General features: G+C 42.6%; 3 protein-coding genes across 4 annotated transcripts; 2 read left to right on the top strand and 1 right to left on the bottom strand.

Moving 5' to 3' along the window:
* The first annotated feature begins 22257 nt into the window (after positions 1 to 22257).
* On the top strand, positions 22258 to 32565 carry FGF19 (fibroblast growth factor 19). Its single transcript, XM_035117097.3, has 3 exons — positions 22258 to 22928; positions 23434 to 23537; positions 29759 to 32565. Exons 1-3 carry the CDS (start codon positions 22694 to 22696, stop codon positions 30086 to 30088), a joined length of 669 nt encoding a protein of 222 aa, XP_034972988.1. The 5' UTR covers positions 22258 to 22693; the 3' UTR covers positions 30089 to 32565.
* A 4388-nt stretch (positions 32566 to 36953) lies between these two features.
* On the top strand, positions 36954 to 45596 carry LTO1 (LTO1 maturation factor of ABCE1). 2 transcript variants are annotated; one of them, XM_088668432.1, is made up of 5 exons: positions 36954 to 37069; positions 39333 to 39418; positions 39747 to 39817; positions 42197 to 42314; positions 43357 to 45596. In XM_088668432.1, the coding sequence occupies exons 2-5, from the start codon at positions 39338 to 39340 to the stop codon at positions 43423 to 43425; spliced, it is 339 nt and encodes a 112-aa protein (XP_088524558.1). In that variant the 5' UTR covers positions 36954 to 37069; positions 39333 to 39337; the 3' UTR covers positions 43426 to 45596. The 2 variants fall into 2 exon arrangements, with proteins under 2 accessions (XP_088524558.1, XP_034973002.3); XM_035117111.3 differs by having other exon boundaries at positions 39333 to 39438.
* A 15892-nt stretch (positions 45597 to 61488) lies between these two features.
* CCND1 (cyclin D1) lies at positions 61489 to 83996 on the bottom strand. Its single transcript, XM_035117125.3, has 5 exons — positions 83573 to 83996; positions 81757 to 81972; positions 80638 to 80797; positions 74450 to 74598; positions 61489 to 64959 (listed from the first exon to the last, which is right to left on the bottom strand). The coding sequence occupies exons 1-5, from the start codon at positions 83768 to 83770 to the stop codon at positions 64804 to 64806; spliced, it is 879 nt and encodes a 292-aa protein (XP_034973016.1). The 5' UTR covers positions 83771 to 83996; the 3' UTR covers positions 61489 to 64803.
* Between the last annotated feature and the right edge of the window lie 54816 nt (positions 83997 to 138812).

The raw sequence follows: 138812 nt of genomic DNA, 5'->3' as shown, positions 1-138812 counted from the left end.
TGTCTCTGCTTCAGAAGAATTACTTCTTTCCCCCTGTCAAACTAGTTCTGGCCAGTAGGTGGCGTTCGTCTGTGTAACTCTGATTGTGTATTACCTGGATTGGCCACACGCATCGCTGTTTTACTCTACTGTCTCCTCTGCTCCTCTGCTCCCGTCTTTGTTTGCCACCGGCAAAGTCTCTGCTTTTAAAGTAGTTTAAAAAGCTTCCGACGCCTCTCCCCCACCCTCCGCTTTCGCTGTGCGGAGTCTGTAGATAATATCAGCTTTAGGTTTTAAACCTGTGGAGAGGGCGCCTTGTTAACAGTCTTTCTTTCTGTGGAGAGTTCGGCGCTTCCTTGCCAGGGTTTCGGGCGTTAGACGCCGGGGGGTTGAATTGCCCTGAGCGCTGGGGTCTTCCTTCGCCCTTGCTCTTGCCTTTCGGTTCGAGCGTGGTTTGGAGAAGACCCTTGCACGCTGCCTTAGGCATGAGCCCTCAGAATTCCCCCCTGAGGTTGGGGTAACTTACGCCAAGTCCCCCGCTTTCTCCCTCTCCCAGACGTCGGGTCTGCCTCAAGATAGCAGGAGCGCAGATCCTCGCCCGGCTTCAGCGCGCCATTCCGGAAGTTATCCGGGTTGTTGTTTTTATTTTGATTATATATTTTGATTTTGTTCTGCAAACCTCCCTGAGACCTCCAGGTATAGGGTGGTATATAAATTCAGTAAATAATAATAATAACAATAATAATAATAATAATAATAAGGCCAAAATGCCCAAAACCAGTAGCAGGCATAGACAGCATTAAAACCTTGACTTACCCATATATTTTTCTATCAAATGTTGCAGGGGGCATACAATATGTGTTTGCACATTTGCCCAATACCTATGGACATTTCCTCTTTAAAAACAAAAAACAAAACTGGTAGCATGATAGCATACTGTACATGAATTGTTCATGCATCTAGATGTATGCATGTCACTTTCATATCACAGCACTGTTGACATGCAAAGAAGAACCCTGTGCCCCACCACATGTATGAGCTGCATGAGCTGGCCCTTGATTTGGAAGTGTCAGAAAGGCAAGCATCATGTTGAGCAAGAGGCCCATTCAAGGTTACAGGGTTTGAGTTGGAGGGGGGCATTAAAACACACACACATACACCAAGGAGCATGCTTTCAGAATTTATAAAACCTGTGCCTTGTAAATTAACCAGAAAAGAAAACCTTGACATGGGTGCTCTAACCCTGTAGTAGTAGTAGTAGTAGTAGTAGTAGTAGTAGTAGTAGTAGTAATTTATTATTTATACCCCACCCATCTGGCTGGGTTTCCCCAGCCACTCTGGGCGGCTTCCAACAAAATATTAAAATACAATGGTCTGTCAAACATTAAAAACTTCCCTAAACAGGGCTGCTTTCAGATGTCTTCTAAAAGTCTGGTAGATGTTTTTCTCTTTGAGATTGTGAGCATTTTCACCCCTCCCATTCTGAAAATCTGGTGATATCTGCTGTTGGGAGGGAACAGTTAGGAATTGTTACTTTGTTGTTTTTCATTCCTGACTCTGCTCTCTGCTGTGTGCTGTGTGCAGTTTAATATCTTCTGTAGACAAGATGGCTAAGTGAGAGGCTGTAACACTCACAAAGCCAGATCTGTAAATATGCAGTAGTTAATAGAAATAAATGAGGAATGTTTTGAAACCTCTACAAATGCTTCTGCTGTTCACTGCTGATTTGGTGCTCATAAAGCCCAGTTATGAGTCCATGATTCCCGGGTGTATGCTGAAGGTGTTCCAGACGTCCTGCCCAGGCATAGGGGCCTAAGAAGACCTGGACAGATCCTGGCATTTACCCACATATGGTAGCAGGCGGATGGTTGCTGGTAGCAGACTGGTGGTTGCAGATGGCTATTGATGGTTGGATAATTGGATGTTTCTGATCCATTTCCATCTGATGCTGCACATCGGAGTTGAGCTGTGAGCTGAAGCTGTTTTTCAAGCTGCTGTTTGATTTACAGAAAGGTATGTTGCTGGCTGCCAAGAAGACAGCAGAGACGCTTTTCCAGTTTGCCTGTTAATTGTGCTGAGTGGGGAGAGAAGTTGCTGAAAGAGTCAAGAGTATTTGGGGTGCATGAAGGGAAGTGTCTTGCTGTTAACTAAACACAGGCATGGCTTCTGCACATTCTGGCCAGATGTCTCTATCTTTTCCTCTCCTTACACCAGAGACCTATCCTACGTGGCAGGTCAAAATGAAAGCACTTTTACAAAGGGAAAAGCTTTACCATACTATAGAAGATGACCCCCCCAATGAGGATGATGATGGATGGCCAGCGTGGCATGAGGCAGACATGAGAGCCAGGGGGACAATTATTCTGAGTGTCCAGGACCAGTTGTTGGTCAACTTGGAGAACCAGCAGACTGCACGGGCTGTTTGGAATAAACTTCGAGATATGCATCTAAGACAAAATGCAGGATCCAGTGTGCTTTTCTTTAAAAAGCTGTGTAGGCTGGAATTGCAGAAAGATGGTGATTTGCCCAGCCATCTAGCCCAATTAAAACGTCTCAGACAGGATCTTGTCCAGCGAGACTTAAATATTTCAGAAGCTGTTTTTGCAATGCTTATCATAAACAGTTTGGATGAATCTTATGATGCTGTAGCTGCTCAATTGTCGTCTTTGCCCAATGACCGTCTAACAGAAGATTATGTGTCTAGCGTGCTCTTGAATGAGTGGGATCGCAGACAGACTGCTAGAGAAAGCAGGGACAAGGCTGTTGGAAATGCCTACAAGCCTTCAACAGGGGAAAGTGAAAGTGTTGCAAAAGCTCTTAAAATGCGCCGCTGTTTTTCTTGCGGAGAGGTCGGCCATTTTAAAAATCAGTGTAAAAACTCTTCAAAGAAGAAGGGCAACTTCAAAGGCAAAGGGGGAGGAGGCCGAAAACCCCAAGGGCCAGCTGCATCAAAGGCTTTGATTTTACGCAGTTCTAATCAACTCACACGTTCTGTTTTTGTTGTCGACTCAGGAGCCACAAGGCACGTGGCCAATGATAAAAATCTCTTTCTTCATCTTGAGAAACAGGGAGGAGCAATTCATCAAGCGGATGGAACGACTATTAAAAGTTTGGCTCAGGGAACGGTTTCTTTGCAGAGCCTTAATGCAACAGTTAAAAATGTTATGTATGCTCCTCATTTGCAGGATAATCTCTTGAGTGTTTCTCAGCTAGACGCTCAAGGATTTAAAGTGGTGTTTGCAAACTCTCGGTGTGAAATTCTTCGAGACAACAAACTCATTCTTTATGCTAAGTGTGTTGATGGTTTATATGTATTGCCTTTTGTTACAGGTACAGCTGCTGGAGCAACTAAAGAAACTGAAAAGGCATGCTGTAATATATCAGTAGATAAGAATGAGAAATTGCATAACCATTGTATTCATGATTATCATCGTTTGTTTGGTCATTTGCATTTCCAGGCAGTAGGTAAAATGCAAAATATGGTTGAGGGCATGAAAGTTCAAAAGTGTCCTTATCATATGAAATGTGTCTCATGTGCAGAGAACAAAATTAAGCAAGCTCCCAAAGGTACAAAATCTGGGAGGGAGGTTAAGAAACCTTATGAGATTGTGCATGCAGACTTGGTTGGACCTCTAGCGCTCTCTAGAGGAAACTCATGTTATTTTTTGGTTCTGATAGATGCCTATTCTAGATATGTTTGGGTCTATATGTTACAAAAGAAGTCTGAAGCCTTCTCTAAGTTTCAAAAATTTTGTGCATGGCTCAGGAATGTTCACGATGAGCATGTACGTTGTCTTTTCACTGACAGGGGTGGAGAATTTTGTTCAGAACAGTTTGAAAACTTTACTGCAGAACAGGGCATAGAGCACATGACTGCCACGCCCAGATCTCCATGGCAGAATGGTTTATGTGAAAGAGTAAACCAGACCTTGCAACAAGGAATTAAAACTCTGTTGCATGATTCAGGCCTACCCAACCCCTTTTGGGCTGAAGCTCTATCGTGTTTCACCTATATTTACAACCGCAGATATCAATCAGCCATTGATTGCACCCCATACGAAATGCTGTTCAAAAGGAAACCGTTTGTAAAACATTTAAAAATTTTCGGTTCTGAAGTTTGGGTGCACACTCTGCAAGGTGACAAACTGAGCAAATCTGGTCAACATGGCATTTTTCTAGGTTATGAAAAAGGTTCTTATCGTGTGCTGATGACAGACACAAACACAATTAGGCTGACCAGAAGCATGGATTGTAATCCAAAATGGGACAAAGTTGGCATTTTTCAATGTCATCCCATTTCAGATGATGAGGTGGTGAAACCAATTAACAAAGAGGCAAAACCTGTAATTGATGCTGATGGTAGCACAGATTCTGACACTGATACAGATGATCAGAATGAAAAGACCTCTTTTAAGAAATCAGATGGGTCTGACACTGATCTAGAGGTAGAATCTTTGCCAGATACAGGTCACCATTCTCCCAAGGAGGAGGAACCAGACCCAGAGGATCCCAGAGTATTGCGTAGATCTGAGAGAACTACCAAGGGACAAGCACCTAAACGATTTTCTAAAGAATTTGCTAAAGCTGCTATTTCAGATATGGCTGCCACTAGCAATCCAAACTCAGTTTTTGAACCAACTAACTACAAAGAGGTTCAAAATTTACCTGAAAAAGATGCCGAACCTTGGCTTAATGCCATGAAAGCTGAATTGAATTCCCTAAAGCAAAATGACACGTGGGAATTGGTTCCAGTAGAACCAGGCATGAAACTTGTAGACAGCAGGTGGATTTACAAAACCAAGACTGATCAGACTGGTAAAGTGGTCAGATATAAAGCCAGATTAGTTGCACGTGGTTTTTCTCAAGTTCCTGATCAGGACTATCATGAGACATATTCACCGACAGTCAAATTTGAGACAGTTAGGCTGTTGATGAAAATTGCTGCAGAAGAGGGCATGACCATATCTCATCACGACGTAAATACTGCGTTTTTGTACGGAATTCTCAATGAGAGTATTTACATGTCACCGCCAGACGGAGTGCAGATAAAAAAGGGAATGGTGTGTAAATTAAAAAAATCCCTGTATGGTCTAAAACAAAGTGCTCGATGCTGGCACACTAAGCTGACAGAAGTGCTGTTTTCCTTAGGTTTCCAGCAAGGAAAGGCTGATTCTTGTGTTTTTGTTAAAGAATCTAACCAGCACAAATTGTACTGCATTTGTTTTGTGGATGATATTTTGTTTTTCTGGAAGGATGCAAATATTTACAAAACCACTCTTGCAAAACTGCAAAAGCATTTTGATATGAAAGACCTAGGGGAAGTCAGCAATTATCTCTCACTGGAAGTAGAGAGAAATAAGCAAGGTGATGTTTTGCTGCATCAATCACGTAAGATCAATGATGTGATTGAAAAATTAAATCTGACAGATGCCAATTCTGTAGACACCCCCATGGTCACAGGGTACCAACATGATACTAATGCTAATGTTTTTCCTGACACTACATTGTTCAGAAGTGTGTTGGGTAAACTTAGTTTTATAGCAAGGTGCACAAGACCAGACATTGCTGTTAGCGTAAATTTGCTCAGCAGATATGTAAATCAACCTACAGTGCAAGACTGGAAGGCACTGAAACGCATAGTTAGGTATTTAAAAGGCACTATGCATTACAGGTTGAAGCTTACTAGCCAAAAATCTGGAGGTCTTGAGATCTATGCCGATGCCAGTTTTGGTAGTGATACAACTGATGGCAAGAGCACCTCAGGTGTGTGTTATTTGTACAATCAGTGCCTATTTGATTGGTCTTGTAAGAAACAGGCAACAATAAGCATGAGTTCATGTGAAGCAGAACTCAACGCTTTAAATTTTTCCCTCATGAATGTAGAGTGGTTATTGCAACTATGTGAGGATATGAGAGTTAAAATTTGTTGTCCAATTCAAGTTTATCAGGACAACAAAGCCTGCATAGAACTAATCCATTCAGAAGGGTGCAAGCAAAGAACAAAACATTTGCTAATCAAATTGCACCGTGCCAGAGAATGCATTCAGAAAGGAGTTGTAAAAGTCTCATATATGCCAGGGAAAGAAATACCTGCTGATGCTTTGACTAAAGCTGTTAATAAGGAACAACTTGGTATATATGTAAAGAAATTGCTTTTGTGCTAGATTTTCATAATGGTCAGAATGAAAAGGGGGAGGTTGTGAGCATTTTCACCCCTCCCATTCTGAAAATCTGGTGATATCTGCTGTTGGGAGGGAACAGTTAGGAATTGTTACTTTGTTGTTTTTCATTCCTGACTCTGCTCTCTGCTGTGTGCTGTGTGCAGTTTAATATCTTCTGTAGACAAGATGGCTAAGTGAGAGGCTGTAACACTCACAAAGCCAGATCTGTAAATATGCAGTAGTTAATAGAAATAAATGAGGAATGTTTTGAAACCTCTACAAATGCTTCTGCTGTTCACTGCTGATTTGGTGCTCATAAAGCCCAGTTATGAGTCCATGATTCCCGGGTGTATGCTGAAGGTGTTCCAGACGTCCTGCCCAGGCATAGGGGCCTAAGAAGACCTGGACAGATCCTGGCATTTACCCACAGAGATCTGGTGGGAGGGTGTTCAAAGGATTGGCGCCACTACTGAGAAGGCCCTCTGCCTGGTTCCCTGTCACCTCACTTCTCGCAATGAGGGAACCACCAGAAGGCCCTTGGCGCTGGACCTCAGCGTCCGGGCAGAACGATTGGGGTGGAGACGCTACTTCAGGTATACTGGACCAAGGCCGTTTAGGGCTTTAAAGCAGGGGTCAGCAACCTTTTTCAGCTGTGGGCCGGTCCACCGTCCCTCAGACCATGTGGTGAGCCAAACTATATTTTGGGGGAAAACCTGAACGAATTCCTTTGCCCCACAAATTACCTAGAGATGCATTTTAAATAAAAAGCACACATTCTACTCATGTAAAAACATGCTGATTCCCGTACCGTCCATGGGCCAGATTGTGAAGGCAATTGGTCTGCACCCGGCCCATGGGCCTTAGGTTGCCTACCGCTGCTTTAAAGGTCAGCACCAACACTTTGAATTGTGCTTGGAAACATACTGTGACTTGTCTTAATAGCATCCATGATGCCCATGGGTCTAAGAACCTCTGAAACTGGCTGTGCAATAGAGCATTAACTACATTGCTACTTAGCATAAACAGCTGCCTTACACTAAGTCAGACTACTGGTTCATCTAGCCTAGTATTATCTGCTTTGACTAGCAGTGGATCTCCAGGGTTTCAGGCAAGAATCTTGCCCAGTCCGATCAGGAGATGCCAGGGATCGGACCTCGGACCTTCTGCATGCAAAGCAGATGTTCTACCACTGAGCTGTGGCCCTTCTTCAGGAATGTCAATGAATACCCCTTGGCCGTGCTCTTTTTCTTGAAAAGAGGTGCTGGAACTCACCACGAACACCTTCCTCTCTTAGAATGGCAGTGGCGCCCACCCGAGAGGTGCTGGAACTGCGTTCCAGTGAGTTCCAGTTTTTAAAAAGCCCTGCCCCTTCGCCACACAAGTGTTTGCGTTCCAAATTTGTCCTGTTATGCTCGTGTCAACACACATTTCCACATGACATGCAACCAGTCAGACCCCACAGTTTGCTTTGTCATTCCTACGAGTTCCCCTCCTCAAGACAGAAAAGGAGGAGCTTAGTCCCATCAGGGTCATATGTGTTTGACCCTAAAATGCTCGGCGAACATCAGAACATTTATTATCTCCTAACAGGAATAAGAAGGGTATTCCATAATGGGCTCCCTTCTTTGGGCAGTGCATGCCTGTCTTTGAAGAAGGCCTCTATGGTAATTGATGTTAATGAGCAACAAGGCGCAGAGAAGCTCTGGGTCACCAGGTACGAAGCCACCAAAGAGATAATCTAATTACTCTCCAAAAACAAATTACTTTCAACCAAAACAAATTACTTTCAATCACTCGGCAGCAGATAAGATCAGCCAAGAGAGCTGAAAACTGATGACAGCTGGAGACTGGGGAAGGCTTGAAGAGTTGATGTGCTGATCGCTTTCCCCTTTGGTCCCATTTGCTGAATGACAATGGAGTGACAGAAGAGGGGAGCCATGAAGTGTGCTTCCCTTTCATATCCTTTGGAGAAATGCAAAAGATCTCACCAGCCCAGGACTGTTGGCAGTGACATACTATGATTGATGAGAGGCCTTGCCGATACTGAAGCCAAAAGATGTGCTACCTTGACACAAGTGACACATTAGAAAAAGAGAAGGGGGACTCTAGGTCCATGGCAGAGAGCTGAATGGGAGGCAAGGGGAGATCTGGGGGTGATTTGCAGGATATCGGTAAGGGATCCTCTAACTCCAAAATGTTAATCTAAAGCACGTAAAAAATGGGGGGGGGTTACACCATACCCTTAAAGATCAGTCAGTGTGTATTTAAAGCACACAACTTCCTCCAAGAATTCTGGAAAGTGTTGTTTGTTAAGAGTACTGGGAATTGTAGCTCAACTACAGTTCCCTGGGTTCTTTGGGGCAAATTGGGCACTTTAAATATGTGTTGGGTGTGCTTTAAATATATTGTGTGGATCTATCCTAAGAGATTTTCAAAACATTAAGCAGTATATACATGCTTTGAAATCAAATCCAATAATAAAAAACTGTAAATAAAAAAAAAGTCCTGGCAAGGCTGGCCTTCTGTTACGTTATCAATTGTTTTCCAGTCTCGTTAGAGCAGTTGCCTCTGACTGAATTTTTGAGATGTGTTAAGCACCTGATTTATTGTAAATCAGTCTTGTCCTTACCTGTTTATTTTAAATCAGATGTAGACTGATGTATGCAGGGCACCCCAGTCTTTTTTGGGGGGCAGGGAAAAAATTTTCCTGGTTGCGGCTTCCGGTTGACCACGCCATCTTGCTCAGACGGGGGTCCGCACAGCGGAGCGGACCTCGGCGCTTCAGAGGTGGAGGGAATCGTTCCAGCGAAGCGAAACCTCCTTAAAAGCCCCAAATCGAGCTTTTTGGGGACAGATTTTGCCTGGCGGCGCCAAAAGCGGGCTCTCTCCTCCCCGGATCGGCTTTGTTTAAGCCCCCGAGAGCGAGGAGGTGAACCGCGGCGGACAGGCTGACATTGCTGCTCTGAGAGTGCGAAGCTGCGAGTCTGGGAAGTGGAGGTGGCCAATTCTTCAAAGAACATTCAGCAAATGAATAGACTGTGAGTAATTTGGATTCTTTGGAATGTAAATTAAGGCAACAATTTGGACCTGGGAGAGAGGGGAAAAGAGGAAGCCACCCCCCCCCTACGGTAACATAAGAGACAGTAAACAGAAACCCGAAGCCGTAAACAGAAGATTTCAACTTAAAAGGATTCCTCAAAGGCATCAAAGAGAATCTCCCCTAAATGCAGGGTAAAAGGGGAGAGAGACTGTGGTTGTGATTGCCCTGCAGAAAGAAGTTAAGACTAAGAAAGACCTTTCTGTTCCTCGGGAGCTGGCAGCCCAGACAATCCAGTGAGTTGATCAGGATTTATAGTTAAATTCTATTTCTATCTTTATCTCTGGACTTTTTGGAAATTCTTTTTTGGTTTATATACTTTTGAAATGTGAGTTCGAACTTTATTTTTAAGAATGCAGCCAGCTTGTTAAAATGGAGTCGAGAAAATAGACTGCGATTATATTCCACCCCATGTGACAAGTTTTGACCTTGACAGGACTGAACTATGTCAACAAAAAGGTACCCGCCTGAGTTTCAGCGGACTGTTTTGACCTTAATGTGGGAAGCAAGAATAGAACTATGTCAAGAGGAGACACAACGGCAAGTGTTACAGAAACAATTCCAGATGATGATGGCAGAATATGATTTCTTAGAACATGAAGCTTTTGAAACTGAAGAAGACGAATGTGAGAATGACAATGATGAGGACTGTGATGACTTAACACAAAATGAAGCCCATCACGAAAAAAATGATGATTTTACTCTACAAAAAGTTGGATGGAGTGCCTCCCCTTCGAGGGGGGCACGATTGGACTTACTGGAACTCCAGAATGACCACAGGGAAGAAGGAAAAATTAAGCAGAGAAGAGAAGAAGCTCAGGGGTCTGATATGGAGGCCTGGATGGCAAAAGACTGTAAACAGGGGGTGGGGTGAAGGGAAAGTGAAGTTGTGATTATAAGGATGGGTTAATAGGACTATAACTGGACTGCTGACTATGGAACTTGCTGGATTGGTGGGGGGAGCCAGTACTCGGGGGGGTGTAAGGTTAGTTTGGGAATAATTATAGGTTTAAAAAGTGAATTGATTCTGGAAAAAGGTGAAAATATGGAGGCCTATAGAGGGGTAAAAATTAGGCACGGGAAGAAAAAATGGGAGTTTGATTTCTCAGTGAGTGGACAATAGGCGAAAATGATAATAGTTAGTTTAAAAGTGGTATAAGATATAAAGGTGTATGTTATAAAATATGAACTATGAAACTGTTGAAGATGATAAATAAGGGAGGAAAACCGGGGAAGGGGGGAGGGTGGGGAAGCCCACAAAATATGGTTTAACAATTATGAATTTAACAATTATGATGAATTTTTTTTTTGTCTTTTTTCCTTTTCCTCTTTTTTTTTTCTTCTCTTTTTTCTCTTTTTCTCTTTTTGTATTTTCTTTTTTTTTGGTATGACAATAGATGGTTGGATGGATGAACTCCTGCGTACTGCCCTGGTTCACTGGAGCTCCCTGGTGGCAGGGGGGGGCTTCGGGGGCAGGGGAGGGGGAGGAGGACAGAAACCCAATCATAAAATGGACCACTTCTGACTGTTCACCTGCGTGGGATACTTCTGTGGCAGGGGAGGACCCATGGAGGGGGGTGGGAAGAAGGTGGAAAAGGTGTATATGTATGTACCATCTTTTGTAATTTGTAAAATCAATAAAAATTATGTTTTTAAAAAAAAAAAAGAAAAAAAATTTTCCTGGTTGCATAAGCTCCGCCCCATAGCTGCCTCAAGTAAAAATAGTGTGTTTGTGTCACACCAAAGTCAGAAAGGAAGATTACGGTACCACTTGCTTTTCAGAACAGTAGTAATATTGAACTACTACTTCTGATGAGACCTTCAGAGGATTGGGAATTGTAATTGAATGTAGTCATGGTGAAAATTGAAGCCCAATTAGTTAATCCAGAAAACTTCTTGTCTCTGACTCCCTCCATCATTGACTTTGGTTCTGCCCACTGCCAGCATGTGGCCCCTGATAAATTATCCCTGGATGAATGTGGCCCTCAACTGAAGAACAAGGTGACCCCCCCCTTGCAGGAGATAATTGACTTCATTCCCAGAGCAGCATTTTGTACCTTCTCCCTCTGGCCAGCTACTACCTTGAATTAGGCTCTAATTGGTGCATCTTAATATTCCAGGGACAAGGGGGGAGACCTCCCAAGCTTGAAGTCTGGCCACTTCTGATCTAGATTATTGAATGGCTTTAAAAAGTTGGTCCTGTTAGAAAAGCCACTTACCGTAAATAAATGCACTTTATTATGCATTTTGTGTGTTTTTATCGTGATTTTATGTTGTGAGATCTACAGGTATGGGTGGTATACAAAATTAATAAATAATGTTAAAATGCAGTATTGCAAAATAATGCAAACAGTCTTGATAGCACTTTGCTGAGGAAACTGAACAAAATTAGTGTATAATATGTGGGGGAATAAGCAAACAGAGGTTTTGTTTTTCTTAGTATAGGGCTTGTACATAGCAGGGACCATGCAGATGGGAAACTCCCTTAGAACTACACAACAATCAGGACATATGCTACTTTACTAAGGATCATGCTATTCTGCCTGGTTGCTAAGCAACACCTCCTCCTCCACCACTGCTCTGATTAGTTGGCTTACTGGTAACAGAATTAACCCTTAAGTTACACATGAAATGATCCTTGCTGTTGCACTTCTAGCAGGTCCAATATAAACCCTATAAAGCCTTGCCTCAGGGACCACCTTATCCCATCATCCACCTTCCTGGATCCTGAGGTCCGACATCAGAGGCCCTTCGCTTCTAAGGAAGGCGTGGAGCATGGCAACGTGAGAATGGTCTTTTTCAGTGGCGTCTCCCTGTTTGTGGAATGCTCTCCCCAGGAAAGCACACCTTATGCAATCATTATAGGCTTTAAGGCATCTGCTAAGACATTTTTGCCAAGGCTTTGGGCTCTTACTTTTGGATGATGCCTTCCTATTGTTCTGCCCTCTGCTGAGGTTCTCATCTTTTAGTGGGGTGGGGGTCAAATTTGCCCTTTTTAAATAGTATTATTAGATCTGCACTTTAAGAATCTTATTTGTTGTATGTGGCTTTTCCTCACTGATTTCAGCTGCTTTGTATTTTATGCTGCTGTTGTAAGTCACTTGGATACTTTTCTTGTACAAAGTAAGAAACAAACAAAATAAACAATTGTTATAATTATATATCCTTTTCAAGAGGTGTGCTATTTTCTGCAGCCGTTCTGTTCCTTATTCTGCAGCAGATCCTTACACATTGCCAGAGTGTGTAACCCTGAAGAGGTTAAGAGAAACTGAGCTCCCTCAAGCACTTCAGGAATATTTATTTACCACCTCCTTTGAACTGAACAGAGTTTGTTTTCTGAGGAGTGATATGGACTTCTAATTTGGTAGATGCTGTTCGGAGAAATGCTCTATATTTTTATCAACTACTTTAAACAAAATGAATCAAAGTGTCTGGATTCATTCCTATGATATCATTGGTAAAGCAACACAAGCAGTAAGAGCCTAAGAAGTTTCAATGCACATACACATTTTCATGCTATTTATAGCCCATGTCTTAGTCAATGGCACCATGCAGTAGACAGCTTATAATGTCATAAAAGATATACTGTAAATAATCATCTAAAAATGGGTCAAATAAAGCACATGGAATAAATGGGAAGAGCCATGAAACTTACCCACACCATACAATGTGAAGACATATTAATTCACCAGAGTGTCCAAAATTGTCTCCAGCATATCTTTGTCTATTTAACCCGGACCTTTCCTCTCCATGAATTATTTTATTACAACTTAAAGCAAAACTATTGAACAAAACACTGACCAGGCATATCTACCACTGGTCCGCTTTCGTACAAGTGTGCAACCTCAGCAGACTCAAATTAAGATGTGAAGCATTTTATTAGTTAAGTTTCTCTGTCTTTTCGTTATCCGTTCTGCTCATCTTACTTTCAAATCGCCTTTTAATTGACCATTTAAGCCTGATTACAATCAATCCAAATGCAATGTTCAGATGCAATGTTCAGATGGCCATTTAACTACCATTCTTTCAGATCCCAGGTTACTTCTGTTTTGTCAAATAAAGGTCAATTATAGCTGCCATGGGCAGGATGCTTCCAGTAACCTTTGGCCTTCAATTCTTGACCTCCACTGTGCCTGAGCCATGACTCATGGCGACAAAAAAACCCCAACATGATTAGTTAAGAAACTGTCATGAGGGCAGGGGGCGGTGCACATCACAACAAATTATTCATAAAAACATACTCTGAAAATGTTAAATGATTCACCAGTGGATGTATGGCTCTCCTTTTCAAATTAAAATTATTTCAAAAGCTTCTGGAGTCAACCCAATTTAAATAACCTTCAGCGAATGTCATTTAGCCCAAAATATAAAGACTATCTATAAATGATTGCATACAGGGCCTGATGATGGTGATGGTGATGTGGAAAAGGATAATATTCCAAAAATGCTTTTCTCTAATTACCTTCAAAAGAAAGCATATGCAACAAAATGACTATTTCTATTAGTATACTAATGTATACTGATACTATTTTGAGTCTCTCCGTGCTCATGCTTATGTGGCAAAAAGTGTGCCCTTCACCACAAAAGAGGCAAAAGTGGGTCTTTTGCTGTGCATTACAGGGGAATGAAAACTCTGCTAAGTTTGGAGCTTGTTAACACAAGCTGGGATAGGATATATTAAACAATATCTCCTCATCCACATTCCTGAACATTCCCACAACCCCGCCATGCAGATTCGAACCACCAACCTTCCGATCAGCAAGCCCAAGAGGCTCAGTGGTTTAGAGCACAGCACCACCCATGTTCCTACCCAGAAAGAAGGACTACCAGGCTTGGGGTACTTCAGAGATAACCCACAAGTATGAAAAGCCTGAAGGAACAAATCCTAAGGTAGCACATAGTGGGAATGCCAAAGCATTAGAGAGCTGGTGGTTTGCATGCATGATGCAGCCCAGCTGAGAACATCTCTCATCCATACTGGCTACACCAGCCTAATGGAATGGTTGCTGCCAGGGAGGTCAACCATGTGGATCTTCTCAACATTATTAGCTACTTGTGCGAAACAGCACCCATGTTTCTCAGGCAAGTCCCACCCAAATGAGAGGGTTTTTCAATAAGCCTGAACTAAATAGGGTTCATTTCCGCATGCAGTTAACGTCTGAAATAACCAATTGAGTGGAAAGGCTATAGCTCGGTGGGAAACCATTCACCTTGCATGCAGAAGGTCCCAGGTTCAGAAGGCCCACACCTCTAGCTTTGGAGTGTCCTCTGCTTAAAACCCTGAAGACCTGCCCCCCCATTCCACCCCATCAGAACAGACAATACTGAGCTAGGTGGATCAATAGTCAGATCCAGTATAAGACAGCTTTCTCTATTTCTACCGTATATTCCTGAGTTAACCTTAGAACCAGGTTACACATGTATAAATCAGCCCAATGGTGTCTGTTTAGAGCAGGGGTGGGACACCTGCAGCCCCCCCCCAATTGCTGGGGGACTACAACTCCCATCATTTCTCAGCATTGGCAGTGCTGGCTGGGGCTATTGGGAGTTGGTGGGCCAACATCTGGAGGGTCACAGGTTCCACCCCCTGCTCTAGGGCAATATGAAATCTTAAGAGATACCAAACATCTGGCCAGCTCAACTAAGAATTCTATTGAAAACAAGCAAGATTCATCTTACCACAGGAGTGGAAAAACAAAACAAGACAAAACATTGTTTTGGTCTACGAGCATTCCCAGCATGCCAAACCCAGGATGCCTGGAATGTAATGTGTGAAGAAAGCCCTAGCAAACAACGTCAACAACCCTGATTTACCCTTCTCAGGAGAGCTAGAAAATGTCTCTCTCTTCCCCCCCCCTTTATTTCTTTTTCCAGAAAAGAGTTAGGTAAACTCTACCTGGGGTCATTAATCCATAGTTCAACTGAAAAGAACACATGTAAGCCAAAGGGTTTGGCAAGTAAATTTACAAACAGAAATCAGTTTTCGAACACTGAGAGCAAATAATCTGAAAATGAATGGAACAGAAGTGAAAGGCTATTTCCTTCTAAACCAGAGGTCAAGTTACATACGGCCAAAAGCACTGGGATAGTAGCTTTGCCCGCAATCACACATAGGTCATTCACATTGTGACTAATGGGACCCAAATGTGGGCAGGTTTGCAGCAATAGATTCTATCTATTTTAATTATGCAGAATTTCCTCTAAGGAATTATATTCCAGAGAAGAACTTGAACTGCATGCTTAGATTTAAAACATGATAGAAGTTTGTAGTGGGATTCAGTGCCACAAATACACAAGGAAACTTTGCTGGGCAGGGAGCCTGGCTGTCATTTACATTTCCCACAGTGTCCCAGAGCAACATCAGAGGCATTCTGGGAAATTTAAATGGTGACTCCAAGTCATCTTGGACCATAGCTGCCAAGTTTTCCCTTTTCTCACGAGGAAGCCTATTCAGCATAAGGGAATTTCCCTTTTAAAAAGGGATAACTTGGCAGCTATGTCTTGGACTCCAGCATCACCAAGGAAACCCACCGACAGGAGGACACTTTGCTGACAGCGCCTTAAACCTGGAGCCAGCCATAGTGCTGGGCAAGGAACATATGTTGCACATAAAATATTTAGTATACAAAAAAGGAATCCATCTATCTCATGCCCAGTACCAGGAGGAACTGGGATTCTAAGAGCTGCCTAGATTCATAAAGGGGATTACACCAGCCTTATTCAACCATGAGTTCCCACATGTTGTTGAACTACAACTCCCCTCACCCCTTACAATTGGCTAAACTAAGTGAGGATGATGGGAGTTGTAATTTAACATCATCTGGTGACCTAAGATTGAGAAGAAGTAGGCTGAGGGACTTTGAACAGCTAGTCCTCATATCCTATCACACTATCATCTATCTATCTAATCTATCTATCTAATCTATCTATCTAATTAATCTATCTATCTAATCTATCTATCTAATCTATCTATCTAATCTATCAGCTCTAATCCCTTCATTTTCAAGAGCAGCTTGCCATGGGGTATAGCAGAGGTATATGGGGGGGTGTTGTTTGAGGAAATCAGTCTATACACCAGTAGACTTATGGAACTGGTTTCATGAAACTTGGAATCTTGTCCAGCGTATTTATAATATTGGAAAGTAATTTTGTCAAATGATTCCAGTGACTTTTTTCAAAAATAAAGTGACACAACAGTACAGCTGATTTTCCTTTGTGTTTCTTTCTCTGTAGCAAGAGAGATCCCAACCAAGGAATGTTTTTTACAGAAAGTTTTCACATGGTTTTTTCTTGGACAACCTACAATTAAAATATGATGAAACAAGCAGCAGCAGCAACAAAACAACAACAACAACAACAACAACAGCCGGTTTTTTAAAGCTGTTTTTTTTATTTAAAAAAGTATTTCAAAGTTGTCCACGATGTGTGTGTGTAGGGAGGGGGTAAAAGATCTCAAAAATAAATTTGCATCACTTATGTATGCGTTCCTCAAGATTGCATCATCTTAAAGGTATCTACAGTAGAAATGGTCAGTAGGCAAGCAAACAGCAACATGGGAAACGGTCTTATACTGAGTCATACCATTAATCCATCCATCTGCTCTGCAATGGCTGACAGCATCTCTCCAGGGATTTCCAGCCCTACCTGGATGTCCTCACAAGAAGCCTGTGTGTTAGGTCAGGCTAAAAGACACACACTCAGCTACTGAGCTATGGTCCTCTCCCAAATCATGTTGGACCTTGTGAAATTTGTATCAATTAAGCCTTACTTTCAGAACACCCGAAAGAAAATGAAAAGAGTCCCAATGACTTCTGAAACTGATTGCTTGGCGAAAGCTGCTCCTTTTCTTGTTAATTAGAGGAGTTTCTGATAAGTCTGAAGAATTGTGCGTTTCTTAGGGATATATTCACTACCAGCAGTGATTAAGAATCCATTACGTAAAATATCTGTCAGGGCCTTTTCATCAGCTGTGTTTAAAATTAGCTTTCTAATTGTATTGATTTTTGAAAGACATCTGTAACTAGAGATTGAAATGCCATCCCGGTCTGTGTTCAGAGCAGAATATTACCGTACTTTTCACATTGTTAGAACATAGAATGGAATCCTTTATTTATATCCTTGCAGGGTTTATTTTAAAGTGTGGCATCCAAAACGGGACACAGTATTCCAGGTGAGGTCTAACCAAGGTAGACTAGAGTGGTATTATTACTTCCCTTGATCAGGACACTATACTTCTGTTAATGCAGCCTAGAATAGCATCTGCTCTTTTTGCGGCTGCATCACACTGTAGACACGTTAAGCTTGTTGTCAACTAAGATCTTTAGATCCTTTTCACATGTACTGTTGGCAATCCAGGTCCCCCATCTTATATTTGTGCAGCTGGTTCTTCCTGCCCAAGTCTCTTTCTGCCTAAATTCATTGTTTCACCTTTAATAAACTCCCATTATCTGGGACTCCCAAGTTGCACTGGTCAGCTTTTTCTGGACGGGGTGGTGGGACTGGTAGTCCACTGAGGGGGTTTTTTAATGCTCAAAGCTGTATATGTTTTAATTAATAAATAGTCCATCAACATCTAGGGGACTGCAGATTCCCCACCCCTGACTTCAATTAATGGAAACTTTTGTGAATGAAATTGATGCCCTGAGAACCAGACCCTTTGTGAATGAACCAGCTCTAACATAAGCTGTCTTAATGGACTTTGTCTTGCCTAAAGCAGAGGCAATGATAGTGTCCACAGCTTCTGCTACACAAAACATAAAGCCAAGTATTTGAGAAGGCAGCTGCAAGAAGCTTACAGGGCACTTTCAAAACTGTCACTGCTTTCTGTAGAATCAGAGAGAGGGAGAGGAGTCTTATGGTTTAAAGCGCCATCTAGTGGCCAAACAAAGAATTAAGGTTAGCTGCAGAATTTGAGCATGGCTCTGCCAGACGGGTCCCTAAATATCAAACATATATTGAGTCAAAATAAATCCATTCCCAAAATAAATCCATTCATCATGGATGAATCTAATTTCAGAGCCTTCCTATAAAGCCAAAGAACCTCTGTATTGCCATTCTCTAAGCACTTGATTCTCCCTTCGGAACACTTGATCTGCAGTTTCCCCCAAATGCAGATTCATTAATTCTCATGGGGAAATTAACGGGCTCAATCCCCAATGCAGCAAAGCATTCTATCTTGCTACAAGTATTCTAATGTATCCACCTGGTATTAGTAATGAAACCAAGGCTTGCACAACACTCTGTATGTGACAGTGCCAGGTGCTTATACCGTATGTACAGTTTCCTATGCAAGCAGGCCAGACAGGTAATAGGCAATGTAACTCAGAAGCAGCCCTTGTACAATTAACAAACTGGATCTCTAAAGGGTAAGAGGTACAGAACACTTCCCAGTGTTTACTCAGAAATAAGCCCCATTGAATTCAGCAGGATATGGTCTCAAACAAGTGCATTATTTCATTTTATATATTAAATTTGTATACCACCCTTTCACCAAAGATCTCAGGGCAGTTCACAGCAGCAGCATCAACAACAACAACAACAACAACAATTTTATTATTTATTCCCCACCTATCTGGCTGGGTTTTCCCAGCCACTCTGGGCAGCTTACAACCTAAAAACATAATAAAAATACCAAACACTAAAAACCTCCTGATCCAGGGCTGCATTCAGATGTCTTCTAAAAGTCAGTTGTTTATTTCCTTGACATCTGAAGGGTGTTCCACAGGGAGGGAGTCGCTACCAAGAAGGCCCTCTGCCTGGTTCCCTGTAACTTCGCTTCTCACCTCAGTGAGACACTCCTTCAGGTACACTGGGCCAAGGTCGTTTAGGGCTTTAAAGACCAGCACCAAAATACATAATCAAAACAGAAACAAAACAGTAAGGGTGTTTCAGGTTGTCTTCAAACATTTATTGATGGCTTCCAATCATAGCAAAAAAGCAAAACAATTTGCTCAAAAAATTGCCACGAACTCATGTATTTTGTACTCTTTTTTTTATGAGACTGATGTTGATATTATGCTGTTCTTAATGTCGGAGATATAGACATTTTTGCATATAAATATGTAGAAGTCAAGTACTGAAATGTTTCAAGCATAGTTTTATTTAGGAAAACTGTAAGACCAGGACAGTCATTGCAGCATATTTGTCGGGAAGGAAGTCCCACTGAAACCAACAGAACTCATTAGTGAACAGAGAGCTGTATCCAATTCCTCCTCAGAGCAGGCCGACTGAAATCCATGGACTTCCTCTTGGGGTTTACTCCCAGGTTTAGCGGGGACGTGGGTGGTGCTGTGGTCTAAACCACAGAGCCTAGGGCTTGCTGATCAGAAGGTCAGCAGTTTGAATCCCCGCGACGGTGTGAGCTTCCGTTGTTCAGTCCCAGCTCCTGCCCACCTAGCAGTTCAAAAGCACGTGAAAGTTCAAGTAGATAAATAGGTACCGCTCCGGCGGGAAGGTAAACAGCGTTTCTGTGCACTGCTCTGGTTTGCCAGGAGCGGCTTAGTCATGCTGGCCACATGACTCGGAAGCTGTCTGCGGACAAATGCCGGCTCCCTCTGCCTATAGAGCGAGACCCCAGAGTCGTCTGTGACTGGACCTAACGGTCTGGGTACCTTTACCTTTTAAAGAGCTTTAGCACTGAGCGAAAGGTGACATTAGAGGCTTTGAAGAAAGTCTCTTGAATGTACATCATTTGGCAATGGCCTGCACTATCCTTTGAAAGGACAAGAGAGTTGGGCACATGATACCAGGAAGCCCAACAACTGTGTGGCTCTATGAGCAGGAAATCTAACTAGGAAAAAGCCAAAGCTAATCAGCTCTTCCACCTCTGTTTTGACAGTCCAGCCTAGGAACTTTGGGAATGGGTGAAATGCTAAGTTAACCAAAGATGGTCTGAGAAGTCCTTGCCTCTTGGCCTTGGAGTGCCACCCAGAGGTTTACGATGTAACTTTTAGCTAACAGTTTTACACACACATCATCACTGTGTATGCTCGCACCATATGCATATGCTTTTATGTAGGCACACATAGAAGCACACATTCTATATACATCCAGAGAATGCTAGCCAATGGCAAATAATAATAATCAGAGACTCTTGTGGTACCTTCAAGACTAACAAATTTATAATGGCATATGCTTTCCACATACTCAACCCTGCTTTGTCAGTTCATTATCACACTGATTGCAAAATTGCATCTCATTACTCTCCAGCTCCCACCTTCCCATTTTCTCCTTTATTAATTTACCTGCCAGCTACGATATCACTTCACCCATATCCCATGAAGCGGGCTTGAGCCCATGAAAACAATGTGTTCATCTTTTAAGGTGCTGTGACTCTCTGATTGCTTTAGTTTACACTACTAACTTGTTAACTGTTTTATTACTGAATTCCCAGTTTTATGTGTTTAGAATACTGTTTTGCTGGTTTTTATGTTGCATCTCTGTTTTTATGAAACTTTAAAAAAAATGTCTTTAATGCTGGGGTTTTTTTTGTATACAGCTTAGAGATTTTTAAATATTAAGCGGTTTAGAAATGCTTTAAGATAAATACGTAAAAAATAACATTACAGTGGTACCTCGGTTTATGAACACAATTGGTTCCGGAAGTCTGTTCATAAACTGAAGCGTTCATAAACTGAAGCGACCTTTCCCATTGAAAGTAATGAAAAGTGGATTAATCTGTTCCAGACGGTCCGCGGAGTACTTAAACTGAAGTGTTCATAAACTGAAGTGAACTTTCCCATTGATGGAAAGTGGAAAGTGGATTAATCTGTTCCAGACGGGTCCGCGGAGTACTCAACCTGAAGCGTACTTAACCCGAAGCATAGGTGCAATTGGTTCCGGAAGTCTGTTCATAAACTGAAGCGTTCATAAACTGAAGCGAACTTTCCCATTGAAAGTAATGGAAAGTGAATTAATCCGTTCCAGATGGGTCCACGGCGTTCGTAAACCGAAAATTCGTAAACCGAGGTGTTCATAAACCGAGGTTCCACTGTAATAACAATATAAACTAGATAGATAGATATGTGATGTTATGCTATAATTTACAGTATATTAATTAAAAGCATATTAACGAAAAGATTTCTTTAAAGCAGGGTAGTGTTGGACCTGGAGGGCCACAGTTCAAGTCTCTCCTCAGCCACGATGCTCACCGAGAGTGACTTTGGGCCAGTCACTAGTTGGGCCTAGCCTACCACATAGGGTTGTTGTAAATTGGGAGAAGGAGAGGGGTCCTTTGAGGAAAGGTGGGATATGAACGCAATAAAGAAAGGAAGTAAAGAAAGTTAGACCTCTATACAAATAAGTACTGCTTGCTCTTTCCTCCACCCCTGATGAGAGGCATGGAGATGAGGAGGGGGCCAGGCTGCATGTAGGGATTCCGTCGCTTTGCAATCTTGGGAGGCGTTGCATCAGCCAATGCGCTTCTGGCCACCTTGTGGAACAAAAGCGAGGCAACCTTCCCGCCCCCTAAGTGGGCGATTTTCCGGGTCATTAGTAAATTCCATTGAGATTTAGACTTTCTCCAGCCAGCCTTTTTTGCAAGCTCTGTGGTCTCTGGCGGGATACAATGAGCGACCGGGCCAGCCTCGCTCACGCCACTTCCAGAGATGCCAATGGGGAAAGGGTGGTCTGCTGTTGCCTTAGCAGCACGGGGAAGAGGTATTAAAAAAAAAAAAGGAGCTGGGGCTCTCGTCAATAAAAGGGGCGAAATTCAAAGCAACACTTTTCTCAACACATATGAAATGGCTTGCATTTTTGCAAGGAGTGGGTCGTGGGAATGAGTTTTGGGGAAAGCCAACAGACTGAGGGGGAGGGAGGGTCAACACCCCCCCCCCAACCCTCCTCCCGGAAAGAATTTGCAACGTCTCGGGTGAATTCTGCTGCCTTTGATCTCTCCTCTCACTTCCATTTCTCCATTGATTTCCTCGCTCTTCCTATTCTTCGCGCCTCCTAGTGCACTCGGCTTTTCAAGGTTTTCTTTCTCGCTTCCCGCGCACCACGCACACATTTCTCCTCCCTCTGATCCTAGCTTTGGAAGCACGCTTGCTAGTCTTCCGAAAACTTTGCTCGCCGTGCGCGTTTTTTAAGCCACGCTGGAAGAGCGATCGGCGAATTGCTTTGGGAATAAAATAAAGCGAGCGTGAGAAATGCAACCCGGAGGGGGTGTCCCGGGGCTTGTGATGTAATCCTTATCGATCCAGCGGGGCGGGCATTGGCCCTAGTCCTGCGATGGAGCAGTGTCTATATTGGAATTAGCCTTATCGATTGGACTGATAAGGAGGCCTATAAAAGGCCGCGGATTGGCTTTGACTCTCTTGCAGTCGCTCCCAAAGCCCCGAGCTTCTCCACCACCCCGCCCTGTCTTTTTTTGGCCACCTCGGTCTTCTTCTTCTCCGCGGGAACTTTTGCGCCTTTGCCTGCGTTTGCGCTGCGGTGGAACTCCTCTCCTTGGCGAAAGATGTGGCCGACGCTGGGCAAAACTGGCGCGCCCCTGGCTCTGGTGGGTCTTTGCTTGGTCACGCTCGCCCGGTCCCTGCCCCTCACCGATGCTGGACCACATGTCAACTATGGCTGGGGAGAGGCCATAAGATTGAGGCACCTCTACACCGCCGGCAGACACAGCACGTTCAGCTATTTCTTGAGGATCAACAGCGACGGCCGAGTGGACGGCGCCAGCGCCCAGAATCTGCATAGTAAGTAACCGGGCTCGCCAAAGCGCCGCACAGTCCTGCAGGGCCACTTCTCTTCTTTTGGGGGGGGGGGCAGCTGACCCCGCTAAATCAAGTAAGTAAGTAAATACTTAACTAAATATTAAAAAAATTCTAGAAAGATTTTTGACACATTTTTCTGAGCACTTGGGGACAAAAGAAAAGAATTTAAAACAATTGTCGTTGAGATATTTCATTACGAATCTGCAGCTAGACAGAGCCGGACAGCGGATGGTGACAGGTGGGCGTGGGTGTCCTGCCCCCCCCCCAAATAAATCCTTCCTATGCCAATGTGCGGGTCCTTGACGTGTGTGGGGGGGGGATAAGTGAGTGCAGGTTGGGACAGGGATCTAAAACACCGACGGTCTTGGAAACCTGCGCGCACTAGAGTGGGAGAGGTAGCGGTTGTTTCCTGCGGAGCCAACTTTCCCGTCTCCACCTCCTCGTCCGCGGACCGTGTACTAACGCTGCGTTTTGTTTCGCTGCGCAGGTTTGCTGGAGATCCGAGCCGTGTCCGTTCGTACGGTGGCGATCAAGGGCGTGGAAAGCTCTCGCTACCTCTGCATGGAAGCAGAGGGGAGGCTGCGCGGGCTTGTAAGTTGCGGCGGGGGCTCCCTCGACCTAGGCACGCCGAGAGAGCCCCGGGGGGAAAGGGGTTTTGCATGCGTGCGCCCCCCACAAAGGCTCCTGGCGATTTGTATCCAGTGCTCCCGGGCCAGACAAAACAATAGCAGCCTGGCCAATTTTATTTTACTCTCACACAACAAAGCAGTCTAAACACGTCGCGCCACGATCTTAAACGGGTTTAAAATGAAGCCTATTATTATTATTATTATTATTATTATTATTTATTAAAGCTCTGGGCTCTGTGATTAGGCAACATAATTTTTTTAAAAAATCCAATCACGAGGTAATTTGGGAACTCCATTCTCGCTGGTGGTAAGGTTCAGCGCAAAGAGAAGAGTCCACGCTGGATAGGATTAAGGTAGCATGGTAATAAAATAACCATTAATGTAATAACAAATAACTTTGAATAATAATAATAATAATAAATTTTTATTTATACACCGCCCTCCCCAGTCAAAAACCGGGCTCAGGGCGGCTGACACCAACAGAACCACAATAAAACATAAAAACAATTAATTAAAATACAGATTAAAATACAGTATTAAAATTTAAAGTGCAGCCTCATTTCAAGTAGGCCATAAGTGGCTGACACCAACAGAACCACAATAAAACATAAAAACATAAATAAAACATAAAACATAAAAACTGAACAAAAGAGGAAATACACTTATTCTGTGTATTTCCCCCCTCTATGAATAGTGGCAGAACCAGCAGCATTCCAGAATTTTGACTACTAAGATTTACGATTTGTTTAGATTTCTTTTCTGAACTATTTAAAGGGGCTCCAGGCTGGATGGTTGATCTTTATCTCCTTCTGTCCTCACAGCAACCCTTAAGGTAGGTGAGGCTGAGAGATAACGATGTACCCAAGGCCACCCAAGTAAGCCTGCCTACTAAACAAGGATTTGAGTAGGGCTTCCCATGTCAAAATACAACCAGAACATCACACCCATAACATTACGGAAGGTGTTTGTACCCTGAGGTCTTTATTACATAACATTTGTTCCAGCCGCAATTTCTTACTCTTCTTATCGTGTTTTTAATTAGGATCGTGCATGTGAAGGTGCAACTTTTTGCACCAACACATGATTCCCCGATGTTCAAAGCTAGGAAAGGCATTATTGAATCTTGGTGTGAAATAACTTGGCGTGATTTGGTCAAAGTTAAGGACTTATAAATTCCAGTGATTTTGATGGGACAGTTAATCATGGGCTTAAATTTCTCCAGCTGCACAGGGATATATGCCAAATATTTATTGCATGGAATTACTAAATTAGCACAAAATCTTCTTGCTCTTCAGGTCATTCTGCAGATAATCTGCCAAAGATTGCTCCTTTTAAGAGCAAATGCATTCCTCTCTTCCCCCCACCCCCACCCCCGAAATCTAGGTATGGTTTTGTAGAAATCTAGCTATTGGTGAAGGAAATCAGTGCCTTTTGTTGCTTTCCTAACTGAAGTTGAGGGAACCTGTGATGGACTCAAAAGTTTGTGTCTGCAGCTGTCTTCCCCAGCCTGGTGACTTCCAGACACTTTGGACTACTGGTACATCTTCCACCTGCCCCAGCCAGCACAGCTATTCCAAAACATCTGGAGGAGCATCAAGTTGGGGGAAAGCTGGTCTACACAGTGGTGGCTGATGCAATGCCCACAGAGACTTGTTGGGCGGAAGGCAGGGTGACTGATGGCAGGCAGATGCAGAGCTAATGCCAAGTAGAACTAATTCTAGGTTTGTCCTCATCCTCTCCCCTGCCAAGTCCTAAAAGTGCAACAGAGAGACTGAGGAGGAGAAGCCGAAAGCCAGGGTCACCCTCTGGACCAGTTCAAAGTACAAAGGCAGGCAAAGGGGGGGGTGGCTGAGATGGGTGGGGTGCTGCCCGATTTGCCCTAACAGACCAGCCTCCACCGGATTTACAGGCTCTCTGCTACAGTTGTAATAGGGCCTTCTTAAGCTCTTCTATGCAACCCATTTTCATTCAGTTGATGCACAGCATTTCCTTGTTTAGAGCAGGGCATGAGCTAAGGACAGAAGGTGCAGTCTTGCCATTGCCTTCAGTGGAGCATGGACTGCACCCCAAAAGCTATGCACGTCTAGCCCAAAGTAAATGGGCTAGACGCCATTGAACTCCTGTTCAATGAGACGTACAGGGAAATGGGTGCAAGATTGCAGCCTGGATTTCCAAAAATCAATTACAGTACCTTTAGTTTTAATGTCTCTAACAGTGCAATCCTGGGCATGTTTTCTCAGAAGAAATGGGGCTTACTCTGAGGTGTGTAGGTGCCCAGAATAACAGATTACCAGAGCAATCCAACCCCCTCTTGCGCTGGGTGGCAGCAGCAGAAATGTTCCTGAGCGAGTCTCACATGATGGCATTGGGCCACATTGCTGCATGAGCAACTCCAAGCTGGCACAGTGATCTTCCTGTCCCCGAGCTTCTGCCTCCGCTACTGTGTGCAGCAGGGCTGCGGATAGGGTGACTGCTCAGTGCTGCCATCAGGAGGGGACAGGCTTGAATTGCAGCCTATATCACTAAGATCCACAGAGCTCTAATGCCCATTCGGTTTGAAAAGCCTACATAACCTACTTGGAGGATAATGTATTCTTTCCTCCCCTTGTATATCTGAGAACTGAGATGCTGCTGAAAAATTGCCCTCGATATCCAGCATCAGGTCTCAAAGTCTGATATGTGTCATTCTTATTTAGTTAACTTCATAAGGAGACTAATTTAAGACTATATGGCACTCTGTAGGAAACCAGGTTTGTTGTGAGGTGGATTGCTGCGGTTTTATTGATGTTGAGTCAGTTTTAAGTAGGTCAATCAGACTAATCCAAGCAGGATAGTGAGGGGTCTGGACATCAAGTCCCATGAGTAAGGCATGAAAGTGCCGAGTGTGTATATCCTGGATACCTCCCCTATTGAGGGGAGATATGAGAGCTCTCTTCAAATATCTGAAGTGGTGTCAGACAGACAATGGAGCAGACTTGTTTTCTGTTGCTCAAGAGGGGAGGATTAAAAATAATGGGTGGAAATTGCAAGGAAGCAGATTTCTGCTACATGTTAGGAGAGATCTTCCTAATGGCATGAGACGTTAAGACAGTAAAACAGGCTGCCTCAGGGAGTGGTGGTCTCTCCTTCACTGGAGGATATTAAACAGAGACAAAAGAGTCATCTGCCATGGGTGTTGCCACTGCATCCTGCATCCAACCCAATAATCATATAACTGCTTACCAGCACCACAGCTGAGATCAGGCTTATAGATAGTTGTGCCCTACTGAAATCAGTGCATTAACATGTGGATGCATATTGAGCAGTGCAGCTATTTTCACCTGAATGTGGACCTCTGAGCTTAGCTGATCAATGAATTGTAGAGTTGGAAGGGACTGCAAGGGTCATCTAGTCTAATCAGGTTAACATTTTTTCAAAGTGCTGTTTTTGTGGTCTTCCAGCAGATGATTATATAGAAATTTAACAGGGACCTTTGGATGCAATAGTATATCCATCCCCATTCATAACTCTCTAACGTGCATTTCTTACCTGCCCCAAGATTATTTTTCAACAGTAAACACAGATATAAACAATGGGTTTTAAGTTTGGTCTCATTCAAGCTGCTGTCCGTAAATGGTGACAGAACCTGTTGTAAACCGCCTCTTGGTTAAGAACTTGCATTATTTTTTGAACTATAGTTAATCTATATCATTTGGGTTACAAAAAGTAAGGCTACACTTGAAAATAAGCCCCGCTGAACACATTAGAATTCATTTCTGTGTAAACATGCCTGAGGACTGCCTTGCAAGTCAAACTGTTATTGCCATACTGAATTTTGTTCTGCATTGTGACTGTGTAAAAATTAATGAATTAACTAAACAGTTAAAGGCAGTTAAGTGACTTGCATGGCAGCAGTCTCACATCTCAAGAAGTTTCGCTAATCTAGACAAAAACCAAAAACATGTTTTTCCACATGCCTGACAGCCCAATCCACATCTGAAGTGCTCCACTTTAAGCCTATTTAGTCATTAAGAGAATTCTGCTCTAGCCTCTTCTACTTCTTAATGATGATTGTCAGCCTAATATGTTACACGTGTAGGGGGGAAGTATGACATAGGGACTTGGCAGGTAAAGAGTTCATGCACGAACACCATTTCTCTTATCATTGAAGTCCCAGACGCAATCAGCGATACTTCTAAGTTGACCGAGAGTTCAGTCACCTCTAATGACCGAACCAGAATAGCACCAGAGTTTAAAGAAAAACAGCAGTGACACAGAGGACCTGGAACAGACTAAAATCACCATCCTGTTTTGTTTTTTATTTTATTATGTGCTAGTCTTTCTGTGTTAGCTAGCACATATTTGGTTTCAATACTCAGAATATATGTTAATACTATACAACACTACATGACCAATTCTTACTCTGTGACATTATAAAATACAATAATCCTTGTTTTGTCAAAGTCAAAGGGATTTTTTCAATTAAGTTAGCTTACTAAACATGGTTCATGTCTAATTTTTTTAATGCTGGCCACATTGCAGGGAGAGTGTGCGCACTGTTTAAAAATGTTTATCATTTAAATTTTATATTTTAAAATATCAATGGTTCTCTCACATTCTGTAATCCTGGAAGATATAGAGCCAGTGTGGTGTAGTGGTTAAGAGTGGTGGACTCATAATCTGGTGAGCCGGGTTCGCTTCCCCGCTCCTCCACATGCAGCTGCTGGGTGACCTTGGGCTAGTCACACTTCTCTGAAGTCTCTCAGCCTCACCCACCTCACAGAGTGTTTGTTGTGGGGGAGGAGGGGAAAGGAGAATGTTAGCCACTTTGAGACTCCTTAAATGGTAAATTTACCCGACCGTTAGGTCCAGTCACGGACGACTCTGGGGTTGCGGTGCTCATCTTGCTCTATAGGCCGAGGAAGCTGGCGTTTGTCCGCAGACAGCTTCTGGGTCATGTGGCCAGCATGACTAAGCCACTTCTGGTGAACCACTTCTGGTACCGCTGTAGCACTTCTGGTACCTATTTATCTACTTGCACTTTGACGTGCTTTTGAACTGCTGGGTGGGCAGGAACTGGGACCGAACGGGAGCTCGCTCGGTCGTGGGGATTCGAACTGCCGACCTTCTGATCGGCAAGCCCTAGGCTCAGTGGTTTAGACCACAGCGCCACCTGTGTCCCTTTGAGAATCCTTAGGGTAGTGATAAAGCGAGATATCAAATCCAAACTCCTCCTCCTCCTCCTCCTCCTCCTCCTTCTGGAAGGGGCACCCTGAAAAATGTTGTCTGGATAGCGCTGTGCTGATGCAATGGTGATGGAGATGAAAGTGCTCTGCTGTCACCAGCATCATGGAGTTGGTCTCCAAATAGTGTTTAGCCTGTGTTCAGCGAACTCATGTTAGATCTTTCACCATTTGTGTTCTAGTTGTCAGCTCTATTGCTTCATTGCCCCTAGTATACAAGGAGGCAAATCAGGTTTTGGTAAATGGGAAAGGACACCTAGGACTCCAATAAAACACAGAAATCCCCCTGGAGTCTAACACCATGAACGTGAGAGGGCATAGTTGGGATAGGTTGACACAACTTACGTTGTTGAGTCAGGGCTTGGCAATGGCAGCCTGTTCAGCAACCTCATCAGAATCGAGACATGTATGGCAGTTGCTTTAACTATGCAGCAATCTGTTTTACCGTGAACTTTCCCCCTGTTATTTGCCTTTAGCTTCTGGTAGCCTGAGGCTTCTCATGAACTCCAGTAAGCTTTGGTTCAAGTGCACATTAAGCTGCAATGCTTTTGCTATATTTACATAGTGAAAACAAGCCTTCTCAGCTAGGAACTGTGGGTTGCTGTGATGGGCCATTGTGGCTTCAAAACAGTTCTTGCTTTTCAAGCAATGAGCAGAATAAGAGAAAATCAAATTGAATCTTACTGCATAAATCTATAAAAGCAGAAGCACACCTATTCATAACTCCACTGAGCACTTCCATTCTCCATGTTTGGGTTATAAATGACTCCTTGTATCTTCCTGCACTAGTCTGTATCAAATGTAGCTCTATGGAAGAATGGTTCCCAATTTATCTCGCCACTGAATAGATTATTCCATAAGGCGGGTGATTTGTCTAAACACTGTTGCATCATATGCCATTTAAGAGTGCAAAAAAAATGTACAAAGCCTATATGTGTAATATTTTTTCACTTCCTCTCAGCTCAGTTATTCTACAGAAGATTGTTCCTTTGAAGAGGAGATGCGCCCAGATGGCTACAACATCTACAAGTCCAAGAAATATGGAGTCTTGGTGTCCTTAAGTACTGCCAGGCAAAGGCAACAAAATAAAGGGAAAGACTTTCCATTGTCTCATTTCTTGCCAATGATCAACACTGTGCCGGTGGAGTCAACCGATTTTGGAGATTACGGCGACACCGGGCAGCAGCATTTGCAATCCGGGGTTTTCAGTCCCCCTCTTGAAACTGACAGCATGGATCCCTTCGGCATCACCTCAGAAGTATCCGTGAAAAGCCTTAGTTTTGGGAAATGAGAACAAGTGCTCCTTGCATGAGTTGTGCTCCATAAAGAAAGCATTACCAGCAGGATATTATTTCTAGCCGTGATATTTCACACATGGCTACATTCAGATGTGGCACTACCCTTTCTCGTCAAACGGCAATACGAATACTGTACCGTGAAGACTACAGACACACAGGCACAGTATTTGGAAAGCCTTCACCGAAAAAATGCATAGCGTGCAGGTATTTCTTCTGCCTTGGAGGATGCTTGGAGGGATAAGATCGTGAATATTTTACTTTACTGCTTCCTTCCTTCCTTCTTTCACCTCTGAGGCCTGATGACAGATGTAACAAATGCAATTCATTCAAAGAGGGATAAGTCCTTCTCTTCAAGACCCTTAAACACATCAGGTGTCAGAAATTAAAGAGGAGCAGCCAGCTAAACGAAGCTAAGCAAGTAACCACTGACAACACTTAACACACAATCTTTTCACAAACCTCTGCTACTGGTTTTCAGAAGATTAGCTATTGAAATGCAATTTCTGTCCTTGGAAGTTTGATCCCTACAGGAGGTAGCATGAACCACAGGGAATGGGACGAATGAAACTGACAAGCAGTTGTGTTCTAGCAAGCCTCTTCAGGTTTTCTTCTATGGAGTTGACTAAACATACGGGAACACTATGCATGCTGGCTCTGCCCCCTGATACCATTCCAGTTACCATCCATGAATCTGAAGTGGGGAGTCTGCTGTGCTCATGGAGGCTCCCCCCACATTTAAGAACCATGGTTTTCCAGGGTTCTCAAGCACATAGCAAGTGTTCTCCATCAGTAATTGAGGCTCCCCACTTTGGACATCTGCCCTCTAACCTGTGGAGAGAGTGACCAGAATGGTAATGGGGTGAAACCAGCATCCTCTTCGCTGTGCTGCACCACTGAGTGTTTAGTGAACTGAAGTTCAGAGTGCCTGAATAATGGCTGCCAAAAGAGTATGCCAACCTTCAGGTTACACAGGGTTCTTCATCAGGCAGAACACGTGCACAATTCCAAAACACTATTTGTTGAAAGAGCAAAAGTATGATAAGGCTGCGATCTCCCTGGAGTGAGTAAAAACAATTGAACAGGTAACCAATTCTATAAGCAGAGGCTGATTTTGCCTGACCCAGAATTTTATGTAACTAAAATATTTTCATGCTACTTCAGCAAAAAACAATAACCCTCATAGGTTACTTTTTGTATCATCTATCTGCTGGCTGGCTGAATTTGATTAGAAGGTTAGTACTAAGGATTTGTGGTGATCAGGCAGGCAGATATCATCATAGCTCACATTCCATCTAGACAAAAACTCTCAGTGGGTGAAGCAAGTTCTATGAGAGATGTGCCCTAGGGAGAGAAGGCGTGGCCTAATGAGAGTGGCAAGGGCCAGACTGAGGGGCATGGAGGGCCAAATCCAAATCCTGAGCCTGAGGTTCCACAACTTGGCCTAATGGATAAATCCTACCTATGATCTGTAAGAGATAATTCAGTTATTTTAAATCTCTATAGACTAACATGATGGAATTTTTAAAAATATAATTGTGAGTATTATTTCATGGATTTTTTTTATTTTTTATTTTGTAAATAACAGTTTTTACTACTGTTAGATTTTCCTCTAGTGAATAATTAGCTTACTATGGGATAACATTCTTTCCCAAAGGGTCTTGTATGTATATAGTAGCATGGCTCTGTAAATAATTATTTTCCTCATGTAGCACTTCCTTGTCAACACCATATTTATGATTAATTTATTAAACACGCACATCCATTTATTTTGTTACCATATTTATACTTAAATTTCTATTTATGTACTCCAACAGTTTCTTTTTAAAAAAAACAAAAACAAAAAACAGTCTGGGCCAAAGGTAGCAAAGCTTTGTAATTTTTATAAGGGTGAGCAGAAATGAAATGTAAAAATGTTTGTGAGTGTAAAATCTGTAGCTTCAGCATGTAACATTTTTTAATAAAAACCAATTAGAATGAGAAGTTCAGTTGTCTCTTGGCTGTACTGGTGTCACACAGGTTGTTTATATGTGGCACCAAGGGAAAGAAACTCGGAGTTTGTGTCCTGGGTGCATTAATCGAAAGGGTGCATATTGTCTGCTCCTGGCAGTGCTCAGGAGAGGCTAAAGAACTATGCAGCACTCTGAAAACATACCCCTTCATTACTGGAATTCTGCAGTATCTCTCCCCTATTCAGTTTCTCAGATTTTTCTGTATTGTTTCAGTTTCTCAGATTTTTCTGTATTTTTCTGCTATTGTTTCAAGGCTATTGTTGCAGCCTTTGAGTTAGAAGCCTGGTTGTTTGCCAATGAAAACGGAGATTCTTACAATGTTCTGTACATTATAATTGGAGGGGTTAAAAAAACCTATATGTTCCTGTGGTAACGTATCAGGGAAAGCTTAATAATAGATTCTATTGACTTCATAGACTCAGCTGCCAAGCAGGTGTGCAGTGTGTGTGTGTGTGTGTGTGTGTGTGTGTGTGTGTGTGTGTGTAGGTGTAGGAATGCAGCTACAGATTATTAACATCATACTACAGTAGATCAGTCTAAGTCAGTTTAACTCACTGTCACCTGATTGCATTTCAAAGGTAGCCAGGAGCATCCACAATGGATTAATCACTTGTGCAATACAACACAGAGAAAATTTCTCCTTACCAGTAAGGAATTCTGTAGCAGAAGAGAAGTTTCTTTCTGTCCTTGGGCAACACTCATCACTTACCATAACTTCCTTTGATGTACTAGAAAAATGCACTAGCTATGTCTTCCTGTGACCCTAGATATAATATATAGGGAGTATACATTTTCTTAATCCAGGCATAGGCAAACTCGGCCCTCCAGATGTTTTGGGACTACAACTCCCATCATCCCTAGCTAACAGGACCAGTGGTCAGGGATGATGGGAACTGTAGTCTCAAAACATCTGGAGGGCCGAGTTTGCCTATGCCTGCCTTAATCAAATAATTGATTCCTTTAAACAGACAGTCTGACTCTTTTTAACTGCCCCCATTCTCAGGAAAATAGCTGTCCTTTTTATTCTACCAAAAGTTAATATTAGCCTATTTCTTTACATTTCCATCCCACACTTCTTCCATCATAGAAACCAAGGTGGTATCATTACCAGAAGGTCACCCATCCACATCCATTGAACACTAGGAGGCTTACCTCTGAGTAGGCATGCATAGGATTATGATTTTTGATACTGTTTTGCCCATTTGCACTGCAGCAGCTAAAGCAAGGGCAGGAATGGGCTACATAGCTGCCAACACAACAGCTGCTTTTACAGACGCCTAAGCTCTGTGGAAATGAACAAGCCTTTCTTATTGATGCATGTTCTTCATAGTGGGTTCAGCAACAACATGTTGCAGTAGTTCCTTACCTCCTAACGGGAATCCTCCACCATTGAGTGTTCCAAGCAGCCAGGCCCTTCTTAAGCAGGGAATTCCATCACCCATATCCCTTATATTCTATTCTTCCCCCACACTCCATTCCTCAGTAGTCACAGAACATTTACAGTAGTAGCAATCTCAGTCCTCAGAGGACTTTTTTCAGGATTATTACTTTTTAAATAATTGTATTTCTGCAAACCTCAAGCTGGGACCCAGGTGGCGCTGTGGTTAAACCACTGAGCCTAGGGCTTGCTGATCAGAAGGTCGGCGGTTCGAATCCCTGTGACGGGGTGAGCTCCCGTTGCTTGGTCCCAGCTCCTGCCAACCTAGCAGTTCGAAAGCACGTCAAAATGCAAGTAGATAAATAGGAACCGCTACAGCAGGAAGGTAAACGGCGTTTCCATGTGCTGCTCTGGTTTGCCAGAAGCAGCTTTGTCATGCTGGCCACATGACCTGGAAGCTATACGCCGGCTCCCTCGGCCAATAATGCGAGATGAGCGCGCAACCCCAGAGTCGGTCACGACTGGACCTAATGGTCAGGGGTCCCTTTACCTTTACCTTTAAACCTCAAGCATGTTATCATATTGTTATCATTTATTAAATCTGTATATTGCGCTTCATCTGTAGCTCTCAGAGCGCTTCAAAACATAAAAGTACAAGATGAAAAAAACACAACATGAAAAACAAGAACAAGCCAATAACCCTCTCCGCATCTCTCACCTTCCTCTTGTCTCCAATCCAGTTGGCACTCGATTTAGAGGGAGTGACTGCAAGTATTCAAAGATACAAACGACAAACTGCAATAATGATTGTAAACAGAAATAAAGGTAAAGGTAAAGGGGCCCCTGACCGTCAGGTCCAGTCGTGTCCGACTCTGGGATTGCGGCACTCATCTCGCTCTATAGGCCGAGGGAGCCGGCGTTTGTCCGCAGACAGCTTCCGGGTCATGTGGCCAGCATGACAAAGCTGCTTCTGGAGAACCAGAGCAGCGCACGGAAACACCGTTTACCTTCCCGCCGGAGCGGTCCCTATTTATCTACTTGCACTTTGATGTGCTTTCGAACTGCTAGGTGGGCAGGAGCTGGGACCGAGCAACGGGAGCTCACCCCATTGCAGGGATTCGAACCGCCGACCTTCTGATCAGCAAGCCCTAGACTCTGTGGTTAAACCCACAGCGCCACCTATAATAGATGATAAATTGGAAATCACCGTAAATCACAACAGATTGAATGTATGTGCCACATCAGCTGATGAGCATGGTTTCCTTGGGGGAACATAGGAAATGGCTGTATACAGAGTTAGGTCCATCTTGCTGTCTACACTGACTGGCAATGGCTTTCTGGAATTTCAGACAGGGAACATTCCCAACTCTACCTGGAAATGTTGGGAATTGAACCTGTGGCATTTTGCGTGCAAGACAAATGCTGTAGTACTGACCTATGACCCTTTCCCAATACTCAATGAATATACCAACCATTTCAAACAAGCCTTTTATATTTTGATTGTTTTTTCTTATGCAAATATAGTTTGTAAGTTTTTTTAAAAAAACTGTTAATTAACACTTTCCCATTCAGGCATCAAAGCCAGTATCTTGTACTTCTTGGTATGTGTTGCTTGCATCTAGGTAGGAGGCTGCAAGAGAATCAACTAAATTGGACCTTGCTCTTTGCTCAGCGTCACCCTGTGAAAGTTACTAGTTCTCCCAGTTTCCCTATAAACAATGTGTTTTAGTAGCTGAAATGACTGTTTACAGAAGGAAATTTTGACTGATAACTTTGGATGGAATTGCTCTGTTGTTTTAGCAGGGAAGATTAGCTGGATGTCTCAGCGCTGCACTTGAATGACCACGTCAGGGTCACTCAGTACTTGAAAAACTGCTCAAAAATTGTCCAAAATCTTTGTAAATTTTTAACCAGCCAGGAAAAGAAAAAGAACTCATACATTTCACTACAGAATATTTCTAATCCATCACATATACTTCCAAACTATTATACCCTAACCACAGCAACCCTGCCAGGGTAGTAAGGTAAAGGTAAAGGGTCCATTAGGTCCATTCGTGACCAACTCTGGGGTTGCGGTGCTCATCTCACATTATTGGCCGAGGGAGCCGGAGTACAGCTTCCAGGTCATGTGGCCAGCATGACAAAGCCGCTTCTGGTGAACCGGAGCAGCACACGGAAACGCCGTTTACTTTCCCGCTGTAGCGGTACCTATTTATCTACAGCACTTGTATGGTGCTGGAGGAGACTCTTGAGAGTCCCATGGACTGCTAGAAGATCAAACCTATCAATTCTGAAGGAAATCAGCCCTGAGTGCTCACTGGAAGGACAGATCGTGAAGCTGAGGCTCCAATACTTTGGCCACCTCATGAGAAGAGAAGAATCCTTGGAAAAGACCCTGATGTTGGGAAAGATTGAGGGCACTAGGAGAAGGGGACGGCAGAGGACAAGATGGTTGGACAGTGTTCTCGAAGCTACGAACATGAGTTTGACCAAACTACGGGAGGCAGTGGAAGACAGGAGTGCCTGGCGTGCTATGGTCCATGGGGTCACGAAGAGTCGGACACGACTAAACGACTAAACAACAACAACAACTTGTACTTTGACGTGCTTTTGAACTGCTAGGTTGGCAGGAGCAGGGACCGAGCAAAAGGAGCTCACTCCGTCGCGGGGATTCGAACCACCAACCTTCTGATCGGCAAGCCCCTAGGCTCTGTGGTTTAACCCACAGCGCCACCCGCATCCCTTTCCAGGGTAGTAGAACACAGCAATAGACAACAAAGCAGTTCAAAAATGCCGCAATTGTTTTCGCATTTCGTGCCATTTTTGAAAGTGCAAGTAAATGCATGAATATTGGTGGCGCAGGTTTTTAACCAACCACAGATGAGAAGAGATGGGGGGGGGGGGCTAGCGGTTGATGTTTTTCGTTTAGAAAGGGGAAATTGTGCAAAACGCAATTAAACCAAATGCAACATACAGTATGCAGTTTCTAAAAGCAAAAAATGTGTCGGATAGTTCTCAGTAAACTCAAGCAGTACGAGAATTAAATTGCAGTGTCTCATATTATATATCAGAGAAAAAGAACTCCGGAAAGCAGAAAGTTTGCCTCCTTCCTTGCGCGTCACGTGTGAAAACGCCCGACACTTCACAGCGAAAGGGGAAGGGAACAGCAGTCAAAGGCGATCCCACCGGAGCGCTCAGATTCAGCTTCTCCAAAGAGACAAGGCGTTTTCGCAAAGAATACCGGCGCCCTCTAGCGGCTGACCTGGGAAGGAGCAAAGAAACGCAGCGCTTGAGGAAAACGACCCAAAACTAAACAAGTGAGAGGGGCGTTCCATCCAGTCGCTTTGTGACGTCACGAGGGAAAGCCCGAGTCTCCCCCGCCCCTCCACCTCCACCTCCGGAGCATGCGCGACGAGGGCGGTAGCATTTGGCCCCGCCGGCTTGCCGTCCGTTGTCCTCTTACGTTGCCGCTCGGTGAGGGAACCAGTCGATGGTCGGGAGCCGGTGAGGCAGGAGCCGTCGTAGGCCATGGAGGCTGACGCGGGCGGGTCGGACGCCTTCGATACCATTGTCATGGCGGAGACGAGGTAGGGCCGGATTGTGTTCCCGGGTCTGCCTCGGGCCCTTGGGCGTCTTTCGGGGGGAACTTGCCCGCCTCCGCAGCGGGCAGAGAGCCCGTTTCCTGGGCCCTATTTGATTTGTGGATGAGGATTGTGGCTCTGAGCCTGGCTTAGAGCATCGGCCCCTCGGCGAGCGGGAGGAACCTGGTACTGAGGCTGCTGCTTCTCTCGGGGAAATTGCTTTCGCTTTGGGAGATCGGAGTTCAAACTCGGCCCCATAAGAAGCGCCCTTCTGGATGAGGCCATTGGTCCATCTCGCCCAGCATCCTGTTCTCACAGCAGCCAAGCAGACGCCCGTGGGAAACGAGCAAGCAGCATTCAAGCTCCCCTGCAGTGGTTTCCAGCAACTAGTATTCGGAAGCATTGCTGCCTCGCAACTGCCTCCATCGATAGCCCTCTCTCCTTCCATCCATTTGGCTAGTCCTCTCTTAAAGCCATCCAGGTTGCGGGGCATCGCTGCCTCCTGGGAGCGAGTTCTGTGGTTTGAAGAGAGGTGCTTTCTTTTGCCCATCCTGAAACTTCCAACATTCAGCTTCGTTGGGCGCCCACAAGGTCCAGTGTTACATGAGTTTGTCATAAACTTATATTATGCCCCTCCCCCATGGCTGCTGTCATTTTAACACCTGTGTGTCAGAAATGCAGTTTCTCATCCTTCCAGAGATGCAATACGAGAGGAAAGGTTAACCTGCTGGATTTCTGTCTGTTCTCTCTCTCTCTCTCTCTCTCTCTCTCTCTCTCACACACACACACACACAGAGAGAGAGAGAGAGAGAGAGAGAGAGAGAGAGTTCCAAGCTTATGGGTAGCCTGGTCAGTTTTTACTTTTCCTCCATTCCCTAATCTGTACAATAGGAGTAAATGTGACCTGCCTTAGAAGGGCAGTGCTGTGTGATTGTTGAACTATTGTTTCTATTCACTTTAATGTTGCATTTGCTTCTTCCAGAACCCTTAATAAGAATAGTAGTTTTTACAAAGTATGTTCATATTCACTAGCGTTAAGAGCCCTATGCTAGTCAGTCAAGTTTCACTGTATGACCATATATCAAGAAAATTGTAATGCATATATTCTAGCTCATCATCATTTTATTTGTATGCTGCTTTTCCATAGTTAAAACCATGCTCAAGGCAGCTTACAGCGTGAAACCATTTATGTGAATGCAAACATAGCAAAAGTAAGTAAATGATACATATAAAACACATTAAAAAGTACACAACCAAATTGAAACAATTTCCACATAAATCATAAGATCTAAAAGTAGAGATACTTCCCAAACAAATAACAGCAGCAACAACAAAGACCCCGCCCCTAAATAATACTCCAGTTCGAAAGTGTGTTCCGCAGCCTCAGCTTTTGCAGCTTTTTGCAGTCAGGGCCCTGCTCTGTCAGGCCAGATGGGAAAATACCTGGAAGGCTAGTCTTCCAGTACTGACTCACAGGCTCATATCTGCCATACCAGTCCATCTGCCTTACAACTTAGAAAATTTAAATCTATAAAACCGTTTATAACCTTGGTAGCTTGAACACTTTGTGTGACCTAAATCAGTTTGGGCTAAAAGTACAACCCTGTTGCATAAAGAGCATCTAACAGCTTCCACCTATGTTTAGAACATAGCATGGTATAACTTCAACCACCTCTCTGCCCATGGACAAGTACTTTCAAAGTGTGGGAAATTAGTAAAGTTCCTCGGCATTACAATTAGACTCAACACTGCCTAAAATAAATACTTAACTTAAACTAAGGGAATTCAGTTGCAATATAATTTGCTTACTGGGGGAACTGCTTCAAAGAAACTTAAGATGACTTTCTAAAAGTATGGCTTGCTGCTGGATCCCCTTGAAGCTCTTTTTCCAGAAGTTTTTTCCTGTCCTTAGGTTTTATGAATCCAACAAAATATGAGTTCTTACTGGGTGGAAAACCGTTATTGCTAGATGGCTTTACTTAACTATATGACTGTTTGTATAACTGTTTTGTTATTTACCTTATTTGTATGCCACTGAATAACAAGTATGTTGCACAAAGATGATGTGAAATGAAAGATGATGTAGTGAAGTTTGGTCATACTTGAAGAAATCAACTGCACATAGTTAATCCCATTGAAGCTGGTTGACACTCAGTGGGACTCCTTTTGAAGTTAACATGCATAGGATTGGACTGTTAGCCTCCAAGGTGCAAGCGCTCTTTTGCTGCTTCAGCCTAACAGCGCTTTCAAAATCTTTCTCTCATTTCAGATTTCATGGTGAAGGCTATCAAGAAGGATATGCTGAAGGAACACGTGCTGGACTCCTTGAAGGAAGGCAATATGGCATACAACAAGGTGCAAAGATTGGCTTAGAAGTATGTGTTAAAAAATAAAATGAGCATTTTGATCAAAAGAAGCAACATGACAATCTATGTTTCTTGGGGCCTGAATGTAAAGTGAGCATCACTGTTTCTGATGTTCTGTTACTGGACATATCCAAGTTCCATGCAAAATAAATATTGTAGTAACAATCCTAGATTCAAACAGGTTCTTTTAGGCTTCATTCTTAAGCATGTTTACATGGAAGTAAGTCCCGTTAAATACATATCTGAAATTTTCTTAAATGAAATAAGCATAATTGGCATAACAAGGAAAATTAAATGATCTCTTTCAAAATTTGTAGATTGGATCTTACCTTGGTTTTGCAATGACATGGCAGAAATTGCTTCATAAAGGCTCTGATGAGAAAAACAGGTAGGTTTTTAAAAATAAAACCAGCATATCATGCATTGGTTCTGTTTGTTTCCTTCAGATAAAAAAAAGAGAGAGAGAGCAGATTATATCACAATTGAAGGAGGAGGGAGAAAATAGCACCATAAGACAATAACGCCAACAATAAAATAACTGGGGAGGTAGCAGCACTGTCACCAAGAGTGACCAGGATTTAAGCCCCAAATATCTATTAATTTTATTTCATGAAATTTATACACTGCTTGGTTGTGTAAAAAAACACACTCTTAAAACATTTAGCAAAAAGATAGAACCATAAAGAGAGGAAAAAATTACAATACATTAAAACATGCAAGAAGTTAAAATACTAAAACGGTTTAAAATTCACATCAGCTTTTCTAAGCATCTGGGTAGGCTTGAGTAAACAAGAACATTTTTAGCTGGTACCAAAAATAATACAGTGAAGGCGCCTGCTTGATATCAATAGGCAGGGAGTTCCAAAGTGTAGATGCTGCCACACTAAGTGATTGGGTTCTGACAAATGTGGAGCGAGTATTATGTGACACCTGTAGTAGCTCATCATACCAATAACTCTTAGCACAGTATCGTACATCGTGCCATTTTAGTTGTGTTCAGCAACATTACATCTATATCAGGATTCAGAAAACATGATTCTGAACGCTTGGCTTTGCAAATTTAGCAATGCTCAGGCATGGTATTCGGTTAGCTCTCACTGGGCAGTACAGATGTTTTTACCTTCTGAAACAAAGGGGATGTAAGTTAAACCATGTGTCTCTCCTTTCTCTACCACCCCTTTATAACATGCTTTCATGCTGGTGTGGCTGGATTACCTCTGTATTTTTAAGTGTTTTGGCAATGACCACCACTAAATATCATGTGGATGCAGTTTCCATTGCTCCTTCAGATACAGAGGTGACTGTTAACTGGCAGGACATTGCTAGACATTGAGAGATGAGGTCATGTGTAGGCTATCAGAGTTATATATATATATATATATATATATATATATATATATATATATATATATATATACACACACACACACACACACACACACACACACACACACACACTGTAGACAAGCATTTCTGGGCTCACTGCCTGGCAAATGGATGCCTGTCTGACCCAGCAAGTGACAGATTGCTAAATAGGGGTATTTATTTATAAGTTTTGATTGCATTGCTAGTTGGTGCTCTGGAAAACAACTGAAATGTGGTAGTATTTTTTTGTCCAATGCACAGCATACAAGATGTAAGCTGTGGCTGTCATTTGTTCTGCTGCATTTAAGCATCTGTTGCTGAATTGCCTTCACTAAGCATGTTGGAAACCTGTGTTTACATGAATTCTTTAAAATGTACAGTATATGACTTTTTTTGAGCTAGTGTTTCGCTTACAGGTAGAAAATACGGGTGAGGAACATCTTTGTTCAAATTCCATTTGTTCAAGCATCTTTTTTAGTTACTGACTGTTCCCTTCTACGGAACAGAAAATAATTTAGGGTTGTCATTTGATTTAAGGAATCAGTTGGTTGATTAAGCTTCTCTTTGGGGGCCCATGGGCCCATATGCAAACTGGAGAAAACGAGCTCTCTTACGTGTTCTGTTAGCTACAGTAGAATGCTTACTTCAAACCTATTTTCAGTGGAGACCCTATGACTGCTAGGGAAGGCTGCTGTGTATGCTTGTGCGCTCATGGGCACCATGTTGCCGACTCCTGCCTTGGATGGTAATCAGTTCTTAATATATACATTTGTTTGGTTTGGATCCAGAAGTGCTTTTCTGAGAGCACAAAGCAGGAGGGCTTTTTCTGATCCTGTGCAAAAAAGACAAAATGGAAATGCAGACATATTTGCAAAGCATTGCACAGGAGGTGGGGAAGAGTACTTTCTTCACACATTCAATTTGAATGTCCAAAGTGTGGTACTGTCTATATATGTTCTGAAGATATTTCAGAAGAACAGGATTTCAAATGGATTACTACATATAATTTTAGGGTGGCATGGCTGCATCTCATGCTGGTCTAATAAGAGGGTCAAAAGGGAATTCTGCGGATTGGTCAAATGGCAAGGCTCCTCTGTTGCAATCCCTCAGGAAGAGGCAATGCTGGTCTGGGTATCACAGTCCTGACTTGTGTGATTTGCCTTTACAGGTATTATTGATGCCAAGGTGTAATGGGCCATTGTCAAAGTGGGTCTCACATCTCAGTAGTAGATATTTGTGAACATAGCTTTGATTTTTGTGAGTTGTCCATCTTGGTGGTATGATGCTGAAATGAACAACAGTTGCAAAATACATTTGAACGGATGGTGTGACCAAAGTCTGTATTTCAAAACATCAAATTATTAAATACTGTTTGTAAAATAAAATGGTCTTATTTTTTCAGTAAAAAGATAAAAGCTCTAGAGTCATTAATAGAGATGATTCGGACATTTCCTTGTGAGGATCCAGCCTATGACAAACTTCAGGAAGACCTGGAGAAAATCAGAGGACGATTTAAACAGGTTGGTAATAGTGTTGGAATAAAAGGAGTATTCATTTAAGCTATATTCAAATTGTGTGCTATTCCCATGGAATAATACGGTAATGTAATCATCATAGCTGATATCCAGTGTTGCATGAGCAGACCTGCCCCCCTGTTTTCTTTCTCCCTCCATATCTTCCCATGTCTCCTAAAATCTGCTTTGGAGAATATGGAACAGAGTTTGGAGGCGTGCAGGGTGCTGTAGCTCGGACGGAAAGATGGGATAGTCCAGGCATCGGCAACCTCCAGCCCATGGGCCGGATCCGGCCCACAGAGGCCGTTTATCCGGCCCATGAGCTGCCCGGTCACCAAGCCGCCCACTTGGCAAGTCCACTGTGCGCTGCGCTAAACCAGCGTGGCGCAGGGACTCGCCGAGCGGCGCCGCAAATGGTGCCTGCGCAGACACTGGAAATCGCGCCTGTGCAGACTCTGGAAATTGCTTCTGTGCAGCCGCAATTTCTGGCATCTGCAACCGCAGAAGCGATTTATGGCTCTGCGGACATGCGCAGAAGTGATTTTTGGCACTGTGGACATGCGTAGCATGGCGCCGAAAATCTCTTCTGCACATGTCTGGCCCATGTCCGGCCCACAGATGATAGTCCGTGGGAATGCTCCAGCCCACGGCCAGAAAACATTGCCGACGCCTGGGATAGGCCCATTGCATGTGCAGAAAGCCATTCCTGATGCATATGGACACAGTAAGATTAGTGCTTTTTGTCAGGGGGTACTCAAGGGATACGCAGTACTGGCACATCTTTTTTTGTTGTTAAAAATGTTGCACTTACTGTCACAACATGGTGAGTAACGGCGATTCCCCCCCCCCAGAAAAAAAGCACTGAGTAAGATGTCACCCAATGTAACTTAACTAACGGGTAATATCCAACTAAATCATACTAAGTAAGTTTAGGTACATTGGTTTTAATGGATCTGTTCTGAGTATGACTGACATTGTATATCACTTGAGGGTAATGCATAGTATAACTATAAAAACCATAGCTTACCATTTTTGTTTCTCATTTTAGGTTCGTTCATTGCTGCATATTCCTTCTAGTGTTAAACTTTGTGCTGAAGGATCTGCACTTACATTCTGAAAAGGACCACAGATGGAGAAAAGAACTCCCAGCAGGCTACTAAAGAAGTGGTGAAATCTTGAGTAGAGAAAATGAGGCTAGAAAGTTTTTTTAGGGTTTTGTTTTTTTTACTCATTGAGAGAAAGACTAACTCTTCACGGGAATAGAACCAATAAATAAGTTTGTATGTTGATTGAATTGCAGTGCCAGTTCAGTTTGCAGAGTCCTCCTTAAAGCAGGCAGTATGTGGAGTAGACTCCATGGTGATCTGTAGTAGCTATAGTACTGGTTTTGGAAATTAGTACAGTATTGGAAATTGGACTACAACACAGTGGCTTGTTAATATACGGGTGTCATTTGTATTGAGTAGGTAACTTGGAAGTGACTTCAGATACTTTGATCTGGCTCTTGTAAACACTTTCAAAATTTCATTTGTAAACCTGACATTCTGCTGGCAATCTGTGTAAAGATATATCGCACTATATTAGTGCAAGAAATGCAGCAACCTAATCTGTAAAACAGATTTTATATGTATATGTAGTTGTGTGTGTGTGTCCTATTCTGTGCAGTCTCAGCTGATATTACTATAGTGATATAGTTCACAGATGAAAGCATACTTTTTAATAGATATCTGACCTGCTGGCCCTCAAAAGAATGTTTCATTCCAAAACACCACTTTTCCTTTGAAATATCTCACAAACTAAGATAAGAAATACCTTCAGTACTGAGATGTGGAAATGGCTTAGCCTGGCTGTAATACATTTTCTAGAAAATATAATTAGACTCTCATCAAAATAAGGAAACAGAAGCGGGAACCTTTGCAGAACATTCCAAGTGCCTTTGTGGGCCAGCACACACACACACACACGCCCCTGCCCTGACTGCAGTTATTTAAGCTTTTTAAAGGATCCATTTGGGAAAGGAACAAAGTGGCCCAGTGTACCCCTTTTCCTCCTACCTGTACCCATAACTGATTGCAGTTAAGGATAAGTAAAGTAAGTATCAGTTTAACTCTCAGCTCTGGCTAGGAAAATCTATTTCTTCCCTCTGTTCTTTGTTGCCACATTACTAGACAACACGAGACCAGCATACATGCTCAGTTAAAGGAAGTTGGATGCTTTGCTTTCAAAAGCCAGAGCTCCTGCAGTTTGGGGAGTTCCCACTGACAGTGTTAACTCTTTCTGCCCTACCCATTTTTAATCTCAGCTACTCTGCACTTGGAATATTCACTTTTTAAATGGAGGGAGTGATATTCCTAATGCCTGTGAACATCTTTATGTAATAACTAATTCAGTTTAGGTGTGATTTCCCCCCACACACCAAAAAAAAAAACACACACACACAAAAATGCATGTTAGCTGGGGACAGGGCAAAGAAGAAGCTGACCATAGCTCTGGTTTGTATACATGTGCTGCACCCATGCAAGGAGAAGGGTTTCCTTTCTGTTTAAGATACCAAATAGATCTCCGTAAGCAACCCGCTGGTTTAGGGCCACCTAGTGGGAAAAGTAAATATATCATCTATATATATATATAAATGTAAACTGGGCATGTGGTTTATTATCCACTTTTCTCCGAAACCTCAAATTTGAACACAACGTCCAAAGCAAATGCTCTTATAAGGTTTTCAAAGACAGATGCCACACCTCTGCCCAGTGAAACCCAAAAAACCCCTGTTCCAGAACGCACCACTCAGCCGAAAGTGCATGCTGGGAAAAGAACCAGGTTGCAAACCAGCGCCCTCTAGCTATGCTGGTACTACACCTATAGAACCTTCACTCTCAACAGCACCTCAGCTGCCATTTACATACTAGGACGAAGCCTTTACAGACTAGGCCGAATGGAGGTACTGACTTGCCTGGGCGGGTGTTGTGGGGAGGAGGGGACGCGATAGGTCAGGACTGTTAGGTTTTTCCTTTAAGACTGATGTGGTCAATGGTGCTACACAGAGATGTGTGTTTGTAACCTTGTTCTGAATGTTTAACACACCTGTGAGCTTTTGCTAATTTGAATAATTGAAGGTAGAGTTTGCTTACTGTAATGTGATTGGGTAAGTGACTATTTTGAATTCTGTATTTAAGCTACCCAAATGGTTCATGGGTGTGGTGGTGGTGATGTATTGTGAAATGAGAGGAAAGGAGTAGAGGAGTGTGGTGTATATAATTGTAAATAAAAGCAAGCAAAGATACTGAAGACGACTTTGTTATTTCGTCGACCCTGCCGCTGTTGCCACTCAGTTGGTGCGTATTTTGCCCAACATCCGGTTATGGGCCCAGAAACTGCGCATGGGTGTTTGAACTGCTTGCTAAGAGGTCTGTGAAGCTGAGCTATCTGCCGGTCGAAAAGGAGCTGGAAGTATATCCAGGATGGATGACGGCGAAAAGATGGCGCTTACCTTTCCTCAACTAACTGATGGTAATTATAGTCTTTGGTCCTTTAGAATGAGAGGTTTACTCGAATGTAAGGACCTGTTTAACTACGCCACAGACACCCCTCCTCAGCCACTTACCCCTGAATGGATACGGGGGGATAACAAAGCCAAAGCCTTTATAAACTTAGCAGTGTCCGACCAGCAAGTTGTATATATCAGAGATAAAACGTCGGCTAAAGAAATGTGGGAGAGTTTGGCTGCGGTCCATTTGAGAAAAGAGTCCGCATCAGCCTTGGCTTTTTACCGCCAGCTTTATCAGGCAAAACTGCAACCTGGCGGTGACTTGGCAGCTCACCTGAGACATTTACAGGAAATCAGGTTGGAGCTTTTGAGAAGAGACGTTGTGGTTCCTGTTAATCAATTTTGTTTTATAATCCTCTGCTCATTAAACAAAGAGTATGATGCAGTCGCAAGCCAGCTCGCTTTGGTCCCTCCTGACCAGCTGAGTATTGAAGGCGTGACTGCAAAACTGATGGCAGAGCTGGACAGGCGAGATGCCTCAATCATGCAGGTTCCCAAAGAGCAGAATGTGCATTCAAATGACAATGGGGATGTTGTAGCTTTAAGAGCCAACAAGAAATGCTTTGCCTGTGGCCTTTTGGGACATTTTGCTTCGGAATGCAGAGCAAAGAGTAAAAAGACTTCCTCTAGGTCGCAAAAGGGACGCACAGCCACTCAGGCATGGAAGCCTTCGCAGCGACCACAGCGAGGTAGTCGACCCGAGCCGAAAGCATTCTTTGCAGAACCACAGCCTTGTGAGGATAAAAGAGGTAATTGGGACTTTTTCATCATCGATAGTGGCGCATCGCAGCACTTGTGCAGCAATCGCAGTCTCTTCATAACCTACACACCAGAGACTGGAAATGTGCATTTAGCGAATGGAATAGTTTTGCCCTCACTTGGAAAGGGGACTATAAAACTGCATAGTTTGAATATTACTATATCAGATGTTGTTTATTGCCCTGAATTGTGTGGGAATTTATTATCGGTTTATCAGTTTGCACGTCAAGGTGTTAGAGCTAAATTTACTAAAAAAATGTGCCGGTTTTATCGGGCCAATAAGCAGGTTCTCTATGCAAAACAGACTCATGGGCGTTACAGACTCAAGTTTCACTCCTCTTCAAGAGGAAGCAATAGCTGTTGTGGTGTAGCCAATAGGAGCAGGCAGGGGTTGGCAAAGTGCCAGTCACATAAAAACTGCCTACATGAAGCTCACCGCAAGCTTTGCCATAAAAACTTTGCAGATGTTTTAAAAACACGGGATATAGTGCATGGCCTAGAAATTAAACCGTGTAAATTTTACATGAACTGCCTGTCATGCTGCAAACATAAAATTAAGGTGGCACGAAAGGGCAAAAGCACTATGAGAGAAGTAGCAGAGCCTTTTGAAAGGGTTCACTGTGATCTAGTAGGACCATTGCCAGAATCACTTGGAGGGTCCCGATTCTGGCTAACACTTGTGGACCAGAAAACCAGATATGTTTGGACATATGCAATCTCTAAGAAGTCTCAAGCACTAGAAATGTATAAAAAGTTTTGCAATTGGGTTAAGACTCATTTTGGTAAAAATATACAAAATCTGTACTCTGATCTTGGAGGTGAATTTATGTCGCAGGATTTTGAAGAGTTCCTAAATGCGCAGGGGACAGTACACCAAGTGTCCTCACCCAGGAGTCCCTGGCAGAATGGGATTGCTGAGGTTGTTAACAAAAACCTATAATCTGGGATAAAAACAATGCTCCATGATGCTCAACTTCCTGATAGCTTCTGGGCTGAATGTTTGAGCTGTTATACCCATATAAAGAATCGATCCTATCATTCTGCATTAACAGTAACACCTTATGAAATGCTTTTTGGAAAGCGTCCCAATCTAAAGTATTTGTGTGTTTGGGGCAGTGATGTTATGATGCATTACCCAGCTAAAGGGAAGCTGCAGGAAAGAGGTATCCCAGGTAAATTTATGGGATATCAACAAGGGAATTATCGCATTTATTTACCAGACACAAAAAAGTTTCACCTTACCCGTAGCATTATACCTTCAGTACACTGGGATGGTGTAGCTGAGTTTCAAGATAGTGATGGTCTTAAAGAAATATCCCCAGAGAGTACAGCTGATGCTAAAGAACAGCCAGTTGATACCGATCCTGACAGTAATCAGTCAGAGATTGGAGAATGTGAGTTTAAAGGGGAAGAAGAGGCAATGGACAACTCAGACCATACTTTAAGTCCAAAGCCCTCTACTAGCCGTATTTCTGAAGTTTTGGAAGGAAATTTAAAAGCTGACAGTGAAAGTTTACCAGAGCTTAGACGCTCCAGTAGGATAACTAGACAGCCGCAGCGTTACATCGATGAACAACAGCTACAAAGGCAGAAACGACAGGAGCAGTTGTTTAAACGTAGAAATATTGCTACTGTTGATGAGGAAAAAGAGGAAGTTGCAAACAATGTATATTGTAACCAAGTTAATTTTGAACCAAAAAGTACATGCCAAAGTCACAAGCTCAACAATGGAGAAAAGCGATAGATTCTGAGCTTGCATCTCTAAATCAAAATAACACCTGGACTTTTGTGAAGCAAACACCTGATATGCGGGTCATAGACTCAAGGTGGGTGTTCAAAGTAAAACTCAATGATAAAAATAAAGTAATGAGATATAAAGCTAGGTTAGTAGCAAGGGGTTACCAACAATTGGAAGGCATTGATTATGAGAATGTGTTTTCTCCGAGTGTAAGGTTTGAAAGTATAAAGTTGATGATGCTAGACGCTGTTAAAAATGGGTGTGAATTGTACCATTGTGACATTTCCACAGCTTATCTTAATGCTGATTTGCATGAAAACATATACATGAAAGTTCCGGATGGTGTAGATGCTGCACCTGGGGTAGTTTGTAAATTAAACAAATCTCTGTATGGCCTGCATCAAAGTGGCAGGAATTGGCACGAAACTTTAAAACAAACCTTGATTGAATTTGGATTTGTGCAGGGGAAAGCTGATAATTGCATTTTTACCAAACAATGTGATAATTCTGTTGTCAAATTGGCCGTTTATGTTGATGATTTATTATTTTCATGTAAACATTTAAAGGAATACCAGTTGTTTATTTCTCAACTTGGTAAACGTTTTGATGTAAAAGATTTGGGGAAAGTTAAGAATTACCTGTCCATGCAAATAGACAGGGATGCAGATGGTTCTTTTGCTGTACATCAAACTGCAAAAATTAAGGATTTAATAGAAGTGCTAAATTTGGAAAACGCAAAAGGAAAAGAAACCCCATTAACATGTGGATTTACTTTTACTAAAGAGGATGCACCTTTTCATGACAAAACACTTTACCGGTCGATATTAGGAAAGCTGAACTTTATTCAGCGCGTGTCCAGACCAGACATATCTTTCAGTTTTAATTTTCTTTCCACATTTGTGGAGAATCCAACCAAGCAATGTTTTCGAGCGTTAAAAAGAGTGGTGCTTTATCTTAAACACACACTGCATTACAGGTTACATTTTAAGGTGCATAATGACACAGGGTTCGATATTTTTTGTGACGCATCTCATGCATCTGAACATTTCAAATATAAAGGTGTGTCCGGTTTTGTTTATAGATACAATGAATGTCCATTTGAATGGAGAACGCGCAGACAGCATATAATTTGTATGTCAACCACAGAAAGTGAACTTTGTGCATGTTCTGAAGCCATCAGAGACATTGAATGGTTTTTGCACTTGTTTGCAGACCTAAAAATAAAAGTAAAATTACCAATACCCGTGCACATTGATTCCCAAAGTGGAATAGCCATTTTGACATCAGAAGGCAATACCCAACGTACCAGAACATTACGGTTACGCTTGGAGTTTGCAAAACAAATGATTGATGAAAAAGTGATTACTTTTGAATATGTAGCTGGACTAGAGCAAATAGCAGATATTTTCACAAAAGCTTTGCCAACAGCTACGCATCTTAAACATACACAGAAAATGCTGAATGTTACTGCTACGCATCATTGACCAGCAGGGGGTTGTTAGGTTTTTCCTTTAAGACTGATGTGGTCAATGGTGCTACACAGAGATGTGTGTTTGTAACCTTGTTCTGAATGTTTAACACACCTGTGAGCTTTTGCTAATTTGAATAATTGAAGGTAGAGTTTGCTTACTGTAATGTGATTGGGTAAGTGACTATTTTGAATTCTGTATTTAAGCTACCCAAATGGTTCATGGGTGTGGTGGTGGTGATGTATTGTGAAATGAGAGGAAAGGAGTAGAGGAGTGTGGTGTATATAATTGTAAATAAAAGCAAGCAAAGATACTGAAGACGACTTTGTTATTTCGTCGACCCTGCCGCTGTTGCCACTCAGTTGGTGCGTATTTTGCCCAACAAGGACACGGTGGGACCAGTCACAGGGATGACCCAGGGGGTGGAGGAAGAGGGGGCAGGAGACATCATGGGACGGGACAGGTTGGGAATCACAGGGAAAACCCGGGGGTGGGGGGAGGAGGGGGCGGGATACGTCATGGATCGACACGGTGGTGGCAGTCACGGGGATTAGCCATGGCAATGTGTGGCAGGGCTAGCTATCTAGGAAATAAAGATGTAAAACTACTTTGGTGTTTCACTAGAAATTCCAAAGGCGGTTGATAATTTTTTCAAGAGATCCTTTTTTCATGTGTAGACATGACATCCTCAAAACCTAACCTCCAAAATGAATGGAACATTGTATGCTTAAACTGCTTTGGGAAAATAAAATACTGAAACCAGTCCCCCCCCCCAGAAGACCCATTTTTATGTTATGCAGCTTTCCATGTTTTTACAGCTTCATTGTATTGTGCAGTACAGTGATTTCCAGCTTTGCCTTTTCATTTCAATGAGATTTCAGGATTTTTTCCATTGCAAATATAAGCAAATGTTCATCTCCCAGACCTTTGTTCTGATGCAGGATAATCTTCATTCATGTCCTCTTAAGTTCCATGGTGGATTGTTTAGTTATATCCATTTTGTTCATAACTAGTTTTGTAGTTTTGTTCATAACTACACCTCTTAATATTGTTTGTAATGCTGATCATGGAACTCAAATGTGCTGCATGAGATGGTCACATCCACAGCCTGTTTTGTATTGTGTCCCCTGTCTGGTGTTAGATGTCATTTTGGAATATCCTTTTCTTTGTATTAAAACCTTTTTCTTCATATTCTCTCTTGTGGAAGTCCAGTTCACTATCTAAACTGCAGACTGCTGAGAATTTATTAACCCACTTAATTTAGTTGGATTTTTGTGAGGAGACTCAAATTAGCTAAAATAAACTAATGTGGGAGCACAATGAAGGGGAAGGAGTCTCTAGCAAGGGGATCGGGAGTAATTTAGCTATATGCCCCATTAAGAAAAATTGAGAAAAACTATACATAAGCCCTCTTCAAAAGTTACAATAGGCTAATGTAACCAGGTCGTAGGCTGGTAGCATGTTTGCTTTCTCCCACTCCATCACCAGTCTTTTAATTTTCCAATTCATAGAGGCTCCCCCATCACTACCTGTTTTAAAATCCTGATTTTTTTCCTAGGGTTCTAAACCACATGGGGATCCTCCACAGGTACAAAAGGTTCCCCACTACAGAGGCTTGCCAGCTCTGAGTAGGAAAGCAACGAATATGGCCATGGGGGAATGGAGCTTGAGCATTTGTTCATGTGTTTCCATTTACCTAATTATAATGGCTGAGGAGGGTGAAATAATATTGCAGATTAGCAGTCAAGGGCATGGATCTAGCCAGTGTTCAGAGTTGATGGGCGTTAGAGCCCACAAACATGTTGCCCTTTCCCAACCTAGCTAGATGTGCACCAGTGGGACTGCAGCCTCCTACAGCTCACCTTTGCCATTCTGGAGATGCTCCAACCCCACATGAGAATATTTTTGGCTGGTGCAACAGACTGCTGTGGGGAAGAGGAGACACACAAGTTCCTTTGTCTGAGTGACTTTCCAGTTGCACATTTCTGAATCCAAGCATGTATGTGTATGTGCAATAAAAGAGACGGGCCATTTGTTGCCCAGGGACTTAATTTTCAGTTTTATAAAATAGTAAAGGGTCCCTGACCATTAGGTCCAGTCGTGACCGACTCTGGGGTCGTGGCGCTCATCTCGCGTTATTGGCCGAGTGAGCTGCCAGGTCATGTGGCCAGCATGACAAAGTATGACAAAATTATAAAATATGCTTAGCTAAAATACCTTGCATTATGATATGGCAGCTATCGCTTTGTTTTTCTAGAAATGGCCAGCTGCAGAGACTTCTCTGCCTCCTCGACAGAAATCTGTATTGCCTTGACAGGTGAGAAGGGACTACAGGTTGGAGCACCAACACAAGAGGGCTTGGAAGGGATCCTGTGGCAGTTCTTTCCCCCACCTAATCAGGATCACTATACCAACAGTTTATTAAATCTGATGGCTTTATTCATGTTGTAGGGCTGATAAATGCACACACCAATTTTGGAAATATCAAGGTACAAATTGACACTTGTAAGAGACACGTTTATTGATTTAAATTTATTAAATTTATATACTGCCCTTCATCCGAGGATCACAGTTCATTTGTAACTTGAAAGTTATTTCCAAAATTACCCGTGTGCAATTTATCCATTAACAGTTAAGAATTAATTTGTATATGGATTTCTGTCTAGAGACATTTGTTGAGTTCCTCTGCTTCGGAAGTTAGGGACTGAGACTTTTACATTTGATTAATTATTGTTAAGAGCCGATGACTATTTATGTAAAAAATCTTTGGTGTTCTCCTTATGGTCCAGCTGTATCCCTTTGGAGGGATGGTTGTAAATTAGCAACAAATCCACCTGCCCCCTAATATTACAGACTAGCTTAGGAAAGGTGTTGATTCCTTTATATGGGATCTGGTTTACACAAAGGAGATTAGATTAATCTCAATTTGCAAGGTTTTTGAAACCTAAGATCCATAAACTCTTTTATGTCTACGCCTATTGTTCTCGGTACTACCAAATTAAATATACACCATGCCAAGTGTGGAATGTCTCTTTCTAGGCGGCAGCTTTTAAGGCGAAGATTTAATTATATCAAAGACTCTACACTTAGGAGTAACACAACCTGGACCATTAAAATATATAAGAAAATGTCTCCCTTGTTCAAGATATTACACTCATGTTTGACACAGACAAAAATGACCCTTATGCTTTGATCCTAAGTAGCATGCTGCCATTTATGTTTCCTTGTCTGCAACCCATTCTGCCAATTAGTTATTTTGGTTATTTAAAAAAATGGTTAGAGCAGAATAGCTTGAGGTTTGGAAGACTTTTTAAAAAACAACAACACCACACAACATTGTTAATGCCACTTGGCTTGATTGTCCTTTTGACTATTAGTTACAATGCCATGTGATCTTACTTGTAGGGGTTTAGGTCTATACATTTGGCAAAGTATTTGAACCAAAGATCACAAAAATATTAGTAAATAAATACATTAATATGTAAAGGGTGACCCTAGGCGGGGGGGGGGGACCATTTTCAGCCTGAGGGCCACATTCCTTCATGGGCAGCCTTCATGATATGATAACCATGTTCAAATATATAAAAGGATGTCATATAGAGGAGGGAGAAAGGTTGTTTTCTGCTGCTCCAGAGAAGCGGACACGGAGCAACGGATTCAAACTACAAGAAAGAAAATTCCACCTAAACATTAGGAAGAACTTCCTGACAGTAAGAGCTGTTCGGCAGTGGAATTTGCTGCCAAGGAGTGTGGTGGAGTCTCCTTCTTTGGAGGTCTTTAAGCAGAGGCTTGACAGCCATCTGTCAGGAATGCTTTGATGGTGTTTCCTGCTTGGCAGGGGGTTGGACTGGATGGCCCTTGTGGTCTCTTCCAACTCTATGATTCTATGATTCTATGATTCTATGGTTGGATACATCTGTGGCTGGACGTACGCCACTCTCCATCCATGCAAGCAAGATGACATTACAGTTCAAGAACCTGGGAAGGGGACACTGTCCGGGAGAACTGCATTCAGCCCCTAGGCTTGAGGTCCCGCCCCCCCCCCCCGCCCCCGTGTATTACCATAAACCACTGAGGTCAATGGAGCTCCCCCCCCGGTACATATGTATAGGATTGCAGCCTACAAGTGGGGGTTATATTTTAAATAACTTCAATAGCTTTCATGAGTGCAAATATAATAGGACCTTAAAGCAATTTTGCCCAAGTGCAGCTTCATTGCTCACATTGCTGAAAACGGACCATTTATTAATTTTAATATTTTTTACCATTTATATCCTGCCGAAGTATCTGCCTCAATCCTGCCCTCAAGAGTGTTTATAAAATTTAAAAAAACACAGCCGACATCTATAGAAATAACCATCCATGGCAGCTGCAAAAAACAACAACACCCCACCCCAAAATGAATAAAATTTTGGGTGAGGGTTAGTTACGCATATTGATTTCAGTGGGATCTAAGGGTGAGCTATTTATTTCATTTAACGGCCTTCTAACCCACCATTCCTGACAAAGTCTAGGGCAGAACATTGTGTCCCCTTTTAACATAAACCTCTAGACCAGTGGTTCCCAACCTTTTTTTTTTTGGCCATGTCCCACGTAAGCATCTCTAAAATCCTGACACACCCCCCCCCCCGTGACATATAATTCTTATTATTCAAAAAGTGAACTATTCATGTGGAGGACTGTTAATAACTCATTCTCAAATTGCTTCCCTTAAAAATCAACTGCCCCTCTGTGGGAACCACGGCTCTAGACTTTTTGCATATAGATGTATGAGGGGTGGCGTGGCAATATCCTGCTCACTTGTTCACTATACCATAATCCTATGTATGTTTACTGAGAAGTGAGTCCTCCTATGCTTAGTGGATCTTATTCCTAACTAAATTGCCCACAGAACTGCAGTTTGCAGCCTAATTTAATCCAGTACCGGCTAATTCTTGTAGGGAAGTCAAGCCACTTGACAAAGCACTTCATACCTGAATGAATTATTTGTGGTTTACTTTGGCTTTGTTTTAATTAAATTTAACTACCTGCATTTAGGGGTGCTCTGCTTGTTTGTTGCTGCATACAGTCTGCGCTTACCCCAAATAATGAAGAATGGTCAGGGATGATGGCTGCTGTAGTCCAGCACTCTCTGGAGGGGACAAAGAAAATTCCCCCAACCAAGTTTAAATGAATGGAGAACATACTTTAAAGAATCCAGTAGATCTGGAGGTTGAGTTCAGCGAATTCCTTCCCCAAGAGCATTTGTTCTCTGAAGCCAATTCCTGCCTCCTGAATTCCAGAGTTTAAACTGTGAGGGTGCATTCCTTGTAGTTCAAAGGGCTGTGGGGGTAAATCAGATAAGCATAAGAGATCTCTGGGCATCATTTGAATACCAGTAAGAGCAGAGAGCCAGTCTTGGAGAAGTTCTTAATATCTGGTTTCTGGGCTTGAATATTAATTTTTTCACATAGTCGTCCAGGCAGGAAGCAAACAACAGGGGAGTAATATGATTGCTGCAGTTTTTATTTCATGATTATTTTTAAACAGCAGCAAGTAAAAATATTCAGGACGACCAGAAGAATATGGTGAATGCAAGATAAACAATTTGTAGAAATTATGAGAAATGAGGGGACAGTTTGGAGGCCAGAAATAAGGTATACGAGTTTGAAAATTTCATCTGCACTCTACATTTTGAGCAGTATACCACTTAGAACAGTTGTGGGCTGCCGCTCGGAGAATTCTGGGAACAGCAGTTTGTTAAGGGTGCTGAGAGATGTTAGGAGACCTCTAGTCCCCTCACAAAGCTACAATTCCCTGATAAGAGGGATTGACTGTTAACATACTCTGGGAAATGCAGCTCTATGTGGGGGGTTTTCTCCTAACAACTCTCAGCAGATTCCAGCATTTGGGGGGGGGAAGCTCTGACTGCTTCAAATGGTATGGTGCTGCTTTAAATGTAGCTTGCAGTTTCAGCTCCCGACACCACCCTACCCTCACAAAAATATTGGCCCAAAGCTGTTATAAGGATTGCTAGTACAGTATGCTATATACCAAGTGTGCCTGCCACTTGTAATGTGCTTACTACCAATACTGCTGTTGCTTTCATCCCAATATCTTTTCAGTGTCCTCAAAGCATCTTCTACCTATTTGTAGTTCTTCCTATAATAATATTGGCCACCTCAGGCTGCAGATATTGGGGGATAAGGAATGGTCTTGAGGCGTTGAAGGACCAAGCTGTGTGTGTCACTAAGTTAACCTGTCCTGCGGTGGAGGGTGCTATTCTGTCACCGGTGTTCCGATAAAATTAAAGAAACTTGTGAGGTGCCATATTGTCCTTCACTTCAGGCAACAAAATGTCTTGGTATGGTCCTGTAGATACTTGAAGGGAGTGGAAGATTATCAGCTAGGTAACCCTCTGTATGTAATTAACATGCTTTTATGTTGTACAATTGTGTGGTATAACAATCAGCTAGAAACTGTCAGCAAATTAACAGTAACTTTCTTAGTTTGAAAACATTACAGGTGCCATGTTTGTGTGTCAAATCCTGACATTTGGGAGTGTTTCCGAAAGAGTTGGATGAGAGAATTCACATGGCCATGACCATCATTTACAAAACCACACTTCTCATAAAATGATTATGGTTCTCTAGCGATAGCTTGGTTGTATGAAAACATCTTCACACAGTTTTCTTATGAATGGCAATGTCATCTACCAATGAAAACAATCTTATCCTTTGTATACTCAACTGCCTCTGAAATGAAGCGGGAGAACTCTTGAGAAATGTCAACTTCCTGTTTAGAGAATTCCTATAAACTAAAAATTATAAAGTGACAGTGAGTACAAGAAACAGTGTTGCACATGTCAGCTGTCTACTTGGTATTTCTAAGGTAGAAAAAGCCTACTCTGCAGTTCAAAGGAAACTATCAAGTACAAAGTAGCCCCCAGCCTTTTCAATTTTGGGAATACCAATTTTAACTAGACTGTGCTAAAAGCAGAAATGTTACAACAACCATTTCTTATTGTTTTTATTGTACCTGGCTTCCCCCGAAGTGTTCATTTTATTTCCCTCAAATAATGTTCCATCATGCTTCTTAACTATAAAGCCTGCTTGAATACATTTTGGGAGCAGCATCTATCTTTTGTCTTGAGAGGGCAGGACAGCTGAATAGAATTTAGAAGTGTTTCATACTGGGGCTCAATGATTTCAAAGCAGACACAACAATTGTATTTTCAAATGGGTCTGCCTATTTTTAGGGCCCTTGTTGAGGAAAAGATTGTGTGATGCCTAGACAGCCTCCTCATCTAGCATTGGTACAAAACGGAGATCGATTGCATATGTTGTTGCTTTTCGTTGGAGCATGAGTGCTTTCTTCAAATAATCTGAAGGTATAATGAAAGTTTTAAATCTTTTGGCCCCCTCTGAATCTGGGGACTAATCAATATTGCATGGAATCTTTCTTGAACATAGGAACTGTGAGTCAGCAGCCCTTTAATTTTTTTAGTTGGTGCTATTGTTCCAACAGCAAGCTTTACTGCTATTGTCCAGTGTTTGTCCAGCTCACGTTTACTGGACTGTGGGAACGGATTAGGGTTTCATGGCTCCCCCCCCTTCTTGCATAAACTCTTGATCAAAGACATTCCTTGGATGACAAAACACTGTATACTGTGTCACACAGTCCTGACCAGACTGCACGAACAGTAGTTTAAAAACACATGCCTACATTGTTCTCTAACTGGCTTTTAATTTTTTTTTTCAAAAAAAAAAAACACACCCCAACACAAATTTTGGTATAGGCACACTTTTTTTAAAGGACCAATTTACTATTTTTATAAGCAAATCCAGCCACATATACAATTTGGTCACGTGAACAGTTACCAGAGAGGTAGCCCACTTCCAGATTGAAAGTAATGCAAGACTGCATCTTTCTATGGTCGTTGCAGTCGAGATTTGACAATAATAGAGTAATGTGCCACCCCAATCCCTGAGCAGTGCCAAGATTGCAGGGGTTCCAGGCACTTACCAAGGGTTTGTGTTTCCATTTGGGAATGAGGCACAACAGAGACTGTAGTGTCTTTATGATATATGGTTTATTTACACATATATACAACCTGAGCTTACAATGGAGGTGTTCACAACATCAACACCCCAAAATGGGTCTTGTTTCTCCCATAGCCTTGAATTCAAACAGAAATCAAATGTTGCTCTGCCTCTTATCGCCAGTCTGCTGTTTTTTCTTCTGTCCACCATCACTGCAACTCAGCTGTGGCTTTCCCTGCTAACTAACCACAAGCTGCTGGAGGGGCAACTCCCATTTGCCATCTCACACAGAGCCCCTTTCCTTGAGTCCCCTTAATGGCCCATCACCCAGGTGATCACCTCATCAGGGAGTTAACCTGACTTCTATTTTAACACTTGCTGAATCCAGGGCTCAGGAAGGTCTCTGCATACAGCCTACTCCCCTCAACCCCAACTCATAACACTAGAAAATAGCAACAATGGCATAATTGGTTTGTTGATATTCCCTCTCTAGCGTATCTTTTGCCGCAAGAGCTCTGCCATGTGATGCAATCTGTAAAATGTAAACACGGACCACACTTATTTTTTTAAAAAAAGTTTCCATGAGTTTATATAATCTGTTTTAAATAGGAAAATATTGTATATGGTTGCATGTTCTAGAAATGCATTTTCTCCTTCATAAAAGCAAAATACTGTTATATTAAAACCGAGCCAATTCATTATGCACTTATTCAGTTTTAAGGTACGTATGGACCCTGCATTTCAGTCTGGTGATTCCCTAATTCACCATGCAGCAGATTGCGACAAAGCAAATTAACTCCTCTCTTGATGGCAGTGGCAGCAAAAGATATGCTGGAACAGGACTGGGGAGAGAATGCCTCTGGTTCTCTGGAGTTTGTTCATTGGTTGCTACTGCTGTCCATGCAGGGCCTGTGGTGGCAAGCCTAGGCAAGGGAAACAAGCTTCTCTCACTGCCCAGGAAGGATACTAGGAAGCACTGGAATTAACTGGTACCAGTGGGAGAGCAACTCCTCAGTCAGGCTGGGTGGAATAATCTTCCAGGGTTATCTCTGAGAATCCAAAGAGAGGCTGCCTCTAGACTTGTGTCACTATTTTGTAGCAGGGATTCAAGCACATGCCAGACCCTTGGGTTTGCACAAATAAAGTGAAATATAGGGCATGTCCCAGGGAAATAAATCTACTTAAACAATAAAAACCACACGCAACAGTCTTAAACACCCTGTAAGCAAATCAGGATGCATGCTCATTGCTGTACCATAACAACAAAAATTAAGGGGAGAGCTGTGATCTTTTTAATATGCTATTTTACACATACAAAACCTAAAGAGACACGTAAAAAGATTAAGTGCATTCTTCTTCTTCTGGACTTTGAAGACACTCGAACTCAGGACGCAAGGGAGAAACGTGCTAAGAGGAAGGCACGCTTGGCAAATCCACACCGTGATCAACACCCGCCCGGGACCCAATGACCCCACTGTGGAAGGACATGTGGGACCAGAATTGGCCTTCACAGTCACTTACGAACTCATTGTTAAAACCATGTTTATGGAAGACAATCTTACTCGGCTACGAGTGATTGAAGAAGATCTATGCAAATCTCCCATTTTCTGAAAGTTACAGTTGAATCCATATCACCAGACATATACAAACGAAAAATAACATCAAGAACATAACAAAAACTATATTCAATATATAAAAACTCAAGTCCAACAGAGCTTTCTTAATACAATCCTCTTAATCTTTTGATCTATTAAAAGATTTAACTTCCATTTCAAACATTCATTAACCTTTCTTATAATAAACCAGATACGTTAACATCTGATTTGCATTAATTCAGCTACTGAAATATATTAATATATTGTAAGCCCAGAAGGCTTATGTGGTCCCAAACGGTGTCTTTTTGGATTGTAAGTAAATTTCTACCGATTTGGCAAAAGCTTATTTTGTGTTATTTGCTGCTATTATATAGGAAATTCTTTGTCTTCTGACCTTACTGTTTGACATAATTCACTTTTATTTATAATTGGGCATAACGGAATTTCATAGGTAATATCTTTGTGATTTCTTTATTATCTTCCAATATTTATTCACCATCTTGCACTTCCACCACATGTGAACAACCCCCCATCTCTTCTTGACATTTTCAACATAAGGGAGAGTGGCTCATATTATGTATCTTGGCTGGAATACTATACCATCTTGTCATTACTATAGTTTCCTCTTTATGCCCATGTTCAAAGAAAAATTGTGAGCAGATTCACCAAGATCTAGGTGAATACTCTCTCCTATCATTTGTGCCCACTTAATCATGCACTTTTCAATTTGTTCTGGTTCTGTTTGATATTTGAACAAAAGTTGATAGATTTTAGCTGGCCTATGTGTATCAGCAACATAGACTATGGGAGTCCAGTTGTGAGCAGGACTTGTTGCACTGGCTTCTGCTCGTGTTACGTTTCTGTATGTGCAATTTCTAATGCCTTATCATTCAGATACTGAACAGGAGGAAAGTCCAAATCGTTATCCTGCTGCTTGCATTGTATCAGTTAATCACATCATAAATCTGAAACCGAATGACCAAAGTCAGACATTTTTAAGTCCAGCTGCAAGTAGTACATGCCCACCTTTTCACACTGAAATAATGACTTTTAAAAGTGCTTACCTTTGAATGGATCCCCCTTAGGCCTATGCATGTTGCATGGCCTTGGAGGATTAAATTTGGAACCAATTTTGTTGGGTTTGGAAAAGGGAAATCCAAGTTCAAATCCTGGGTCAACCATTATGTTCACCTTGCAAAGTTGTCTTGAGGGTAAATGCAGGACCAGCGCCAGGGGTTGGCGTTGTTGGGCATCTTCCAAGATGGCACCAGGGATGGGTCCCCACCGTCCCCCACTGCCATACCTCCTGGAGCCCCCTGGCTTTTGCTCCTGTCAAGATAGATCAGCAACGTCCAATGGGCAATTGTGTGGACTCCACAAAGGAAATGACTGGGCAGTGGTATCCGTGGGAAGGCGGGCCCATTCAGAGAGGGAGCTCCATTGAGAGACTCTTGCCCACCAGCACAGGGTGATCATAGTATCAGGACATTTAACTCACAGAATCAGGCACGCAAGAGAACCGCAAGGACCTAGACATCGGAAGACTGTATTGTAAAGGTATGGGATGTGGGCTGCACATTAAAACTAATATAATTAGTCAGAGCAGGTAGACAATCTAGTGTTACACTTAATTGAAAAGTGAAAGCTTTTTTGGTCATGTTTAACAAACTGCAAGAAACTGCTGGCCCATCTATTTCACTAGGAACTTTGCAAAACATTGTCAAGGACTGAGACAATCTTTTCACATGGGTTTGTAAATGCATCATGTTTATGAAATAAATGCTTATTAAAAAAGAAAGAAATGTGATCCATTTATAGAAACTTTGCATTGTGTTAGTGAGTTTGGGAAGGATTGTGCAAGAATATATTCTGATCATTGCTTTATTCTAGGAATGTGTGGAAACATTACTCAACATCTCAGACATTATAGAACAGATACCAAACTGAACTATACTGAATCATTAACGCTTCTAAAAATAAGAGATAATGGAGTGCAGCAGATTTGTAGTTCACAAACTGTTCCCACTGAATAAAAACACAGGACGCAAGCATTGGGTTTTACAAATTTATTTCTAGACTTTTAGGGGAGGTCTTTATTCTTCTTTCTTTTGCTGGAAACTTATCTGTTACAGGTCTGTTGGTGAACATGTGCATTTCAGACCAGTGATGCCAATAAGTACAATATTATTATTTTTAAAAGATACAAATCTGATTTGTGTTGCTTTCTATAGATCGTTATAACAATGTGACAAATAAAGCATCTCTGTTGGCACGTGAACCCGCTTATAAGCATTTGGCCTTTTAGTACATACAATACTTAAAATTTTGCAGTACACGCTGCCGCTTCTCAGTGAGCAACACATAATATAACCAACAACCACTAACTCAATAATCTTGTTTGGTTCAGAGACACAGAGATGCCACAAACAGAAATGTCTGAGGTAAGCAGTAAGAAATGTTCCTGAAATTTGGACAGAATGAATCCAGTCCTCCTGGGTCCTGCGAATGCTAGAAGCCTTACAAGCCTGCTGTCCTTTTCCATTTGAATAAGCTTAGGTAGGATCTTAACTGCGTTTGCCCTCAAAAATGAAGTTCTAATTCTGTTTTGGTTTAGCAGCATACAGGCAACTAGATTATTCTTCACCATACAACTCTGTTAGCTGGCTTACGTAATGAGATTTACAGGTTGTTGTTTGTATTTTTTTTTAAATTAGCATTATGCTATAATTAACATCAACAAAAACCCTAATATATCATAACAGATTAAACACACACAATACTTAAAATTCCAGAAGATAACCTATCATACCGCATGATGATTCCCCAGTGATGGAAAGCATCGGGCATATAAGAGTTATATTATAATGCACCTTTCATATATCAAATGTGGCTAATAACACAGCTTAAAAACTACTATGATAATAAACCCCAGATCAGAAAAAAAGAATCCACTTTATAAAAAAAACCAAAAAAACAAAACACATAACCAAAAGAACCTGACATTACTCAATCTTCTGAAATGTCTGCTGTTTTAACATTAGCACAAACTAGTTGCAAATCGCGAGACCCATTCAGAATAATGTCCAATGCATTTCAGCTTGCAGTAGAACTATGAGGCATTGTGAACGAACATTAAAACCTGATCTAAACATGGTTAACTGAAGTATGAGGTATTGTGAAGCAGGAACCTTTTTTTGGAATAGAGCAGTAAATCACATTAAGTAAAAATTGATCACATAAAAAAAAATCTACCAAAAATGTCAATAATATAATTTTCTATGAGAAAATTTAAAACCTATAACATGGCAGTATATGACATTGTATAAACGAAAAAAAATGACCACAAAATAGCAGCAAAACACAATGACAAAGATACAGAAAAGCAATGTTAATTTTTCTTTTCAATTCATGCTGGGAATTTATCCATAGCAGCTCAATAAAAAAATGGGAGCGTCCGCTCCCTTTTTTTTTTCCTTTTTAAAACTTTTTTTTTGTTTTTTACAATCAACACCTTAGCGGCAGTTTCTCACATACATTTTGCCATCACATTCTCCTCAAGCATCAACTTCAACAACTATGTCCACGTCCCTTCAGCTACTTTCTACAATAATAATAAAAAAGATACATAGCCAAGATGTGCAAATTTTCTATTTGTAGCTAAATTAAAAAAAAGGAGGGGAAATACACTGGATTAAGAACTTTTCTTTTCAAGTACACCAATTCTACACTTTTAACTATGGCGCTTTCTCGTGGTTATTTTGGAAACATCTGGGCCAAATGTGGTACTATCTTGACACGTCCTCATTTCTTAGTAAGATGAGTTAAAACTGCAACATCAAGGGCAGAAAGATCATTTTGTTTTCTCAGAATCAAGGGGGTGATTTAATTTACAAATTATACTGGCCTTCTGAACATCCTCTGCAATAAATATTCTTTTTAGCCTTAACTATAAATTATATATTTTAGTGTTTAATAGCCTTCAGTTGTACAACATCTAGAGACAATTCTCAAAATATGTGTCCTATAGGTAAACCTTTCAGGCCCCTAAATTTATATTTTTTTCAAAAAAATGAATTGGCACCAAAAGATTTCTAAACATCTCTTCTATTGAAAAGGTTAGGAAGATATCCTGGCAATTTTGTGAATGCAATTTCTCTGACTGGAACACAACCCTTCAGAAAAAAACAACAACCCCACCTTTCCTCACACCATAGTTAAATGCACTTGCTTTGCAATTCTGAGTTTGCACACAAGCACTTTATATATATATTTATATATTTATATATATAATTTCCAAACCATTCCATTTGAAGAAAAAAAAAAATTCCCACACACAAAAAAAGAAAGTATTTCCTATACCTAATGAACTGAAAGTGCTTTGAAATGGAATGGTTTTAAAACAACAATAATAATAAAGAAGAAGATAAAACTGTGGATTCAACCTGGATATAATTAGGCTGTGTATTGTTTGGGTGAAAACCAGCACGTTTTTGTACACTACAAAAATAGGAAGGTTACAAAAATATATTATATAGCTATTGGAACTTCTCTTTAATGTTGGAACAGAATGTCGGATCTTTTCCTGGCCATGCTAAGCTGGAACCCCTAGAAGCCTTACACACAGGTAATCCACAGGCACAGAAGATTAACATATAATAATGCTGATTGCTAACATATACTAACGTAAAGGTTACATTGAAACCATTTATAAGGTGAAGAGGATAAAAACCTAAGGAGATAAAATAAACATTTACAGATGAATTATAAAGTGACTAAATGCATAAGCAAGCAAGATACAGAAAAGCCTAGAACTGCATTAAAGCTATGCTTTTTAAAGGAAAAAAAACACACACCCAAAACACATATAACCTATCTAAAAAAAACACACCCTCTTCTACTTTAAAAATGGTTGGCTTTTTAATATGCAAGAATCAAATCTAATACCTCCCCTGGAGAGACATTTTGTGTGTGTGTGTGTATGTGTGTGTGTGTTAATGCCTATTTTTACAACATAAAGACAAAAACACTTTAATATATAAAAAACTAATTGATTATTATTGTATAAAATCTTCTATTTTTGTAGCACAAACCCCTGGAGATCATGCAAATACTATTTTTTTTTTCTTTTTAAGACGGTTGAGAGTGAAGGGGGGGTTGTCTGTTAAGAGTCACAAAGGGTAGGAAGGGATAGCGAAGAAAAGAATGAATGACATTTTCCCTTCTGGTATAAAAAGTCCTGGAGAAAAGCTTTTCCTGGGTGGGGGGTGGGAGGGGCAGGGGGAGAAGATCCTGATTCCACTTCCTTCTCAGATGCCCTTTCGTTGTTTGCTGGTACTGCCAAGCAAACCCAACTGCAGAAGTCCTCCTTAAATATTCACATCTCTAACATCAGTGGGTGTGCAGGAAAGATCAGCTTCATCTTCAACAGTCTTTGTTTCTGAAGATATGTTGTGTTGCTGTGCCTGGCGTAGACTAGATTCAAGGAGGGATTCAATCTGTTCTTGGCAAGCTCGTAAACAATCCTGCGAAAGTTTAAGAGAAGGGGAAAACTCTTTAGCAAAACAGAGAGAAGTGTGCACAGCCAAATAGCTTATCCCTAGAAAGCAAATAAACAAATGGAAAAGAGTGAGTCATAAATAAGCCATAATAATACAGAAGTGGCCACCACTGTGTTCTCAAACTCAAAAGCCCAATGCATGTGATGTAGATATGAATTTGGAGGTGGGAAGAAACAGGAGACTGCCTAGTGACCCTGGCCCCTGATATACATTATTTCATTTATTCCTTCTATCCTGCTTTCCTTCCCCAAGGGAAGCCCAAACCAGCTAACAACCAACAACTCAATTCACACAAAATATCGAAATAATGAATACAGGTAGCAACCGTTTTGGGCGTGCCTGATATGTGTGCAACCCCCGCAGACCAGGTGATTCACTTGAATCACCTGGCTCTTGCAGCACCAAAAGACGTGCTCCTTTTGGTGCTGCGCAAGCCAGGTGATTCGCAGGGCCCTGCAGCACCAAAAGCCATGCATCTTTTAGTTCTGTGCTGCCCCACATAACAGCTGACTGATGCGGCATTGCAGCCGTGCCAGCCGGTTAAGAGAGGTTAGGTGCCAAACCTGGCACCCAGATGTCTCCACTTCCTTGCAAAAGGCTGGATGCCAGTTGCGGAATGCAACTTCTGCACCTGCACATAGAACTTCAAAGTCACCCAAGGCTGAAGACGCAGGTACCACCCAAAGCAGAGGGTGCAAGTGTTCATTTCCATAAAATGTCACCACTAATTAATCTAAATGGCCCACAGCTATTATTCTCAGCAGAAAAGCCAGTAAGCAAGCAGACCAATGGATCATCTTCTCTAGGTCTCCTTACAGTACAGAAGTATCATCAACAGCTATGAAGATTCACCAGCTGTGCTTTGAGGCTTTAGCTTTCTTTCTGAGGGTGCTCAGACCTGGGCTTCCCCAGTCAGCTCAAAGGAAGTAGCTCCTTTGCACTTGCAACTCAATGAGTAAAGAAGCCTTCCTGTGGAGTAGGGGTCGGATATCCCTAGCCCTCCAGGCCACAGGGAACTGTTGGGACTCCAGTTCTCATCAGCCTCACCAGCATTGCTCATGGCTAGAGATGATGGCAATTATAGTCCAGCAATGTTTGGAGGACCAGTCTACCCACCCCTTCCCCTCCTGTAGTGCACAACCCAGTCAATAAACAAATCTAAGAGAGAGCCTGAACTTTGAATCACTGTCCATATTTGATGTGTGAGCCTTAAGTTCTCGTTGCAGACATAGGCTTATTTGGGCAAATGTATTCTGAAGTGAAAACTTAATGTGACGCTAGGCATATTGAATAATTCCGCATGAAGCCCAGAGCCATCTTTAGTTTCCCATTCAATGGCTATTATAATATATGCCATTGGTTTTCAACTGATGCATCGGGACAGAGTACCAGAGTATGGCCTGATCTAAAGTAGCAGAAGCAAACAGATAGTAAAAAGTTAAGAAATCCATGTTTGGGTTAAAGGTGGGTTTCTCATCTGAAATGGCTGAAGACTATGAATTTCATATATACAACATGAACTAGGCCATTTCATGTATACAACAGAGGTCAGAATGAATAGAAAGCTATCAACATATAGGGTCCCCCCCAGTAGTTCAATGGTAAGCATCCATTGCTGTCTAGCTACAGGAAGGGCTTTAAAGAATACATAAATCTTAAAGTTCATAGCTGATGGAGCAAGGTATTTTGTTGAATGCCGGCAGTGTAAACACAGCCTACTGAACTTAACATACTCTGACAATATGGCAAACTTTTCTATTTTGAAAATACTACCCAGAGCCCCTTTATTGTATTTTATATGGCAACCACTTAGTACTCATCCACACTGTCTGCAAGGAAAATGCACTGAGAGAGGATATATTAGGCGATTTGGAAACGTTTGAACAGTGTAAGAACAGCAAATAGGTGAGTTTTGACGTCTTAAGAAGAGTAACAAATTGATTGCGGCATGAACTTTGGGTGCCAAAGGTCTCTTCCTTGTTGTTTCTGCAACAAACTAACATGGCTACTTTTCTGGAATTGATCCCAAAAGGATCAGCCATGCCAACTAGGAATTAAGAATGGAATGAGACCTGGTAGATCACCAACACATGCATCCCTGTGTGTTGGTGGGACACCTTCTTCAGTGCCAAGTGCTTTAAATAGGCAAAACAAACAATCCCACAGCAGTCTGCCGAAATTCCTTTGGCTCACTGTTTACTCCTGTCTTTCTAACAAACATCGCGAAAGCTTTTTTCAATATGTTTAACTCTGTGTATTAAGAACTTTGAAGTTTCCTTTTGGGATTGCCTTTTCTGATTTAACCTATGACATGTGCTAGCCCTTGCGGTGAAACCAGTCTTCCATGATAAATTGCCGTCAAAAGTGTTAGGATGTGCATGACTGAGAATGAATGTTGTTTTCCTGAGATGGTGACCTGCCTGCTGTTTTCTTTATTTTCCTGTTTCAATTCTGCCTTCATTCAGAAGCTTCTTGTGTGATCTACTAGCTTTTCACTGATTCCGCTGCCACAAGAACCTTCTCTACCACATGGCATTTGGGGGGTAAAATAAGATTAAAAACCCAAGCAAACAATTCTCTGCAAGCCTCTTCTGAGAGAGAGGGAGGTTAATCCTACCTCTAAGCAGATCAGACCATCAGTTACAGCTCACTGAAAACAAATAACCTTTGACCTTTACTGGTTTAAACTCTAGTGTAATATTTCCTCTTGACAGAGAGACAGTATTTTAAATTGCAAAAAGAAACACCCTCTATCCTAAAGCAATTATGCCATAGGCACCCAACACAGCACTGGCTTTTCCTAATAGATACGAATATGGTGTTTCCATGGTGTGAAATGCCTACTCTGATCCCACACATTCTTATTTAACCCAAATAAGAAATATAAAAAGAAATATATAGGCTTTTCCACAAGGGTTTTAAAAACATATTCTATCACTTTCAGAAAGTTTGGGGAAAGTTGTGAGTTTGATTCAACCATAACTGAACAGTACAGTCAACAACTCCATACTGAATGAAAGCATATCACATTTTTCTCATAATTCAAATGCTGGCCACTCACCTGTAATACACTCATCACTTGAAAGTCCCCTGTTGGGATTCTGTTAAACTGAGTGGCCAGACCAATTCCACCTATCGGGAGTTGTTCCCAACCTGGTGAGATCCAGGTGTTTTGAACACCAACTCGCATCAGCCCCAGTCTGTAGGGCTGTGCTGGATGGAATTGGTGGAAGCTGTAGTCCACAACACCTGCAGGGCGCAAGGTTGGGGAAAGCTTACCTATAACACTTAAGAGGAACTCGTATTGTCACACACACACACACACACACACACACACACACACACACACAATTAACAACCAAGAAAGCATGATCAAACCTACAGACGTAGTCAGAGTTCTAAACAAAGACCTCTGGCGTACACAAATTCCAGCTGCTCCAAGGGGGCACAGGTCTTACCCCTAAATTCATGCTGTAGTTTCCAAAACTCAGCATGACATCAGGGACAATCCCCAGCCCCTGCCCATCTCTACGCACAGTAAGCATGCAGTTCATTTCTGTCACAGACTTCCAATATGGCAGTCGCATCTTACAACTACAGCGTTGACAGAGACTAGCCCCAAACTCTTCTTAGGCTTGGAAGTGAGGAACACAACGGTCTCAGCAGTTGTCGTCGTCATCATCATCATCATCCCTACTACTATTATTTATTTATCTATCCTTTTCCCTGATGGGGACTCATGCTGTGAAGGTGCTTGAAAACGCAGTGTGATGTAGCCCCCACTTCTGCTCTTGGATTTGGAAATCATCACACAGACAAACACATGCCCACCAGAAGATGCCATTGAAGCAAATTGCAATGTTGGAATGGTAATAAGAAGGATCTCCTGGATTAGGCCAGTGGCCCACCTAGCCTAGCATCCTGTTCTCAAAGTGGCCAACTGGAAGCCTGTGGGAAACAAGCAGATACCTGAGCACAACATTCCCCCGTCCTAGAACTCTGGTATTCAGAAGCATACTGCCTCAGTCAGTGGTGCTAGAACACAGCCATCCATAAATTTGTCTAATCCTCTTTTAAAGCCATCTGAGTTGATGGCCACCCCTGCTTCTTGTGGCAGCGAATTCCATGGTGGGATCCCTACCCCCTTCTCCAGCTCCAAAGGCCAGCTGGGGCCTGCTCTTGTCATGTTGAGTTTCCAAAGTGCAGTCCAATTGTGGAGCTGATACCACAACACCTTCCCAGGATTTGGGCTGGAGGAATGCTGAAGCTCATCAAGCTTGCTAGAGAGTGACTAGACACTCACAAGCTTTGTAAAAACAAACAAAAACTGGGCGCATAGCACATATGGTTTCAGGGATTGTGACCAAAAGATTCATTGTCACTGGAGGGGACCTGCAAATTTTAGCTCCACATTGCTTTTTCTCCCCAGTGATTACTGGCAAGTCTTTCAGCAGATGCAAGGAACTCAAGAGTTGGTACTGATGTCTGAAACTCAATTTTGAGCTTTGGAACCAACTAGAACCTTGCTGTTTCTGGCCTTTCCTTCCCAATGCTTGACATGAATGTCAAGGGAGTAACCATGTGCCAGACACTGTGGAATCTCAAAAGAAGCAAGCAAAACTCATGCTGCATCCCATCTTCTCCAAAGCCTAGTAGTGTGAACAGTGTAGGGCTGCCGTACGTCCATAATTTCCCGAGCATAGCTGGAATACGGCAGTCAGAAACTGTCAGGGTGGAAATCACTGGAATGTATGGCAAGCTCAACAACTTTGCCAAAGACAACTTTTTGTGTCTGGATTTTTACTTTTTGAAATATGGCAACCTAGAAGTGGGACATGAGCCAACCCCCCATTTACATTTTCTTTGCATGCCACAGAACATGGGGGAGGGTGTTGCACTAGCTGGCATAAAGCCAGTTTCCTTTCCCCTACATGGCAAACTCAGATTATGTTTTTGGAATCCTGTTCCTTAGAAAGTAATATATATTTGGTTGCATTGGACTAGAACTGCCTAGTTTTGAATTATTGGCACTGTCAATCGATAGTGGCATTAGAACGGAACCTGTGTATTATGGGAATTGTAGTCCAACAACCTTTAGAGGGCATCAGATTGGGGAAAGTTTACTTAGTGCTTGTTCAGTCCAGGCCTGAGAGTTGTGAGCAAATGAGTGTGCTCTACTAACATAAAGACATAACTTTTTACTATAACTAAGCTGTGATCAGGGTGTGTGTCAGTCAATTTGGGATTTGGTTATCAAAGAAAAGTAACAGAGACAACTTAAGAATCCTGCAATATTGCCTGGTCCACTGTGGTTACAGACGAGATGCTCCCAGTGTGAAGCCAAACAAATTCCAATGTATTTAACAGACAGCATCAAAAACAAATTGAATGTAGAAATTTTCTGGCCTTGAAATGAATGTCGGGAACAGAGCCGATGGAAGACAGCCCAAGAGTCTAATGGTGGCTATCTGACTTCTAATTACCACTGATCAAAAGCAAAATGGGAAATTGGACTCCTACCAAAATGAACCATAAAGGAATTTCAGTCAGTTGCTATTAATTTTAGTTTTTTCTTGGTTAAAGGTAAAAAATTACCGTAACCATATTATATATATTTTTTAATCCTCTAGGTCATCTATTCCAGCCAAGAATTTTAAGTATATTTTACGATGTTCAAATGAAATGAAATGAAATGTTGATCTCTGTGGTTTTTAAACTTTAAAGTTCACAACTGTGTGACACATTATGAAAACCAATGCACTTGTAGAAGATAAAGTGCAAGTTCTATGTTAAGCAACCCAGAAAAACTTGGGACGTCTAGCCCGACTTTGTGCCCTTCTGATTTTCAGGCTGCAACTCCCATCCATCTGATGATTATGGAGCATCAGCCTCAGCCACGAATGGTGGCAGCTGTGGAAGGCCACAAGTTAGCTGGTCCCCTGTGCAGACAATGGAACAGTGGTATGACTTGGTTAAAGGCAGGTTGCCATGTTCCTAGTTCAGAAGCTGCTATTGGATAAAAACTTAGCTTGAAAAGGGGAGGCAGCACTGACATTCAGCCCCTACTGCCAAAGGGTAGTAAGCTTCAAAAGCTGATATATATTTTTTAACAGAATAACCCCATTTTTCTTTTGTCCACTGCATTTTTAGAACACCATACTCTTTCTTGGAGACACCTAAAAACAATTCAAAAGTATGACAACATAAAATTCAGTAGACCAGAATTATGTACAAACACATCAAGCCATTTCTTTTTACAAAAGAATATCCATGGAACCTCAGAGATTTTTAAGAATGCGTTTCTACATAATGCTCATGAGCCAAATTTTATAATAGAATTGCTTGAATCACACTCTTGTCTGTAGCTGTGTCTAATGATGAACAGAGTAACTCAAAATGCAGGAGGCAAGAAATGGAGTGCTTCTGTAAATAAACAAACCACAAGCCCTTTTCTCTAGCACCTTTTGAGGTTCACCTCCTTTCTGTGGTCAGGAAAATTTAGTCCCAGTGCATACTGAACAGAGTTCTCTGGATCATAGCTCTTTTGAAAGACACTGGTGGGTTGAATCCAAAGAATAGAAAATCTTTGGAAAGCAGCTGTGATTGCTATTCCCAAGGGCTTGGACAAGTGCTAACAGAAAGAATTGCACTGTGCTGTAGGCACTAGGCTCCATAGATTTTCTTGGGATTCTGTTTGTGCAACAGTTTTGGCAAGTAACCAAACATATTTCCTGTGTAAGGTGTAAAGGTAAAGGTAAAGGACTCCTGGATGATTAAATCCAGTCAAAGGTGACTATGGGGTGCAGTGCCGAAGTCGCTTCAGGCTGAGGGAGCTGGGCTGGCGTTTGTCCACAGACAGCTTTCCAGGTCATGTGGCCAGCATGACTAAACCGCTTCTGATAGAAGCCAGAGAGTGCACAGAAACACCGTTTACCTTCCCACCGCAGTGGTACCTATTTATCTACTTGCACTGGTGTGCTTTCGAACTGCTAGGTTGGCAGGAGCTGGGACAGAGCAACGGAAGCTCCCCCTGTCGTCCGGATTTGAACCGCCAACCTTCCAATCGGCAAGCCCAAATGGCTCAGTCTGGTTTAGACCACAGCACCACCCGCTCCCCTATTTCCTGTGTAACACTCCAGTGTGATGTGTAAAACGATCCTTCCGTGAGCGAAAGCCACCTTCCACATGCAAAAGAGGACCTTTGGATCCAAAGCATTGTTTTCAATCATAAAAATCCCTCTTTCTGAGAAAAGCTCAGATATTGACCAAACCACAGAAGAATGCATTGTTTCACCTGATTCAGAGGTCCACAATGCAATAGACTCCAGTTCCATCTTATGCAAGAAAAGATGCTTAAATATAATTTCCTTTAAAATCACGATCGGTGTGGGATAGCAGGTCATTCAACTGCTAAGTCAAATGTATTGCACTGGACAGAGACAAAGTACAGTGGAGAACCTACTTTGTTCATAGGTAGACAAGACTGCAATTCAGGTATTAAAGCCAACAAGTTTACCACACAAATGGAGAGACAGCAGAGGCAAGGGCACTAACTCTAACCCCCACTGGGCTTCAAGAGTTTGAGTTCAACATCCTGCAGTAGAGACCCTGCTCTTCCTAAGGCATGCTCCCTAAGCAATGTATATCCTGGAAAATTGAGGTTCTACATTGCTGAGGGAGCCTCCATGTCTTGACAGCCACCCTCAAAACTTGTGGAGAGCAAATGGGAAAGGGTGGAGGAAATGTGCACATCCCTGCTCTCCTCATTCACATGTTCTACTTATTTGTGAGTTCAACATCTGTATAAGGCTTACACCACCTTGTTTCAACATTTGAAATGAAGCCAATACTTCAGGGGTGAATTTAGACCTGGTGCCACTGAAGCGCTTCAGGTGCACTCTTCAAGCTGAAGTTGTGCCACTGAAATCAAGCAGTTTTGAGCATAACAAGAGGACTCAATCCACCTAGCACTACCACAAAACATACCCTTCATTCAAGGCAACGGGGGCTCATGTGTGAGGTCTGCAAAGGCTTCACAAAAATGAGGAGAGTAGATCAGGCTCAGGTAAACTGCATCCTGCAACCCTGACACTAAATGTAAGTTAGCACTGCCTTCAATGAAGCGTTCTTTCTGCAAAACAAGACACAGCTCTGTGGTGCTTTCTTTAGCTCCTAATCTGGCATCAAATCAAAAGTAGGCAGGATGTGATTTAAAAGAACCTAGTGCCAATATGGCTTCTGCAGGCTGCTTTTCTCAAACTGCCTTCACTATTCTCTCTCTCTCTCTCTTGCTATGCAGGCAGATGATGGATCAGCGTAGGCATCTATGTAGCTTGCACTGAATACATCCAATCCTGAAAAAAGACTGCCTATAGCCAAAACTTTAGCAGCATGAAAGACAAATAAAAAAACAACATCATGAACCCATGTAGAATGCAACGGTGAAGCAAGCATTTGCAATCAAAATACCGCAATATTCCATTCATTATGAAGTCTCAGGACGTTAAGGAACCTCGTTGTAATTGCGACAGCTCTCGTTTCTGCACTCTTATATTTTCTATATATTTATGGACATATGAAACAAGGAATGTTTTAGCCGAGCCTCCAAGATTTGGTTGCAAGCCTCTGGGCTGACTTTATCTGACTCATTGTTGGTGCTTGGAGACCTCACAAGAACCTTTTTCAAGCATCTTTTTATGGGGCTTTCGCATTGTTCCAACACAAAGCTAAACTCTGCCCCAACTTCACACACCATTAGGGCATGGATCATTGACTTTAGGTCTTCCTTGTAGGCTCCCTTCCTGCCCATTCATTCATGAAAGGTTTATTGCTCTCTAGTTACTGATGAGCATCTCCAGGAAGAGTCCTATGAGGACCATCTACCTTTTCACGAAATAATGGGGCAAACTTTTTTTCAAAAAAGAAAACCAGCTGGGATGGGGAGGGCTTGGAATGAAGTATGATCTACTGTGCAGGTTTACCTTGTTGTAAACCATTAAAATTCTGTTAATATCCTTCCCCCCCCCCAAAAAAAAACCATCTAGCAATATAAAGAATCTCAGGAGTGGTTAAAAAAAGAGAGAGAAAGCTAAATGGTATCATTGAGTCTGTTCACCGCAATCACTAGTTCCTTGACTTACTTCAAAGAGCACTTGTCCACACAATTTAATTATCTATAGATCAAATCAATAGAGCCTCTGAACTTGTCCTCTTAAGAGTTTCTCCTTTCCTTTCTTGGTATTTCTTCATTGAAAGGCTTGGAACTAGTGGTAGCCTTCAGTCCACACAAGACATAAAGCACACTTTTGGGTACTAATGTAGACAATAAATAACTGAAGATGAAGAAGGTGACAGATGTGAAGCAACTTTTGAGCCTTGCTTTGATTTGAGGCCCACAAACAGAATAGATGCCCCATCCAGGAGGCACCATGACTACGGATCAAGCATCACTTACCGGGTCACATTTGATGACTTTCGAGAGGAAATGTGTGAGGCATTGGTAAGAGAGGAAAGCGTTGGTGTTTCCAAGGTGAAGGCCTTGCACAGCAGCTACCACACTACCAGCTGCAATCATGGAAGGTGGATTTGAAATAAACTTAACATCTGTTGGGGGGAAAAACAAAGAAATAGAAGTGAGCTTGCATATACATACCACCCCACGCTCACAGGTGCAAATAAAGGAAGCTTACCCAGTGACCAAAGGTTTCCAATGTGCAGGCGCTAAGGTGGCTTAACAGAGCATGTCCATGTGGACATATATGCGTCTAGGCTTAGCTTACTGCTTTTCTTACAGCATCTCTTGGAACATTTTTTGGCCCATTTCTGTGAACAGTCCCATGAAAACCAACCTGCATATCAATTCACCCATGCAATTGTTTCCTTCAACGATATGTGTTGGTATTAGCATCCATGTTCTGCTTGCAAGCCTCCCATAGAAATATGGTCAGCCACTGTGATGGACATGCTGATGGACTAAACTGGCCTTTGGCCTAATCCATCAGAGCTCTTCTTAAAATCCCATGTAGTTGCACAGATTTAGGGCTTTGTGGTGCTTTATTGCACTAAAGGCTGTAGCAATTCCTTTGAAACTGGACCACCACCTTGCATTCTATTGTTTTACAGGATGGTTCAGTCTCCGGCAGCTAAAAAACACACACATTCATCATCAGATGATGCGTTTGCAAGCAAAGCCAGTATAGAATCCTGGTTTCAACACTGTTCCGAGAGAGCACACTTAAGAGGGTTTTCTAATTTTCTGTCCAAGTGGTTTCATATAATAAATCTACGCAGAACAGCATCCAACAGCCCAAATGTATACTTTTTTTAAGCACTGCTGAGTCCAATGAGATTAAGTCTGAAGTGAATGGGACTGCAGTTCAAGGCTCCAACCCTCCATTAAACATACTTCTGACCGTATACACTTAGACCAAAAATCTTACTCTTTCTAATAAAGGTGGAAACCTGAACCCCACATATACAACTTCACCACTGCAGTGAAATAGAGAAATCGGATGTAAATGGGCACTTCCTCTGGTAAATGTTTTGCTTCAACCTTTCCCTTATCTGTGACTGCCTTCCATCCTGGCAATGGGGACTTAATGTAAATGTGGCATAGCTAAGTGAAGGGGGTCCCAAGAACTGGCAGACAATAAGCTACATTCTGATATGACACCATGCTGACAAGAGCCTGGGCCCACTTCCAGACTGCATTGCTGTAGGTCTTGTGGCAAAGCCACTCCCCATGATTGCTTGGCCTACAGCTGCCATAGAGAATGTTACAGCAACAAAAAAAGCAATCATTTACATTCTGAGGCTAAGACTCCTTCTAAGCAGGCATGTTTGATCCAAGCCTGCATTTGACCATGACCAGGAATTAAGAGAGGGAAAACATGCTTCAATATCTGATTGTCAGGATGAAAGCAGAAAAATGCCAACCTATGTACATCAACTTAGGAAACACTCCCAGCAGCTTGGAGGCAATCCATCTGCTCACCTACAAACCCCAAAGAATCTAAATAATTGCAATTTCCCTTCCAATAGTCGACTATGCTAAACACGTTCTTAAAATCTTAAATATTTTAAATTGTGATTTGCAGCTGCTCTTCAGGAAAACCAGTGCGAGAATATTTTATCAGCAAAATCACCTCCAGGACTGTGTAAAAGTCATTTCTTTCGCATTCCTTGTTAAACACAATGGCTTGCATTCAATTAAGTCTTATTAGGAGTAGATCCACTGAAAATACCTTAGTTTGTCATGTCCCTTAAGATCAATAGGGCTACTGTGAGTATCCCTATACTACTGTACTAACCAATATTAGCATCTTATTCCAATTTAAAATGTTGACAATAGGGCAATATGCCCTTTTAAAAGATTGGGAGATGAGAGATAGTTGGTAGATCATGAGACTCAATCTCAGGTTTGTTGTTGAGGGAAAACACAATTCAGGAGCATTTGCACACTGCGGTGCAGAGCAACACACCTTTAAATGCTCAAAGCATCAACTCTTAAATGATCCCCTAAGACATGGACTATATGTATTGCTATTTAAACACTATGCCATGTTGCCTGAGATTACCTTCCTACCTTTCATTTTACAAAGACCTGTAATATTTGCTAAAAGTATGCATAAGTGCATACCTCTGACACTAGGCATCAATAAATTTTCAACATCAGCACAGAAATGACCACCCTTATCTGGCATTTTGACTTCTACATCACCCAGACTTGATTTTTTCTTCCAATCTTGGAAACTTTGCTTTTTTCAATTTGGAATGAGGGCCCCACCTTTAAAACAAAACAAAAACAAAAACCCCAACTCCAAAATGGGCAAAGTGATCATGAGATCATTCAAAGAGTAGCAAGTTTGGGAATGCACAAAGTACTTCCTTTTAAAGTGGCGAGAAAAAAGGAAGAGGAATTCCTTGTCACACCCTCTTTCTTCCCAAGGTGGAAAAGCAATAATGAAGTTTAAATGACCAGTTTGTGCCTGTCCCTATAACCACTCTAGACAAGCGGCATGGACAGACTTTTTGTTGCGACACAACAAGGAATTATTTGTGGCAGAGACCACTAATTTCAGCATATTAATCAGGGGGCCCCTCTCGGCTGTAATTGGATGCTCCCAAGGGAAGAGTGTGGCATCATTGTCAGCCTCCATTGCCTCATCTTGCGCTATTGAGCGCTCAGGAACAAGGGGGCTTCGGTGAGATGAATTAGACCTGACACAGCTACAATGGGGAAGGGGGCCCCTCAATTGAAGCACACATCCCCAGTAGCCTATCTGAGACTTCATCCAAAAAGAATAAACAACTTCAGTGTTGTTAAAAGGAGAGGAGGGGGGGAGGAAAGAGGAGAGAAAAGAATGCCAGCCACCCTGAAGGGAGGACAAAGCAGGCATCTAGGCGCTGTAGCGCTTAAAAAAAAAAAATTCCTAACAAGGCAAGTCACCCCCTTTTCCTTTTTAAATGGAGCAGCAATTCCATCCGTCTGGAGAGCTGGGGGCTATGAATGAAAATCTTTTCATTGAGGCAAATCAAAACTCCGAACATAAATCACTGGCTGCGAGATGCAACAGGTTTCAACTGGTCGCATACCTTGAGACTTCCAATTTTAGAAAGGCTCGCAGAATAGGCGAATTGTGGCAAATGCGTTTCAAAGGGAGGGCTTTTCTCCAGCAAAATCACATTAAATAATGATAATAATCCTCCGCGGAAGAAAAGTGGGTGGGGCGGGGCGGAGCAGCAGTGGCAGACCCAATTATGTTTAGACAGCCGGGGGAACAGAATGAAACCCCGAATCTCCCAATATTTGTCCCAATTAATCGTTCTGCTTGTTTAGAGCAGGGCCTTTTCCCTAAGCAGTGGTCTCAGCTTGGATCAATGAAGCTCACTTCATTTGTGTGATCTGTGCCTTCCTTGGCCATGCCAGGGCCCTATTCATTAGGCTAAACAACTCATGGTACCAAGCCTCCCACCACACAAAAGGAGTCTTTGGAGAAAACACATTCAAAACAAAACAAAACAACACACACACACGTGAAAGAGAGAGAGAGAAATTACAAAGCAAATCCAGTCTGGTTAGACAGAGAGCCGAAGGAGGAACATAAAAGGGAATTCCTTTTAGCATCACCTTTGCTTGTAATCTTCTTTATATCTAGAACAAAACCACAATCCTAGAAATCCTCAAATATTTGTTTTATCCTGCCTTCACATCATTTAAACTTTTTCTCCCACTGTTTTAAAGTAATAGTTACTGTATATTGCAGTGTCCCCCTAGGAACCTTCCCCTTTTATTCCGCATGAAGTGGAAGTTGTGCTCTAATGGCCAAATGGACCTTTAATTCAATGGGGTTTTGGATGAAGCCTCAGCAGTAGTTAATAAAACAGGGTTTGTAACTCATCCGATGGGAGCTTGGCAAATTAGAATAGCAGAACGAGGAAACAGTAAAAACCAATCCTATCTGTAGCAAGGCCATGCATCCATTTCCAGATCTCTGTCTAAGCAGCCCTCAATTAATTAATTTTCTTTCTTTCTTTCTTTCATTGCCTGTTAAGGATAAATTCACCAACATAAAACCCTATTAAACATTGTTTACTTAGGCAAAATTCCCACTGACTTCATTAGGATTGGGGGTTCCCTTGTTGACCTCCACACGCTTCTTTTAAAAGCCTGCGTAGAACATTTCTGGAAAAGGTTTGCATTCACCAATTCATTTTCTGGTTCTACGTATGGCGTTTAGAACAATGTTTAAGATAGGCCTCTAGACGTGCCTTCTAAACCAGAAACATAACAACACTGACAGCAGATCAAAGAACTTGGCTCTTTGCAAGCCTCCGACCTTTGAACTATTCTTGTTTTCATCACTGTGGAACTGCTGCTGCCAGCGAAATAACCCAGGTTAAACATCCCCATATCCAAAAAGAGGAGGCTGTTTGGGGATAACAAACAAACAAACAGGTTCGAAAACTCACTCTGTGGCCACAAGGCTTGTCTCACCATTGGGACTTGCTAGCTTGCTGTAAACGAATCTCTTTTATATCCAAAAACTTGATTCTTTTTACAGAGCACTCCTGTTCATGTCTACTCAGCGGCAAGTCTCAGTGGAGCTTACTCCCAGGTAACTGTGCTTAAGACTAAAAACTTTTTTAAAAAATAAATAAATGCCCTAATGTTTTTTAAGAGCAGGGTGAGGAATGCATTTTCTAGAAGACGCTGAGCTGCATACAGTCCTACAGTTAGGCTCAGGATGAAAGGCGAGATTGAAAAATACTTACAATATTTACATATTTCTCTTTGGAGAGTCTGCGGCTACCTCTCTAAACCAAACCCTGTAGTAGGACAGCCTGTTTAAAACCAGCAAGGGGAGGTGGGGGGGGGGAATCTGCTTGTTGTTTTTCTTGGATCTTTCCACCAAATACATCTCAGGTGTGACATCACAAACTGCTGGGCTTTAACCTCAAGCATCAACTTGGATTTTAAATGCAATTCAAGTTTCCAAGCTCAAAGAAGTCTATTCAAGCTCAATTGTCCCATGCCAACCTTGGAAAATTACAAATCACATCTCACCAATATAAACACTCCCAGAATGTATGTAAAAAACACCGGTTTGATCCTCAAGAGTCAACACGGCAGGCTTCCGTTCAAAATAGCTTCGTTGCCCTTTAGCCATTTCCAGATCATTCTTGCCACACTGGAGGAAAACTAATTTATCTCTCCCTTTTTTAATATCCACCCCCCCTTTCCCCATTTGGCCTGCTGCAAAAAAGCACCAGCTGTGCTACCGTACCTGAACATCAGGAATGCAACAACACATTTCTGATCTCAGACTCCTGCTTGTCGTTTAGGGGGTGAAAGATTGGAATAAGGAATCAAGGAAATGAAACAGCAACAAGGGAAGTGGCAGGGCGGGGGAAGAGTGCTTAAAAGTGCTGGCATGCGCGCACACACACAGAGATTGCCCTTGAAACCCAAAACCAGTCCCCTCTCTATGAAATCCTGGAGCTTTGTCATAGTCTCTGGCTCCTCCCGTGGTTTCGAGCGCACATGGCTTCTGCACAGCACGTGGTCAGCAGGGTGTGGACAGCAGAGACTCAGCTCTTGGCCAGAGAACTTCTACGTTGGGCCCACTTCAACGTCTTTGCTCCTGCCCTCTGCCAGCAGCACTTAAGGATCGGGAAGGGGCGGGAAGAGATTCAATTCTAAATGTTCCAGAGAAAGCGGACACAAACCCTATGCCCCAATGAGTTTAAAATGGCAAGAACAGCAACAACAAGAGAGGGGGGAAAACAGGTTTCCGAGGCCATCCAGCCCTGAAGCTCTTGGGTAGACCTCTGAGAGCATGACACTCTGCAATTGACAATTAATCTAGCCACTTCCCCCAGGCTGAACAACACTCCGCAAAGCGATTTTCAGCCTCGAAACGGAGAGGAAATGCCTCTTTCTGGCAAACTCACCTTTGGCAAAAGTAATCCGGGTTCTGGAAAAGGAGACACCTGCTTAGTGCATGAGCTAAGCTGAAAATTTAGTGCCCAGTTTTAAAGGGTGCGCCTATGGGATTCTGGGCAGCGGGTAAAGGGAGGAGGGTGTGCTTGCTGGGGTACACAGACACACAACACGCCTTCTGGAGAGTGCAAGGCTCATACCTGTAGCACATAGAGCCACAAAAGTCTGGGCGTGTTTACGGATGATCTGCTTGCTGTCCTCAGCCACAGGCATTTTACTTAGAAAATGTTCAATAAAGTCATGAGGGGTCATGGCAGCCAGATTCCATTTCAGCTTATTCACCAGAAGCAGTTCCATTTGCTACAAGGAGGGTGGGGTGGAGGAAGAAAGGAGAGAAAGAGAGAGAGAGAGAAATGCGATTACAAAGTTCCCTTTATAAGCACATGGAAATGCAGCGTTTGTCGGCCGAGTAGCTATCCTAACACTGTATCCTAAAGTCAGCTTCACTTTAGGTGCCTTGCTTTGTGCAGGAGGGCGAGTTTCGCCAGCAGAAAATGGGCTCTTGCCAAACATGGCAGCAGCCATAATGCCACCGGAGGAGAACAGAAGCAGGCGGGAAAGGTGCCTTTCCACAGGAAAATTACATAATTCTGTTCCCTCTCCCCCCCCCCATTCCAGCCCCCCCCCACCCAGCTGCTCCATTAACCAGGCCGGCTGGATGAGTTTCTACCGCAAGAGGGCGCCAGCCACCCATTTTTCCGCCTCTCCCCCATCTTGTTAGTACGTATATTTCTCCTCGTTGTGAGTTAATAATAAGGGTTTAACCTATTAGGGAATTTTCATTCAGTTAATCTACTGCACAATATGGGCTGCAGCAGTCCAGAGGTTGACTTAATACACCGTTGCTAAAAATATTTATTTACTCCCCGCCACAAAAAGAGAAAGAAAAGTGTGCTTAGGATTGCAGCTCAGCAAGTCTGTCTCCTTGACGCATGTTTACTTGGAAATAAATCCTAAGGAGTTCAATAAGGCTCACGCCCCACAAGGAATGTGGAAGGGATATTAGGCACCCCCGGCTTTGTCATTCAGAAATCTCAAGAACCATATTGGGCTTATCTGTTATCTCCATTCAGGCAGTCTAGAACTTTTGTCTGGATAACGCAGGAAGAGCAGCAGGAAGAGCGCAAGCTGCGCAAAGCCAGGCACAGTTCTCAAACCTCAAATGTGAGGCATGGGTTATGAAGGGGATATAAATCTATTTCTTTTCCTTGGTGAGGTTTATTGCTTTGCTTCCCTGATGAAATTAAATAGGAAATTACCAGTAATTCGTTGGGTCTAATGGAGTTATCAGTGTAAATACACAGTTTTTCTGCAGTTAGAGGAATGGTTTCCTTCATTTTCGAAGCCACAAACATGCAGGTAGCTCCCAGCAGTTGCAGGCGGGTTTTCTTGAGGGGTTCAAAGGAGAGATATCGGTCCAAATAGTTCATAGCCAAGGGGAAAACCTCCTCTTCACATTTCTGCTCCTCACAAACCTGCAGGGGAAAGAAAGCCTGTTGAAACCAGCACTTTAAAAAGTAATTTTTTATTAAAAAAAGCTCAAGGAGTTCCCCATGCCTTCTGGTAACCAGCTTGCTTTCAGTGGCTATGAGGTGGTGAAGGGGGAAGAAACAAAACAGATTAAGTGAATTTCCTCGAATAAAAACAAATAAACCGACGAAAGAGTGCAAGAGAAGAAATGAAAGAGAAAGTCGCAAGTTGAGCAAAATGTGGCTTTCGAAAACGTGGTCGGCGTTCCGACAAGAAAAAAGAAAATGGGAGCTTTTGAGGGGCCCCCTATTGAACGGCAAGCCCCCCAAAAAAATTGGGGAAGGGGGTTTCAACCCGTTGGGGGCCACGGCCTAGATGCCCCCTATTGGCTCCCCCTGACTTGGGAGCTGCCGACCCCCGCTTTCGTCGAGACACAAAGGTGGCGTCCAGTAAGGCAGCTGCAAGCCTTTTTCCCCAGACGTCATCTTTTCAAAAAATATTTAAAAATATTTAAAAAATCTGCAGAGCCCCCAAAAGAGTCTGAAAACACCGCGGCGGGGGTCCTTTACCGATCCCCCTTGGGATGAGACCCGGTGGACTCTCCAGGGGGACACCCCGAAGTCAAACTCCAGGGCTCCCCAGTCCTCTTCTCTCACCCTCCCTGAGGAAGCAACGTGCGACATTTGCCAGCGCCCCGGCTTTCAAAAATTAATTAAAAATAGACCGCAAGCCCGCAGGGCTTCGCAAAAGGGCTGAAAATGTAGCCCAGACGCCCCTGGTCCTGATGGGAACCCCCACAAACACGTGTCGCCGACGGAAGGCGAAATTCACACCGGTTTTTGCCGGGCGACCTTGCCGACAAGTTCGTGCAGCAGAAGCATGTCTTCCAAGGGGGAAGCCCAGAGGCTCGCTTCTGCTCCCTGAACAAAGAAAAGTTTCCAGCAGCAACTCCCCAAGATCTGCAAGCCAGGAGCCCGATCCCCTCTGCCCGGGGTCCCCGCGGGAACCCCACTTTCCTCTCCCCCCCTCCCGCGGGCTCCTGCCTTTCTAATTATTAATAAACACTTGGCCTTTGCAATAAAAGAACAAAGATGGCGCATAATACTGGCACGGGGAGCACTTGCATACGTGTCCATGGATATTAATTTAAAATAAAATCCTAGTCCGGTTCATGGCAAGGTTGAAGGGCTGCCGAAGAATCCGGAGGGGGGCATGCTGGGCTCCAGGGATCTGCCGATCCCACCTTTAGGATCCCGCAGAGGCACGAGGAAGGGGGGCGTCTTTCTGAAACTTCCAAAACTCGCTTTCTCCCCTCATTTTTTTTGCACGAATTGACTATATACTGACTCGACAAGCCCCCGGTTATTGTGACAGCGTAAAGGCTGCATTCTGGTTTATCTAGCCCAAGTCTATAGGAAAGAGGGGAAAGGCGTGGAGGGTGGGGGTGGCGGGGGGGGTAGAGATCAATGCTTCACAGTATGTTTTAGGGTGCAGGAAATTGGAGGGGGGTAAAGAAAGACAGAAAAGAGAGAAAGAGAGACACTGCGACTCCGGAATGGTTTTATTGCGAGAAAGCGCAAGCTTTTGCAAAGCGCGTTTACCAACCTCCAACATCCAAGTGGCCACTATTTTCCTCATATATGGTAAGATCTCCTTCTGCACGCACTTGAAGTAGGAGACCGAGGGCGAGCAGGTCTCCTCTGCTTTCAGCATCGTCTGCAAGACCCTGTCATTGAGCAGGTTGGTGTCTTGGTAGGCTCTCCTGATGGTCTCCACTTCACAGCAGAGCAGCTGATGTTCCATGTCTGCCGCCTCCGCCTCCTGCTTGCTCCTTCTCCTGCAGGCGCAGCTTTGCTCCAAAGGACTGAGTCAGATTCTCTGGCTCTTCCCCTTCCAGGAGTCCCTCAGATGCTGCTTGCTGCTGCTACTGCTGCTACAGCCCTCTGGAGGCTGCAAAACTTTCTAACTTCCAACTAAACTCTCCTGTATGAGTCCCCCCGTGACGTGACTGTTGTTAAGCAGAGATCAAAGCGCGGGGAGAATGCGAAAGAGAAGGGAGAGGGAGAGAAGCCAAAAGCAGGGGGCAGAGCCCTAAAGCCATCCCATAGGCTGCAAGTCCTTCCCCCTTTGCTTAGCGAAGACAGAAGCAGGGCTTTTAATGCAAATGCAAATGAGGACAAGGGCTCGCTTTCTTTCTTTTTCTCCCCCCCCCTTTCGGGGGAAGGAGGGAGAGACAGAGACAGAGAGAGGTGGTGGGGGAAGCCCAAATTGTGTTTCCACTGGATCAGGCAGAATTTTTTAAAAATGGAGAGGGCTCGGGCAGCCGAATGATGAATGAGACTAGGCCACACACAGACACGGACAGGCAGAAGGGGCTCCGGGCTCCTTTTCCAAGGAAGGGACCCCACCGCCACTACGGTGGTTTGGAAGATATCATCTGCGTCGTGGGCCATCCATCGAGGAAACCAGCATTCTTAGCCGTGTTTATTTTTATTTAATTTTTTAAGTTATTATTTTAGAAGGCAACCTCATTTTCTGGATAAGTTGGGAAAAGCAGCCGGGCCAGCTATTCTAAATCCACTTTCTAGAGAGTAAGCACATTGGGCTTCTTTGTATGAGTATGTACTTAGTGGCAATAACTTCGGCCCTCTGTGCAATCCTGACAAGATATAATAATAAAAAGACGATCCAAATTATGTGTAGCGTTTAATTTTGAAGTCGAAGCAGCCTGAGTCTAAACTCATTACGCGCAACAAAGGCTCCGAGACTTCCGTAGATTATGTCTACTTAGACGTAAGTCTCATTATTGTCAATGGAGTTTAGTCCCAGGTAAGTGCTGTTGCATATAGAATTGCAGTCTCAAACTTCCCTTGGCTTGGATTCTGGCTCCAGGGTGCTATTCTGTTTAAAACAAATAAATTAATTACAGCCTTGCATCTGCATGCATTTGCTTGGAAGTAAACTCCTTGCAGCCAATGGGGTTTCCAATTTAATGCATTTTGGAGCGGGACAAGCCCTTGGCCCGGAAGATGTGGCAGATCTTTTGGTAGCTTGCCGTAGAAATGCCACAAACATGGCATAAGCAAAATAGTGGCTATTATTTCCTCCACCGTGCTTAGCCGGAACCCAAAGAAGGGACGGGAAGTGCACTTTTCTGGGGGTGGGGCTTTCAGAGTGAATTTAATTTCATTGCTGTAGTCGAGGGAAAGATACTTTGAACTATTAATTTAAATGCATCTAATCCCCTGCGCCTTCATCATAAAACATGTGGTAAGTAGGTGTGGGATTCCAACCCATTTGAAATATTTTACGCCATCCAAAACTTAATATAACGTACATGTATCAGTATCATCATCTAGGGAAAAGTAAAAACCCTTCCACACTGGGGAGGGAAAAGTAGGACCTTATCAACCACTTTTGGGGAGATATTGTCTCGTTGAACTCAGTTGGAGGTTCCTTCTGAGCAGACACATAGGATTGCAGTACGCAGCCACAATTATTGAGCAGTACTGCTAAATATGACGCTTATCAAAAACCGCCTTTAGAAACTGGCTCCCTGGCTTTCACTTCAACATCCAAATGTGGTATACAGGTATGGGGATGTGCTGCTGTTTGCTTTGCATAAGGCATTATCACCGCATCTTGGGTAATTTTACTTAGAATTAAGTCCCAATGACATCAATGGGGCTCCTCCAAAGTAAGATAGAGCCGTCGGGCACGGTTCTATAGACTCGAGGATATAATGGAGAAACCCTAGGGAGGAGGTCTGACAGCCCAGTCCTGTTTACTCGGAAGTAAGTTCTGTACCAGTCATTGGAGCTTCCTCCGTCGTAAATGCGCAGAATTTGCAACCCCAGCTTTCTGCGCATGCCCAAAGTTCGAGTACATCGCTGTTGGACATACGTGAGTGTATATACGGATATGTATGTGTATATATATTTCCTGTGCAGCTTCTCTGTCTCCAGGGTGCCTTCTAATTGAAGCACAGCCTGGCATTGTGAAACGTTAAGTAAACTCCGCAAATTCCAGGCACGCCTTGATATGCAAACTTAAAGGATGTGCTTTTGCATAACCTTCCCAAGTCTTTTGGAATACCCCCCCTCCAGTCTCTTCGCTTTCCCTATTATTAAAGCACACTAACGTCAGATGGTCAAGAGTGTCTCCGTTCTCGTTTTAAAAGCTCTTCGCTTATCTGCGACTCACATTTTTATTTCTTAATTTGCGTTTAGTAAATATAACTCGGGTCAGTGGCCAGCTGCGCGCACTCCCTTTCTACCGAACAATATTTGCTTTGTAAAGTCGGTTCCCCTTTCCAGTCCTTTAAGGGGGGGAGTGGCGGGGGGGGATCCACGACGAGAGCAATGTTGTTGTTTTTTTCATTCATAAAAATCTGCGTCGGTGTGGCAGGACCCCTTGATTTATGAGACGGAGCAGTATCAGCTACAGCTTTTCCGGAGCCCCCCTTGCACCACCACCCTCCAGCTGAGACGGCTGCACAGAAAGACCGGCTTCTGCTGCGTGTGGCAATATTGCAGGAGAGAGATCGCCCACTTAAAACAAAATTGGCTCTAATTCCTGGAGGGAACTCCCCCCCCCTTTCTCCAACTGGGCTCCAATACAAGAGGAAACTGGAATTAGCATAAGCCAATGGGGGAATAGATCTGTTACCAGGCGGATCAGGCAGATCTGAACTAGGAACTTGTTTGATTTCTCTCTGACAAGACAAAAGGGGTTGAGGCAAAAGTGCGAGAGCCGGAGAAAAGCGTGAACGCTGGACTTGCAACGGGGGAACAGGAAACTTTTGATGGAAGCTTTTTCTCACGTTCACAGTTGCACTTCCCCGCTTGGTCAACAATCAAAAGGAAAAACGGAGAGAACCGAGATGCTCTTTATTTAATGGCGAATAATAATTGGGAAAGAGTTGGCAGCCTTGCAGACGTTGAAGCTAGGAAGGGGGCTTTCGTAGTGCACGTGTCTGGTTTAAGAGATCACGTATAAAAGGGAAAGTGTGGGGCACCGCAGTTTGGGGTGTGCGGGCATGGGGGTGGTTATGTAGAGAGATGAAACACAGATTCCCATTTGGACATTCGCCCTTTGCCCATTCCCTGTATGGATTTGAGATCACTCAGATCAGCGATTACCTTGCTCTCTTCCAAGGTAGGAGGGCCGATTGCCCTTTCAACTGGAAAAGGGACCATCTGATATACAGTACTGTACCAGCTTCGCATATGCGCTCCGGCATTTCTGCCCCTTAAAATGTGCACTTTCCCCTCGATCCCCAGCGCCGGGAACCAGCCTTCTTTTGTTTGTAAGAATGCCATAAATTAAACAAACCACTTCCCACATGTGTAGGTGGAATCTCACCTTGAGCGAGATACCTGATCGGCAACTTTAAAGGAGTTCGTTGCCCCCTCCGCTCCACCCACCCCCCTCCGCGCTTTCTCCGCTCGGTCAATGTTTTCCATTGTTAAATCTTTCCAAGGCTCTCATTAAAAAAATGCAGCTCCTTTTAGGTCTCACGTTCCGTTTTCACATGGTGTTAGCTAAAGCGCACCCCTGTTTCATTTTTCACTCACGATTTTGATAGGGGGGGGAATAATCAAGAGCTCGAATATAAACGGCACGTAAGTTTTAGGTTTGTTCTGACAGCTTTACCGAAGTTTTTAGAAAAAACACACCTCGTAGTTGCAACTCGGGAGGTGGCGGCGAGATCTTTTCTTCTGTCAACCCCCCAAATCCCTTTTTATTAAATATTGGTTGCAATCAGTGGGTCTCTTTCAGAATAAAACTTATGAGGAAGAGTGGGGGTGTCCCTCCTGAAGGACTCGGAATGAGAGGTGGATTGGGGGCGCCGAGTCAAAAAGAGACCCACATGGTGCGACTGTTGGGGAGCTGCAGGCGATCTCGCCTCCTCCCTCCAGCCTGCATTGGCTTCGGAGCTGGTTCCTGCTACGCTCGTCTTCTCCTCCAAGGAGGCGCGTATGAGGAAGAGGCGCCCTTAAGGGAACATGTGCGGCGCGCTCCTAAGCACGTTTGCTCGGAAGTCAGCTTCAACCCCCCCCCCGGCCGCCTCGTGTTCAGTGCAACTTTCTCCTAGGTAAAGGGGCAAAGGACTGCCGTCTGTGCAGATGACAGTAATAACCAGTCGAGCGGCAGAAAATGTTGCAATTACGCACACTGGCGCTCTCTTTCCACCCCCTCCCCCGTGTGGATTCTGGCAAGCGTCTTCTGAGTCCCTAAAAAAACCCACCCCCTTATATGTGAAAAGGTCTTTGGCATTCTAAACAAAACAAAACCGGCCACATATTTGGGAAGGGCCCGTGGTTAGATCTGTGTCTGTCGGCGCACAGCGCCGCATGGGTTGTTGTACCTTGGCCAGGCTGCGCGGGGGCGCATACTCTTCCTGAGGTTTACCTACCACACCGCGGCGCGCATGTTTGCCAGAGGCTTGCTGCGTCTTGCTTGCCTTTGCAATTGTTTGCAAGCATCGTGTATCCTGGCCAGCCGCGCTTCTCGCAAGACATTGCCTCCCAAACCGACCCCAGCGAAGTGCTTAATGCGTGAAATCCTCAACCCAGCCAGCCATCCCCTTCCCGCCGCCGTCTAATGGTGCTTTTCTCCCCCCTCTCGCTGTGAGAAATTCTGCCTGATCTTGCTTGTATTGGATATAGCAGCAGCAACATCAGGAAGCTGTGTGTGTGTGTGTGTGTGTGTGTGTGTGTGTGTGTGTGTGTGTGTGTGTAGAAGAGGAATCTTTCAGGCACTTTCTCATGATGTAATGAACATTTTTCCTCTTGTGTCTTGCCCTCCCCCCCCACTCCGCCTCGCTTTCCAAAAAATAAAAAAGGAGGAAAGTATATACAACCTTCTTCCAATCAGGGGGATGCAAGCAAGAAAGCAGAAGTTATCTGTTGCTGCGCTGGAGAGTTGCGGTTAAGACGAGTTTCCTCTCTCAACTTTCTCGTCTGGCGAGCGAAGCTACATAATCTTGGGCTTTCTTTTGCGCATTCTTACTTTAAAAAGCAAAATAGCAAAGGGTCCCCCTTACGTAAGGGCCACTGCCTACATTGTACTTGAATAAAAGAGATGGATCAAAATGCAACCGGATAATGCATATGATGATTGCTGCGGAGTTGGGGGGCGGGGAAAAATCTGGGCTCTTTCGATAATTTTCGAGAGTGGGGAGGGGATGCTACCGGTTTCAAAGTGCATTTGGAGATGTTTAATATACGATACGTCTGTAGTCTGCTCCCTGTGAGTGTTTTAAGAGCGGGGGGGGGGGGCGCTGAATAGCATCTGTATTTTAATAAGAAAAGACGCTGCTCATTTAATGCTCCGGTTCTCCTTATTTTCCCACGCTAAACCGGGAGGGATCCTAAGCGCATTAAAAGTTAACGCCGAGGCTCGTAGGTAGGGCAAGGTTTGTGGGCTTTGTATCGAACCCGAAGCTGGGAGAAATATTGGGCGATATCGCTTTAATTGAGGCTTCTGTGCTCTGATCATTAAATGGAAGCGCTGCGAATTCCTATCATTCCTGCCTGTGCCTAAGTTAACAAGCCCACATGGTTTCTCTTATCACCACCGCGCACCGTAATGTCTCTAAGACGAGGACCCGTAGGAACTGGCAAATGGATTCACGTCAGCTCGCTGTTTTCACCCGCAGGTCGCTGCTGTTTTGAGAGCCTTGGAAAACTTTCCGACAATAGTTTTTTTGTTTTAACACTAAAGGGAAGGTCAGTTTTTTGTTGCTGATGCTGTAATAGAGGTCTTTGCTTATGAGCAGTAAGCTTTATTATTTTTAAAATACAAGTTTTAGGATTTGGACTGAGAAATAAACTGAACAACACAGTTGTAGAGACATATAAGAAGAGAATGTGATAATCTTCCCTGATACAGAAGGAGTCTTCCTGCCGCTCTCATTGGCAAAGGAGGCAAAGGAGCCCTATGCACATATTGTGCTGTCTCTCCCTGACCAGTTTGTTAAGCGCTATTGTACTTAATTGTGCTCGTGAATCGGAACGGAAGTACAGTAAATGCATAGCTGCCAAGTTATCCCTTTTTTAAAGGGATTTTCCCTTATGCTGAATAGGCTTCCTCGCGAGAAAAGGGAAAACTTGGCAGCTATGGTAAATGCCAAGCAGTATACAAATCTCATAGGCATACAATTGCATACAATTTAGTGGATTGTGTTTTTGCCATACATGGATAGGGAGTCTGGTGCCCTTGAATCCAGATGTTGTTGGACTCTGATTCCCTTCATTCCATGACCCTTGGCCACAATGGGAGTTGGCTTCCAGCAACATGTTGAGGGCCGCAGGGTTGGAGCAGCTTCAGTTCTCAGAGGCTCCCATTATGATTTAGGGCAGGGGTAGGCAACCTCAGGCCCATGAGCCAGATGCGGCCCCATCGCCTTCTCAATCCGGCCCAAGGATGGTCTGGGAATCGGCATGTTTTTACATGAGTAGAATGTGTGCTTTTATTTAAAATGCATCTCTGGGTTATTTGTGGGGCATAGGAATGCGTTCATTTTTCTCTCTCCAAAATAAAGTCCGCCCCACCACATGGTCTGAGGGAGGGTGGACCGGCCCATGGCTGAAAAAGGTTGCTGCCCCCTGATTTAGGGCATACAATATGATCTACTGCTGGGGAATACCTAGCCATAGAACTGGGCTCAGATAAAATATATTTGGTAATATATTTGGGATACTGTTCCAAAATCATATTTACGCTAACATAGATATATTGTAAGCTACTTCAACAATCCCTCCTTTTTTGCATTGAAAAGAAGGCAAAAATATCTAAGTAACAAATAGGTCGTCCCCCCCCCCCGAAGAAGAAGATGGCAATCCAGGGACACTTTAAGGTGCTGCAATGGGAGTAGTCATAGTTCAGCGAGAGACCACATGCCTTGCATGCCAAAGGTCTCGGGTGGAATCCTTGGCCTTTCCAGTTAGAAAAGCAGGAGGTAAAGTATGTGAAAGACCTCTGCCAAAGATGCTGGAGAGCTGCTGCCAGTCAGAGTAGCAATACTTGGCCAGGTGGCCCAATAGTCTGACATTCCTGTGTTCCCCTTACCATGCTTTTACAGTGTCCCTGTACTTTTTGCCCAACTATGGTGAGTCAATTGCTGCCATTTTCTCCTTTACCATTAGCTTTCTCCCTTGGGGGCATGCCTACCTCCTTCCCTGGCACAGGTGGGCATGAATCATAATGTTGTATCTTCTTTACCCAGGTACTGATTTCCTTAACATCCATGATCGATTGAATTCAACCTGCTCACCTACACCCATGGCCCCAAAGTGACACTTCACATGGTCATGCAGCTCAACATGGTTCTCTTCCCTCGTATTCCAAGAAAATTACTGTCATCAACACAGACATTTTTCTAGAGTTAGACCCTTGAGACAATCACAGTGCAATCCTAAGCATATTTCCTCATAACTAAGTCCCGTTGAATTTTTAGAATAGAATAGAATAGAATAGAATAATTTATTGGCCAAGTATCAACCATACTTGGAATTTTGCTTTGACTACATTGCAATGTAAAGAAAAAATTCAGTAGGACTTACTTCCTACAAGGTTTGCATTTGATTGCAGCCTCAATGCATTCAGAATCCTATCTTCTGGCACAGACCATGAAAACTCCATAGTTGTCCCCTGCTCCTTTTTCTGCCCTCTAAATGAAAGAGAGAATATTTAGAAAGTCCCTTTATTTTAACTTCATTAATTTTTCAAGAAAAATATGAGCATGAACATCAACAATATGATTGATTCCCCCCTTCCTATCCCCACCCCCCCAAACAGAAGACGAATGCATCAAATTTCCCCATGAATCTAAATGCGTAGTTTACCATCGCCAATCATCAGGGTTTTCATTTGAATATTGTATAAAAGGGTGCCAATAATCCAACAGGATTGTCCATATTGGATACGTCATACTAATACGTGTACTCTATTAGTTAGTGTCTCAGATAAAGCAATTGTCCATATATTCTGTTTCCATTGGACGACGTGCAAGTGATCCAAGTTCTTTCTGGTTCTTTGCTATAAGTACGGTAACTGTGCCGCTACCAAAAGAAAAAATGGTGAGTTCCTTGCTGAATATCTTTGAAGATTGTTGATAAACCTAGGCATGGATTGCATTGCACATCCTGGTTTGCTTTGCTCTGTTCTGATATCCCTTCCCAAAATGGTTGTACTCATTCACATGCCCACCACATATGAAAAGTCGTGCCAATTGCCTTGCACCCTCTCCAACACCCTTAAGAAAGTCTCTTTATTGATCCATGTCATACTCAAGTAGGAAACCTGAACTCACCAGTAAAACACGCCAGTAGAGAGGAATAATGAGAACTCACTAAGTAACTGGCATTTAGAGGGAAAGACCAAAACCATCTTGATGACGCATTGTAAATACTTCAGATAGCTGAGAAGAGTTGATCAGTCACGCACCAGGTTGTGACTCAGCTGTTCCAGGACTTGATAACATCAGTATTTCTGAAAGGTTGGCGATTATTTCTTTCCCCTCCCCCCCTAGTTTACAGTGTCAAGATAAAATGTATGGATGCATATATGCAAATGTGCAAGCCTGCTAACGTGTCCCTGGGAGATGCGAGCTTTACTTTACCATTACTTGCAATTTATATATAGCATCTAATGACTTTTCATCAGTGTGCCAGGTGAGTTGTGGAGTTCAAACCTTCACTCATTGCCTGGAACTGGGGGAGAGGAGGGCACACCCTCAGTGCTGTTGCAAGCACAAATAACCCCTGGATCTCTCAGCAAGACATGTTAAAAACATCTCACATTGCTACCTTGGCACAGCCTCCATCACAGGGTGGTTGGGAAGAGAAAATGGGAAAGCTGCTTGTGTGTCATCCTAAGCAACTTGTAGGAAGCATGGTGCAGACATTTTTATTTTACTAAATTATCACATTTATGGATACTGTATTTCACAATACTGTAATGCCTTAAATACAGCTAATGCACACATTTAGTATAAACAAAATAAAAAAATTCCTTCCAGTAGCACCTTAGAGACCAACTAAGTTTGTTACTGGTATGAGCTTTCGTGTGCATGCACACTTCTTCAGATACACCAAAACAGAAGTCACCAGAACCTTATGAGAGGGTGGGGAGGGGTATTACTCAGAAGGGTGGTGGGGATGGGTGATTGGCTGATAGGTGTGGTAAACCTGTTGACGACTGTTAACGACTGCAATTGGTCTTACAGGAAAAAGCAAGAGGTGAGATGGTTTATTTAGTATGAACATTGTTGCTGTTTAGTCGTTTAGTCATGTCTGACTCTTCGTGACCCCAAGGACCATAGCATGCCAGGCACTCCTGTCTTCCACTGCCTTCCGCAGTTTGGTCAGACTCATGTTGGTAGCTTCGAGAACACTGTCCAACCATCTCGTCCTCTGTCGTCCCCTTCTCCTTGTGCCCTCAATCTTTCCCAGCATCAGAGTCTTTCCCAGGGAGTCTTCTCTTCTCATGAGGTGGCCAAAGTATTGGAGCCTCAGCTTCAGGATCTGCCCTTCCAGTGAGCACTCAGGGCTGATTTCCTTCAGAATGGGTAGATGTGATCTTCTTGCAGTCAATGGGACTCTCCAGCACCATAGTTCAAAAGCATCCATTCTTCAGCGATCAGCCTTCTTTATGGTCCAGCTCCCACTGTACTGGGAAAACCATCGCTTTAACTATACGGACCTTTGTCGGCAAGGTGATCTCTCTGCTTTTTAAGATGCTGTCTAGGTTTGTCATTGCTTTTCTCCCAAGAAGTAGGCGTCTTTTAATTTCGTGACTGCTGTCACCATCTGCAGTGATCATGGAACCCAAGAAAGTAAAATTGCTCACTGCCTCCATTTCTTCCCCTTCTATTTGCCAGGAGGTGATGGGACCAGTGGCCATGATCTTGGTTTTTTTGATGTGGAGCTTCAGACCATATTTTGTGCTCTCCTCTTTCACCCTCATTAAAAGGTTCTTTAATTCCTTCTCACTTTCTGCCATCAAGGTTCTGTCATCAGCATATCTGAGGTTGTTGATATTTCTTCTGGCAATCTTAATTCCTACTGGAGAAGGAACTGGCAAACCACTCCAGTATTTTGCCAAGAAAACTCCATGGACAAAGACAACAGTATAAACATTAGGATGTAAGAAAAGCCTGCTGGATCAGGCCCACTAGTTCAGCATCCTGTCCCCACAGTAGCCACAGGGCACAAGTACATTTCCCCCCTCCTGCAGTTTCCAGCAACTGGTATTCAGAAGCATTACTGCCTCTGACCATAGCTGCCAAGTCTCCAGCCGAAAAATGCGGGATCAGCAGCAGCGCGGCACTGGAAGCCCAGGCACGGGTAGAGCGGCACCCGAAATGGAGCCTCCCTGGCAGGTAGGAAATCCGGGGGATTTCCAGTTTTTTTTCTATTCGGGATAACAGTGAGAAATGGATTAAAATCCAGGGGTTTCCCATGAAAAACGGGAGACTTGGCAGCTATGCCTCTGACCATATTTGAATTGTGTTATTTGATTGCTCCATTTGCACGTGGAGCTAAATCAAACTATGACATAGTGCAAACATGCTGACTCCTAGACATTGCACCCCCTTTGCTCCTCCCCATGTCCTTTTAGCTTAGCATAGCATGGCAGCTTAGCCCAGGTTTGGCATAGCATGTTGTCCAAACACAGGATCTTGGTTAAGCCCTCTTTTCCCCAGCCACAATTTGTAGCCAAGACTTGTCCTTAATTGTATTTGAGGAGAGTGCTTCATTATGATGTTCAGACCAAAGCCAAGCCAAATCCTGCACAATGAAATCGTTCTACACAGAGCTAAAATGGCTGAGGAGGAGCCAAGTGGGTGCAAAGTCCTCTTGGGGAGTCAATACATTTGCTTGGTCCCTGCATAAATCATATTGTGATGGGCAAGGAACAGGTGAGTAGCTTGCAGGTATTTCTGGATCTATTACTCATGGCTCAAGTGGCTGTGGTGGCATGAAGTATCTCCTATCAGCTTTGTCTATGATTTGGTAACATCTAGGTTAGATCATTGCAGTGTTATAACATGGGCTACCTTTGAGGACTGTTTGGAAACTTCAGCTAGTGCAGAATTCAGAGGCCAGGTTGCTCACTGGGGCAAGATGGTCTGAGCACATAACACCAGTCCTGGCCTGACTGCATGGGTGACCAATTCCACACACACAAACACACACACACCCATTCCCACTTCTTACAATGCATTTAATTACAGGTAGGTAGCCGTGTTGGTCTGCTGCAGTTGAAACAAAATAAAAAAATTCCTTCCAGTAGCACCTTAGAGACCAACTAAGTTTGTCATTGGTATGACCTTTCGTGTGCATGCACACTTCTTCTGAAGAAGTGTGCATGCACACGAAAGCTCATACCAATGACAAACTTAGTTGGTCTCTAAGGTGCTACTGGAAGGAATGTTTTTATTAATGTATTTAATGTAGGATTGTTCTCTCAATCACTGGAAAGGATGAGGAAGGACTGTATTCTGCCTTTTTTTTAAAAAAAGGTAGCATTTTAAAAACTTTTCAAAGAATCCTAACAACTCTGTGTGAACAAAATAGCAATAAGGGGTCATTAATCAGTGTTAAGTGAATTTGTGAATGCTTCCCAAAGTGAGATGCATCTCAAAGCAGCTATGGAATGGAGAGGTCACATTGGATAAATTCTATGCATAACAAATGTGCAACCAAATATTTGGTTTGAATTACAGAGTTGTCCTACCCCTGCTCTCCCCCAGTGAAATAAAACCTGCAGCAGAATAAGGGGCAAGTAAAAATTCCCCTTTTCCCTCACCACATCAGTACATGCGATTGAAAAGGAAAACTTTAAATACATATATGGTTGAAATACTACTGAATGGCCTATTTCACAGACTCATAGCGATGGAAAGCTATTGACTATAGTTCAATGCAGAAAATCAGCCACAATATAACTTAGAGGTGGCCATTCACGCTCTGCATAAAAACCTCTAGCATTGAGTTGCCACCAGTTTCTGAGGCAGTCTGTTTTTAACATTTAGTCAAAATCCTCTTGTTGATTGAACCTGTTCTCTTGGGTCCTAACCTCTGGAGCATCAGAAAGCAAATTTGCTCCACCATTTATGTGACACTGTGCTCTGTTATTGGAATATCCTTTTGAGGTTCACTAAACTGTACCTCAGACTGAGAACTCCATGGGTGATTGGGGATTTGAACCTAAAACTACCCAATATCCTCAAACTTGATACTCAGAACAGTTGACCTACTACAGTACACTGGCTCTCAAGTACTTAAAAGAGAATAGCTGGAATGTGGCAGCTGTTTAATTGATTTTCTTTTTTTAAAAAAATAACAAAATCACTTTCGTGTGCTTGGTTTAGATCCTATTTTTGTATCTGATAACAGACGTTTTGCTACCAATATCAACCCAAGTAGAACTGGAGCCTCTCAATAGGCACAACCTGTTACAGTATGACACAGGGTCTTTTTAAAACTGAAATAAGGCTAGCCCAATTATTAATATAATTTAGCAAAGTACTGATCTGGGGGGGGGGGAAGATCAGTGTCAACTAAGTCTTTGGGAAGCACTTTTCAACTTAAATGCCAGTGTGAGTTCCATTGATTTCAATGGGATTTAGTTTTTTCCCTAACATTCTCCAGATTGCCCCCAAGACCTTAACTGAGTTTGTTCACCCCCACCTTCCCCATAATCTCATCTTTATGATGGGGTGGCATTGTTTTTTATCCCCCTATTCTTTGTGAAGAAGTGATACAAAAGTATAACTTTCATCGGAAGATTATGAACATTTGCAAGTCTAATCGAAACGTCTTTCTTTTCTTTTCTCGCACCTCCATAATCTTGGCTGCATATTGGTTTTCAAATTTTCCCTCTTAATTTTCACCTGGCATTTTGCCAGCTGCAATTTACTCTGCTTTTTTATTGCTTTTACTAGACTTGGATTTCCTTTATTTTTTTTTATTTTTTTAAGGCACTTGGGTGGCTTGGTTAACCTTTTGAATGTTGTCATTTAAATAGACTAGCCTGAGTGGAGATGAAGGAAGTCCAAAGAGGAACAATAGTCACTTTCTGTGAAGGGCTTTAGCATATGAATGCTTCAAAAGACAGACATGCAGTTATAGGAGAAGGGCACTTGGACATCACTGCAGAGTCATTAATTGCATTGTGATTCCAGAATGTAAATAACAACAAATGTAGGCCAGGATGTTAATAGTTAAAGTGACTCAGCACAAGGACATTGCACTGGAGAGTACCTTGGGTTTTGTTATCTTCTGAAGAACACTTAAAACTCACTTTTCTTTGAATGAAGAAAGATAACTTTTGGCTTCATCTGTGTTGATAAGGTCTTCTCCGGCTATGACAAGAGATATGAAGAATGAAAATTTGTCCTAAATAGTTTAAACAAAAACCAGCTTTTGAATTTGATTGATTGATTGTATGTAAAACAAGACACTGCCAATTTTTAATTTAAGTGGCGTTTCCTAGAATGTGCCAGTTTCCTCTGAAGGCATGCATGTTTTTCCTGTGCATTCGAACACTCGTTGATTAGCAGAACAATTCTACTCAAGCTTAGCAGATTTGTAAATGTATATAAGATCGCAGCTTTCAAGATATACAGACCTGGTCAGCAATCACCATTTAACTTTGTCATATCATAAGCAGAATTGTGCAATGGGAAGGAACCCTAAAGGGTCGTGTTGTCCAAGCCCCTGCTAATGCAGAGAATTAACTACTACAACATCCCTGATTGGTGGCCGGCCAGCCACTGCTTCGAAATCTCTAACCGCCTTTCTCAGTCAGCCTGATCTCCTGAGCAAATGGTCTGGAGCTAACTGGTTTGGGGGACTTTCTGGGAGGTGAGAATGATTTGTTGTTGTTGTTTAGTTGTTTAGTCGCAGTTCGGTCAGACGCATGCTGGTAGCTTCGAGAGCACTGTCCAACCATCTTGTCCTCTGCCATCCCCTTCTCCTTGTGCCCTTAATCTTTCCCAACATCAGGGTCTTTTCCAGGGAGTCTTCTCTTCTCATGAGGTGGCCAAAGTATTGGAGCCTCAGCTTCAGGATCTGTCCCTCCAGTGAGCACTCATGGCTGATTTCCTGCAGAATGGATAGGTTTGATCTTCTTGCAGTCCAGGGGACTCTCAAGAGTCTCCTCCAGCACCATAATTCAAAAGCATCAATTCTTCGGCGATCAGCCTTCTTTATGGTCCAGCTCTCACTTCCATACACCACTACTGGGAAAATCAAAGTTTTAACAGTACGGACCTTTGTCAGCAAGGTGATGTCTCTGCTTTTTAAGATGCTGTCTAGGTTTGTCGTTGCTTTTCTCCCAAGAAGCAGGCGTCTTCTAGGTACCCTTTCCCATAACTTTAGCACGATGCTTTTCTCTGCTTTGTTTAGAAGTCCTGCGCTACGAATCTGTTAGGATCACCACCAGAGAACAAGCCACCGAAACCTTAGACCAGATCCAACCCAATGTGGCTCATGAGTTCAATGGCCCACTCAGCCATGAAACGCACTGGGTGGCTATAGGCCAGTCACCATCTTTCATGGTGTATTTGTATGGATAAAATGGGCAGAGGCACAACCATGTATGTTGCCCTGAGTTGCTTGGAGGAAGGGCAGGATGAAAATGTAATATAGTAATTATGTGTAAACAGCTGTAATAAAGTATCTGGAGTGGGGGGGGAGTTTAAAAGTTTGTTTATATAAATTTAACAATCAATGCATAGCTAATTTCCAGATCTGTAAGTCTTGCATTGGGTTGAGAAAACATTTCCCCCCAAAATAAAATACATTGGAAAGAAAGTGGCGCAGTTTCTCTTTTTCTGAACTGTAGCTTGTTTTCTCCTGGGTGCTTTTACACGCTGGTATTACTGTTGTCTCTTGCATATTTCCAATAGCTGACTGTGCCTAATTTGAAGGCAGTTAAAAGACAGATTTTGTTGTGATGTGGCTTGGACTTCATCATTGCTGCAGTCTGGGCCAGGGGTTTCTCATAACTCCTGTTTACCAGAATTGTTTGGGGTCAGTTTCAGGTTTTGTTGCCTGAGAGGATGCAGACAGGATCCTTGGACAAGTGTGTCTGATAACCTGCCAAGTTACAGCCCCTGCAGAGGTATTCGCCTACTTTTATAGCATGGATCATCAACACTGTGTGTTTACAGGATCTACCCTATTCCCATGACCGTAATTTGCTTTAACTATTTCTAATACCGGATTTTAAATTGTTGTAACCAGTGGATTTTGTGGGGCTATTCTTGAGGATTCGAAACTTACTGTATGTTTAAGTGCTGCTGATTTGATAGTAATCTAGCGATGGATGATACGCTTTGGCACTTTTTCCCCCAGGCAAAATCCAAGATGCTAGTTTTTTCTAGGGATAGCCTGAACCAGCCATGCATCTTCTGATTTGACACCCTTCACCAACCCCCTGCATGGTAAGGTATTTCAATGAAGCGTTGCTCTTGGCCTTTTTTCTGTTCCGCTCTTGCAATTGTGAAACTTGCTTCCTGGGTTGACTTGCTAGTGCATGCCGCCTTTAGCTGTTAGAATGGAAAGTTAAACATGGTTTTGCAAAGTATTTCCTTTACTTCTCTTAGTCTGTCTATTAGCTGATCTATATACCACCTTTTAAAGTGTGGTTGCTCCTTCAAACTGGGGCACCAGATTTCGTAAGATACAGTAATGAGAAAACATAATAGATTAGAAGCAATTACAGTACTAAAGTTACCAACATTAGCAGCAATGACCACTACGGCAACACCTTTTACCATTAGAAGCTATTTTGGTTAGGGTTTTTTTGTGTATTGGTTTTACAGATGTTTGTTTTCTTATTTAAATATTTTATTATATTATTTTAATGATTGTTCCACTAACCTACTATGAGCTTCAGTTGTTATAGAAAAGCAAGACATACTTGCTTGTGTTGTTATAGAAAAGCAAGACATACATACGTTTCCGAGCATAATTCAAAGTGTTGGTACTGACCTTTAAAGCCCTAAACGGCCTCGGTCCTGGATACTTGAAGGAGCGTCTCCACCCCCACCATTTAGCCCGGACACTGAGATCCAGCACCCGAGGGCCTTCTGGCGGTTCCCTCATTGCGAGAAGTGAGGTTACAGGGAACCAGACAGAGGGCCTTCTCGGTAGTGGCACCCGTCCTGTGGAACGCCCTCCCAGCAGATGTCAAGGCAATAAGTAACTACCGGTATTTTACTTTTAGAAGACAACTGAAGGCGGCCCTGTTTAGGGAAGTTTTTAATGTTTAATGCTGTACTGTTTTAATATTCGGTTGGAAGCCACCCAGAGTGGTTGGGGAAACCCAGCCAGATGGGCAGGGTATAAATAAATTATTATTATTATTATTATTTTAAATAGATATGTTTTTTAACAAAAGAAGAAACAGTGGCCATATCTGTGGAAGGAACTTTGAATGTGCCAGTAGACAAACACCGTCCCCTTCCCTCCATCCTGGGTACAAACAAAATCCCATGTATGCTATAGGCCTAGAGAGCATCATCTAGGTTCACAGTCATCAGGTCTGTGTCTCAGTGCCTGGGTGGGAGACCTTCTGGGAACCATGGATGGTGACTTTGCACTAGCAGAAAGTGCTTCCACTCATGCAAGGCAAGGCACCCCATTTTTGCCGAGCTCTCCTACCTGTTCTTGTGTACCCAATCCATGTGTGCTGGTGAACCCTCTGGAAGGTGGCACAGACTACTGCAGTTGGTGGTGGGCACCGGTGCTTTGAAAATTCAGTGTTTTGCCTTGGACGAGAGGAAGTGCATTCTGCAGGTGCAAAGCCAACACGCCACCTTGAATTCTGTTGATGAAGGTGGAATATTAATGCAATAATTTGAAAGGCCTTCCCAATAAAACAGGTAAAGATAAAATACAGTCCTTGTGAAGGTATTTACATCTAAACCGTCCCTTTTTGCATTTTTACTGAAAGTGGTTTTGGTCACTGTGTATCAGCCATGCAGAATACATTCCAGGTTGCTGTGCTGTTTACTTTGAGGTTTTCAATAGAGTCTGTGAAGATGTCCCTTGTTTCCCAATCTGGGGAGTTTTACCTGTTCATTTGCCCATGGAAATATAGTTTGTGACAGCAGGGAATGCAAGGTATGATAATGGCCTCCTATTTAGTCCAATTGAATTTCTTTTGTTGGGTAATCTTCACTTGGGAAGGTGGGGGGCCTTTTTTTTTGCTTGCTTGCTTAGCACTTACCAGTGAATTAGATGAACAAAAGATTAGGGATACAAAGCAAAGGAAAGGCAGGGATATTTATGTTAATGGGGGTGGGGTTGAGAGTACCAGTTTTCAATAGCATCTACATTACATCATATTTTGGTTAACAAGGTTTATATGGGAAACTCACATACGGACCATTTATATGTCACCTTTTATTTATTGGATCAACAAAACAGGGAACCAAATTATACACATTCTTCTTCTTCATAATTGAAAAATAGAGTTCCCTTGGTTTTTGACTCCTGCTAAATTAGCAAAAATGTAAAGAATGAACACAATTACTTGCTGGAAATGTAAAGAAAAAGAAGGTACCTTTTATCATATGTGGTGGACGTGTAAAATAAAATAAAAAATTGGGAGATGATATATAATGAAATGGAAAAAAAATGTTTAAAATAACTTTTGTTTAAAAAAAAAACCAGAAGCTTTCTTATTAGGAATTATAGGTACCGAGATTCCAAAGGACCAGAAAAGATTGTTCATGTATGCAACAGCAGCCGCACGGATACTACTAGCCCAGAGATGGAAGGAAGAAACAGCCCTGACCAGAGAGGAATGGCAAACCAAGATGATGGACTATGCCGAAATGGCAAAATTAACTGGGAAGCTCAGAAATCAAGAAGACAGGAACTTTAAAAGAAAATGGGAAAAGTTTATGATAATAATAATAATAATAATAACAACAACAACAACAACAATTTATTATTTATACCCCGCCCATCTGGCTGGGTTTCCCTAGCCACTCTGGATGGATTCCAACCGAATATTAAAAACAATACAGCATCAAACATTAAAACTTTCCTAAACAAATAAAAATTAGTTTTTATTGAATTTTTTTGTGATACAAAACAAACAAGCAAGGAAATGTACAGATAGTGTCTCCACTTTCAATTTATAGAGTCCTTTACAAAGTTTGTTTACATTCAGTATGAGACACTATTGTCGCTGCTCATACATCTTTCAAGACATGTTAATTTGTTGTGGTAATAACATCACCAGTCAAATGTACTTCTATCAGTGAATTTACATCTTTTAAAGGAAAAACTAATAACATTCTAATGGTTGACCTGTATTTGCCATGCAGAGTGGGGGCTACTTGGCTACCTCCATCCATTGACGATGGCTACAATACAAGTTGGCTCTCATTGTAATAAGGCCCCTCATTGCAATAAGGAGCCTTTTGAAACCATCTGACTGTCTAGCCCAGAGATGGGGAACGCTGGCTCTCCAGATGTAATTGAACACCAACGCCCATCAACCGCAGCCAGCATGAGCAATGGTCAGGACAATATGAGTTCCCGATCTCTGGTCCAGTTTAACAAAAGTGGTGGGCTTTTTCTGGAAGTTATTTAATTTAATTTAATTATTTTCATCATTTATATTCCGCTCAACGCTGGTGTTTCCAAGCTGTGCTTAATCCTGTAGTTTCTAAGCAGGGATGCAACATGATAACTAAGCAGGGATGCAACTTTAAATAACTTAAAATTAACCATAAGAGCAGAAAACTGACTTTAAATGCATGCTGAAATAATAATAAAAACTCTTTCCCCAAAACCAACAGGGATGGGACTTGTGCGATCTCATCCACGAGGGAGTTCCGCAGTTTTGGGCCCACAATAGTGAACAGAGGGTTCGACTTTGGTAATATGGCACCCTGAGCAAGGGAAAAAAATGGCTCCCCCTTGATATAAGAAAGAGGTGGTGGTGGTTGTTTTGGGTCCCTTGGCTTCGTGCCCTGTGCAGGGGAGCCACCCGCATCAGCTAAATCTGGTGCTGGTGAGTACATGGCTTCTGCTACGGGAGACCACTTACAAAGACCCCAGTGATCAGGCAGGGATATGAGAAATCAGGCAGCCTTTACCATCACTGATCCCAGTTGCAAATGGCCTTGTGAATCCTTGAACTTGGCCTGGTAGCATATGAGCAGCCACTGCAAACACCAGAAGCGTCTAGATTAACAGTCTAGCTGCCAACATGTTCCATCATCAGCTGGAGCTTCTGGACCAAGCCCAATGAAAGCCCCACATAGGTAACATGTATTGGCACTGTCCACAGGGCTGGGCAATGCTTCTGTGGCAGTTGCTGGGTTGATATAGTCTGAGACCAGTGGTGTCTATGCTTGCTGCTGCACCTCCGAATTTTCAACTTGTGATAAATAGTCTTGTGTTGCTGTTGTTGCTTTAACAAAATCATCCTAAGTGTGCAAAGCCCTCTCCCTGTCCGCTCCCCCAGACTCTTGCTGAAGGCGTCCCTGAACCTCCCATCGCTCACGGAAGTGGGAGGCAAAAACAAGATTGCTCCATCGCATACCTCCTTTACTTCACTGTTTTCTGTACTGCTCCATTCCGTGGCGTATGTAGCCCTGCTCCCCTTTTCGCCGCATCTTCTTTTGATGTTTTAGCCCACCCCTTCCTCTCATTGGCTTAGCTTTTGCTTGTATAGTCTAGTAAGCTTTGTGGGGGTGAGCAGAGCCTGAGAGAAGCAGCAGGGCCAAGGAACATTGGGCAGTAAAATAAAGTCTTGATGACATATTTCAGATTTTGCGGACTATGGGTTATCTGATTGTCAAGGGCATTGCTATAGTCTGGGAAAGTATGAAAGAATTTGCTCCTGTTTCTGACTTTAAATGCAGAGCAACAAACATCTCAGGCCCTGGCTTCAGTTTCTTTCCCTCTGCAAGTGTGCATTGTTTATGTGTTATTTAAATGCTCAAACATTTCCCTCTCATTTATTCCCCCTTTTATGTTGATTTCTTATGGATTTAAACTGAATGTTTTAAAAATACATATGAGAACCAGAAAATAATTGCACCACACTTAATCATTTATTCAGCATTTTCAGTTTGCCTGTAAATTACCAGCGTTCACTACATTTCCTTTCACAACAGTCCCGTGATGTTGGTTACTTACTATTCCTGTTTTATAACTAGAGTAAAGTGTTCAAGCATACTGGTCAAAATATACCTAAATGCCGCCTGACTAGACATTTTAGTGTCCTTTGCCCTTTTAAAATGGTTTTTTTGGGGGGGGGTGGCGGCATGTTATTGGGTTGTTGTTTTATTTTGATTATATATTTTGTGGTTTTATATTTTGATTTTGTTCTGTTAACTGCCCTGAGACATCCAGGTATATAAATTCAATAAATAATAAATAATAATACTTTGCAGTTTGTACCAGATCACAGTGGGCATACATTACTCAAGTGTTGTGTGCGTCCATGTCCTTCTGATCCCATGGAACTGAATCGTACTCAACTATCTTATGTAGCTTTCCCCTTTCTGGAGATTAACACCCCTAGTAAGAAGTGACTATAAAGAGCCAGGGTGAGTTGAGGGGAGGCGCTTAGAAAAGGGGGGGCAGCTGAAGTGCAAGCTGGCTAGATGATAGTGTGGCATAAGAAACAGAGTGTTGTTATACCGGGGTGGGGGGTGGGGAGAGACCAAGATCAGAATTCCCTTTTCAGCCAGAAAGCTTCTAGACTTTAGGCATATTTTTATATATCATTCTAACCTACCTGTTAGAAGGGTAAATAATGCTGCTAATAATAATAATAATAATAATAATAATAATAATAATAATAATAATAATAATAATAATTTATTTATACCCCGCCCATCTGGCTGGGTTTCCCCAGCCACTCTGCGCGGCTTCCAACAGAAAAATAAAACACATAATCTATTAAACATTAAAAGCCTCGCTGAACAGGGCTGCCTTCAGATGTCTTCTAAAAGTCTGGTAGTTGTTTCCTTCTTTGACATCTGTTGGGAGGGCGTTTCACAGGGCAGGCACCACCACCAAGAAGGCCCTCTGCCTAGTTCCCTGCAACTTGGCTTCTCGCAACGAGGGAACCGCCAGAAGGCCCTCGGTGCTGGACCTCAGTGTCCGGACAGAATGATGGAGGTGGAGACGCTCCTTCAGGTATACTGGACCGAGGCCATTTAGGGCTCCTTGTTTTGAAGTTATCTGACCTGCCATCACCGTCCCTGATTTTGTGTTCTTCAATTATTATTATTTCATGTTACGTCCTCGGTTGCTGCCTTGAGTGCTGTCCTTCAGTGGAAGCATGGGATATAGGTAACTATTAAAAGCAAACAAGGTAAGAACCCAAAAACTTTGGGAGTGTTGGACTAGGACCTGAAGAGTATGACTCCAATGTTCTCTTGGCCATGAAACTTACAAGGTGACCTTCGGCCAGCCACTGGTTAGAAAGCTTGACGGATAAAAAATAAAATGGAGAGGTACTTTCCATTTTCCTATTTTCCGATTAACCTCTTGGACAAACATCTCCTAAGGTAAAGGTAAAGGGACCCCTGACCATTAGGTCCAGTCATGACCGACTCTGGGGTTGCGGCACTCATCTTGCGTTATTGGCCGAGCTGGTGTACAGCTTCCAGGTCATGTGGCCACCATGACAAAGCCGCTTCTGGCGAACCAGAGCAGTGCATGGAAACGCCGTTTACCTTCCCGCTGTAGTGGTACCTATTTATCTACTTGCACTTTGACGTGCTTTCGAACTGCTAGGTTGGCAGGAGCTGGGACCGAGCAACGAGAGCTCACCCCATCGTGGGGATTCGAACCACCGACTTTCTGATCGGCAAGCCCTAGGCTTAGTGGTTTAATCCACAGCATCCCATCTCCTAAGGTACCTCTCACAAAAACACCTTTACCCATGCTAGCTGGGTCTGACTGGAACTGAAGTCCAACAACATCTGGGGGTCACCACCTTGGCTACCCCTGCATGCATCAAAGTCAAGAAAGACTTTGGTTGGGGTTTATCTTTTTGCAATCAAATGTGTTGCAGGCATCATTGTGGACAGGCTAAGTGCTCTTAAGGCTTTTCGGAGCTGCTGTGCCTTTCTTTAACAAGCTTTCAGTTTGTACATCCTGCCTTTTTTTTTATCCTGCCCAATTTCTTGTAGCCTAGGGAATATGTTGTAGCTGAGACATCAGTGGAGGGAAGCTTTAATTACTGTTTCTCCAATACGTTCTGTATGCTAGTTCAATATAAAAATGTCAAGAAAAGAAATGTGAGGAAATCAGTAATTAAAGCCTACTCCCTATGGGGGCCAGACACTGACATGAGGGCAATTAACAATGCAATCTCATACAGGTCTACTCTGAAGAAATCCCCGCTGAGTTCACTGGGACCCCCAAATAAGAGTATATAGGACTGCAGAGACTGTTTGAAAGACAACTAAAAGTGCTCATCCCTAATTCCCCAGCCATGCTCAACAGGAAGCACCAATACACAGGACCTCGGAATTATAAGATTGGAAAGGATCTTTGTTGAGTTGGACTTCCTTGTGAGTAGTCAGAGGAGGATTTGTGTGGCAAAAGCACTGCTGGAGAACAGAGCACTATATTCTGTGCTAGTGCTGAATCTCTGGGTGCTTCCAGACACCCTGTTTTCCTGAGCATTCATCCTGATTTGTTTGCAAGGAGGATAGATAATGTTGGCTGCGGTGGCGTAGCGAGCTGCAGCGACACCCGGGACGGCAAATTGCCATGCACCCGGGAGGGGGGTTTTGCGGCATTGCTACGTACCGATGCATGCGTTCCTACATAACGACGCATGTGTGTTACGTAACGACGCACCTGTCGTTACGTGGCTGGGTATCGCTGCCCCCCTGCGCCTCCAAAGCCGCTCGTCTCCAGCGCCAAACTCCAGGTAGAAAGCCCGCTCAGGGCAGGGAAAGAATGTGTTTTGAATGTACTTCAGAAGTATAGTACAGGTGAAACTCAGAAAATTAGAATATCGCCGAAAAGTGCATTTATTTCAGTAATGCAACTTATTAATTTTTATATTTATTTTAATTTTTACAAATGCTTTCTTTTGGAAATTCCACAGTAATAAAACAAATAGTTGCAATAATACAAAAATAAACATTGCTATTAGATTTCATTAATTACATTCCATTTATAATTGACCCGCCTAATGACAAATAATTACAATTACAACAAATAAAGGCTTGACATATCTCGCTTTGCATGTCACACATCTATCTCATATATTGGTTTTATCTTTTAAGTTGCATTACTGAAATAAGTGCTATTTTCGACGATATTCTAATTTTCCGAGTTTCACCTGTATGTGCATAGCCCAAGACTGCTCCTCCATAGGAGCTGAATGCTACCAAGTGTTTCCCTAGGGCAGGAGTGGGGAACCTGTGGTCCTCCAGCTGTTGTCAACTCTAACCCCCATTATCTTCAGACATCATGACCCAGAAGTCTAGGAAGATGGAAGCTGCAGTCCAGCAACATTTGGGGAACCACAGCTTCCCCACATCGGCTGTACATTATGGTACTGGCAACATTTTTATGTACACACCAGACACCAGGAAGCCCTCAAGAAGAGGTGGGGGGGATTGTCAAGCCTTGGTACTACAATGCTTACATTTCTAGAGTAGCGATTAGAAGCAACAACAAACTGCAATTTTTTTTTGAGGGGGGGAGGCTTTTTCATTCACATCTTGCCATGTAAATCCCCATATTCTGCTCCTTTCCTGCTGGATTTCTGGCTTCATTGCAACAGACAGTGCAAGGCAAAGGCAGTCTTTTTCAGACCATAAATAATATAAAGCCAAAGCAAAATCTTACCTCATACTTCAGGACAAATAACTCCCTTGGGGAAAGCCAACGTTCTAGCTTAAAGCACATGCTGATATTTGAAAAGTCCAACACCCCAACCAAGTCCCTTTGTAATAAACTCTTACACTGTACCTTTAAAACTTAATGGTCTGTGAAAGTTATTATTGGATGTTTTTAGCATGACGTGCCATTCAGACTCAAGTTTATGAAGTGCATGAGGGCTGCTTGAAAATGACAAAGCTATGTATGGAAAGTCCTTCTACATAGGAATCGCTGTGAAGCCTATGTGGGTTTTTTTGATGGCCTTGTATGCACCTATTTGTATATCTCTTTTAAATTTGAAATAAAATCCTGAAATGCCCAGAATAACCAATTTTCACTTATTAGGATACCATGTGTGCTTGGGTATCCCATCCACAAAATAATGTATGTACTCTGTGATGTTTGCACATATAAGGGAATTCAGCTCACAGCAAATCTTTGAAAATACAGTAGTTTTCCAGCATTTCAAGCAAAGCACACATACACTTTCATAAAAAAAGATAAATAAAATATTGTTTATCACCTTATAGAATAATAATAGTGAATCAAATAATTATTGAATTTATATCCTTTCTCCCAAATAAGTCCAGGCCAGCAAACCACCCAGAAAAATGGTGTTACTGAGCAACCTACATAAATGGCAAAAAAATAAAAATAAAAATAAAAATATTATTATTATTATTATTATTATTATTATTATTATTACATTGCTTCTCAACCATATTCTCAGGTATTTGTACAAAGAATTTAAAAGTTGAAAATTGCTGTGGTAGATAAGCTAGAAATGTGGTTTTGAAAAAGAGATAGCTTTTGAAGTCTTCCATGCTAGAATGCAGCTAGAATGCATTTAAATGGATGGTGCTTCTAGATTGTTGCTGTTTTTGGGCGGGATTCCTTTTATACCAGCAAATTTAAGATGCACAATTATAGTTGATTGGGAGGTCTTGCGCAATGAACCAGCTCCACCCCAAAATTACACACACACACACACACACACACACACACACACACACACACACACCCCTTTTGGCAATAAGGAAAGTGACAGGAAAATGCACTGGAAACTGTGGGCTAACACATGCTTTAGCCCAGCGTCCTCTAACCTCCCTGTGAGGTGAGCCAACCAGGGGCGTCGCAATGGGGGGACGGACGATGGGGGCGGCCGCCCCGGGTTCCACTTGGGGGGTGCCACTTGGTGCCCCCATCCCCGTGACTCCCAAGCCGAGCCTCCAGCCTCCCGGTAAAAAGTCCGCTCAGCCCTATAATCCCAAAGAAACTCAACCCCTCTCCCTCTAGCTGGCATGGATCTGGAGAAAGTCACCCACTGTTCCAAAGACCTTTGAGCCAGTGACCTTGAGTTGAATGACTTTCCAGTGTGAATGAAGATGGCTGTCCAGATGTGGCTGGACCTCATCTTGCATCATACCTGATTATTAGCCAAGCTGGCTGGGAGTGGGGGGGGGGAGTTAGACGCCATCAATATCTGGAGGGCCACACATTCTCCATTCCTGGTGGAGTGGAGTGTCAAAGGAACAGAGGCCCCAGAATCCCCCCATGCATATGACATGTATCGTGGTAGTGATTGTTATATGCGTAGAAGACCCAGGAGCACCCTGGAATATTTTGCTACCTGAGGCAAAATGGGAAGGGGGCAACCCTGCTGAAACCTGCTTGCCGGGGTTGTATGACTCTGGCGGTAGTGGCAAGCTTGAACAGGGCCGTCTCTAAGGCAAGCCCAGGTGGCGCAGGCCGCCGGGCCACCAGGGGGGTGCCGCGTGGCTGCGCCTGCTGCAGCAGCGCTGCGTGCTGCGCCTGCCCGCCCGCCGCGCTGAGAAACGGGGCGGGGGGGAGCACCGGATGTGCTTAACGGGGCGCCGGATGTGCTTAAGACGGCCCTGAGCTTGAAAAGACCCTTCACAAGGAAAGTAGTTTTGCTGTTTTCTAATCTGTTTTGTACACCCGTTCTCTCCCCCATTCCGGAAGCATGGAACTTCATTTTGACATACAAAAGAGAAAAGAAAAGAAAATGTTTCCAACCTCCTTTGCATGAAATTGAGATAAAAAGAAGACTAATTGGGGAGGTTTGAGAGGTCATGCAGGCACATTCCTAACCAGGGAACTATCAGGTAAAGGAAGATTAGACACTCTTGCAATAGAGTTTATCAGGGATGGTTAAACACCTTTACATACTTCTTCAACCCCTAACAACAACAACAGCATTTTTGACTATGGTCAAAAGGCTAAGCAAAATTTCCAATCACCGGTGAAACAACAGGCATGTTGAAATGGAAGCCAAATGTGAACTGAGTTCCTTATCTCCCTTCTAAATATTTCTGTGTCAATGTACCTAGGCATTCCAACTCAGCCAAACAATAACAGAGGCTCTTGGGAATATTAGGGGTAAGAGCCCACTGTGTCCTGGCGCCCTCTCTTTTCCTCTCACCTATCTTTGCTCACCATCACCTGCCCCTCCGAAAAGGTGACATATTTACCCCAGAATGCTGCTTGTTCGCATGATTTGAACATATCCAACCCTTTAGTGATTTTGTAAAACTTGAAGGCGGGCGCCATCACTGCAGGCCTTTAAGCAGGTTCTAAAAACTTATTTCTTCATTGTGGTTTTCTCATGATATTTTTGAGGTGCTGTACTTTTGGTGCTGCTTTATCTCTTATTCGGTTATTACATTTGTATGTTTTTACTGGGCCTAGCGTTCTAAGGTCATTGCTGGTTCCTGTTGATTCATCGTCATGTTTTCTTCAATTCATTAAATTTCTATATTGCTCATGTTCTGTTGGGAAGCCACCTTGGGAAGGTTTTGTCCTAAAAAGGCAGCTTAAATGAATAAATCTGAAGTTAAGATGGTGAGACAAAGATTGTCCCAGTTCACAAGAGGTGTTTTGTGCTTAAAAGTAAAATAAAATAAAAGATCGACGACATGTTCGTCAGCCACTTTACCTCCATGTTTTAAGAGAGTACTCAGAGTATACCAGCAGCTTCTTCGCTGACTTGGTAAGTAGCCGTGACGCTTCTGTCGGGAGGCCATTTTGATGCGCCACCGACCACTCCTGTTATATATTTTCAGCAGCAAAGTATATTTGAGTGCGTTCATCACGCATGACAATCCATGCCATTTTCAAAATGCAAGTGCTTTCTAGCTCCCAGTGATCTGGCACATACTATTAGGGCTGACATGTGATGAGAAGCTTCAATATTTTTTAAAAATAATTTTTATTTATATAATTGTTTTTTTAAAAAAATACATTACATAAGGTTAATTCATTAATTAAAACAATCCATTATTAAGCTTTTTTCAGAATTTGTTTTACCATCCAGATGTTGGGAGGTTTGTTTGACTTTGAAATGTATCAGCTTCACGAAAAACAAACCAGGCCTATGCAAATAGAAGAGGCTAGTCAAGAAGCAGGAATGAAGAAGCAAAACGCCCGGAGTTTCCCATGGCCCAAAAGTGACTCCCTCCCTGGCTTTGAATAGCCACAGGTATGCCGTTAATTTTCAGTCCTCTGGCCAGAAGGCTATAAAATGTCTTTTCATCTTCTGTTATGTAAGTATCTACCATATAAGAAGGCTGTTATTACAAAGGCAACCACACTGAAAAAGGTTTCATTTACTTGGAATATCTGCATTAGAGGGTTGTGATGTCTCCTTGTGCTTTCGAGGTTGCCGAGTTGCTTGTGGAGAGGGGAACATGGCACATATTTGAATAACATGTTGAAACTGAGTAACTCCAAAGTGGGGATGTTCTTGGGAGCGCTGATGTTATGAATGATGGTCTGTATCTCACTTCAGGTTGGTTCCACATACCGTTCTGAAGATAAACAAACACTGCATGAAACTGGGTTAGAGGTATGGATCAGCCCACAGAAAGCCACTCTGATGTTAGACTGTGACCAGGGAGATCTGGGTTCAAATCCTCAGTCGGCCATGATGCTCACTGGGTGAACTTTCAGTCTCTAAACTAACAAAGTGATGTTTGGTGTGGGAGAAGACCATGGAACCTAATTTTCTGGGGGGGGGGGGGAAGCAGGCACTAATGGGCTGTTCAGAAACTCACCACTCATATCCCATAGCCAAGGAGGAGGACTGCGACTGTTCACACTGGCCTTACCCTCAATGTCTATGCATCTTCTGGCCTTACCTTCTAAGACCCACGAAATCAGTATAAACATTGGCAAGGAGGACCTGCACAAATACTGCTGTCCATGAAGAAGAAGAGGAGGAGGAGGAGGAGCAGCAGCAGGAGGAGTTTGGATTTGATATCCCACTTTATTTCACTACCCGTAGGAGTCTCAAAGTGGCTAACATGTGTAGGGTCTCCTTGCAGATGTTCTACAGTACAATTGAATATTGGGGTGGAGAGTACAGAGGTATACTAAAAAAATTAGTATAGGCAGTCCATGTGCCCAAATAGTAATCTATGATACCACCTATGATACATTTTAATATAATATAATTCTCTCTTATTTAATATAATTCTCTCTTATTAGGTAGCATGCTGTGAAATTTATATCATAGGTGGTACTTGGCTGGCTAAAATGAAAAAAAAATGCACAAAAATAAGTACTGGAGGTGTAGGAAACAAAATGAAACCTTTTACCATATGTGGTGGACATGCTCAGAGATAGGGACATTTTGGGGCATGATCCACGAAGAGATAAAGAAAATACAAAAAATTACTTGCAGTAAAAGCCCAGAGGCATTCCTATTAGGAATATTGAAAGATGATATCCCAAAAGACAAAGTTAACATATTCTTATACGCGACATCAGCGGCAAGAATCCTAGTAGCTAAGTATTGGAAAGGGAAACTAATACCAACCAGGGAAGAATGGCTATGTAAACTTTGTGAATATTTGGAGTTAGCCAAACTGACAAACATAATAAGACAAAAACAAAAAAGTCTAGTGAAAAAGGAATGGGACTGTTTGAACGAATATTTTATAAAACAAGGTTCAAAGGCAAATATCTGGCTGAGTTTAGAATGACCTTGTGAATAGAAAGGGGAAGGAATAATGACATATATATATATATATATATATATATATATATATATATATGTAAACTTAGGATTGATATAATATAGAAAGACAGAAATATACAATGAGATTGAAATGAAGTGTTGTGAAGTCGGTGGAAGTCTTTAATTTATCAATTGTGGTTATGTAACAAATAATATGGTGCATGAAATGTGTCTGTCTTGTTTCTTTTTTCTTTGTCTTTTACCTTTGTTTCTTTTCTTTTATCTTTTTTTCTATTTTCTTTCATTCTTAGTATTGTATTTAAATCTGTAACATTTGGATTTTTTTTCTTTTTTGTTGTGATGCATTGTTATATTTAGTTGATAACATTAATAAAATTGATTTAAAAAACAAAACAAATAGGAATCTAAAGGAGATGGACAATTAAACGTATATGTTCAAATGTAGAAAGGGCAGTGAGGACGTCAGAGACTGAAAAGTAGATGTGAATGTTTATCCTTTCAGGCTCGCAATATAAATCTCCTTGCAACCATGAGAGATCTCAGGGTCCACTTTCATTGTCCATCTGTTCATCCCCACTACCACAGAAACATAATTTTAAGAGAATAATACTGCATGAACATACACAAATATCAAGGAGTTTTGGAAAATTCATGTTCGGTTATTTCAGTGGTAAATTATACAATAAAACCAAGAAATTTTCCTAGCAACTATATCATCATCATCATCAGTATCATCCTTATTGAGGTGCCTGGGCATTGACAGGTAGTATGGTCTACCTCTAAGAAACAGAAGTCTGATCTGAACATTGCCACAAGAACAGTTTTGTGAACCACAGCATTTACAAAATTCTTGTTGTAACTGTTCTGACTTCCCTGTAGTTCAGGGGACCAAAAACAATGCGTGGCTTTTAAGGTTCCAAAAGTCAAGTGTTGTAGCTGTCATGAGAGCTTGTATGCCTAAAAAGTGAAATTATATCCCAGTCAAAACAGCTATTCAGACTGACATCAAAGAGGGAAAAATGTGTTCAGGTCAGGGAGTTTAATTTCCATAGCTCTCATACTTCGATTTCTCATGAAGTGTACAGTAATGACTCAAATGGCCGTGGGCAATATTGTAATCAGAGCTTATTGTGGATAACGTGAAAATGCAGCAGAGGTCTCTCTTTAATAATGATCCTAGCCCAAGATTGTTGAAAGTGACTGGTGACCTGATATGCCTTCATTGTTTCTATGTCTGCTTAAAGCACTTTAAGATTGGGTTTTATTTATTATTATTATTAAGAAATTTGGATTTCTAAGATAGAATTTAAAATAGATTGTTCAACACTTTCTGAAAATCAATGCCTTGAAAATTTGGTACCTTGAGTGAATGCATGTTATAATAATAATAATAATAATAATAATAATAATAATAATAATAATATATTTATTTATTTATACCCCGCCCATCTGGCTGGGTTTCCCCAGCCACTCTGGGCGGCTTCCAACAGAAAAATAAAATAAAATAATTGATTAAACATTAAAAGCCTCTGTTTTGTTCAGGAAATGAGAGGCTCAGGAGGGGGAAGATCTTAATTTAAATTTAAGTGTTAATTTAATATTTAATTTTTCAGTTTCAATCTCTCTCTCTCTCTCCACACACATATATATTCATTTGTATTTCACTCTTTTTTGAGTGATTCCTGGGTGGGTGGTGGAAAGAAGTCTGAGGTAAATGATGCCAAGAGTTTATGACTGGTCCAAAGCCATCCAGTAAGCCAAAAAGAGATTTGATTCCAGGTTTCATAGCTCTCAAGCAAATATTTTCTCTGTCTAGAGCAGGCATAGGTAACCTTGGCTCTCCAGAAGTTTTGGAACAACAACTCCCAAGATCCCTAGCTAACAGGGCCAGTGGTCAGGGATCATGAGAGTTGAAGTTCCAAAACATCTGGAGAGCCAAGGTTGCCTATGCCTGGCCTAGAGGGCTGGCCGGTCCAAGTCTAGTTTAAAGATAAAAGAACCAGAAGAAGGAACAGGAGGGGCCTTGAAGCTGCCCATCAACAGTTAGTACCTGGAAAACAAACTGAGCAGGCACACATCTGGTCACAGTCTTTCTCAACTATGGTGAGATGCATACGGTAGTATACATTTCTTTATTAAAACTTAAATTTAAATATGTGTATATACATATAGATACAAAAGATCTATACTTGTTTTATTTTACAGCATATCTTAATCACATACATTTATATTTTAACGTTTTAATAGCATCACCTTATTATGTATTTTAATTATGGTGTAGTTTTAAACTGTTGTGCAATTGTTGTCTTTTTTTGGCAAACCACATAGATGTCATCTTGACATTAAGCATATAACTAAATGTATATAAATAAATGATCATATTAATATAGATTAGTACAAGGAAATTCTATTCCAATCTGTGTCCTTTTATGTTTTCTTTCGGTGATGCACCCCACTCCGTTTCTCTATATGAGGAACACTGTATCTGCCAAATAAAAAAATTCCTTCAGTACCACCTTAAAGACCAACTAAGTTTATATTTTGGTATGAGCTTTCGTGTGCATGCACACTTCTTCAGATACATGCACACGAAAGCTCATACCAAAATATAAACTTAGTTGGTCTTTAAGGTGCTACTGAAGGAATTTTTTTATTTTGCTTCGACGCAGACCAACACGGCTACCTACCTGTAACTGTATCTGCCAAAATGCTTTCCTTTAGTGCCCTAGCGATGCAAAAATATGGAGAAAGGAATGAACTTAATAGCAGAACCTGGCAATACCCTATACATAGAGCCGAAGGCATAATTCCTTCAGTTTCTAATCATGGAAATTTCTTCCAAATTTACCTGCAAAGGATGCTCTATGCCAGGCATCCCCAAACTGCGGCCCTCCAGATGTTTTGGCCTACAACTCCCATGATCCCCAGCTAACAGGACCAGTAGTCAGGGAAGATGGGAATTGTAGTCCAAAACATCTAGAGGGCTGAAGTTTGGGGGTGCCTGCTCTATGCTTTATGAGGCCAATGGACCTGTGCTCTCTCATACAGCTAATGGGTGGCTGGGAAGGACATTTGACAAGTATAATCAGAGAGAGCAGAGGTGGGAAGCTTAAACTTTCACATGCTTGCTAATCCTCCCCTACGAGTCCCTTCTACCAGACCTTTATTTCTTTCCCTACTTTAAACTCTTTTATCCCAGAGTGGAAAAAGCCACATGGCAGAGAAAAGAATTTTTGTGGCAGAACCATTATATAAACAGTACCAGCGGTAAAAGCAAAAGCATTATAGATCTTATCTTATATTGTATGAATGATCACACATAATAATAAATGATACATAACGATCATTTAATGGCTATGGTAATTTATGTAAGTGAAGGACACATTGGCAGAAAGTGGATCTGACGCATGAACCGATCATGATTCCAATTAATGGAGAGTTATAAGTTGAAGCCATGATGAGATCTGTCCTCTTCTGGACAGATAGTATATTTGCCTGAAAAGAACATGCAAAATTCATCCTTCAGATCTGTTGGGGGAGGGTGTGCAGGGGAGGAGAGGCAGTGCCAATGTGTAAAGCAAAGGCCTTGTGCTGACAAGACAATTTTGTTGGATCCAACCCTTGGTGTAGTGTAACAGGGCGATGTTGTTGTGTATTGTTAAGAATTCGGGCAAGACGGAGTAGGCTGTGTGCTGATACCCTTCTAATCCTTGGCTCTAGCAAATGTTAAATTATAAGCAAGGATTCAGATTCCCAGAATAGCCAGGCTAGTTTCCTGGTGAGGTGATATTCTAGGTCAGGCATAGGCAACCTTCAGTCCTCCAGATGTTTTTGCCTACAACTCCCATGTTCCCTAGCTAACAGGACCAGCGGTCAGGGATGTTGGGAATTGTAGTCCAAAATAGCTGGAGGGCCAAAGGCCTGGTCTACGTAAGGGGGAGATGACAGATGACAAATGGGTGGGCTGGGGGTGGGGAGCCCTCCCTCAACTGGCTGCTAGTTAGAAAGACAAAGGTGAGAGTTGAGAGATGTGAGCTAGAAGCAGGAAGCAACAGGCTGGGAAGCCAGAGAGTCAGAAAAATGTTTGAATCCAAGGCTTTAGCTATGGGGGATGCAAGGCCCTCTTGGAGTATTACTGCTGTGAGCCCCTCCATCACAGGCTCAGGTTATGTATATGTGTAAATAAACCATATATCATAAAGACGCCACAGTCTCCTTTGTACCTCATTCTGAAGGAAACACAAACCCTGTGTAACCCCTCAGGGATAGGCATGGCATGCAACAGTATTTTTAAAGTGATTTTGCCCTTAAGCAATGCAGTGGGGAACTGAAGGAGGAGAAAGGAAACTTTTGGAAAGGTCACAAAGTAGTGTACCCATGGAGGAGTGGACAGCATTGCATCTCTCTCCCGTGGTACTTCTGGTAGACCTATCAAACTGACTAGGATAAAGAAAACTGCCCCAGACAGAGTGATCCCAGCCCAGCAAGGTTACAAGTCACTAGTAGCTGAACTCTTGACATTCCTATTACAAAAGAATTCATGCCTTGGATTGTTTCTAATGCTGTTGGGAAAACAGCCTTTATCTCCAGTTGAGTGCTGGGTGGTTGCTTATGCGAAGATGTGTACGAACAGCTGGCTAGCCCCTTAGCTAGTGTAAATCATTGCAGATTTCCAAAAGGCAGTTTAAATGCTGAAGCTCTCCACCAACAGTCACAGCAAATAATGGCTCTGACGTCAAGCTGCCAAAAAATGTAGGAGTTCCAGTCTGGGGGCCAAACTCGACATGATGGGACAGCCATCTGTGTGTGTCTGCTCCATCGACATATAAAGTGGGAATTGGAAAGAAGGCTGGGGTGGGGAAACTGATTATTTACATGAAAAGGAGCATCCACGAGGAGGAGAAGCTTCCTTGCTTTAAGCCATTTCTCCCAACCTGGCTCTGATACTGGAAGCGAGCCAGTGTGGGAGAAGGTTTCCAAAAGCAGTGGAGCACAGTGAGGTAAGAGGTGACAGAGAAATGGGTTTCACGGCCTGCGCCTCATATGCTCCTTTGCATGTAAAGAACAGAACCTCTTCCTCTCTGTTAAAAGTTAATGAGCAGCTATATGCAGAGAACACTTGTGGCTGCTTCTTACATCTGCTTCTCTTACAACTTACAGCACAATCCTAACTATGTTGATACAGAAGTAAGGCCTACTGAATTCAATGGGGCTTATGCCCAGTTAAGTGGGGTTAGGATTTGCAGTCTCATTTGACCAATGTACCCAAGGGACATAAATTACAGGGTGGACAGAGCCTAACAAGAATACCCCCAAGAATCTCCACTGGTCCCAGGAACTAGTCCTTTGGGTAGCTTGAGTCTGAAAGTCAGAGAAGTGAGTCCAGGTCTGGCTCAATACATTTTGCTGCCTGAGGCAAAGGATAAGTTGGCACCCACACACACCTGATTCCATATTCAGAAGCCAACTAGGCTGGCGGCTGAGTCTTACATCAACGCTGGCAATGGGAGAGCATTCTTGAGGCCAACAGCTCAGTCAGGTGATATAGGTTACAGGTAGGTAGCCGTGTTGGTCTGGATCGAAGTAAAATAAAAAAATTCCTTCAGTAGCACCTTAAAGACCAACTAAGTTTTTATTTTGGTATGAGCTTTCGTGTGCATGCACTTCTTCACCTTCTGAAGAAGTGTGCATGCACACGAAAGCTCATACCAAAATAAAAACTTAGTTGGTCTTTAAGGTGCTACTGAAGGTGATATAGGGTAACACCACTCTCTGCCTCCCAGCATCTGCCATGAGAGGTGGCTGCTGCACTCTGTCAAATAGTAGAGCTGGCCCTGGGTGAGTCAAGGGGCCAGTAGATGTTGCTCATCCCATGCCCAGCTCATGTCATTCTTTACTCCTTCATTAGTAGGCTTATCTTTCCCAGCATTTTTTAAAGTTATGGTTGGTTATCCCTTCTCCCCCTGTTTGCATCCTGCCTTTCTGCCTCATCAGATAGAGGAACTGGACTGGTACTTGCTTGTACACTACCTGTTTATTGAGCATTCATCCTGATTCATTTACATAAAGTTTCTGGGGAGGTTAGACAATGTTGGCTGTTTATTTGCAGTTTATTTGATGATGTGTCAAACGATTGCTATCCCACACTTTCCAGTGCATCCCTCCCCTCTTTCTTTATTACAAAAAAGTCCAATTTGGGGAGGAAAGCAGATTTGTTGCACAAGAGCATCAAATCAACATTGCCCATCCTAAATTTGCCTGTGTGTGATCGAATCCCACCTGATGAAACTAGAGTCCTGTATTCTGTTATAAACCGATTGTACTCTTATCCTCTGCTGTAAAGGTCCCATTCTCTTGTTTTCTAATCAGAAGACCCTTTAAAAGGTGCTTTAAAATAGCTAGCAAAAGGAAGTAGGCAGTAAAAGGAACCACAGGAGCAGCTGTTTGGAATCTGGAAATTAGGACAACGTGCTGCAAAAACACTCTGCTCTCTGTTTTAGACATCTATTACTATAACAATAGGAGTAGTAAGGATTTAGTTTGACTTCTGCTTTTTTGTCCCAGGCTGTCTGCTTTAACTATGGCTATAAGCAGATCCACTACATTTATTGGTAAGCTAAAGTGCTGTCTATCTTACTATTATCATAGCCCTCATTCGTTCAGTAAATCTTTGTTTTCAACAAACGTGTTTTATTTCAGAGCTGCATGGTTATCATTCCTCTAGAGGACTGAAATGAATGAAATGCCAGCCAGCAGGTGGAGATGCATGAAAGCATTCTTAATCATGGACATGCTGCTTGATCGCTAATTCCCATTGCTCTACACAAGGACTAGAGCACCGGTCAGAGAAATTTTGCTTTGTGGGGAATTTCAAACTTTGGATGACTGATAGCAATTGTGTGGTGGAGCATACCCTCCCCTTATGCCACTGCCACAGAGCCATCTAGTATAAACTATCTTGTTGGGAAGGATTCCAGGAGAGAGAGGATGGGACTGATCCACCGTGCTAGTTTCCTAGCAGGTGAGTCACTGTTGGTTACCAGGAGGAACATGGGGAAAGATGAGGCAGCGAGGAGGTTAGTGCAGTGCAAACACACCAGCAGAGCAAATTCCACACTCCTGCCATTGTGTCTGTACCATGCTGACCTCTCCCTCCCAGTAAGCAACAATGACTCACCTGCTAGGAAGCTAGTTTTGTGGCTCTGCCCTACCTGGTGAGCTGCTTCTGTTTTGCGTCCTGCTCCCTTGATCTGGACACAACAGCATGAACGCAAAATGTAGCTTAAAACTATCAGCAGCATAATAAAAACAAAAACACAGGGGTCCGATTGTATGGTTTAGGTAAATTCTGGTCAAGCAGGTAAGTCTTTACAAGATATCTGAGGTTAACTGATGGTTGCTGCTTCGCATATGGCAGAGGGGAGGGCATTCCATTGCACTGGTGAAACAGCAGCAAATGTCCACTTTTGAGTCACCACCCTATGGTATTCTATAGAGTGCAGTGTCACCAGCAGAATTTCCTCAAATGATGATTCCAGTGATTCTATAGATCTGTACTGTGGCAGGAGGTCTTTCAGGTAACCTGGTTCTGAGTTGTTCAGGGCTTTATAAATTAACAACAAGACCTTGAACGTGGCCCAGTGGCTGATAGGCACAGTGCAGTTCCCTCCACATAGGTGCTATATATGTACACTCAGGTATTCTACTCAACAACCTGGGCACAGCTTTCTGCATCAGCTGCATCTTCTGGAACAAGGAAAGGCTCATGTAGAGCACATTACAGAAGTCCAACCACAAAGTTACTAATATATGAATCATAGTGATTTCCCCCCTCTGTGATTACCCCCCCCCCCCCAATTATTCACCCAATTTACTTTTTGCCATCTCTGGGGAGCCTGTGGTTATCCAGATGGTGTTGGACTACCTCTCCCATCATCCCTCAGCATTAGCAATGCTGGCTTGGGTTGATGGTTATTGGAGTCCAACCAGGTATCTCATCTCTGATTGAAACCTAATGACTTTTGTTGGTGAACCCTGTATTTCCCTTTATGTCTTTCTATTCCTGAGAAGCTGGGGTTAAACATGCCTTCCAGGAGACAAAGCATGCATAATATAAAACTCCTGAAAACATACACATACTGTAAAAAAAACACCTTAATCATAGTCTGTTTCCAGATGTGCACATTTGCATTCCAGTCAATCCTTTTTCTTTGAATGTTTGCCGAGCTATTGAAAGGACATGCTTCAAAATGCATGTTATGAAGGCACATAGAGGATTCATAAGACATCCATCAACTTCTTAATGGATTATGAGGTAGAATAGTTAAATGTGAGGGATGACTCATAAACAGCACTCTGAAAGAAAAAAAACCAGATAGAAAGCAAGTCTCATTAAATGCACTGAGACTTACTTCTGAGTAAACATGCTTTGCGGATTGCAGGAGGTTGGACTTGATGTCCCTTGGGGTCCCTTCCAACTCTACAATTCTATGAATGTTGTAGTATACAGGAGTCTGCATCTTCGAATCTACACATTACTCTTGAGATGCTACCTTAAATCATGAATGTATTATTTCATAGAGTGTTGCACATTTCACTCCAGTGTTGCAAAACTGTAGGGATGCAAAACTGTAGGGATGATTCGGATATCCCTGTCATGTGTTAAAAGAATGCTCAGGGGACTTATGGACTTCCTCTGGGGACTGCATGTTTGGTGAGTGTGAGGAGGGGCCTCATGTGATACTGATGTAAATACATAGACAGAGTCTACATGCATTTGCCCCTTACTCATGCTTGCTGAATGTATGACTGACACTGGAGAGCATGATCAGGGATGTGGCTAGCAAGTGCCCCATGAAAAAGTATGGTGGGTATCAATATGCAGTGCTGTTTATCCTACTGAACACTCAGCTCCTTTCCCAGTTAATCTGATGTATTGTGATTTAAGTCAGTTTAGCCTCCTTGATTTCAAAGGGAACTAATAGTGTCATTGGAATACCTCTGCTTAAGAGTGTTGGATGGATATATTATATATTATATGCTTTTACAGGCCCACTCCTCTGTAATTTAGCAGGTTTATCCACTATGGTAGGGCTAGTGTGCCTGCAAATTTCATCCATTTTTGTAAACAGGAGGAAATGTCACAGTTGTTTTTTTAAATTTTCTCAACAGTAAATAGGGAATTGTTCCCTAAGACAAACTGAGCACCCTCCAGATTGGTCCGAGCTGAATCAGGCTGTTTTATGATGTACTGATTTGGGATCTGAACTAAATCTTGTGTTTTGTGTACATCCCTAATTGTAATAATAAAATTATTGTACTAATACAATAATCCCAATGGGACCACACCATGGCTGCCAAGTTTTCCCTTTTCTTGCGAGGAAGCCTATTCAGCATAAGGGAATTTCCCTTAAAAAAGGGAGAACTTGGCAGCTATGGACCACACTCATAAACTCAGATATATGCACAACCCAGCAGCCATTAATCCACTGACTGACAGATGGCTATAGCGTGTTTCCCTTGTACCTTGCAGGCCCCAGAGAACTGGCATATGGGAAACAGTGTTCTTCCTGGCAGGGATAGTTGGTGGAAGAAAGCTCCCTGTAGCTGCTCCTTCTTTAGCCAAAGGTGAGGCCAGGTTGGACTTGTTAAGATATTTTTCCAGGGAGACTTTGTGTGGGACCTCCCAGTGACTCCTGATCCCCTGGCCCATGATAGAGGCTTCCCTTCCTCTCTGCAGTCCAAGGGCAACCAAACGTATCATGAAACAAACAATCCCATTCTCATTTTTAAAATTGTTTTCTTTCAAATTGCACGTTAGCAGGTCTGGGACAAACCAGGATCTTTAACTAAATCACTTTCATCCTTTTTTAAAACCCCTTAACTGAAAATTAAATCAGATTACTAGACAAATCTTCTTTCTCGGTATCATTGCACCTTTAATTTTGTGGAAACATTTTGCCCAATGATAAGGGTGAACTACTGCTCTCCTGCTTCAACCTCTTCCTCACACAGGTTGGGGCAGAAATGTTCCACTCACGAGCTACTGCCAAAGCCTACCTTGAGGACTTTGCTTCATATCACCTTACATTGGCTCTCCTTGAGAGATTTTAAGCTTTTTATCTCAGATGACTCATGTGCTTGGTGGTGTGTGCTTTGATCTGCTCACTTGTTCCTGAATTGTAGTGATTACAGACTTGGTTCTGAGGGTTTTTCCCCCCAGTAAGATATACTCCTGTGGAGTTCAGGATTAAAACAAAAGGCAATGGCAGAGCACTTCCTACTGTATGCATACAAAGGTCCCAGCAGGTCTCTGCCTGAAACCCAGAGAGCTGTTGCGAGTCGGTGTGGACAGCACTGAATGGGATGGACTGGACCAATGGCCTGACTCGGTATAAGAAAGCTTCCTATGGTCTTCATTCTTTCTTTTGTCATCCGTACTAAGTTCTCAGAGAAGATGAAACCACCTTGTCTGACATTTATGGGCGATTTTGAAAAAGAAGACCAACTCCTCCGTGCCAGACAGGCTCAAAATCTAACCCCATTGTATCATTTTTGTAAAAGTACACCTCCACAGGATTCCCTCCCCTAGGCTTATTCAGCATGTTTAATTCTTATGTTCCCTCCCCACCTCTACACAGCAGAAGAGACCCACAACAAGGTACAGCACTGTCTACGCAACTGACTTTTCAATGATGGCACCCTGTTTGTAGAATGCTTTTCCTGGAGCTGCATGCCTGGTGCCATTGTTATCTATATTTAGGAACCAGGCAAAACTGTTTCTCTTTTACGCAGGCTTTTGTCCCTTAATTTGGAGGGCATTGCATACATCTGTGGCTTCTTCCATGCTTTTTATATTATTTTTTGGTTCAGATGGGTTTTGTTAGCCCTGCCTTATTGTATGCGTTAAAGATGTGTTTTTGGGTTTTCATTTTGACCTGGTTTTCGTAGTTGGTTTTAATGTTCGTATTATTTCGTCCTTTTCATAAAAAAAGAAAGAAAGAAAAGCAGGCAACTAATAAATGCCATAAAGCAAGCAAACAAATAAACAAACAAACTTGTCATGTTAGTCCAAGGCTTCCTTCTTTGGGGGAATTTTCTGTTAAACTTTTAGTATTGGAATAAAGCACTGACTTGGGAAGAGCAGAAATAGCCCTGCACATGATGCTTAACAACAATGGTGGTCGCCATAGCTGTCAAGTTCTCCCTTTTATAAAGGGAAATTCCCTTATGCTGAATAGGCTTCCTCGTGAGAAAAGGGCAAACTTGACAGCTATGGTGGTCGCCCCCCCCCCGCCCCCTTGATGGAAATGACCTTATATGCATACTGTACTTTTCTATTGCCGTATCTCCTGTTGAATTCTTCATTGCAAAATGCTACACTGGAAGTAGCCTTGACCTAAATATTTATTTCCTCCGTGGATGCTGATCTCCATATAAGCTGAAAGTGAAGCATTTCTAGCAAGCTTCTTCCTCCCTCCTGACCTTTGCACAGATTCTCTTCATCTGCCTGCCTTAACTTTAAGAACTCCCCCCCCCCCAAGTTATTGGGAGATTGTGATCACATGATTGTCCATCCATCCTACCTGTGCACTAATGACAGCCTTTGAGTCCCTACTGTAAACTTTTCTTCCCACAAATAAGAGGCGGTGGTCTAGGAAGGGCTTATTCCCGTCATTATTTCATATGTTTTTGGTCTTAAAAAATAAAGTTTATATAATGGGAATACAATATAATTAGACACATGGGAGTTCTGGTTTGGAAGTGGTTCAGCAGAATTCTATGATAAAACAAGTCCCTGACCACAAAAAACTACATGCAGTGATTTGACAGTCTAACGTATACAATCACTTATGCTAAATGAAAGGCAATGTCACCATGTTAAAAGCTGTATACGGAAAGCCCTTATGTTATTTGCTGGCTTAACAGGCCCAAAAGCTGTAAATCTAACCCAAAGTCAGTGTTAAATAAACTTTGAACAGGCTTTTCCAAAAGGTGCCCGGGGTGGTCATGTTTATAAAGCAACATGTCTGCAAAGGAAAGGATTATAAAAGGATTTTTTGAGAATGGCATCATTTCAGCCCTGCTGTGTTGTACGCAGCCAGTATGCTTTGCACCTTTCTTCCCCCGCCCCCATGAATTACTTTCTGAATTAGTTTTTAGAAAGACCAATTCCTAAAGGTTGCTGTACTTAAAAGAACCACCGTATTATACTGGAAAGCAGGGCTTAAATACTCTAAAAGCTGCAGGGCTTGTACATGGGGTTTTCTATACCAGCAGCAGCAGCTGAACTGAGGTTTGGAAAAACACAACAATGCTGTCATCCTTGGATCACGTATTTGGGGCTTGTGCAAATCGGAATTATCTTGTTGACTTCAGTCAAGCATCAGCCATTTTTATTAGCTGAACACCTGATTTTGAGCTCTGAACTCCCAATTATAAATGCATGTGACTTGAGGAAGTGACCTGTCAAAGGCATCTTGGAACAGGAAACCCAAAGTGATGGATCTGCCACTGGAGCAGAAGGAGCCTCCCTTTAAAAGAAAGAAACAACTTTGTAGACATGCCAACCTCCCCACATTATACGTTATTTGTGACCAAGAAGAGGGTGTATCATTCTGGGATATGCATCAGCTGCCCAAAGAGTATTTATCTAGATTTTATTGGAAAGTTGTGTCAAAAGAAGAACTAATCTCCACATTTCATATCGGTAGCTGTATTAGCACCATTTCATGTACGCTTCAAAGGCAAGGAATGATGCTGTTCAGCACATGAGATTATAGGCTAGGAAAGACCAAATATAACCTTAGGAGTGCTTTTGGACTACAATCCTATATACCCTTACCTGGAAGTAAGTCCCATTCAACTCAGTACAACTTACTTATGGCTAGATATGATTGGTTAACACCAATCGGGAGTGTTTCAGGGCAGATTAGCTGGATCCAATTTCGGGAGAACAACCTTTTTAAATGATGTAAATATTAATTATTGCTGTTTAAGGCATGCCAGCAAGCTTCTACACACCCCTTTTATTTCTCATCATCATTTAAACTAGGGTGGAAAACTAAGACTCATTAAATTGTCCGCTATTTCCTTGATGTACTCTTCCTGCTTTGTTTTCCTGCTGTTGATTTGTTATTTTTATTGCTGTTAACCACCTTGGGCTAACATTATTATTATTATTATTATTATTATTATTATTATTATTAATGTATTTATACCCCAGCCACTCTGGGTGGCTCCTAACAGAATATTAAAAAAACCATAAAACATCTTCAGTGGAAAGGCAGGGCACAATTTTACTTAACTAAGTAAATGTGAATGGTTTCTTATATCATTGCTTGAGCAGCCATCTTCCTCGCATGAAACCCTTAACTGACTTCAGTGGGGAAAAAGAAAAGAAAAATAAATTAATTATTTGATCTGTGCTTAAAATGTCACAAAGATCAGGCCGGCAACTGCATAAATAAGGTGAGCAGCTGCCTTGGAGCTTCTGCATATCAGCTGATTGTGCAAAGACTGTCTTGTGTTACTAGTTCTGCATGTGATCACAGCACACAGAAGCGCAGCTCATTTCCACATCATAATATGTCTTTAAAATGAGCTTGCGATTGTAGGAATTGGCTGCAACCACATGCAGAGTGACTGTGTTTGGAGAAGCTTTGGGGACCTGCACACAACCTCTTTGCCCTTCCCTTTATGCAAGCAAGCAAACAAATCAATAAGCTGCAGTTAAACATAGGTAAAGGTAAAGGGACCCCTGACCATTAGATCCAGTCGTGACCGACTCTGGGGTTGCGGTGCTCATCCTGTGTTATTGGCCGAGGGAGCCGGCGTACAGCTTCCAGGTCATGTGGCTAGCATGACAAAGCCGCTTCTGGCAAACCAGAGCAGCACACGGAAACGCCGTTTACCTTCCTGCTGTAGCAGTACCTATTTATCTACTTGCACTTTGATGTGCTTTCAAACTGCTAGGTTGGCAGGAGCTGGGACCGAGCAACAGGAGCTCACCCCGTCGAGGGGATTCAAACCGCCGACCTTCTGATCGGCAAGCCCTAGACTCTGTGGTTTAACCCGCAGCGCCACCCACGTCTCGCAGTTAAACATTATGGCTGAGCTGGGAAACTATGGCTAATGGTTATGGCTTCCACACAAGCCAGAACAGGAAACCATGGTTTGAAGCTGATTTCAATATCTTGGCTTGATTGGAAGCCACTAATTCCCAGCTCAGAGGTATTTGAAACTATGGTTAAGTATGGCTTCTTGGCTTGCATTGACTCTTACATGAAGGCAGGAGTGAAGCAGCTGTCTTCAGTTATCTGACCCACATGTATCACAGCTGTTTATTAAGCCATTTTTGATTGCCTGAATGTGGCCACTGGTTAGAGGGCTTGTTGCATGATATGACTTCCGCAGCTTCCGCAGGAGTGTGGGAATTCAGGATCTGCAGTGCCCTTATTAGGACTGAGCAGCTGCCACTGTCTGCGTGAACTGCCTCCAGGATTTTTACCAAAACCAGAAGAACTGGCCTGCATGAGGTTTTTCCCCTTTTTCTTTTTGGCCTTCAAGAGGGCTTTCCCAGACATACAGTTAAAGATTTTTCGGAAACTTTCTCTCTGCTCTTTCTCCAGGAGTTCCAAGGTTGCAACTATATAGGCCTCATTAGGCCTGTTCATATGACTATATTTTAAGAGGCTGCATTTTTTCCCATATAGTTTGATACTTTTCACTGTAAATCTGTGTTTAGTTCCATTAACGGGCAGGTCAAAGCATAACACAGCCAACATGATTTGAGCAGGTGTTTCTACGATCCTGAGCCAATAGGAAATGCCTGGATCACTTTTTCCCATCCTCCCAGAAATAAGTGCCAGCATGGTTTGGGTCCAGAACTGCTGAACAATAGCAAAAGTTTGCAAAAGGCTGAAAGATGTGAAAGGATGGAGGAAATGGGATGAAATGAAAGACACAATGAATATTGACCTGAGTTACCCCAAATTATTATGTCCAAACAGCAAAAAGAAGAACTGAATCTTTATCCTCACCATAAATATAAAATGATTTTTTACTTTTACTTTTTAAAAAAAGAAATACTAGTGTGCAGAAAAGACACATTACAGATCCTGTCTGAAACACATTACAGTATTATGGTTTATTGTTGTCTTCTTTGAAAATATCTTTCTTAAAAATAAATAAATTAACAAATCAGTTTTTAATAGCAGCTGGCACTTATGGTACAGTTCAAAACAACATGTTGATATAATGAAAAGAAAACTAACAAAGAAAACTGCAATTAACACTTATTACTGCAAACGTCCTTATGTTAAAATATGGAATGCACTGTTGACCATCTTTCTCTTAACGGAGGTCAAAGATGCCTTGAATGAAGTCAGCAACTATGTGTTCTCTCTTTTTTCATTCACTCTACTCCCCTCCCCTCTGATTTGTCTCACTGTAATTTCTCTATAACACGGTTTAGATATAATTTTGATTGAAAACATAGGGTATAATCCCACAATGCCACCCACCAGTGGAATGGACTTGTGCTGGTGCAACATGATTCCCCCAACTTCTGTAGCCTTGCAAGCACCCTGAAAATCTGCATAGGGTGTGTGTTAGAATATCTTCAAGAGCAGAGTTGCTAAGGGTACAGGACTAGAAGTCACATTGTGGGAGCAGCTGTTGGTTGTCCACCACTGACTGGGTCCTCACTTTTTTGCTTTGAAAAATCGGGTCCTCCCTAACAAGAGGGCACGTGTTGCGGTGGAACCTGGCAATCAGACCCTGTGTTGTGGGTGGGAACATTGGAGCGGCCACAACACCCTATTGGTGGTCCCTCGATGTTGGGAGCAATTGGGCTAGAGGGACGCCAGTCAAAGCTATCGAGGGACCACTATTTAACCCGCTGCACATGTCCCTAGATTCTCTTTTGGGCTTAGTGCATCGGGAGACCCGCCCACCTCTCCCTATCTTTAGAACTTGTGCTTGACCTTGCTATGCCGTCATGTGTTGCCTGTCATTGGGACAGGGGCACGGCAGGAATTTTCCCCACTTGGCTGATTGGCTGGTGGTATTTGGGTTTTGCCTGCTGTGTAGCAAACCATCACAACTTGTAAGGTTGCGGATAGGCTCTGGTTCAGGTGGATGCCTAGCCATTCCTATGCGTTGGTATTCCTTCAAGAAGGAATCCACGGACTCATGGTTGGTCTTCCCCGTGTGGGGTTGTGCCCTGAGCCTGGGTCCAGGGCTCATCTGGGTGGAGGCTGAGCAGACCCCCCTGTTCGCCACTGTCCCAGGTGTTCACCCAAGGCTGGCTTATGGTTGGTGCCCAGAGTCAGCGCTGCCCGGCAGGGTTGCAGGTAGCTAGTCAAACCAGAGCCTATGCAACCACTCACTTGATTGTAATCAAGTTGTGGCCTAAATTCTGCCAAAAACCAAACCAAAATTCTGAGTCTGTCTGAATTTATTTCTTGGGGATGGTTAAAAGGTCTCCACATGCAACAGGAGGACCTTTTCCATGAGCACAACTCTTTCCATATGAAAGACCCTTCTGTTCACAGAGCAAAAAGTTGAAATTCAGACCATAGGAAAAGACAGAATGGATGACTAAAACATGGAAAGAAAAGAATCAGAAAAATATGAATGATATAAATTCACATTAAGATATAAATTGATATCAAATTAGGCATCTGTTATAGCAACATAAATCATAAGAAAGGACCCATCATGATCAATAACAATACAGTCGTACCTTGGTTTTCAAACAGCCAAGTTCTCAAACGTTTTGGCTCCCGAATGATCGAAACTCGTGACTGTTCTGGTTTTCGAACGTTCTTTTGGAAGCCAAACATCCAGCAGGGCTTCCATGGCTACCGACTGGCTGCAGCCAATCTGAAGCCGTGCTTTGGAAGTCGAATGCTTTGGAAGTCGAATGGATTTCCGGAATGGATTCCATTCAACTTCAAAGGTATGAATGTACTATAATTTCCATCTGAGCATTTTACAGAAATTCTTTCTGATTGCAGCATTTAAATATATGGCGTTCCTTTCTTTAAATATCTTTTCCAATTCTTGCTCAGCAAATTTAAGTTTTACCTCTCAAATACCGGTATGCAAAAATTGGTCTACACCGCTAACACCCTAGCATACATTTGGGGGAGTTGCCTATACAGTAATCACAACGAGTGGATGCACCAACTCTTTCATGGAACAACTTGCTGTCCACTTTTTACATTTGGAAGTCCACATAAAACTCAAAGTGAGTAAATAAGCGCACAAGGAGAACGAAAAATTCAAAGTAGGGAAAGCGGATAGCAAAAGACTGTGCCCAGTGAGACCCGAACAACGTCTACATTGTAAATCCACTGTCAGAGGGAGCATGCCTCTGAAAACCCATGGCTGGGAATCACAAGGTTTTACTTTAGCACTCAGGTCCTGCTTGTGGGCTCCCCTTAGGCGTTTGGATGGGCACATGGGAACACAATGCAGGAAAGATGAGCATTTGGTCTGAACTAGCAGGGTTCTCCTTATATCTGTATGTTCACGATCTGGAGTGGATGTGCTTCATTACTAAATTAAACAGATTCCCTGTCTTGTACCTCTGGGTAGTTTCACTATTTGAAATGATTTTTTTTAAAAAAAGTTTCTATAAAACATCTAGAAAGGCTTCTGAAAAATAATTATCAGCTTATTCTTGGCTAGCAAATGATTGCCTGTTTTTATTTCTTTTTATAAAAAGTTGTATTGCCTCCAGAAACGCTCTGCTAGGGCTTTGGCAGACATTCAGGAGAAGGGAGTTCCAAAGCTGACACACACAAAGAGTGCCTGACTCATCAAGGGACTAACTTTTGGCACATTGTCCGGATAGCAATGGAACATAGGGAAGGAAGTGGTCATAGAGGTATGCAGAAGATGAAGAGCTGCCAAAAACAGACGGAGAAGTAAGTAGTGGCCGGAGGAACAGAACGTGAACTGTATCACCAAAGTCCAATGTGAAGGAGCTGAGGACAAGAATTACGGTACTACTTCTTTTATTACTAAGGCTGTTTGCACTGATTTAGCCCCTAAAAGTAGAACTTGAATAGGTTCCCAACCTAAGCAATTAAACAACTAAAAGAAGGAACAAGTAACAAAATAATTAATAAAAGAAGAAGAAAATGGGGAACAAAAGAGGCAGGAAGCTTGAAAATGAACATGGTGGTTTATTTTTTCATTAACATATTATATCCTACCCTTCTTGCACCATGGAACAAAGGGGAGCCAGCTGTGTCCCCCCCTAGCCACTGAACAGACTCAGCCTTGCTTGACTTGGACCACATCATATGCCCTTGTCCTGTTCATTTGTATCAAAGAGGGACAGTGAGTGGTGATTGGAACCTCCCTTACAAGGTCATGGAAAGTTCCATCTTGTACCCTTCCTATTCAACATTTTCTTTTATAAATCTGTATCTGCAATAGATTAGATCACATGAAAATAATTTAAAACTGTAAGAGGGAGGAGGAGGAGGAGCTCTGCTGGATCATACCAAGTGCCCTGTATCCAACCAAATGTGTATGGGAAGCCCACAAGCAGGACAACATAAGCACAATAACATCCTCCCCACTTGCTGCCTCCACTGCATTCCGCACCCTTCATGGCTGGTAGCCATTGTTAGCATTATCCTCCATGAATTTGTCTACAACCCTTTTAAAGCTGTCCAGGTTGGTGGTTATCACAACGTTTTCTGCTAGTGAATTCCATCGATTAACTATGCACATTGTGAAGAAGCACTTACTTTTGTCTGTGCAGTGGTACCTTGGTTGTTGAATGGCTTGCCTCTCGAACAAATCGGCTCCCGAACGCCGCAAACCCACAAATAAGTGTTCCAGTTTGCAAATGTTTTGGGGAAGTTGAAAGTATGACGCAGCTTCCAATTGAGTGTAGGAAGCTCCTGCAGCCAATCGGAAGCTGCGCCTTGGTTTTCAAACAGTTCCGGGAGTCGAACGGACTCCCGGAATTAATTAAGTTTGACAACCAAGGTACCACTGTACTGAATTATCCAACCTTTGGCTTTGTTTAATGGCCCAGGGTTCTAGTATTTTGACAGAGGGAGAACTTTCTCCACACCACATCCACTTTCTCCATACCACTTCATCTATAAGAGTGGTCTTTAAGGTGAAAGATGAAGGCAAAACTGCAAAAGAAATCATCTCTATTTTTTTATCGTCTCCCTGATAAATGGCCATGTCTCCATAGGATAAAACAATCAATCTAAAGAATCTTCTGTTTGCTGAATTGATCACCCAACTTCTCAATTCTTTTTTTTTTAAGTCTCACTTTATGTACAGAGCAAATGAAGCTGTTCGGCCCATTAATGATAAAGTTCCAAATGAAATGTTCCATTTATTTTCCCCGTGGAAAGACCTGATTATTTTAAAAGTTCTGAGAGCACTATGTAGCATTCCTCCTTGTCTGGGCATTGTAACAGAGCTCATTTTTCAGCAGAGGCTCCCCATTATTTGTACGAAAATTGTGGTCAAACCCATGTACTCCCAAGCCTTTTGATCTCCTGAATCCTCTTCATATCCTAGATTTAAAAAAGAAAAAAAGTCAGTGATTAAGACAAAGTTCTTTAAAGAACGCATAGTCAGGCTTCTGTTTGACCAAAATGGTTTCCCAGTGAATCAAACCTTTCTCTGCTCAGGGGGGGTGTTCCACAATAGGCCCTGAAAAGATGGATAGAGCAATTGTCCTGTTTAGTGATCCACGAAAGGAAAGGAGTCCTTAGTGAAGGGAGACCTTACACTAAATCTGACCTGACACTTTAGGAGTAAGACAATAAAAGGTCAAGGGGACTAACGAGAGGAAAAATTCAAACAATAGGTGCCACAGCTAGCACACAGCTCCTGCCACACAGACTATGGGGCGGCCGCGTTAACTGCCTCAGACATGTGAAGGGTAAGTGAAGCGGAAAGAACTTGAAGTTTCCTTCTTAAGAATTGTGGCCCGGAATTTTCACAACTTACCCAGGCCTCCCAAAGAGGTCAAAGTGACAGTTAGGTCTGAGGAGAATTTTTTTTCTCAAAGGGGGGGAAATATATAAAATTATCTAATGTGGGTGGAAATGAGAAATGTAGATGATGTACAGACTTGAAGAAGTGTGCATGCACATCTGAAGAAGTGTGCATGCACACGAAAGCTCATACCAAAATAAAAACTTAGTTGGTCTTCAAGGTGCTACTGAAGGAATTTTTTTATTTTGTACAGACTTGAATTATTCTTATTATTTATTAAAGACTGGACCTGAGATTGGACAGAACATTAGGATAACCTCAGGGAGAAAAAAGCCAGTAGGAAATTGTGGAAGAGAAACTGTGTGGATGTGGAATTTGTGCATCTTCAGGTGTCACTTTTTTTTATAAAAAAAAGCCGCTTGGTTATCTTTTGTTTGAACCAGGGATAATTCAGTAGTGAGAACTTCCTGCAAGCATTTGGCAACTCCTGGAGTGAATGAGTTCTTGTTCTTGTGATCTGCCTGGAGACAAAAGGAGGAATTTTTGTGGCTCCTGTGTATATCTCTGTTGTCAATCCCATCTCCATTATCACTTCTTTGAAACAAGGCCCTGCCCTTATTAAAATGAGCAGCCCTCTTCTTGGCCAAGTTGGGCAGAGGCTCTAATTACTTACTTTGGTGTGTACGCACCATCAGGCCAATCTTTAGAGATGCTAACAGCTACCTACTGCTTGTCAATAATAAGATTCTTCATCCAAGGGCCTCAGGAAGCAAACCCTTTTCCTTTTTTAAAAAATATACCTAGGAAATGTTTGTGCCACTGAAGTGACATTCTTCCACTTTTCGGTTCTACATTCTCCTGACAGCCCACAGGCACTGCCATTTGTAAGAGTATCATTTCCAGGTTGTAAATGGTAGTACTTAAGAGTTTTCTAACCACTGACCATTCCTGAAAACCTGTAATGCAGATAGCAGGGTATCTTAGATAAGGAATGCTGGCCAAGAAAATGGAGCTGATGCAGTTAAAACATGATTATTAGGATGACAGACATTTTATAATGAACAAAGCATCTGGCTATATAGTTAGAGGGCCTAGACTCATAAATCTACTGTTGGTACTTAAGCCGTAGACAACATTTGGCTTGGCTGAAGCATGTGGTGTCTGGAATATCTGCACCTAGCTTTCTTTTTCAGGAGAAAGTACAAAGCCTACAATAACAAATCTATGGTAGATCTGGATACTAAATCTAGGTATGGGTATATTAAATCCAGATTAGAAACTGTGATATCAGTGGCTTGAGTAGCTGGGGCTTTAAGTGTGGTAAGTAGGGCATCTATCTAATTTTTCTGGAACATACAAGTAATATTACCTCTTTCTCACCATCTCATGTGCATCAACTGACTTTGAACATCAACTCCTCCAAAACAATAGAATATGTTAACAATGACAAGCAAATCCATAGATATTGCAGAGAAACAAATTGTCATTTAATACTAGGCAATTTAATATACCATTACGACAGGAGGCAAAGTGCAGTGCTGTGTGAATTACTTCATATGAAGCATCCCAACCAACGCATGCTGACCGCAAGGCTGCAGTCAACATCTGGTTAGCTAACACAGTTTCTAAAAACATGCTTAAACACATCCACATTCCAAAGCAAAGAACTCTCCAAAAGGAGTAGAAAACCCAAGGTAATTTGGAATCTGAAATTCTTACATGCCTTTTGCACAAGATCAGATGTGGCCTTTTATGAGATAATGCTGTTTATTTTAGTGTGCGTGTTTGTCTGCGTGCCTGCATTTGTGTTTATCATTCACCACTTCTTAATACTAGCTTTTTAAAGGCCAAATTATATAATCAGCCAAATCAAGTGGTAAAACTTTTCTGGACTGTACCTTTTCAAACTTGCAGGTGAAAGTTTGCAGGTTGGAAAGCTCCCCTGGGAAAAGTTTCCTTGCACCTTTCTTTTTAACATGATGGCTTCATAGGTCAGCAGCTATAAGGAAGCAAGAATGATCTGCTGTTTGCAGTGATGCAGTCTAGAAATAGTGTTAACGCCAATAACATTAAGGATATAACCTGGTCCTTAGATGCTATGGACATAACGCAAATGCTACCCAATGAATTGTGGGGCCTAAGCAAGTCTTAGCTGTATTGATCATGTCTCCTCCACTATGTTACATATACATATATCTTGCTGGTACACACACATAGACAGTCTCATCCATAACTTTTAGGATGGCTTAGATGCCTGATCATAAATGCACTTGCATTCGAGGAGGCAGAGCATGTGCTCTGCATGCAAAAAAAGGGGTCAAGAATAAGATTCAGTCCCTGGGATCTCCAGGTACAGCTGGGAAAGACTCTTGTCTGAAACCTAGAAAGCTAATGTCAGTTGTCATAAAGAATACTGAAATAGATGGACCACTTGTCTGACTTGAGTTATAGAAACTTCCTCTATTCATATCATAGGTTTAACTGAAACCAAGCTAGGTAAAGGTAAAGGGACTCCTGACCATTAGATCCAGTCGTGACCGACTCTGGGGTAGCGGCGCTCATCTCGCTTTATTGGCTGAGGGAGCAGGCGTACGGCTTCCAGGTCATGTGGCCAGCATGACAAAGCTGCTTCTGGCGAACCGGAGCAGCGCACGGAAATGTTGTTTACCTTCCCGCTGTAGCGGTACCTATCTGGTATTTATCTGCTTGCACTTTGACATGCTTTCAAACTGCTAGGTTAGCAGGAGCTGGGACCAAACAACGGGAGCTCACCCGGTCACGGGGCTTCGAACCGCCAAGCTAAGCAACCCTAAATTGTACAATCATAAATAAGCATACCAAGTAAACGTGATTAGGATTGGCCATTAAAGGATATATTTTTTATTTGTCAAATCTCAAGCAAATGGATATCAGCAACAGATTAAAAGCCCTCTTTAAAGATGGGGGTGCATAGTAAAGAGATTTATTTCCCCCCACCCAACCTCTTTTTGGATTGTCAAATTAATTTAACACTGAAGTGACAATCAGCTGGGGGTTGCTCTTTTTTGATAACTTATCAATAAGCAGAACATTTAAGAACATGAAAACCTTTAACAAGGGTTGATAGGAAATCATTGATTCATGGAAGAAGCCTCAGTTAACTGAAGATTAATTAAACACTCTTAAAGGGATGAGCAGAAGCTGAGAGATGAGAGAAGACTGAATTTTGCCTGGAGCAGAATTGCTATTGGATCTAGCAATTTGGATGAGTCTGATAAGAACATCTCAGGCATCTGCTTTTAGTAAAAAAAGCCCCTCTGAGAAATGCATGGTGTTTTGTTGGGTTTTTTTTTTAAAAAAAAGGTCAACAATATGTTTAAAATATAATGGCCAATATATATAATTTTTTATAGCCAAGACATATTTTATCCAGGCATATCTTTTGCCTGCACTAAACACATGCCAGTCAAATTTTAACTTTTCAGTCCATCTTTAGAGTCAGCATCATGTTTGCTTGCACAATGGAAGCACTTGGATTGAGCAGGGGCAGGACACATGAGGTTAGTGAACAACTTCACTTGTGCTTGTTTACCTTAATATCTTATTTATATGTTTCCTAACAATATTGTAAAGTGTGTGTGTGATTCCAAGGGAAATCCAAGGCTAACAGAAGTCCAGCATCGAAGTTTGTGTCAAAACAGCTGACTTCCAAGTCCAAATGACAGACACAGAGGACCAAACCAAAACAGAGCTGAGTTCTCCACTGTCACCCAAAAGGAAAATGGTACTTAAACATTTATAAAAGTATCAATCAGTGTTATTTGTCTCACTGTCCACTATGGCAAAATTATGTAGCTTATGTCAGTGCTTAGGACTGCAGCTTTAGTGGGATATGTTTGTATAGCCCACCTGAACCCTAAGCACATCAGATTAATAGCTCAGTCAGTAGAACAGGGGTCCCCAAACTTACCCGGCTTCGGGTTGGTGCCCGCAGCGCCAATCGCACAGCGGGTCGGAGGCAGGGGAGTGCGCGCCCGTGCGCATACGCTATTTCCGGCACACTTCTGGGTTGGAAAAGTGACGGAAATAGCTTGTGCACATGCACACAGGCCTCCTCCGACCCGGAAGTGCGCCGAAAATGACGCTTGCACATGCGCACAAGCTATTTCCAGAATTTTTCCAACCTGGAAGTGGGCAGCTGCGCCGGTAAAAGCGGGCGGCAGCAGCGGGCAGTGGGGGGTATCGCAGGCCGCATAAATGAGCCTCGCGGGCCGTAGTTTGAGAAAGCATCATGAGTTTGAGCCCCATGTTGGGCATTACAGGAGATTGGACTAGATGACCCTTCTGGCCCCTTCCAACTTCACAATTCTACGATTAATGTAAGTTCAGTGTGGTTTACTCCCAAGTAAGTATACATACAGTTGCAGGCTTCAGGGCTTTCACTAGTCTGCATACTCCTTGATTCTGAAAAGTTTCCAGGTCGTTTCTGAACGATTTGCATTAATAAGGATGATTTCATGAAGTAGTAATCTGTAGTTGTATAGCTATTAAGAAGCAGTATGATTGATACAATGATTACACTGAGATGTTTTCCTATAATCTTCTGTATTAAACAAATGCAAATATGCAGGCCAGCTGCTCCCAGCCCACTATAACATATTTACAAAGTAAGATCAAGAGGGATAGCATTTTAGAGGGGAATGCGCACATCTTATGAATTCCAGTGGTTTTTGCTTCTTTCTGCCAAAGTAGTGCAATGGAATGGATGGGAAAGGTTTGGGAGGGCAAATGGGCAACACTAAGGCAGGGACTCTGTGGCTGTATACACACTCCATGTTTCCCAGCCAGGCAAAACCACATTCCAAGCAAGGATACATTGCAGGCTGGCAAAAGGAGGGCATGAGGCAAGGCTGATGAGAAGAAGGGGCCTGGGAAGGGGGTGTGGCTCTGATAGCATTGCCATATTTCAAAAAGTAAAAACCAGCACACCCCAAAATTGTTGAGCTTTTTAAAGGAAAACCCCAATGTTGTTTAGCATTTTTCTATAAAAAAAAACACCCCCCAAATGCGATTTTTCGATTGCCTTGCCTAAGATCCAGGATTCCGCCTTTCGGAAATTCCTCCCAGATGTCAATTCCACCTTTGAAATCCTGGTAATGTCTGGGAAAAATCCGGACATATGGCAGCCCTAGGCCCAGAAAGAGAAATGAGGGCTAGAGAGAGAAAGATTTGGAGGGTTGTGTTTGGCTCCTGGGCATGAGGGTCACCCCCATTTGCCATATGATTGTCTGTTAGCTAAAATAGACCATATTGGAGCTATATTAGGTATATTAAACCATACAAGACTATAATAGATGTTAGCTATGTTAGACCCCCCCCCCCACAAAAGACTGCTATGGCAACTCTCTGTTCTTTGAAAAACTATAGAAAAGGTCCATCAAAAATGTGTCCTAAGGTTGCACACCAACCATGCATTTCAGCCTCATGCATGTTGATGGGATTAGCTCCGAAACAAATGTTCCATTTATGAATAACATTACCCAGTTCTGAAACCCTTGGTAGACTTTGTAAGATTCATATTTGGCCCCTCTGATGGCTTTTGGCCATTCACTCCTTTTATCTAGTTTGTTTGGCCACATTGTTTGGTAAATGCCTGTGGTAACTTTGCTTGCAAAATCATAGAGGACCTTTGTTTCTGGAATCAAGCTAGCTCAAGAAGCTGGGCATGGCAGCTATTAATGTCACCAGAAACACTATTAACTATGAGCGTTCTGTTGAGCCCAAAGTGATGCCTATCTTGTTAGCTAACTTATGGAAAATGGACCGTTTGTAAAACTTCAGCTGCAATATACCATATAGAGCAGCATGACATCTGCTATTAAAAACTAGAGAAACCAAAGATTTTCTAAGTATGGAAGAAATCTACACAGTGCTTAGTGGAATACAAGTCACATGGCATGTCTGCAGAATATGC

This window comes from Zootoca vivipara, chromosome 1 (assembly GCF_965207765.1).
Source record: "Zootoca vivipara chromosome 1, rZooViv2.hap1.1, whole genome shotgun sequence".
In the NCBI taxonomy this organism is placed as follows: Eukaryota; Metazoa; Chordata; class Lepidosauria; order Squamata; family Lacertidae; genus Zootoca; species Zootoca vivipara.
Note: the sequence above shows the minus strand (reverse complement) of the source record. Positions and strands in the feature narration are given on the sequence as shown.

Excerpts from the sequence above, each read along its gene's own strand:
- FGF19 (XM_035117097.3), top strand. The coding sequence starts at position 22,694 with ATGTGGCCGACGCTGGGCAAAACTGGCGCGCCCCTGGCTCTGGTGGGT. Across the intron at positions 22,929-23,433 it reads CAGCGCCCAGAATCTGCATA|GTTTGCTGGAGATCCGAGCC; the intron begins GTAAGTAACCGG and ends TTCGCTGCGCAG. Across the intron at positions 23,538-29,758 it reads AGGGGAGGCTGCGCGGGCTT|CTCAGTTATTCTACAGAAGA; the intron begins GTAAGTTGCGGC and ends ACTTCCTCTCAG.
- LTO1 (XM_035117111.3), top strand. The coding sequence starts at position 37,011 with ATGGAGGCTGACGCGGGCGGGTCGGACGCCTTCGATACCATTGTCATG. Across the intron at positions 37,070-39,332 it reads ATTGTCATGGCGGAGACGAG|ATTTCATGGTGAAGGCTATC; the intron begins GTAGGGCCGGAT and ends CTCTCATTTCAG. Across the intron at positions 39,439-39,746 it reads GTGCAAAGATTGGCTTAGAA|ATTGGATCTTACCTTGGTTT; the intron begins GTATGTGTTAAA and ends CAAAATTTGTAG.
- CCND1 (XM_035117125.3), bottom strand. The coding sequence starts at position 83,770 with ATGGAACATCAGCTGCTCTGCTGTGAAGTGGAGACCATCAGGAGAGCC. Across the intron at positions 81,973-83,572 it reads TGGCCACTTGGATGTTGGAG|GTTTGTGAGGAGCAGAAATG; the intron begins GTTGGTAAACGC and ends TTTCCCCTGCAG. Across the intron at positions 80,798-81,756 it reads TTAGACCCAACGAATTACTG|CAAATGGAACTGCTTCTGGT; the intron begins GTAATTTCCTAT and ends CCCTCCTTGTAG.